Source organism: Notolepis coatsorum, assembly GCF_963971535.1.
Source record: "Notolepis coatsorum genome assembly, chromosome: 3".
Classification (NCBI taxonomy): domain Eukaryota; kingdom Metazoa; phylum Chordata; class Actinopteri; order Aulopiformes; family Paralepididae; genus Notolepis; species Notolepis coatsorum.
Genome location: NC_140167.1, coordinates 205,352,561 through 205,496,739, shown reverse-complemented (window position 1 = coordinate 205,496,739; position 144,179 = coordinate 205,352,561). Strand labels below are relative to the sequence as shown.

The window sequence follows — 144,179 nt, the reverse complement described above, 5'->3', positions numbered from 1 at the left end:
TCTTTAACTATGAATGAACACAACACTAACTTACACTGACCATGACGCCAACCTCTACTGTCTTTAACTATGAATGAACACAACACTAACTTACACTGACCGTGACGCCAACCTCTACTGTCTTTAACTATGAATGAACACAACACTAACTTACACTGACGCCAACCTCTACTGTCTTTAACTATGAATGAACACAACACTAACTTACACTGACCGTGACGCCAACCTCTACTGTCTTTAACTATGAATGAACACAACACTAACTTACACTGATGCCAACCTCTACTGTCTTTAACTATGAATTAACACAACACTAACTTACACTGACGCCAACCTCTACTGTCTTTAACTATGAATTAACACAACACTAACTTACACTGACGCCAACCTCTACTGTCTTTAACTATGAATGAACACAACACTAACTTACACTGACGCCAACCTCTACTGTCTTTAACTATGAATGAACACAACACTAACTTACACAGACCGTGACGCCAACCTCTACTGTCTTTAACTATGAATGAACACAACACTAACTTACACTGACGCCAACCTCTACTGTCTTTAACTATGAATGAACACAACACTAACTTACACTGACCGTGACGCCAACCTCTACTGTCTTTAACTATGAATGAACACAACACTAACTTACACTGACACCAACCTCTACTGTCTTTAACTATGAATGAACACAACACTAATGTAACTGAGGGGTACAATTCCCTGACTGTATTACTAGATATGATACTTACTACCACTACCTTTGTACTTAATATTCGGCCACCCAGTACTCGGCATAAATATATTATGATGAACACTGTCACGTAGATGAAACGGATCCAACACAAATGTACGAATTAGAAATAGGTCTTTATTTCTACACAGCGATGGTGTGTAGAGCAAGCACTTAATCAAATCAATCACATTTATGAATGGGAATTAGTATGCACTTTTATGGCAAGAGTATTCGTCGGTATATCAATAGAGAATGTCCAATCTCTGAAGGCGCAGGTGGTACATATACGACCTGGAATAGTTAAGGAATAACAGCAATGGTACTTTAATGATTATAGACTGGATACACTAGGGGGGGGTTAATCCGGTCGCTTGTAAGCCGACAGGAGTAGGAAGGGGGGGGGGTAGAGTCCGGCTGCCTCATCCGGCCAAGGGTATCCCAGGTGAACCCACTGTAGTGCCGTTCAATGCGCCGGCGATCCTTGGACCACAGATGAAAGCAGATGGACTCTTTGTGGGCCGGCGTCCTCCGGTCCACGGAGGAGAGACGTGAAGCGGCCTCGTCTTGCAGAGCGCCTCCTCACCTTGCGTCCTCTCCAGGGGGGGGGGTTCCAACACACGGCAGTGTCGGGGGTCTTTATCCATGGAATAATCAACGTATACAAAGCATAATCCGTGCCTGGGAAGGCGGGCTGTCGTCGGTAGAATAATCCGGTATACAGGTCCACTCGCTCGTCGGCTCTGGGGCTCCTCGGGTGCAATCTCACATGGGGTCGATCATCCTGGAAAAGCAGCCAGTTTTCTGCCCGAAACGATGGGGTGCTGACTACGGTAGTATTCTCACCGCACGAAGCACTATATATTAACAGACTATTATTAGCTTAATAGACTACGTCCAACTCGACGATATAGTGCCAAATATGACTATTCAAATATTAATATACACGATGTCTCAATACCGATGGTAGGCCGAACTTGGCCTTACTCCCACACGTGGCGTCGCGGGGAGGCTTTACGTCTGTGACTCTATTGGAGGGTAAGAAACTGGACTGAAAAGGGAAGTCCTACTTTAGTAGCGCAGTATATATACGCACTATGAACAAATAGTCCCATTAGTGGTGCGGTAGCCAGATTCCTACGCGGAACTAGGACTTGTTCGTACATGTTGAGCGGTACGTTTGAACTGGGTCTGGGGGGTATGGCAGCCTGGCACCAAGGTCTCGACCAATAGTAGAATGGAGACTATTATGGGATGTTCAGTAGGCTAGAATGGATATTCAATGCATATTGTACAAGGAATATACAAGGGATATCAGGGAATATTAGAGAATATACAAATACAATTAAATATATATATATAAATAAATATATATATTCGGTTTAATCTGGCCCTTCACAACAGCCACCCCCTGATTGGTCCCAGACCTAATCAGTTAAGCAGAGACAGATTAATCGCGTTGTCTATTTACACATAAGGGTTTGCTGTAGGGGTCAGTCAACTTCACAAAGTCATAGGGTTATAGGGTCATGGTCATCATCGATTGTGTCTGGGAGTCGGGGCAGTTCTATGAGCCTCGCCACGGGACGGGTGTAAGTGCGACCCTGGACAAGCACTTCAGCTGCTCGGACCTTGCTGTCGGCACCGGTGATCACTTTGCTTACGCGGCCGGCCGGCCACATAGCTCTGGGCAGTGATTGATCAATAATCATGACGACTGTTCCTTCTGTCAAATTGTCTCTCTCCTTTACCCACTTCTGGCGGGTCTGTAGAGACGGTAGGTAGTGCAGTAGGAAACTGCTCCAAAACTTGTCGGCTAATACTTGGCTGTACCTCCACATTCGTCGGCCGTTCGCTTCTTCAGGCCGGTACATTGTCTGGGGTAATGCAGGATCTAGCCGCCCCATCAGGAGTGTGTTGGGGGTAACTGGGTCGATATCCGCCACATCACTGGAGACATATCCGAGGGGCTTCGAGTTAAGTACTCCCTCAATCTCCGTGAGGACTGTCATTAGGACTTCTTCCGCCACAGTCTGGGCCCCAAGTACTGCGTACAGGGCTGTCTTTATGGAGCGCACTTCTCGTTCCCAAGTGCCACCGAAGTGGGGTGCGTTTGGGGGGTTGAATTGGAAATCAACCTGTGCTGGAGCGAGGTGGGTCTTAAGTTCTGGGCCCATAGCTTGGAAGCTCTCTCTCAGCTCTCTTTCGCCGCCTTTGAAGTTTGTCCCATGATCGGACAATAGGGTAGACGGTCTTCCTTTCCGTGATGTGAATCTACGGAAGGCCATAAGGAATGAGTCTGTGCTCATGGTCGGGAGAAGCTCGATGTGTATCGCTCTGGTGGTCATGCATTTGAATACAATACCCCACCGCTTCTCGGTTCCTCTTCCTTTCTTTATGTGCAGCGGGCCAAAGCAGTCCATACCCGTTGAGTGGAATGGCTTGTCACCGATTCGGAGGCGACATGGAGGAAGGTCAGCCATCCTTGGTATGCTGGGCTGCGCGCGCCACTTGCGGCAGTCTAGACATGTTCGCTGGAAGCGTCGTACCGCCTCTCTTCCTTGTAGGATCCAGTAACGACGTCTGATTTCCGCGAAGACTCTTTCTGCTCCTGCGTGATGTACATCCTCATCGTATTTCTTTATAATCAGCTCTGTGACCTTGTGTCGGCTGTTCAATACGATCGGGTATTTAATGTCATCCGGTAGATTGGGGGCTCTGATGAGGGTATGAGCGTCGCTCTCGGGGGCCAGATGAATTAATCTGCTGTCGGATGGGACGGGCTTTCCTCCCTGTAGACAGGCCAATTCATCGGGGAACGAGTCTCTCTGGGCTCGCTGCAGTAGAAGCAATTCTGCTTCCTCGTAGTTAGCTGCTGACATTTCAGCGGGGGACTTACACTCCGGGTGGTGCCGCAGGAATGTCCGTTGTTGTGCACTCTCTATGGACGTGCAATCGTCTATGTTAGGGTCGGTGGAGGCTACGGTGCTCAATCCACAGAACACAGACTTCTTATTTTCCACCTCCTCTGGACTTGCTTCCCTCGGGATAGGCATGGGCCACTGTCCTTCCGGGAGTCTTAGGAATGCGGGGCCGTCACTGTAAGCATTGTGACGGGTGAGGTCATCTAGGGGCATTCCCCGGGTGATGACGTCAGCTGGGTTCTGTTTTGTATCAACGTAGCGCCACTCTGTTTCTCCGGTTAACTCTTCGGTTAAGTCTTGAATCTCGGTGACTCTGACTCCCACGAAGACTTTGTACTTGCATGAGTCCGATTTGATCCAGGCGAGTACTGTCGTGGAATCTGACCACAGGATTGTTCTAGACACCGGTATGGTGAGCTCACGTTGGATGAGCGTGGCTAGGTGCGCTCCGGCTAGGGCTGCGCAGAGCTCTAGACTTGGGATAGATTGTTGCTTGCGTGGGGCTATTCTCGAGCGGGCGAGGACAAATGCTGTGTAGATCTCTCCCCCCTTTTCTTGGGCCCGCAAGTAGGCTACTGATCCGTATGCGACCTCTGAGGCGTCACTGAAGACGTGTAAGTCCATTTTACATGTCTCTGGCCTCACCGTGGGTGGGAAGTAGCTTCGGCGCATATTAACGCCTGGGAGTGAGTGGAGCTCCATCTCCCACTCTCTCCAGGTGGATGCAAGGTGTGCGGGAATGGGGTCGTCCCAGCCCTGGTCCTTGTCCCACAATGCTCGTACAATCATTTTTGCCCTGGTGGTGTACGGTAGAATACATCCTAGCGGGTCATATTGTCGGGCGAGTGTTGTGTACACACTCCGTCTGGTGGTCGGCGCCGCCGCCGGCCTTCCCTGCTCCGTAGTCAGGGGCTTGTGTCTGTAGTGAAGCGAATCTGTTTTGAATCGCCACACCAATCCCAGGGTCATCTCCTGGGCTTCTCCCGGGATTGTAGCCATCCAGGTCTCGCTGCTGGCTGCCTTGTCCTCGGAGGAGAGGCTGCGCAGTACTTGCGGATCGCTGCTGGCCCACTGCCTGAGATCAAAGCCGCCTTTGATCAATGAGGCGCGGAGTTTAATCAGGAGAGCCTCGGCTTCTTCCTGGGTTGAAAGGCTTTGTAGACAGTTGTCTACGTAGAAGCTGTTCTTTACGCTGTGTCGGACCTCTTCGTCCGCTGCTGGGTCCTCTGCTACATGTTTCTGTAGTGCAAATGTAGCACAGCAGGGGCTGCACGTCGTTCCGAAGGGGAGGACTTCCCATTGGTAGATGGCTGGGTGCTCATCTCCTGGCTTCTCTCTCCATAGGAACCGTAACAGGGGCTTGTCCTCCTCTACTAATCTCACCTGCAGGAACATTCCTTTAATGTCCCCGCTGATGGCCACCTTTTCCTGGCGGAAGCGGAGTAGAACGCCGAGTAGGGAGGGGCCGAGTGTGGGACCGGGCAGTAACTCTTTATTCAGATTTTGGGATCCGATCTGGTAGCTGCAGTTAAATACTATGCGGTCTTTACCGTTGTGATGGACCTTGTGGTGAGGCACGTACCACGATTCAGTGGTCTGGTCAGCCTCTTTAATGTCCATCTTTGTGACGTGTCCCGCTGTGATGAGCTTCTCAATCTCAGCGCGGTATACACTCTCTTGGGCGGGGTTCTTGGCTAAGCGCCGCTCCGTGTTCAGCAGGTACCGTTCTGTGGCGTCTGTCTTGGCGTGGAAAGTAGGCATTCCTTCTCGCCGCAGGAGTGGCGTGGCGTATCTCAACACGCCGTTGACCGGGACTCTCTTGGTCCCTGTCTCGAGGAGGTGAATGGCGTAAATGTCATCTTTAGAGCGAATGTCTTTCTTTCCGTTCTTAAAGGGCATTTGTTCCAAGGTCCATAACCGCTCTACGTGTTGCAGGAGTGCGGTTTCTCCCTCTGTGACTCGGGAGTGGAGACATCTAGTGGCTGTACTTCGGTTGAGAGATTTGGCGAGCGGGCCTTGGAGAGTCCATCCCAAACGGGTCTCGACTGCTGCAGGACAGCCTCGGGGTCCGGTATGAACCCGGTCTATCGGGACAATGAGGTCTGCATGGTCGGAGCCTATCAACAGGGTCGGCATAGCATTGTCTATGAGCGGGATCGGTAACTTGCGCAGATGTGCATATTTCTCCATCAGCTTGGCGACGGGGTATGTGTACCGCGACAGTCCTATTTCTTGGCTGGTGAAAGCGTCTGTAATCTGGTACCGTCGCTCAGGCTGGCCGCTTGCTGCGATAGAGAATGAGACATTCTCGCCCTTTATCGTCTTCAAATCTCGTCTTATTGTCCGAATTGTCATTTGGGTTTCGCTTCCCCGCAGCCCTAGCTGGGCCGCAGCGGAGGCGAGCAGAAGGGTCTTCTCTGACCCGTCATCGAGGACGGCGTAAGTGTCCAGGACTTTATTCTGGTAGCTTAGTGTCACACGCACTACTTTTAGGAGTACTCGGGCTCCACTGCTGCTGGCGGGATCGATGTACATGACGCTCGCTTTGCTGCTGGATGGTGCGGGTGAAGGGCGCCGTCTGTTACTGTCGTGAAGTATGTCCAGATGGGCTCCATCGCACTTGGTGCACCTTTTCTTTAAGCGGCATTCGGCTGCCATGTGTGAGCGCGCACAGCGAAAACAGCGCTTGTTGGACTTTATCCATTGACTTGCTTCCTCCGCGTTCAGCTTGGGGAAGGAGTCACATTGCGCTAGCCAGTGTTCTTTCTCACAGTAGGGGCACACTATCTTCCACTTCTCCGTTCTGGAGGGGGTACTGTGGCTCCTGCTGCTCGGTACTGACTCCGATTGGTGCATCACAGTCACCGATCTTCTTCCATCATTTAGTCGTCTGGTTCCTTCTCTGGAGCCAGGGGTGCTCCGTCCGAATGTATCTAGCCGTAGGCTGCTGACTTCTCTCGCCAGGAAGTCTGCTAGATCGAGGAGGTTCGGTTCGGGGCCATTCGGGTCTCGGTGGTCTCTCTGCCGCCTAAAACGCTCCTGTCGAGCGGGCGGCAGCTTCTCCAAGATCCTTTCCACATTTGAGTTGGCGTAAAGTTCATGCCTCCCCTTCTCTCTCTGCGCTCCCAACATCCCTACCAGGGACTGCACTCTGATGGACAGGTCGTCCAGTGCTCGATTGTCTATTGCTGGGGGTAAGCGGTCGATGTGTCGGATCTCCTGGATCACGTAATCCCATATGCGCCCATACCTCTGGTCCAATGCTACCAGCGCTGCTGTGTATGGGGTGGTGGAAGTCGCGTAGGCGAGCGCTATATTATGTGCGCGGGGTACCTTTAAGTGCTTCAGTAGGATGGCGTATTTATGGCGTTCATCCAATACATCCACCAACATGGTCTCCAGACACATGCGGAGTTCTGTATACTGGGCCCGGTTCTCTTGGGTGAAGTCGGGTACCATAGGCGTGCCAATGTATGACGCTGACTGTGGATACATCGGCGAGCGTTGGGGGAGAGGCCTCCTAGGCGAGTCTCCTCCCGCTCCTTGGTATGGGCTGGTACCGGCAGTGTACCATGGCCCGCTTGTCCAGGTGCTGTTCCTCGGTGCGGGTCGTGCGTCGTGCTCACCCGGGTATAGAGTCGGGGGTCTGTAGCGCAGCTCCGCGGGAGTATAGCCTGGGCTGTACCGGACCTCCTGGTCCGGTAGAGTACTGTGCTGTCGTCGGGCGTGGTTCTCCTCCTCTTCCTCTTCGTCTTCAGTTAGGTCATCCAGTGCTTGTAGTCTCTGGTTTAGCCTCTCCACAGGATATGCTGCTCCTTCCCGGTTGCTAGGTCTCGCTTGGACCGGTGGGGGGAGGTGGTCTGTGGGGGGTATAGACCTCGTCTGTTGGTCAAGTTCAGGGTTGTTTACTCGGCTAGGGGATGCCGCCCTGGAGGTGTGTCTAGACGAGTTCCTGGAGCCTCTGGCGGAGGGAGAGGGTGTTGTCCGTCTGATCAGCTGTTCTATTAGTTGCGCTTGCTGTCTGTCGCGCTCTGCGTCCCGTAGAGCACCAGCAGCTGCTCGCTGGCTGTCTGCTCGGTCTCGGGCCACATTCTCTTCCCTCTGAATGCGTCTTATTTCTAGACGTATATGCTCTTCTTCGCTCCGCTGCTGGATCTGCAGTCGGTCGCGTTCAGCAGCGGCGTTCAGGCTGATGAGGAAGGCCTGCTGTAGGGTCCTCTCTGCCTCGCTGGGAGAAGGCGGTTGTATAGGGGGGCCTTCCCTCGGGGTACTCCTTGCGGAGCCTTGGAGCTCTATCTCCACGGTGCTCTCCCCGTCTTCTTCCGTGCCGAGTTCTGTCTCGGTAGCGTTGTATTCCTCCCGGGACTCATCGGGGACTACTTCTTCAGTACTGGCGGGGTGTGAAGTCATGTCTGGTTCCCACTGGTCCCCACCGTGAACTTGGTCAGTTATATTAGAACCCGTAGGGGCCTCTATGGTCGGGGTAGTCTGGGCGTTGGGGTTAGACATACTTTTACTTTCTAGTTTTACCGCGTTTACTGTTAGTAGAAGACTAGGTTGTTGACTGACAGCGTAAGCCTCTAAGTACTGAGGGAGCCGTCGTTCGCGCTGCGGGCGTTGGTTAGGAGGATCGTTTCGTGGAGTGTTCATCATAGGCCATTTCAATATTAATAACACTATATTAATATTACACTGATTACCCTCCGGCTCGAAGGACCAATTGTAACTGAGGGGTACAATTCCCTGACTGTATTACTAGATATGATACTTACTACCACTACCTTTGTACTTAATATTCGGCCACCCAGTACTCGGCATAAATATATTATGATGAACACTGTCACGTAGATGAAACGGATCCAACACAAATGTACGAATTAGAAATAGGTCTTTATTTCTACACAGCGATGGTGTGTAGAGCAAGCACTTAATCAAATCAATCACATTTATGAATGGGAATTAGTATGCACTTTTATGGCAAGAGTATTCGTCGGTATATCAATAGAGAATGTCCAATCTCTGAAGGCGCAGGTGGTACATATACGACCTGGAATAGTTAAGGAATAACAGCAATGGTACTTTAATGATTATAGACTGGATACACTAGGGGGGGGTTAATCCGGTCGCTTGTAAGCCGACAGGAGTAGGAAGGGGGGGGGGGGTAGAGTCCGGCTGCCTCATCCGGCCAAGGGTATCCCAGGTGAACCCACTGTAGTGCCGTTCAATGCGCCGGCGATCCTTGGACCACAGATGAAAGCAGATGGACTCTTTGTGGGCCGGCGTCCTCCGGTCCACGGAGGAGAGACGTGAAGCGGCCTCGTCTTGCAGAGCGCCTCCTCACCTTGCGTCCTCTCCAGGGGGGGGGGTTCCAACACACGGCAGTGTCGGGGGTCTTTATCCATGGAATAATCAACGTATACAAAGCATAATCCGTGCCTGGGAAGGCGGGCTGTCGTCGGTAGAATAATCCGGTATACAGGTCCACTCGCTCGTCGGCTCTGGGGCTCCTCGGGTGCAATCTCACATGGGGTCGATCATCCTGGAAAAGCAGCCAGTTTTCTGCCCGAAACGATGGGGTGCTGACTACGGTAGTATTCTCACCGCACGAAGCACTATATATTAACAGACTATTATTAGCTTAATAGACTACGTCCAACTCGACGATATAGTGCCAAATATGACTATTCAAATATTAATATACACGATGTCTCAATACCGATGGTAGGCCGAACTTGGCCTTACTCCCACACGTGGCGTCGCGGGGAGGCTTTACGTCTGTGACTCTATTGGAGGGTAAGAAACTGGACTGAAAAGGGAAGTCCTACTTTAGTAGCGCAGTATATATACGCACTATGAACAAATAGTCCCATTAGTGGTGCGGTAGCCAGATTCCTACGCGGAACTAGGACTTGTTCGTACATGTTGAGCGGTACGTTTGAACTGGGTCTGGGGGGTATGGCAGCCTGGCACCAAGGTCTCGACCAATAGTAGAATGGAGACTATTATGGGATGTTCAGTAGGCTAGAATGGATATTCAATGCATATTGTACAAGGAATATACAAGGGATATCAGGGAATATTAGAGAATATACAAATACAATTAAATATATATATATAAATAAATATATATATTCGGTTTAATCTGGCCCTTCACAACAACTAACTTACACTGACACCAACCTCTACTGTCTTTAACTATGAATGAACACAACACTAACTTACACTGACGCCAACCTCTACTGTCTTTAACTATGAATGAACACAACACTAACTTACACTGACGCCAACCTCTAATGTCTTTAACTATGAATGAACACAACACTAACTTACACTGACGCCAACCTCTACTGTCTTTAACTATGAATGAACACAACACTAACTTACACTGACGCCAACCTCTACTGTCTTTAACTATGAATGAACACAACACTAACTTACACTGACCGTGACGCCAACCTCTACTGTCTTTAACTATGAATGAACACAACACTAACTTACACTGACGCCAACCTCTACTGTCTTTAACTATGAATGAACACAACACTAACTTACACTGACACCAACCTCTACTGTCTTTAACTATGAATGAACACAACACTAACTTACACTGACGCCAACCTCTACTGTCTTTAACTATGAATGAACACAACACTAACTTACACTGACCGTGACGCCAACCTCTACTGTCTTTAACTATGAATGAACACAACACTAACTTACACTGACGCCAACCTCTACTGTCTTTAACTATGAATGAACACAACACTAACTTACACAGACCGTGACGCCAACCTCTACTGTCTTTAACTATGAATGAACACAACACTAACTTACACTGACGCCAACCTCTACTGTCTTTAACTATGAATGAACACAACACTAACTTACACAGACCGTGACGCCAACCTCTACTGTCTTTAACTATGAATGAACACAACACTAACTTACACTGACCGTGACGCCAACCTCTACTGTCTTTAACTATGAATGAACACAACACTAACTTACACTGACCGTGACGCCAACCTCTACTGTCTTTAACTATGAATGAACACAACACTAACTTACACTGACCGTGACGCCAACCTCTACTGTCTTTAACTATGAATGAACACAACACTAACTTACACTGACCGTGACGCCAACCTCTACTGTCTTTAACTATGAATGAACACAACACTAACTTACACTGACGCCAACCTCTACTGTCTTTAACTATGAATGAACACAACACTAACTTACACTGACGCCAACCTCTACTGTCTTTAACTATGAATGAACACAACACTAACTTACACTGACGCCAACCTCTACTGTCTTTAACTATGAATGAACACAACAATAACTTACACTGACCGTGACGCCAACCTCTACTGTCTTTAACTATGAATGAACACAACACTAACTTACACTGACCGTGACGCCAACCTCTACTGTCTTTAACTATGAATGAACACAACACTAACTTACACTGACGCCAACCTCTACTGTCTTTAACTATGAATGAACACAACACTAACTTACACTGACCGTGACACCAACCTCTACTGTCTTTAACTATGAATGAACACAACACTAACTTACACTGATGCCAACCTCTACTGTCTTTAACTATGAATGAACACAACACTAACTTACACTGACCGTGACGCCAACCTCTACTGTCTTTAACTATGAATGAACACAACACTAACTTACACTGACGCCAACCTCTACTGTCTTTAACTATGAATGAACACAACACTAACTTACACTGACCGTGACGCCAACCTCTACTGTCTTTAACTATGAATGAACACAACACTAACTTACACTGACGCCAACCTCTACTGTCTTTAACTATGAATGAACACAACACTAACTTACACTGACGCCAACCTCTACTGTCTTTAACTATGAATGAACACAACACTAACTTACACTGACGCCAACCTCTACTGTCTTTAACTATGAATGAACACAACACTAACTTACACTGACGCCAACCTCTACTGTCTTTAACTATGAATGAACACAACACTAACTTACACTGACGCCAACCTCTAATGTCTTTAACTATGAATGAACACAACACTAACTTACACTGACGCCAACCTCTACTGTCTTTAACTATGAATGAACACAACACTAACTTACACTGACGCCAACCTCTACTGTCTTTAACTATGAATGAACACAACACTAACTTACACTGACCGTGACGCCAACCTCTACTGTCTTTAACTATGAATGAACACAACACTAACTTACACTGACCGTGACGCCAACCTCTACTGTCTTTAACTATGAATGAACACAACACTAACTTACACTGACGCCAACCTCTACTGTCTTTAACTATGAATGAACACAACACTAACTTACACAGACCGTGACGCCAACCTCTACTGTCTTTAACTATGAATGAACACAACACTAACTTACACTGACGCCAACCTCTACTGTCTTTAACTATGAATGAACACAACAATAACTTACACTGACGCCAACCTCTACTGTCTTTAACTATGAATGAACACAACAATAACTTACACTGACCGTGACGCCAACCTCTACTGTCTTTAACTATGAATGAACACAACACTAACTTACACTGACCGTGACGCCAACCTCTACTGTCTTTAACTATGAATGAACACAACACTAACTTACACTAACGCCAACCTCTACTGTCTTTAACTATGAATGAACACAACACTAACTTACACTAACGCCAACCTCTACTGTCTTTAACTATGAATGAACACAACACTAACTTACACTGACGCCAACCTCTACTGTCTTTAACTATGAATGAACACAACACTAACTTACACTGACGCCAACCTCTACTGTCTTTAACTATGAATGAACACAACACTAACTTACACTGACGCCAACCTCTACTGTCTTTAACTATGAATGAACACAACACTAACTTACACTGACCGTGACGCCAACCTCTACTGTCTTTAACTACGAATGAACACAACACTAACTTACACTGACGCCAACCTCTACTGTCTTTAACTATGAATGAACACAACACTAACTTACACTGACCGTGACGCCAACCTCTACTGTCTTTAACTATGAATGAACACAACACTAACTTACACTGACCGTGACGCCAACCTCTACTGTCTTTAACTATGAATGAACACAACACTAACTTACACTGACCGTGACGCCAACCTCTACTGTCTTTAACTATGAATGAACACAACACTAACTTACACTGACGCCAACCTCTACTGTCTTTAACTATGAATGAACACAACACTAACTTACACTGACCGTGACGCCAACCTCTACTGTCTTTAACTATGAATGAACACAACACTAACTTACACTGATGCCAACCTCTACTGTCTTTAACTATGAATTAACACAACACTAACTTACACTGACGCCAACCTCTACTGTCTTTAACTATGAATTAACACAACACTAACTTACACTGACGCCAACCTCTACTGTCTTTAACTATGAATGAACACAACACTAACTTACACTGACGCCAACCTCTACTGTCTTTAACTATGAATGAACACAACACTAACTTACACAGACCGTGACGCCAACCTCTACTGTCTTTAACTATGAATGAACACAACACTAACTTACACTGACGCCAACCTCTACTGTCTTTAACTATGAATGAACACAACACTAACTTACACTGACCGTGACGCCAACCTCTACTGTCTTTAACTATGAATGAACACAACACTAACTTACACTGACACCAACCTCTACTGTCTTTAACTATGAATGAACACAACACTAATGTAACTGAGGGGTACAATTCCCTGACTGTATTACTAGATATGATACTTACTACCACTACCTTTGTACTTAATATTCGGCCACCCAGTACTCGGCATAAATATATTATGATGAACACTGTCACGTAGATGAAACGGATCCAACACAAATGTACGAATTAGAAATAGGTCTTTATTTCTACACAGCGATGGTGTGTAGAGCAAGCACTTAATCAAATCAATCACATTTATGAATGGGAATTAGTATGCACTTTTATGGCAAGAGTATTCGTCGGTATATCAATAGAGAATGTCCAATCTCTGAAGGCGCAGGTGGTACATATACGACCTGGAATAGTTAAGGAATAACAGCAATGGTACTTTAATGATTATAGACTGGATACACTAGGGGGGGGTTAATCCGGTCGCTTGTAAGCCGACAGGAGTAGGAAGGGGGGGGGGGGTAGAGTCCGGCTGCCTCATCCGGCCAAGGGTATCCCAGGTGAACCCACTGTAGTGCCGTTCAATGCGCCGGCGATCCTTGGACCACAGATGAAAGCAGATGGACTCTTTGTGGGCCGGCGTCCTCCGGTCCACGGAGGAGAGACATGAAGCGGCCTCGTCTTGCAGAGCGCCTCCTCACCTTGCGTCCTCTCCAGGGGGGGGGGGTTCCAACACACGGCAGTGTCGGGGGTCTTTATCCATGGAATAATCAACGTATACAAAGCATAATCCGTGCCTGGGAAGGCGGGCTGTCGTCGGTAGAATAATCCGGTATACAGGTCCACTCGCTCGTCGGCTCTGGGGCTCCTCGGGTGCAATCTCACATGGGGTCGATCATCCTGGAAAAGCAGCCAGTTTTCTGCCCGAAACGATGGGGTGCTGACTACGGTAGTATTCTCACCGCACGAAGCACTATATATTAACAGACTATTATTAGCTTAATAGACTACGTCCAACTCGACGATATAGTGCCAAATATGACTATTCAAATATTAATATACACGATGTCTCAATACCGATGGTAGGCCGAACTTGGCCTTACTCCCACACGTGGCGTCGCGGGGAGGCTTTACGTCTGTGACTCTATTGGAGGGTAAGAAACTGGACTGAAAAGGGAAGTCCTACTTTAGTAGCGCAGTATATATACGCACTATGAACAAATAGTCCCATTAGTGGTGCGGTAGCCAGATTCCTACGCGGAACTAGGACTTGTTCGTACATGTTGAGCGGTACGTTTGAACTGGGTCTGGGGGGTATGGCAGCCTGGCACCAAGGTCTCGACCAATAGTAGAATGGAGACTATTATGGGATGTTCAGTAGGCTAGAATGGATATTCAATGCATATTGTACAAGGAATATACAAGGGATATCAGGGAATAGTAGAGAATATACAAATACAATTAAATATATATATATAAATAAATATATATATTCGGTTTAATCTGGCCCTTCACAACAGCCACCCCCTGATTGGTCCCAGACCTAATCAGTTAAGCAGAGACAGATTAATCGCGTTGTCTATTTACACATAAGGGTTTGCTGTAGGGGTCAGTCAACTTCACAAAGTCATAGGGTTATAGGGTCATGGTCATCATCGATTGTGTCTGGGAGTCGGGGCAGTTCTATGAGCCTCGCCACGGGACGGGTGTAAGTGCGACCCTGGACAAGCACTTCAGCTGCTCGGACCTTGCTGTCGGCACCGGTGATCACTTTGCTTACGCGGCCGGCCGGCCACATAGCTCTGGGCAGTGATTGATCAATAATCATGACGACTGTTCCTTCTGTCAAATTGTCTCTCTCCTTTACCCACTTCTGGCGGGTCTGTAGAGACGGTAGGTAGTGCAGTAGGAAACTGCTCCAAAACTTGTCGGCTAATACTTGGCTGTACCTCCACATTCGTCGGCCGTTCGCTTCTTCAGGCCGGTACATTGTCTGGGGTAATGCAGGATCTAGCCGCCCCATCAGGAGTGTGTTGGGGGTAACTGGGTCGATATCCGCCACATCACTGGAGACATATCCGAGGGGCTTCGAGTTAAGTACTCCCTCAATCTCCGTGAGGACTGTCATTAGGACTTCTTCCGCCACAGTCTGGGCCCCAAGTACTGCGTACAGGGCTGTCTTTATGGAGCGCACTTCTCGTTCCCAAGTGCCACCGAAGTGGGGTGCGTTTGGGGGGTTGAATTGGAAATCAACCTGTGCTGGAGCGAGGTGGGTCTTAAGTTCTGGGCCCATAGCTTGGAAGCTCTCTCTCAGCTCTCTTTCGCCGCCTTTGAAGTTTGTCCCATGATCGGACAATAGGGTAGACGGTCTTCCTTTCCGTGATGTGAATCTACGGAAGGCCATAAGGAATGAGTCTGTGCTCATGGTCGGGAGAAGCTCGATGTGTATCGCTCTGGTGGTCATGCATTTGAATACAATACCCCACCGCTTCTCGGTTCCTCTTCCTTTCTTTATGTGCAGCGGGCCAAAGCAGTCCATACCCGTTGAGTGGAATGGCTTGTCACCGATTCGGAGGCGACATGGAGGAAGGTCAGCCATCCTTGGTATGCTGGGCTGCGCGCGCCACTTGCGGCAGTCTAGACATGTTCGCTGGAAGCGTCGTACCGCCTCTCTTCCTTGTAGGATCCAGTAACGACGTCTGATTTCCGCGAAGACTCTTTCTGCTCCTGCGTGATGTACATCCTCATCGTATTTCTTTATAATCAGCTCTGTGACCTTGTGTCGGCTGTTCAATACGATCGGGTATTTAATGTCATCCGGTAGATTGGGGGCTCTGCGTAGGCGGCCACCCACTCTGATGAGGGTATGAGCGTCGCTCTCGGGGGCCAGATGAATTAATCTGCTGTCGGATGGGACGGGCTTTCCTCCCTGTAGACAGGCCAATTCATCGGGGAACGAGTCTCTCTGGGCTCGCTGCAGTAGAAGCAATTCTGCTTCCTCGTAGTTAGCTGCTGACATTTCAGCGGGGGACTTACACTCCGGGTGGTGCCGCAGGAATGTCCGTTGTTGTGCACTCTCTATGGACGTGCAATCGTCTATGTTAGGGTCGGTGGAGGCTACGGTGCTCAATCCACAGAACACAGACTTCTTATTTTCCACCTCCTCTGGACTTGCTTCCCTCGGGATAGGCATGGGCCACTGTCCTTCCGGGAGTCTTAGGAATGCGGGGCCGTCACTGTAAGCATTGTGACGGGTGAGGTCATCTAGGGGCATTCCCCGGGTGATGACGTCAGCTGGGTTCTGTTTTGTATCAACGTAGCGCCACTCTGTTTCTCCGGTTAACTCTTCGGTTAAGTCTTGAATCTCGGTGACTCTGACTCCCACGAAGACTTTGTACTTGCATGAGTCCGATTTGATCCAGGCGAGTACTGTCGTGGAATCTGACCACAGGATTGTTCTAGACACCGGTATGGTGAGCTCACGTTGGATGAGCGTGGCTAGGTGCGCTCCGGCTAGGGCTGCGCAGAGCTCTAGACGTGGGATAGATTGTTGCTTGCGTGGGGCTATTCTCGAGCGGGCGAGGACAAATGCTGTGTAGATCTCTCCCCCCTTTTCTTGGGCCCGCAAGTAGGCTACTGATCCGTATGCGACCTCTGAGGCGTCACTGAAGACGTGTAAGTCCATTTTACATGTCTCTGGCCTCACCGTGGGTGGGAAGTAGCTTCGGCGCATATTAACGCCTGGGAGTGAGTGGAGCTCCATCTCCCACTCTCTCCAGGTGGATGCAAGGTGTGCGGGAATGGGGTCGTCCCAGCCCTGGTCCTTGTCCCACAATGCTCGTACAATCATTTTTGCCCTGGTGGTGTACGGTAGAATACATCCTAGCGGGTCATATTGTCGGGCGAGTGTTGTGTACACACTCCGTCTGGTGGTCGGCGCCGCCGCCGGCCTTCCCTGCTCCGTAGTCAGGGGCTTGTGTCTGTAGTGAAGCGAATCTGTTTTGAATCGCCACACCAATCCCAGGGTCATCTCCTGGGCTTCTCCCGGGATTGTAGCCATCCAGGTCTCGCTGCTGGCTGCCTTGTCCTCGGAGGAGAGGCTGCGCAGTACTTGCGGATCGCTGCTGGCCCACTGCCTGAGATCAAAGCCGCCTTTGATCAATGAGGCGCGGAGTTTAATCAGGAGAGCCTCGGCTTCTTCCTGGGTTGAAAGGCTTTGTAGACAGTTGTCTACGTAGAAGCTGTTCTTTACGCTGTGTCGGACCTCTTCGTCCGCTGCTGGGTCCTCTGCTACATGTTTCTGTAGTGCAAATGTAGCACAGCAGGGGCTGCACGTCGTTCCGAAGGGGAGGACTTCCCATTGGTAGATGGCTGGGTGCTCATCTCCTGGCTTCTCTCTCCATAGGAACCGTAACAGGGGCTTGTCCTCCTCTACTAATCTCACCTGCAGGAACATTCCTTTAATGTCCCCGCTGATGGCCACCTTTTCCTGGCGGAAGCGGAGTAGAACGCCGAGTAGGGAGGGGCCGAGTGTGGGACCGGGCAGTAACTCTTTATTCAGATTTTGGGATCCGATCTGGTAGCTGCAGTTAAATACTATGCGGTCTTTACCGTTGTGATGGACCTTGTGGTGAGGCACGTACCACGATTCAGTGGTCTGGTCAGCCTCTTTAATGTCCATCTTTGTGACGTGTCCCGCTGTGATGAGCTTCTCAATCTCAGCGCGGTATACACTCTCTTGGGCGGGGTTCTTGGCTAAGCGCCGCTCCGTGTTCAGCAGGTACCGTTCTGTGGCGTCTGTCTTGGCGTGGAAAGTAGGCATTCCTTCTCGCCGCAGGAGTGGCGTGGCGTATCTCAACACGCCGTTGACCGGGACTCTCTTGGTCCCTGTCTCGAGGAGGTGAATGGCGTAAATGTCATCTTTAGAGCGAATGTCTTTCTTTCCGTTCTTAAAGGGCATTTGTTCCAAGGTCCATAACCGCTCTACGTGTTGCAGGAGTGCGGTTTCTCCCTCTGTGACTCGGGAGTGGAGACATCTAGTGGCTGTACTTCGGTTGAGAGATTTGGCGAGCGGGCCTTGGAGAGTCCATCCCAAACGGGTCTCGACTGCTGCAGGACAGCCTCGGGGTCCGGTATGAACCCGGTCTATCGGGACAATGAGGTCTGCATGGTCGGAGCCTATCAACAGGGTCGGCATAGCATTGTCTATGAGCGGGATCGGTAACTTGCGCAGATGTGCATATTTCTCCATCAGCTTGGCGACGGGGTATGTGTACCGCGACAGTCCTATTTCTTGGCTGGTGAAAGCGTCTGTAATCTGGTACCGTCGCTCAGGCTGGCCGCTTGCTGCGATAGAGAATGAGACATTCTCGCCCTTTATCGTCTTCAAATCTCGTCTTATTGTCCGAATTGTCATTTGGGTTTCGCTTCCCCGCAGCCCTAGCTGGGCCGCAGCGGAGGCGAGCAGAAGGGTCTTCTCTGACCCGTCATCGAGGACGGCGTAAGTGTCCAGGACTTTATTCTGGTAGCTTAGTGTCACACGCACTACTTTTAGGAGTACTCGGGCTCCACTGCTGCTGGCGGGATCGATGTACATGACGCTCGCTTTGCTGCTGGATGGTGCGGGTGAAGGGCGCCGTCTGTTACTGTCGTGAAGTATGTCCAGATGGGCTCCATCGCACTTGGTGCACCTTTTCTTTAAGCGGCATTCGGCTGCCATGTGTGAGCGCGCACAGCGAAAACAGCGCTTGTTGGACTTTATCCATTGACTTGCTTCCTCCGCGTTCAGCTTGGGGAAGGAGTCACATTGCGCTAGCCAGTGTTCTTTCTCACAGTAGGGGCACACTATCTTCCACTTCTCCGTTCTGGAGGGGGTACTGTGGCTCCTGCTGCTCGGTACTGACTCCGATTGGTGCATCACAGTCACCGATCTTCTTCCATCATTTAGTCGTCTGGTTCCTTCTCTGGAGCCAGGGGTGCTCCGTCCGAATGTATCTAGCCGTAGGCTGCTGACTTCTCTCGCCAGGAAGTCTGCTAGATCGAGGAGGTTCGGTTCGGGGCCATTCGGGTCTCGGTGGTCTCTCTGCCGCCTAAAACGCTCCTGTCGAGCGGGCGGCAGCTTCTCCAAGATCCTTTCCACATTTGAGTTGGCGTAAAGTTCATGCCTCCCCTTCTCTCTCTGCGCTCCCAACATCCCTACCAGGGACTGCACTCTGATGGACAGGTCGTCCAGTGCTCGATTGTCTATTGCTGGGGGTAAGCGGTCGATGTGTCGGATCTCCTGGATCACGTAATCCCATATGCGCCCATACCTCTGGTCCAATGCTACCAGCGCTGCTGTGTATGGGGTGGTGGAAGTCGCGTAGGCGAGCGCTATATTATGTGCGCGGGGTACCTTTAAGTGCTTCAGTAGGATGGCGTATTTATGGCGTTCATCCAATACATCCACCAACATGGTCTCCAGACACATGCGGAGTTCTGTATACTGGGCCCGGTTCTCTTGGGTGAAGTCGGGTACCATAGGCGTGCCAATGTATGACGCTGACTGTGGATACATCGGCGAGCGTTGGGGGAGAGGCCTCCTAGGCGAGTCTCCTCCCGCTCCTTGGTATGGGCTGGTACCGGCAGTGTACCATGGCCCGCTTGTCCAGGTGCTGTTCCTCGGTGCGGGTCGTGCGTCGTGCTCACCCGGGTATAGAGTCGGGGGTCTGTAGCGCAGCTCCGCGGGAGTATAGCCTGGGCTGTACCGGACCTCCTGGTCCGGTAGAGTACTGTGCTGTCGTCGGGCGTGGTTCTCCTCCTCTTCCTCTTCGTCTTCAGTTAGGTCATCCAGTGCTTGTAGTCTCTGGTTTAGCCTCTCCACAGGATATGCTGCTCCTTCCCGGTTGCTAGGTCTCGCTTGGACCGGTGGGGGGAGGTGGTCTGTGGGGGGTATAGACCTCGTCTGTTGGTCAAGTTCAGGGTTGTTTACTCGGCTAGGGGATGCCGCCCTGGAGGTGTGTCTAGACGAGTTCCTGGAGCCTCTGGCGGAGGGAGAGGGTGTTGTCCGTCTGATCAGCTGTTCTATTAGTTGCGCTTGCTGTCTGTCGCGCTCTGCGTCCCGTAGAGCACCAGCAGCTGCTCGCTGGCTGTCTGCTCGGTCTCGGGCCACATTCTCTTCCCTCTGAATGCGTCTTATTTCTAGACGTATATGCTCTTCTTCGCTCCGCTGCTGGATCTGCAGTCGGTCGCGTTCAGCAGCGGCGTTCAGGCTGATGAGGAAGGCCTGCTGTAGGGTCCTCTCTGCCTCGCTGGGAGAAGGCGGTTGTATAGGGGGGCCTTCCCTCGGGGTACTCCTTGCGGAGCCTTGGAGCTCTATCTCCACGGTGCTCTCCCCGTCTTCTTCCGTGCCGAGTTCTGTCTCGGTAGCGTTGTATTCCTCCCGGGACTCATCGGGGACTACTTCTTCAGTACTGGCGGGGTGTGAAGTCATGTCTGGTTCCCACTGGTCCCCACCGTGAACTTGGTCAGTTACATTAGAACCCGTAGGGGCCTCTATGGTCGGGGTAGTCTGGGCGTTGGGGTTAGACATACTTTTACTTTCTAGTTTTACCGCGTTTACTGTTAGTAGAAGACTAGGTTGTTGACTGACAGCGTAAGCCTCTAAGTACTGAGGGAGCCGTCGTTCGCGCTGCGGGCGTTGGTTAGGAGGATCGTTTCGTGGAGTGTTCATCATAGGCCATTTCAATATTAATAACACTATATTAATATTACACTGATTACCCTCCGGCTCGAAGGACCAATTGTAACTGAGGGGTACAATTCCCTGACTGTATTACTAGATATGATACTTACTACCACTACCTTTGTACTTAATATTCGGCCACCCAGTACTCGGCATAAATATATTATGATGAACACTGTCACGTAGATGAAACGGATCCAACACAAATGTACGAATTAGAAATAGGTCTTTATTTCTACACAGCGATGGTGTGTAGAGCAAGCACTTAATCAAATCAATCACATTTATGAATGGGAATTAGTATGCACTTTTATGGCAAGAGTATTCGTCGGTATATCAATAGAGAATGTCCAATCTCTGAAGGCGCAGGTGGTACATATACGACCTGGAATAGTTAAGGAATAACAGCAATGGTACTTTAATGATTATAGACTGGATACACTAGGGGGGGGTTAATCCGGTCGCTTGTAAGCCGACAGGAGTAGGAAGGGGGGGGGGGGGGTAGAGTCCGGCTGCCTCATCCGGCCAAGGGTATCCCAGGTGAACCCACTGTAGTGCCGTTCAATGCGCCGGCGATCCTTGGACCACAGATGAAAGCAGATGGACTCTTTGTGGGCCGGCGTCCTCCGGTCCACGGAGGAGAGACGTGAAGCGGCCTCGTCTTGCAGAGCGCCTCCTCACCTTGCGTCCTCTCCAGGGGGGGGGGTTCCAACACACGGCAGTGTCGGGGGTCTTTATCCATGGAATAATCAACGTATACAAAGCATAATCCGTGCCTGGGAAGGCGGGCTGTCGTCGGTAGAATAATCCGGTATACAGGTCCACTCGCTCGTCGGCTCTGGGGCTCCTCGGGTGCAATCTCACATGGGGTCGATCATCCTGGAAAAGCAGCCAGTTTTCTGCCCGAAACGATGGGGTGCTGACTACGGTAGTATTCTCACCGCACGAAGCACTATATATTAACAGACTATTATTAGCTTAATAGACTACGTCCAACTCGACGATATAGTGCCAAATATGACTATTCAAATATTAATATACATGATGTCTCAATACCGATGGTAGGCCGAACTTGGCCTTACTCCCACACGTGGCGTCGCGGGGAGGCTTTACGTCTGTGACTCTATTGGAGGGTAAGAAACTGGACTGAAAAGGGAAGTCCTACTTTAGTAGCGCAGTATATATACGCACTATGAACAAATAGTCCCATTAGTGGTGCGGTAGCCAGATTCCTACTCGGAACTAGGACTTGTTCGTACATGTTGAGCGGTACGTTTGAACTGGGTCTGGGGGGTATGGCAGCCTGGCACCAAGGTCTCGACCAATAGTAGAATGGAGACTATTATGGGATGTTCAGTAGGCTAGAATGGATATTCAATGCATATTGTACAAGGAATATACAAGGGATATCAGGGAATATTAGAGAATATACAAATACAATTAAATATATATATATAAATAAATATATATATTCGGTTTAATCTGGCCCTTCACAACAACTAACTTACACTGACACCAACCTCTACTGTCTTTAACTATGAATGAACACAACACTAACTTACACTGACGCCAACCTCTACTGTCTTTAACTATGAATGAACACAACACTAACTTACACTGACGCCAACCTCTAATGTCTTTAACTATGAATGAACACAACACTAACTTACACTGACGCCAACCTCTACTGTCTTTAACTATGAATGAACACAACACTAACTTACACTGACCGTGACGCCAACCTCTACTGTCTTTAACTATGAATGAACACAACACTAACTTACACTGACGCCAACCTCTACTGTCTTTAACTATGAATGAACACAACACTAACTTACACTGACCGTGACGCCAACCTCTACTGTCTTTAACTATGAATGAACACAACACTAACTTACACTGACGCCAACCTCTACTGTCTTTAACTATGAATGAACACAACACTAACTTACACAGACCGTGACGCCAACCTCTACTGTCTTTAACTATGAATGAACACAACACTAACTTACACTGACGCCAACCTCTACTGTCTTTAACTATGAATGAACACAACACTAACTTACACAGACCGTGACGCCAACCTCTACTGTCTTTAACTATGAATGAACACAACACTAACTTACACTGACCGTGACGCCAACCTCTACTGTCTTTAACTATGAATGAACACAACACTAACTTACACTGACCGTGACGCCAACCTCTACTGTCTTTAACTATGAATGAACACAACACTAACTTACACTGACGCCAACCTCTACTGTCTTTAACTATGAATGAACACAACACTAACTTACACTGACGCCAACCTCTACTGTCTTTAACTATGAATGAACACAACACTAACTTACACTGACGCCAACCTCTACTGTCTTTAACTATGAATGAACACAACACTAACTTACACTGATGCCAACCTCTACTGTCTTTAACTATGAATGAACACAACACTAACTTACACTGACGCCAACCTCTACTGTCTTTAACTATGAATGAACACAACACTAACTTACACTGACGCCAACCTCTACTGTCTTTAACTATGAATGAACACAACACTAACTTACACTGACCGTGACGCCAACCTCTACTGTCTTTAACTATGAATGAACACAACACTAACTTACACTGACGCCAACCTCTACTGTCTTTAACTATGAATGAACACAACACTAACTTACACTGACCGTGACGCCAACCTCTACTGTCTTTAACTATGAATGAACACAACACTAACTTACACTGACCGTGACGCCAACCTCTACTGTCTTTAACTATGAATGAACACAACACTAACTTACACTGATGCCAACCTCTACTGTCTTTAACTATGAATGAACACAACACTAACTTACACTGACCGTGTTACCAACAGCGCGTTTCTTGACTCAGGAAGCGAGCGCTCTGCGCTGCAACACAGCGGCGAGCGGCAGCGGCAGCGATAAGGGGGGCGGGTCACGTGGGGGTCGCGGCCAATCAGAGGAACCCGGAAACCGAACTCCGTTGCGGAAAGTATACACCCCTCCAGGGAGTGGGGTAAGAGGGGGAGGCACTGTTGCCCAGCGTCCATACCCCCCTCCAGGGGGTGGGGTAAGAGGGGGAGGCGCTGTCGCAGAGCGTCCATACCCCCCTCCAGGGGGTGGGGTAAGAGGGGGAGGCACTGTCACCCAGCGTCCATACCCCCCTCCAGGGGGTGGGGTAAGAGGGGGAGGCGCTGTGGCAGAGCGTCCATACCCCCCTCCAGGGGGTGGGGTAAGAGGGGGAGGCGCTGTGGCAGAGCGTCCATACCCCCCCTCCAGGGGGTGGGGTAAGAGGAGGAGGCACTGTCGCCCAGCGTCCATACCTCCTCCAGGGGGTGGGGTAAGAGGGGGAGGCACTGTCACCGAGCGTCCATACCCCCTCCAGGGGGTGGGGTACGAGGGGGAGGCACTGTCACCCAGCGTCCATACCCCCCTCCAGGGGGTGGGGTAAGAGGGGGAGGCACTGTCGCATAGCGTCCATACCCCCCTCCAGGGGGTGGGGTAAGAGGGGGAGGCGCTGTCACCCAGCGTCCATACCCCCCTCCAGGGGGTGGGGTAAGAGGGGGAGGCGCTGAATGAACCCTTCGTCACTTCACAGCACGGCGGGCTCTCTGGTGGCTCTCTGGTGGCTCTCTGGTGGCTCTCTGGTGGCTCTCTGGTGGTGGCTCTCTGGTGGCTCTCTGGTGGCTCTCTGGTGGTGGCTCTCTGGTGGCTCTCTGCTGGTGGCTCTCTGGTGGCTCTCTGGTCGGGGAGTCTTCTAGGCCAGGGGGGAAGAGTCATCACCGTCTAGGTCCCCAAAAATCATACATCAAAGCATTGACCTGCTTTGACCATTTCTCCTCCTCCTCCTCCTCCTCCTCCTCCTCCTCCTCCTCCTCCTGTCACCACAAGATGGAGCCAGGGGTGCAGCAACAGCTCCTCTAGGGTCGGTCGGTCTGCAGGGTCTTTAGAAAGACATCTCCGCAACATATGGTTGCATCCTGGAGGGCGAGAGAGAGCTGGAGAGAGAGAGAGAGAGAGAGAGAGAGAGAGAGAGATTTTGGTGAAAATCTTTGCTGTGTGTAATATGTCTGCATTTACATTAAGCTCTTATCTAGAGCAACTATAAGTGCTTAAGTGCTCCAGTAAAGTTTGCACAAATTCCAGTATTGGCAACATAGCAAGTAGGCAGAGAAAACAGCACTAAGAGCAGGTTAACAGCCCAGTCAACAGCCTGAGAACAGATCCACCGCACAGAGAAATAAAGCAGACGGTGGCATGGCATTTCCAGATTTTTTCCACTATTTTAAGGCGTACACATTAAGACCATTGACAACATGGTTTGATCCCCAAGCATTAGTATCCTGGAGAAAATTGGAAGAAAACATAGTAGCCCCACATAGACTGAAGGACATAGCATACACTAAACTACCAATCAAGCACTGTGAGCGGAAATTTGGCCCCATAATTACCCATGCGATCCGGATATGGCGTGAAACACAAAAAAAATATCCTAACCCACAAAAATGGCATAATCACACTCCCTTATTCAATAACAATGCACTCTTAATTGAAAAACGTCCTATAAGATTCCCTATATGGGAAGAGCAAGGCATACACTCATTAGGGGATGTTTTTAACAACCAGGGTTTTTGTAGTTATGGAGAAATATGCACAAAATGTTATCTCACCAAGTCCACATGGCTTTTTTACATACAGTTACGGCTATGTTTGAAGTCTCACGGTGTTCCATTAGACAAACCAATTGAACACCACAGATACCACAAATTCTTCTATGAAAGAGAGACATCGAGAGGTTTTGTTTCAGGTTTTTATCATCAATTACTAACGTCCTCATATGAAACCCTCCAACTAGACTCTGTCTGGAGGAGGGATATACCAGACCTGGAAAGTGACTTTGATTGGCAAGGAGCCTGGGCAAATGTTCGACTTGCATCAAGGAACCCGGACCATCAACAAATCAATCTTAACTATATTCACAGGACATACTTGACTCCTATAAGACTGAACAGAATGGGTCTTAAACAAGACTCCAAATGCTCCCAATGTACAAATGGAGACGAAGGGACATTTATGCACATGTATTGGGACTGCCCACCAGTTAAGGCATTCTGGAAAGATGTGACCCAACAATTATCAAAACTCGTATCTTGGAATATACCAGTACACCCCTCTGTATTACTATTGAATGGTGTTTTTGAGTTTGCAGTAAATCCACAGCTAAAGAGATTGGTTTTATCGGGTATCACAGTAGCTAAAAAGCTGATCGCATCACGCTGGTTTCAACCGGAAAAAATGTGCCGGAAAATTTGGTTTCTTACATATCTCTATGTGATTTATCAAGAAATATCTACAGCAAGAATTCTGGGGCTCAATGAATCCAAAATGTCAATGTGGTTAGAAGTGGTGGAGAGAATAAAAACTAGCTTATAATGGTAGTGTCTGGTTAGGAGCGAGGGAAAATGGATGTATTATCCAAAGAGGGGTCCGGGAGGGGGGGGTTCGAGCTGGAGCATATGTGTGTAGGGTTTTAGATAACAGGTATTAGGGGTATATCCTGTATAAGACATTGGTATAATTGGTAATTTCGTTGGATATACACTGTATACGGTAAAGTATTATTATATATTTTTTTTGCTTTCTGTTTCTGTGCTTGCATGTCATTTTAGCCATCTTAATTGTTAGTTTCATTATGTATTGTGTGTTGAGTACTGACTTTTAATAATTTTGTCAACAAGGACGCTTTTTGCGTGTGTGTGTGTGTGTGTGTGTGTGTGTGTGTGTGTGTGTGTGTGTGTGTGTGTGTGTGTGTGTGTGTGTGTGTGTGTGTGTGTGTGTGTGTGTGTGTGTGTGTGTGTGTGTGTGTGTGTGTGTGTGTGTGTGCCTTACCAATGTAGGGATCCAGGTTGAGGATCTCTTGGACGCTCCTGAAGGGGTAGTCACCGTATAGCATGCAGTACAGCACCACCCCCAACTGCCACACTGTGAACTCCACTGCCTTGTAGGCCTTAGTGAGATACCACTCTGGAGGAGTGCACAGTCTGGTTCCTGGAGAGAGACGGAGAAAGAAAACAATATGAAGAGAAGAAGAGAGAGAGAGAGGGAGAGAGAGACAGAGAGAAACAATATGGAGAGAGAGAGAGAAACAATATGGAGAGCGATAGAGAGACTACACTTCTTAACAACCTGCCCACTATACCAAGACATCAGAGACATGCTTCCCACAAATTGCAAACACCCAAAGAGACTTTGAAATCATGTAATGTAAACGTATGTTTCCCATGTCAATAAAGCAATAAAGAGACCGAGAGACAAAGGGCTGGGTAGTCAAGGGTCAGAACAGAACAGGGCAGCATACTTTCCAAATACGTATACAGTCCATCATGCAGGTCGCAGCCCCAGCCAAAGTCTATGAGCCTGGGGCGCGGGACGTCAGAACCGGTTTCTACCAGGATGTTATCCAGTTTAATGTCCCGGTGCAGAACTCCTCTAGAGTGGACCTCTATTACAGCCTGAACCAGCTGCCTCATGAAGACCTGGAACACAGAGAGAGAGATGTTGATGAAACAGAGAGAGAGAGAGAGAGAGAGAGAGAGAGAGAGAGAGAGAGAGAGAGAGAGGAGAGAGAGAGAGAGAGAGAGAGAGAGAGAGAGAGAGAGAGAGACAGTGAGAGAGACAGTGAGAGAGAGAGAGAGGAGAGAGAGAGAGAGAGAGAGAGAGAGAGAGAGAGAGAGAGAGAGAGAGAGAGAGAGAGAGAGAGAGAGAGAGACAGTGAGAGAGAGACAGTGAGAGAGAGAGAGAGGGAGGGAGAGAGAGAGAGAGAGAGAGAATGTTGATGAAACAGACTGAGAGAATGTTGATGAAACATAGAGACACACACAAGGCCAGATTAAGAATTCAGAGGCCTCTGGGCCAGACTCTTGTGGAGGCCCCCACACACACATACACGTGCACGCACGCATAGTGGCGTTTTTATATGTAAAACATTGGTGGGGCAGCCACTAACCAAGGCTACATACCAGGCAAACTACAGTACAGTCAGTACTACTCGAGTCTTAGCCTACTTGATCAACTTGCAAGTGCAATTCTCGCGGTCAGTGGTCACCTGACCTGGCCTGACAGTGACCCCTGGACCTGGACCTCAGTGTCACGTCGACTCAACGTCTGTCACCCCCTCATTATCAAACAATCAATCATATTTTTATTTGCAATACAACATTTTTTATAAAAATAGATAGAGATGGGGAGCTCCAGTAGCTCACCACGTACCGCAAGTGCTATTTCAGCGCCGTGGACAACCGCGCTCGCGCGGATCTGGGGCTGAGCGCGTTCGAATCCCGGACGGCAGCCGTGCCTTTCCCAGAGTGTCTTTCCCCCCCATCTGAACCCTTTCAGCCTGCTCTGTCGGTCGAACTTGACCAAGTATGAATGCGAAGAAAAAGCGATAAACGCTAAAAGAACCAGGTGACTGGTCAAAGTTTAAAAAAATATATATATATATATAGAGATGAGATGATACTAGTAGATGCTGTGAAAGTAAACGCTGGATCTGATTATATATATTTTCTTTTCGTATTTATTTAATTTTTTTACTAGTGTGTAGTGGAGGCCCCTAGTCACTAGGGGGAGCTCGAGGATATCCGCTATCAGCACCGGCGGGTCTCTGCTGTCTGTCATGATCCCAATCTGCCTCATTCGTGTCGGGGCTGGGATGTGGAGATGCAGGCGTGACAGCAGACTCTACGTCTAGTCTTCTTCTTCTACTTCTTCTTGTATATTTCCGGCGGACTACGCGTCTAGGCGTATTGCCGCCCTCCACAGGACAGAGGGAGCACTATAGATTTCCAGCCCTCCCTATACGTCTAGTCCAGGGGTCAGCAACCTTTACTCTCAAAAGAGCCACTTTTCCCCCCTCCCACAAAATAAAATACTCAGGGAGCCGCACAACCTATTTACCCTTAAAATGAAGATAACACAGTGTATAACGTTTTATATATCCCCAAGCATACCCCACATTTAGCATAAAACGCCTGACAATTGCATACCCAAAGTAATTTGCGATTTATTATACTTTATACTTCAAGTCAAGTCAAATCAACATATTTATTTGTCACGGCATACAAGTATACAAGTATACAATGAAATCATACATATCCGAGGACTTGACATGGACCACACACATTGACAGTGTTGTGAAGAAGGCACGACAACGCCTCTACTTCCTCAGGCGCCTAAGGAAGTTCCAAGTCAGTCAGAAGATCCTTAAGAACTTCTACTCATGTACAATAGAGAGCATCTTGACCGGCAACATCACCTCCTGGTTTGGGAATAGCACTGCACAAGACCGAAGCAGACTACAAAGAGTGACACGTTCAGCCGAACGCACAATTGGAGGGGGGCTCCCCACCCTCCAGAACATTTACAACAAGCGTTGCAAGGGCAAGGCTAAGAGAATCATTAAAGACTCCAGTCACCCGAACAACTGCCTCTTTGAACTGCTGCGGTCAGGCAAGCGATACCGGAGTCTCAAGGCGAGCACAGAAAGACTCAGAAGAAGCTTCTATCCCCAGGCCATCAGGCTGCTAAACGAACAATGAATGAACACTACACAACAACAACCACCAAACGCACATAGCACACACATCCACACGCACACACTCACTTTAAACAAACACACTGTAGCACCCACTCCACACACTTTATAGCACACACCCACTTTAAACAAACACACTGTAGCACCCACTCCCCACACTTTATATTTATTGATGAAGGATTGCACTACAACTCGTACACCTTACTGTAAATTGTACCTAAATTGTACCTCATCCCATTTCTGCTTTGCACTAGATAGTACTGTACATTAGTACACTGCATAGTATTGTATATTATATGGTAACTCAGAACATTGTACATATGTCTATACCGAACACTGTGACCTCATTTTCTTCTCTAAATTACATGCTATACTATGTTATTTGATACTATCTTGTCTAGCACAGTCTCTGGAGCATAACAGTAAGAAGCATTTTGTATGAAAGTATTCTGTACTTCTGTATGACAACTATTAAAGAAACTTAAACTTGAAACTTGAAACTTATTGCATTAATGGAATTATAAAGCAACAAAAAGAAAAGTTTTGACTTTTTATTGCTGATTTTACCTGTTATAACAAAGGAAAACCTCAAACTCTTATGAAGAGGAGAAAAAATACTGGCTGTGTAGACCTATTTTTAAATAAAACACAGAAGAGGAGACAAAACACTGGTGTCTGTAGACCGACTTTGAAATAAAACCCTGAACTATTCAGGTATATTTGAGTCCTTCCCTTATTTGTGGAACATTTATAAAATAAAAAGTAGTCCACTTTAAAAAAAGACTACCATCTGTAGACCTACTTTTAAATAAAACACAAAAAAGGAGAAAAAACACTGGCATCTGTAGACCTACTTTGAAATAAAACCCTGAACTATGCAGCTCTATTTGAGTCCTTCCCTTATTTGTGGAAAATCTATAAAATAAAAAGTACATTTTTCGTTGTTCGCAAATTTCGCACCACATATCAGGCATACAGGTAAGCAAGCCTGCATCGTTAGTCGTGAAAGCAAATTAATCTGTCCACGCTGAATTAAACCCTCTATTTTCCTCAGACTTTCCTTTTTTTGGATGTATCCATGGTTAGCTTACTGGGGGGTCGGAAACTCAAGATCAGCCACTTGCAGACGGCAGGGAGAGGGTGTGACGTTTTAGTTGATGAAATATTTTTGTTGACTAAATATTTTAGTTGATTAAATATTTTAGTTGATGAAATATTTTTTCATTTCAGTGTCACAGTATGACATCGATCTCCAAAATAAGAGAAAAAAAAAATAATAATAATAATGATAAAAATTGGAGGCCCCTCGTCACTAGAGGCCCACAGGCCGCGGCCCAAACGGCCCGGTCGTTAATCCGGCCCTGCACACACACACACACACTTACACAAACACACACTCACACAAACACTCACACAAACACACATACACACAAACACACACTCACCCAAACACTTACACAAACACACATACACACACAACACACACCACCTAATACACACACAACACAAACCACCTACCTTGGCTTGGAGCTCCGGCAGCACCCCCCCTTTTCTGCTCCAGATGTATCTCTGGAGGTCGGTGCACGGGACGGGTCTCTCCAGGATGAGCAGCACCTCCTGCTCCAGGCTGTACCAGTCCAACAGCGCCACGGCTGCGCTCTGTCCCGGCTCCCCTGCCACCCTCAGCAGGAGCTGCACCTCCAGGGGGACCTCATCCATTGTTGAGCCTGTCACCTGGCTGTAGGGGACTCTCTCCTTGGGGATGCGTTTTATCGCCACCTACAGGACAGACACAAAAACACTATTCTATTGTCTGCAACACTTAGAGACATAATGTCAAGCAAATGTTCTATGAATGTATGTGTGTGTGTGTGTGTGTGTGTGTGTGTGTGTGTGTGTGTGTGTGTGTGTGTGTGTGTGTGTGTGTGTGTGTGTGTGTGTGTGTGTGTGTGTGTGTGTGTGTGTGTGTGTGTGTGTGTGTGTGTGTGTGTGTGTGTGCGTGCGTGCGTGCGTGCGTGTGTGTGTGTGTGTGTGTGTGTGCGTGCATGCGTGTCAATTAACTTTGAATCTAATCAATTCAAAATGTAAACTGAAATTCTCATTTACATGTTAATGATGGGACATCCATTCTCATGTATTGTCAATAGGAATTCAACCTTCTCGTGCCTGAAAGTGTTTACATTATTTACTTTGAATACAAATCAACTTTCTTTCATTGAACTGATCCCAACCCAGGTGTATATGACTCACAGGTAGCTTGTCCTCTTTGCGATAGCCGGCCCAGACGGTTCCACAGCCTCCTTCCCCCAGAAACTCCTGTTCCTCATACCGGAGCTCAAAAGCCGGTTTTACCTGCTTTGACCATTCCTCCTCCTCCTCCTCCTCCTCCTCCTCCTCCTCTTCCTCCTCCTCCTCCTCCTCCTCCTCCTCCTCCTCCTCCTCCTCCTCATCTTTCACCACCTCCTCCACTTCCCATTCATCCTCCTCATCCTCCTCTATCCAACCACTGTTGGTCTGTATGTCATTGGTGCCTATAGAGAAAGAGGAAAATCATAAACACGATGAGTTTTGATGCATGTGACACATCGTTTCCAGGCAGAAGTTACAGCTACGTTGTGAATCAGGAGATGTTAGAGATGTTAGTGGATTTTAGTAACATACTCAATTATAACTATAATGACAAACCATTCTCTCAGTGAGACAAAGATAATAAGTGTATGAGAAAGGTCATGCAATAATGGACAAATACTATTGAATGAATTGTTTTCTATATTGTATCTACATCATTGTGGAGGCAAAATACATTTAAATGCCACTTATAAGGATACATTTTCGGGAGACAAATTAATATCAATTTAGGGAAGGATTCTGCAATCATATTATCAGAATAATAAAATGTATGATGTTATTTAGGTTGTATAATAATGGTAGCATCATACTATCAGAATAATAACATGTATGATGTTGTTTAGGTTGTATTATAATGGTAGCATCATACTATCAGAATCACAACATGTATGATGTTATTTAGGTTGTATTATAATGGTAGCATCATACTATCAGAATCACAACATGTATGATGTTATTTAGGTTGTAATATAATGGTAGCATCATACTATCAGAATCATAACATGTATGATGTTGTTATTTAGAATGTATGTTAATGAAGCATCTTACGACTGATGGATGGATGGGTGCCAAGATGAGGTTCTGGGTCCTCCTGGATGACACCAAGATGAGGTGCTGGGTCCTCCTGGATGACATCAAGGATCCTTTCCCTCCGGATGTATCTCTTCACCTGTAAAATTAATCCCAATCAGATTTTTTTATTAGTTGCTTTAGTTGAATTGTGTTCATTGGTTCACAAGTCGAATAGTCGACTAATCGATCAAAAGGAGCCGTAGTCGACTGTCAACCACTTAGTCTAATGCAAAAAAAACAATATATATATCCTCTTAACTGGCCCGGCCCCGGGTTTACTTAAAAAAAAAGAATAATAATAATTTGTATCATTCTTTCCAAAAGCAAAGAGGCCTAGAAGCGTGGCGAACACTAATGGCGCGCATACCAGCGAGGCTAACTGCCTAAGAAAACAGGCACAGAGGCACTGAGAGAGGATTTCCCCCGTCTAATGAACACACTAGACTAGACACATATCAAGATGTATCCATCAGTGGACCAATTGCATGCTTTTGCAGAGGACAAGAAGCCTTCAGTCGACTCCTTCAGACATTAAGCACCCCCCACAGCCCAAATGGAATGATAAAAAATATATATATATATATTTGCATTCGGGTGGGGTAGTCGACTACCAGTAAAAATAAATAAAAAAAAGTTAATTTAATAAAAACGTTCTAGAGACATTCTGTTATTATGACATCATGCCATTCTGTTATGACATCATTACATTCTGTTATGACATCATGACATAAAAAAATAATATCCCAACCCAGGTGTATATGACTCACAGGTAGCTTGTCCTCTTTGGGATAGCCGGCCCACATGGTTCCACAGCCTCCGTCCGCCAGAAACTCCTGTTCCTCATACCGGAGCTCAAAAGCCGCTTTGACCTGCTTTGACCATTCCTCCTCCTCCTCCTCCTCCTCCTCCTCCTCCTCCTCCTCCTCCTCCTCCTCCTCCTCCTCCTCCTCCTCCTCCTCCTCCACCACCTCCTCCTCCACTTCCCATTCATCCTCCTCATCCTCCTCTATCCAACCACTGTTGGTCTGTATGTCATTGGTGCCTAGAGAAAGAGGAAAATCATAAACACGATGAGCATTGATGCATCTGACACATCGTTTCCAGGCAGAAGTTACAGCTACGTTGTGAATCAGGAGATGTTAGAGATGTTAGTGGATTTTAGTAACATACTCAATTATAACTATAATGACAAACCATTCTCTCAGTGAGACAAAGATAATAAGTGTATGAGAAAGGTCATGCAATAATGGACAAATACTATTGAATGAATTGTTTTCTATATTGTATCTACATCATTGTGGATGCAAAATACATTTAAATGCCACTTATAGGGATAAATTTTCGGTGGACAAATTAATATCAATTTAGAAAAGGATTCTACAATCATATTATCAGAATAATAAAATGTATGATGTTATTTAGGTTGTATTATAATGGCAGCATCATATTATCAGAATAATAACATGTATGATGTTATTTAGGTTGTATTATAATGGTAGCATCATACTATCAGAATAATAACATGTATGATGTTATTTAGGTTGTATTATAATGGTAGCATCATACTATCAGAATCATAACATGTATGATGTTATTTAGGTTGTATTATAATGGTAGCATCATACTATCAGAATAATAACATTTATGATGTTATTTAGGTTGTATTATAATGGTAGCATCATACTATCAGAATAATAACATGATGTTATTTAGGTTGTATTATAATGGTAGCATCATACTATCAGAATCATAACATGTATGATGTTATTTAGGTTGTATTATAATGGTAGCATCATACTATCAGAATAATAACATGTATGATGTTATTTAGGTTGTATTATAATGGTAGCATCATACTATCAGAATAATAACATGATGTTATTTAGGTTGTATTATAATGGTAGCATCATACTATCAGAATCATAACATGTATGATGTTATTTAGGTTGTATTATAATGGTAGCATCATACTATCAGAATAATAACATGTATGATGTTGTTATTTAGAATGTATGTTAATGGAGAATCTTACCGCTGATGGATGGATGGACACCAAGATGAGGTTCTGGGTCCTCCTGGATGACACCAAGATGAGGTGCTGGGTCCTCCTGGATGACACCAAGATGAGGTGCTGGGTCCTCCTGGATGACATCAAGGATCCTTTCCCTCCGGATGTATCTCTTCACCTGTCAAATTAATCCCAATCACATTTTTTTATTAGTTGCTTTAGTTGAATTGTGTTCATTGGTTCACGAGTCGAATAGTCGACTAATCGATCAAAAGGAGCCGTAGTCGACTGTCAACCACTTAGTCTAATGCAAAAAAACAATATATATATTTAACTGGCCCGGCCCCAGGTTTACTTAAAAAAAAAAAAAAAAAAAAATTTGTATCATTCTTTCCAAAAGCAAAGAGGCCTAGAAGCGTGGCTAACACTAATGGCGCGCATACCAGAGGCTAACTGCCTAAGAAAACAGGCACAGAGGCACGGAAAGAGGATTTCACCCATCTAATGAACACACTAGACTAGACAAATATCAAGATGTATCCATCAGTGGATGACACCAAGATGAGGTGCTGGGTCCTCCTGGATGACATCAAGATGAGGTGCTGGGTCCTCCTGGATGACATCAAGGATCCTTTCCCTCCGGATGTATCTCTTCACCTGTCAAATTAATCCCAATCAGATTTTTTTATTAGTTGCTTTAGTTGAATTGTGTTCACTGGTTCACGAGTCGAATAGTCGACTAATCGATCAAAAGGAGCCGTAGTCGACTGTCAACCACTTAGTCTAATGCAAAAAAACAATATATATATCCTCTTAACTGGCCCGGCCCCAGGTTTACTTAAAAAAAAATTATAATAATTTGTATCATTCTTTCCTAAAGAAAAGAGGCCTAGAAGCGTGGCTAACGCTAATGGCACGCATACCAGAGGCTAACTGCCTAAGAAAACGGGCACAGAGGCACTGAAAGAGGATTTCACCGTTTAATGAACACACTAGACTAGACAAATATCAAGATGTATCCATCAGTGGACCGGGTTGGCTTCACAACACCTGTGTTGCACTGTACATGCGAGGCAGGACTTCAGAAGACATACGTTTATGAAATGGCAGACTGTTTTGCTCATACTGTCACAATAGCTTCATAAATTCATAAATAAAAATATATAAATCAGTACCACTGAGTAATAATGCTAATCAGATGTATGTACTGAGTTGTAGTATTAATATGTACAGTGATACAGGTATAAAGACAGTATGGTAGTATACTGTCCAGCAGCGTAACTAGTAAGAGTAGGTAAGGGATATGTACAGATATAGTATCTACAGATATGTAAGAGGATTATATGCAGGTATATGCAGACACATGTGGATATATATATATATATATATATATTAGTGCTGTCAAACGATTAAAATATTTAACTCGATTAATCGCATGATTGTCCATAGTTAACTCGCGATTAATCGCAAATTAATCGCATTTTTTTTTTCATTTTTTTTTACCTTAAACAGATCTTTTTCAAGTTCCAAGTTTTAATACTCTTATCAACATGCGAGTCAACAAATGCTTGCTTTATGCAGCCATTTAACACAAAAGGATGACCCTCATGCATTGCAAATTTGCATCAAATTCAAAACAGAGTGATGCACAAAATAACTTAAAAGAAAATAATAATTTAAAACAATGAATAAAGTGTGCATGAAATAATAGGGGAAAGAAAACGTTAGGAACTTGTTACATTCACACACACAAGGGCTGATTAATCACACACCCCCCTCTCTCCCTCACACACACACTCTCCCTCTCCCAGCTCTCTTTCTCTCTTGCCCCTTCCTCATCTCTCTCACCCCCCTCTCTCTCTATATCTCACTCACACACACACACACACACACACACACACACACACACACACACACACTTCAGAAACAAACATAGTATCAATGAGAGCATCAATAATACACCTGAGTGAAGTCTAGTAAAAAAAAAAAAAAAAAAAAATTTTTTTTTTAGTTATATTTCGTATTGCATCGCGTCCCGCTCTGAGCCTTACGAGATACTTCTATCTCCTGTGATACCTAATGTATCTCCCACGAACAAAAAACACATGCACCCCACCTGTATGGGGCCCCGCCCCTTATGGTGGCATTACCCATATAACCATGACTCTGGTCATGAAACACCCTTCCTCTATTTTCGTCCCAGCGTACTGGATGCGTGCACCATACGAGCTAGCGGAATGAAAAGATTAAGGAAGATTAATAATGTTGAGGGCTTACCGGAGAGTTGTTTTTCCCTGGATTCTCCGGAGCTTGTTTCGACGACACAGACCTGTGCTGGTGGTTCCTCGGCTGACGGCGACGGACCGAGGGGCAGCGTACAAGGTTTGGCTAACGGGTCGGCTTGTACAAAGGTGAGGTCTGTGTCAGTAGGCGTCAATGTCGGTGTTGGTCGTGCTGTGGAGTATGTTTCGGCACCAGGGCCGGGGCGGCTTGGCGATCGTTCCACTGTAGTGGGCGATGTCTTGGCGATCCTGGAACATGCTGTTGACGCTAATGCTATTGCTACTGCTAATGCTAATGCTACTGCTGCTTCTTCTGCTAACGCTGATGTTGACGCTGGAATGTCTGATAATCCCCGCCGCGGGATTCCGCTTTTCCCTCCTCTTGCCACCTTCATTGATGAAGGTCAGTCGGTGGTGGGTGTGGGGGGGTTCGCTGAGCTCTATTTACCTTTTTTGCGGGTGAAGGGGCTGACGACGGGGTGCAGCCCGGGGGTACCTTGGCTAAGTAGCCAGGTAGCTTCTTTTTTGTGCCCAGGCGGGGATGAACGACGTTCCGCCCGGCCGTTGCTTGATAGCATGTCGGCTCGGAGGGTGGCAGTATGGACGAATGAGTGGTATACTGCTGCAGGATGGCATTTAGCGGCGGCCAGTGTTGTGGCTCAGCTGGCTACTTTCCTATCCAAGATGGCGTCGGGTTGTAGGTCTTTGGGTCCAACCGACACTATGAACGTGATTCATGTTTGTGGTGTTATAGAGATCTTGACTCAGTCGCAAGCGGAGGATTCGGATGCTATCGACTTTGGTTGTTAGGCATCTTTGGTTGGAGCAGTCTCCTCTTGGGGAAGAGGATAGGTTTTCTCTCCTCACGACTCCTTTTTCCACAGATAGTCTTTTTGGGCGTTCTGTGGAGGCGCAGGCGGTTTTTGATTCGGGTCCTACACCGCCTCACGCTGTGCAGCCAGGGGTGGGAGCACGGTCTCGTCAACGACTGTGGCGAGATCCTCGACAGGCGGCCATGTTTCCCCCGCCAGTGGTGCCCTGGTTGGAGAATCGACAGGGTTTCGCAAGGCCGACAGTCTTGGCGGCCGAGGGATCGGCCATTTTGGGTGATTTCGGGGTTGGTAAACCACCCCGTCGTCATTTTGCCGCGAGCAGCCCGCTCCCCGTTCAATCCTCTCTCTGGTATCCCCAGAAGCGGGGCTCTGAGCATTCTCCTTTGGCTGCGGGCCGCGAACCTTCTTTGAAGCGTATGCGGCCCCATTCTTCACTTCTCATGGAGACAGGGGCTGACACCCAGTTGATGGCTGAGCCTGGGTCTGTCCGTGAGAATGTTCCGTCGTCGCGTGGTTCCTACACCGCAGGTTGTGGGTGGGTGGAACCTGGTGTTACAGCTGCCACTAGCTCCAGTGGTCAGCAGGGGGACTCGGTGCCTCTTCTGTTGAATGCTCAGCAGGGGTTACCCCGGCTTCGCCCTCGCCAGGCGGGGTATCGCGCTGTTGCCTCCCACTCCCGTCAAACCGGCAGTGGTCTGCAAAGGAGAGGCTGGCGTGATTTGAGTGGTAGCAATATCACTGCAGGGCTTCGGCGTGTAGGAGCCCATGGGGTCCTCAGGCCTTGCGTGTCTGGCTGCGGAACGGCTCCTCAGCGTGTGCTGGAGGGGTGTTCAGGGGGTGAGTGTGTGTCCACAAGTTTGATGACCGCTCCTCCCGTATCAAACCGGCCCTTTCTGTCGGGGTCCCCCCTTGGGTGCTTTGCACGACGGGGGGGACCGGGCCAATTATCTGCTGTTCCTTGCGGCCCAGCGTCAGTTGACGGCGGGGGCGCTGTGGGATTATATTCACATATGGCGACGGGAATGTCCCTTGAATCGGTGGATGAGGAGAACGTTAGAGGCGGGGCTGGTTTTGCAGTTTGCGCGGCCCCATCCTCCGTTCTCAGGTTTGGTGCCGACCCTATTGTTAGGGTCGGGCGCGGTGACAGCCCTGGCCGACGAGATTCAATCTCTGTTGGCGAAGCAGGCCGTCGTTGTGGTCCCGAGAGAGGACGCAATGTCAGGCGTCTACTCCCGTTATTTTCTGGTGCCCAAGAAAACTGGGGGGGTCAGACCTATACTGAATCTGTCCATGTTCAATCGGTTGATTGTAGTGAGACCGTTCAGGATGTTGACCGTCCGACTCCTTCTGCTTGCTGTCAGGAGGGGGGACTGGTTCACCTCCATAGACCTGAAGGATGCGTATTTTCACATACCCATTTTCCCTCCTCACAGGAAGTTCCTACGGTTCCTGTTTCAGGGCGTAGCGTACGAGTACCACAGAATGCCGTTCGGTTATTCTCTGGCTCCCCGCACATTCACCAAGTGCGTGGCGGCTGCTCTGGGGCCTTTACGTCGTCGGGGGATACGAGTTCTGTTCTATCTCGACGACATTCTGCTCCTCAGCCGTTCAGAGGAGGTTGCCAGGTCTCATACTCGACTGGTGGTGGAATTCCTCACCAGCCTGGGTTTTGCTGTGAATTGGAAGAAGAGTACCCCTCTTCCCAGTCAACAGGTGGAGTACTTGGGCTTGACATTGAGGTCGAAGCCCATGCTTGCGACCCTCTCGGAGCAGCGTCGGGGGGATCTCCGTCACACGCTCGGGGGTTTCCGTCTGGGAGGGACGGTTACGGCGCTGCAGGTGATGCGTCTGCTGGGCCTTATGTCGGCGGCCCACACGGTGGTTCCTCTTGGCCTCCTCTTTATGAGGCGGATACAGAGGTGGTTTCTCTCTTTGAGAATAGATCCGGTGTGGGGCAAAGGGAGACGGTTGACGGTTCCTTTGTCGATATGGGGGGATCTCGCCCACTGGGGGAGGCTGGGTATCCTCTCCGCTGGGGTCCCCATGGGCAGCAGTGGCTCCCACGTCACGGTTTTCACCGACGCCTCTCTCACAGGTTGGGGAGGGGCGTTTCGGACCCACGCAGTGGGGGGCAGCTGGACGGGTCATGCCGACCCAGCTGTCCTGCATATCAATGTGTTGGAGTTGAAGGCGGTCCTCCTGGTCCTCAAACGGCTCGGCCACCTGGTGGTAGGCAAACACGTTTTGATCAGGACGGACAATGTGACGGCGGCGGCGTATATCAACAGGCAGGGTGGGACTCGTTCCGCCCGCCTGCTCCGGGTGGCGCGCGAACTGTTGCTATGGGCATCCCGCAGGCTGCGCAGTCTGCAGGCGCTCCACGTTCCTGGTACGGAAAATGTGGCGGCGGATATAATGTCTCGGGGCGGTCCTCGTTGCGACGAGTGGGAACTCCGCCCCGACATAGTCAGACAGATCTGGGATCGGTTCGGGGAGGCCTCGGTAGATCTGTTTGCGTGCCGACGTTCTCACAAGTGCCCCTTGTGGTTCTCGCTCAGTCGAGCGGATCATCCCCCCTTGGGGGTGGATGCCTTCTCGACCTTTCCGTGGCCGCCCGGTCTTCTGTACGCCTTCCCTCCTGTACAGCTGTTGAGTCAGCTGTTGGAGCGGATACGGAGGGAGCGCAGGACGGTGATCCTGGTCGCGCCGGACCGGGGCATGTCAGTGTGGTTCCCGGTCTTAATCCAGCTTCTGGTCGCTCCTCCTTGGGTCATTCCGTGGTCAGCGACGGCCCTCTCGCAGCACAACGGAGTGCTTGTCCAGCCTCCGGTGTTGGGTCAACGCCTGGTGGTGTGGCTGGTGGGAGGGTGAGTCTGGAGAGGATGGATCCCGCAGTGGTTGATACCATCCGGTGTGCGCATGCTCCCTCCACTGTCGCGGTTTACGCGGGCAGGTGGCGTGCGTTCCAAGAATGGTGTAAGGGGGGGGGCTGGGACCCAGTCTCCTGCCCCCTGGATGCTGTTCTGGGTTATCTCCAGTCTCTTCTTGGTAGGCTGTCGGCTTCGACAGTGAGGGTATATGCGGCAGCTATATCCTCCTGTCATGAGGGTTTTGAGGGGACTGTTTTGTTCAGCCACCCTCTTGTGAAGCGTTTCCTGCTTGGCGCTCGACGCGTTAAGCCGGTGCAACGCTCCTTGGCTCCGACTTGGGATCTTCAATTGTCCTCGGTCGGTTGTCCTTGGCCCCGTTTGAGCCGCTCGAGCAGGCGCCGTTGGGACGGCTGTCTTTCAAGACCGCGTTCCTACTGGCTGTCACTTCCGCTAAACGCGTGGGTGAGCTCTGTGCTCTCTCGGTACGTCCAGAGTGCCTGTCTTTTCGGACCGATTGCGGTGCCACTCTGCGACCTAATCCTGCTTTCGTGCCTAAGAATATCCGGAGTTCCTTCCGCTCCCGGGATATTGTGGTTCAGGCTTTTCGTCCTCCTCCTCACACTAGTGAGTTAGATGCGGGCCTTCACCTGTCATGTCCAGTCCGTGCTTTGGGGTTTTACCTCAGCCGTACTCAGGACTTCAGGGTTACCGACCAGCTTTTTGTCTGTTACGGTGGGGCTCGTGCTGGTAAGGCACTGTCGAAGCAGCGCCTGTCCCATTGGTTGTGCGAGGGTATTGCCCTCTGCTACACGTTGGCTGGGCAGGATCCCCCTGGGGGCGTCAGGGCGCACTCCACTCGTGGGGTGGCTGCCTCTGCCGCTCTCCTGGGTGGGGCCTCGGTGGAGGACATCTGTGCTGCAGCTTCATGGTCCTCACCGGGCCCCTTTGTAAGGTTTTACCTCATGGACATGACCGGGGGTTCTGTCTCCCAGGCGGTTCTGGGGTCTGTGGCCTTTCCTGCTTCCCGTCCTTTGGTCGGGTAGCAGGAGTGTATGGGTATGGGCCGCAGTGTGTTGAGTCACACGTGGTTCCGCCTGTACGGTGTGTTCAAGGGGTTCTGGCTCCCTCTTGTTCGCATTCAGGTGGAGTTGACTGCGCCCCCCCTTCGTTAGGAAGGATGGGGTGACAGGGCTCCCCGCACCCCTTGATGTGGGCTTACGGGTCCTCAGGGGGTACATCTGTCGGGTCTCGCGCCCGCTCTTCCCCATTATCTCGTAAGGCTCAGAGCGGGACGCGATGCAATACGAAATATAACGATAGGTTATGTAGATAACCTAGTTATATTAGTATTGGCTAAGCGTCCCGCTCTGCGCGCCCTGAGTTCCCTCTTGAGGGATCTTTTCCTGGGACGGGTTTTTGGCGAGGAAGGGTGTTTCATGACCAGAGTCATGGTTATATGGGTAATGCCACCATAAGGGGCGGGGCCCCATACAGGTGGGGTGCATGTGTTTTTTGTTCGTGGGAGATACATTAGGTATCACAGGAGATAGAAGTATCTCGTAAGGCTCAGAGCGGGACGCTTAGCCAATACTAATATAACTAGGTTATCTACATAACCTATCGTTAATCTTGAGTTAAAAAAATTAGTGGCATTAATAGAATCGGGAGTTAACGTGATATTAACGCGATATATTTGACAGCCTTAATATATATATATATATATATATATATATATTAAGGCTGTCAAATATATCGCGTTAATATCGCGTTAACTCCCGATTCTATTAATGCCACTAATTTTTTTAACTCAAGATTAACTAAATTTTTTTTTATTTTTTTACTAGACTTCACTCAGGTGTATTATTGATGCTCTCATTGATACTATGTTTGTTTCTGAAGTGTGTGTGTGTGTGTGTGTGTGTGTGTGTGTGTGTGTGTGTGTGTGTGTGTGTGTGTGTGTGAGATATAGAGAGAGAGGGGGGTGAGAGAGATGAGGAAGGGGCAAAAGAGAAAAAGAGCTGGGAGAGTGTGTGTGTGAGGGAGAGAGGGGGGTGTGTGATTAATCAGCCCTTGTGTGTGTGAATGTAACAAGTTCTTAACGTTTTCTTTCCCCTATTATTTCATGCACACTTTATTCATTGTTTTAAATTATTATTTTCTTTTAAGTTATTTTGTGCATCACTCTGTTTTGAATTTGATGCAAATTTGCAATGCATGAGGGTCATCCTTTTGTGTTAAATGGCTGCACAAAGCAAGCATTTGTTGACTCGCATGTTGATAAGAGTATTAAAACTTGGAACTTGAAAAAGATCTGTTTAAGGTAAAAAAAAAAATGCGATTAATTTGCGATTAATCGCGAGTTAACTATGGACAATCATGCGATTAATCGAGTTAAATATTTTAATCATTTGACAGCACTAATATATATATATATATATATATATACACAGTACATTAAGAATAAATATACATACTATAGTGTGACATCATTATGTTCCCGCCGGTGTCTTCAGTGCTATTATTATATAAATGCAGTCCATTTACCAATTGCAATTATGATAATGTGACAACGTTTTGTAGCCTGATAACCAAGATAGTTGAACAATGTCGTTCATGTATTCCTTCAGTTTCCTCACCTTTATTCTCAATATTTAAACCATTAAAACTAGCTGACAATAGTCTGCCCAACTCCGCCACCATGTGGCACTTAAAGGCTATTGAAAACCCACACCATGCATTTTAATGCTTTGGGGGCAGACAAGTTTCAAGTTTCAAGTTTCTTTAATAGTTGTCATACAGAAGTACAGAATACTTTTGTACAAAATGCTTCTTACTGTTGCGCTCCAGAGACTGTGCATGACAAGATAAGTATGAAATAAAAACATAGTAAAAATTAGAAGAAAAAAAAGAGGTCACAGTGTTCAGTTTAGACATATGTACAATGTTCGTAGACGTAGTTACCATACAATATACAATACTGTGCAGTGTACTAATATACAATACTATATAGTGCAAGGCATAAATGGACAAGGTGCAGTTTAGGTACAATTCACAGTAGGTGTACGAGTTGTAGTGCAAATCCTTTATCAATAAATATAAAGTGTAAGTGTGTTTGTGTGATCTAAAGTGTGGAGAGTGGGTGCTGCAGTGTGTTGTTTGTTTGAGTGAGTGTGTGTGTGCGTGTGGGTGTGTGTGCTGTGTGCATTTGATGGTTGTTGCATAGTGATTATTGTTCGTTTAGCGATTATTGTTCGTTTAGCAGCCTGATGGCCTGGGGATAGAAGCTCCTTCTGAGTCTTTCTGTGCTCGCCATAAGACTCCGGTATCGCTTGCCTGACGGCAGCAGTTCAAAGAGGCAGTTCAGTTGCGATGAATGCCCCATAAAATGTGCCTTTTCAATCCGGTATTTCATTGGTTCATATAAATGTGGGGGTATATTCAGTTATAGATGGGGAAATACACTTTGAAGTGGTACCACCTCCAATGTAAATTACCCAGTATGGTTGTCAATATCCCAATGTACCCAACCCCCCCCACCCAACCTCCTCCAATGTACAGTTTCTACGTCAAATGTATATACTCCCTTTTCTTGACTCCTTCTGTATCACAAACAGTACTGTATTTGCAAATCTGGTATGTCATAAATGTATAGATGTAGCAGTACTGACTATCTGTATGTCATGCATGTCATATATGTCTATATGAATTGAAAATGGGGGACCCTGATGGAAACAAGACAAACGTCTTTCTCAGGTCTGCATCCCCTTAACAATTGTATGTATTGAGCCGTACTGTATTGTACCCATTCTGCAATCTGTTAAATAAAGTTTTCATTCATTCATTCATTCACGCGTCGCTAACTATCTTCTCCAAAGTCAGACAAGAAGATCTCAATTTCCTCTGTGCCTTCAGTAGAAAGCTATCCGGCTGCAAGCTGTAGCCTAGTTTAGCACAAATGCATGGAAGCATTATTTCCCATAACGTGCCCCTTTAAAATAAGTGTGCTCTATATTCTGACAGACATGATTGATTTGATATTGAGTAACGTGGGTCTCCAAGTCCCTCCACAGAGTCCAACATAAATGTTATGGTATCCAGTTCCCACTTTATCCAATCGGGAAAGAGGTCTGACAAAAATAAGAAATAAAAACACATTTTAAGTATAATGTGCTTGAAACTAGTGAAATAATTTGCCACTGCAGTAACCAAATTTGGCTAGGCAAGATTTCTTGAAATAAGAAATAATATGTATCTAGGGTTCTCTCTCCTGCATTGGATAAAGACAAGTGGAAATGATACCAGAACATTTATTTTCAGTTTTAAAATGTTGTAGCAGACTGTCACACACAGGTCTATAATAGCAGGAATAAACGCAGCGTTTTCCAAAAGTAAATGATATTTTTTTTTATACGAGGGGGAATGAAGTCCCACATAACTGGCAATATGGCCAACAACACAATCTACTTAACAGTGGAAATGGCAGAAAGGCGCCAAGTTGGTACTGTTGTGTAAACTATAACGTGACGTTAGTCTGCGTGGTGACAGTTATTGTTCATCATTGAGATCCATCTCTCTCTGTATCAGCTTCAGCACCTTCTCTCCCCTCTCTCTCTCTCTCTCTCTCTCTCTCGAGGGGACAGTGGTGATAACAATAACAATAACAACGTTCTGTTGTTGCAACACAACGGACAACGAGCCTCGACGTCCAGCCCTAACTGACCCCAACATGCAGTTTGATTTATATGATCACCTTGACTGCACTCAACAGGTTTCTAAATTCAATTCAAAATTAACAACACAGAATATATTTGTTTTAACGTTATAAATGTTCCCTTACCTTATGATCCATGAGCGCAGTCAGAAGTAGAGTTGACATTTCATGTAAATATAATAAAGTTATAGTAGTCCAGACTCCAGTTTAGTTCAAGTATACTTTCGTGTATCAAGAGTCAAAGTAGATCTCCTAACATGTCTGATGACGAGGATGACGCGGCTATCGACATTTAAAATAAATGCAGCGGCGTCGCTATAGATATTTAATTTTAAAAGTAAACAAACATGACGTCACAGCCTATATCTGCATCACTTTATCAACCGTGACGAAACCGACGAGTTATATTCATTAAAGAAAGTTGATTTAATAATAATAAAAAGCCTCATTCAGTCAGATTAATCAATTTATTCAAATTGAGAATATTAAAAAAAAAATATATATATATATATTCTTTATTTAATTTTTTTGGGGATAATTATCGGCCACTGCCATCGGTAAATAGAGAAAAAAGGTAAAAGTAGATTATATTATCTCGAATTGCATTATTAGTCTATTTATCTCAGTTTGATTTAATTGCATAATTAAGTAAGTTAAAAACAACTAAATGCTAAATATATGCAATATATAATCTAAATCATATAATCTAAAAATGTTAAATATATGAACTGGTGAAGTATACAGTATTCACATAAGGTGCGGTATATAGTATATTGTGCATTTAGGTGGGAGTCAGCTATACACCCAAACTATCATATATGATCTTCAGATCAGACTTCGTCACATGGGCTGCGAGTGCAAATGTCTACAGACTCAAATGAGCAACGATGAGCAATGACCAAACAAACCCCTCCTTTTGTTCCACTCTTTTTACCCGTTTGTCTAATAATGTCCACCTTTCTGCTCGCTGGTTGCCCTGCACCGCTGCACGAATCTCTGTTGCGGTGTTGCAGAGAAACCCGTCTACACACACTGCCAACACAACTTGTGCACAATAAGACACTTGAATGCCATTATGTATGTCTGTAGCGTCTCTAGCTAGTTGTGCCAGTCGCTCTATTTTCACCTTACAAGTCCTGTAATTAAAACTCTTAATGTACACTTGTGTAACTGTCATGACTTTTCCATAATTTGCCAAAACATTCCAGGCGTGGAAAATGTATTTTTAATATTTCACAACTTTTCCAGGATTTTCACAACTGGAGACTGACACTCTCCAAAGTCCATTTACTTTCAATGATAATACACAAGTTCAATTAATTTCCCTATTTTGTAATCAAAGTTGACTCTGAAGTTGCAATCTGACATGTATAAAAACAAACACATGCCCTACAGTCAGTTTTAATAAATATATACATTTAAACAGTAGATAATAACAAGCTATTGTTTAAAACATGCTGGTAGTCCAGTGCTTTTTTAAAGGCCAGAGGTACAGTAGGGAGAAATGGGTCAATCCTTACAACGAGTCAAGTCCTCCCTTCCCTTCTATTACAACATAACAAAGGTTAAAACCAAACTACAACACTGGCCGCCACTTTAGGTCTTTAGTCCCTATAAACGTTTTTTTCCATTGACAAAATATTAACAGTATGAACATGTATATGTAACCCTGAAACGATACATTATCATTCAAATACACAGGTTTTTCACATGTTAAAACTGTTTGTGATATGAAGTCCATAGGATACAAATTAACGCGATAAGATTATCTCCCATTCTCCCCTGCTCTCTTTTGGTTAGCCCTCTTGTTACCAATGCCCCGAGTCTAATCGTTGCCAACATTCAAACATAGAAAAAATATTTAGAAAAAGAAACTGGTCAAATTAAGAAAGAAATTATACTGGCATTAATACTTAGAGTTCTCCACCAAATATCTTTTCATCCTAACAATGTCCTCTTTTACGAAACAGTGATTACAATTATCATCACTAATGCCTTCTACAGTGATTACAATTATCATCACTAATGCCTTCTACAGTGATTACAATTATCATCACTAATGCCGTCTACAGTGGTTATCTTATCACCTCTGATGGAGAGAGAACATGGGAGAGAAGAGCGAGAGAGAGAGAGAGAGAGAGAGAGAGAGAGAGAGACGGGGGGGGGCTGTTCTACTGAGGGGGGGCGGGCTGTTCTACTTGAGGACCTTGTGGTAGGGGTGGAGGGGGGGCTGTTCTACTGGAGGACCTTGTGGTAGGGGTGGAGGGGGGGCTGTTCTACTTGAGGACCTTGTGGTAGGGGTGGAGGGGGGGCTGTTCTACTGGAGGACCTTGTGGTAGGGGTGGAGGTTCTACTGGAGGACCTTGTGGTAGGGGTGGAGGTTCTACTGGAGGACCTTGTGGTAGGGGTGGAGGGGGGGCTGTTCTACTGGAGGACCTTGTGGTAGGGGTGGAGGGGGGGCTGTTCTACTGGAGGACCTTGTGGTAGGGGTGGAGGGGGGGCTGTTCTACTGGAGGACCTTGTGGTAGGGGTGGAGGGGGGGCTGTTCTACTGGAGGACCTTGTGGTAGGGGTGGAGGGGGGGCTGTTCTACTGGAGGACCTTGTGGTAGGGGTGGAGGGGGGGCTGTTCTACTGGAGGACCTTGTGGTAGGGGTGGAGGGGGGGCTGTTCTACTGGAGGACCTTGTGGTAGGGGTGGAGGGGGGGCTGTTCTACTGGAGGACCTTGTGGTAGGGGTGGAGGGGGGCTGTTCTACTTGAGGACCTTGTGGTAGGGGAGGAGGGGGGGCTGTTCTACTGGAGGACCTTGTGGTAGGGGTGGAGGGGGGGCTGTTCTACTGGAGGACCTTGTGGTAGGGGAGGAGGGGGGGCTGTTCTACTGGAGGACCTTGTGGTAGGGGAGGAGGGGGGGCTGTTCTACTGGAGGACCTTGTGGTAGGGGTGGAGGGGGGGCTGTTCTACTGGAGGACCTTGTGGTAGGGGTGGAGGGGGGGCTGTTCTACTGGAGGACCTTGTGGTAGGGGTGGAGGGGGGGCTGTTCTACTGGAGGACCTTGTGGTAGGGGTGGAGGGGGGGCTGTTCTACTGGAGGACCTTGTGGTAGGGGTGGAGGGGGGGCTGTTCTACTTGAGGACCTTGTGGTAGGGGTGGAGGGGGGGCTGTTCTACTGGAGGACCTTGTGGTAGGGGTGGAGGGGGGGCTGTTCTACTGGAGGACCTTGTGGTAGGGGTGGAGGGGGGGCTGTTCTACTGGAGGACCTTGTGGTAGGGGTGGAGGGGGGGCTGTTCTACTGGAGGACCTTGTGGTAGGGGTGGAGGGGGGGCTGTTCTACTTGAGGACCTTGTGGTAGGGGTGGAGGGGGGGCTGTTCTACTGGAGGACCTTGTGGTAGGGGTGGAGGGGGGGCTGTTCTACTTGAGGACCTTGTGGTAGGGGTGGAGGGGGGGCTGTTCTACTGGAGGACCTTGTGGTAGGGGTGGAGGGGGGGCTGTTCTACTGGAGGACCTTGTGGTAGGGGTGGAGGGGGGGCTGTTCTACTTGAGGACCTTGTGGTAGGGGTGGAGGGGGGGCTGTTCTACTGGAGGACCTTGTGGTAGGGGTGGAGGGGGGGCTGTTCTACTGGAGGACCTTGTGGTAGGGGTGGAGGGGGGGCTGTTCTACTTGAGGACCTTGTGGTAGGGGTGGAGGGGGGGCTGTTCTACTGGAGGACCTTGTGGTAGGGGTGGAGGGGGGGCTGTTCTACTGGAGGACCTTGTGGTAGGGGTGGAGGGGGGGCTGTTCTACTTGAGGACCTTGTGGTAGGGGTGGAGGGGGGGCTGTTCTACTGGAGGACCTTGTGGTAGGGGTGGAGGGGGGGCTGTTCTACTTGAGGACCTTGTGGTAGGGGTGGAGGGGGAGGGACGAGGTGAATGCGCGGATGTCGGTGATGAGGGTGGCGTCCTGGAGCAAGGAGGAAGCCGGGAGGAAGGTGAGTTTGGAGACCTCCCCGTAAGAGGAGGTGGGGGTCTTGGGGGCGGGGCTCTGCTCCTCCTCCCGCTCTGCAGGGCTCGCTGTGGGGCTGTAGGCGCTCTGGTCTGGAGGGTCCTGCTCCTCCTCTCCAAAGCCCACAACCTGATGAGACGAAGAAGGGGTGAGAATCTCGCATGTATATATTATATCGGGAAGGGGGGGGGGGGGGGGGGGGGGGGGGGGGCGAAAGTGGCTCAGGAGGTACAGCGGTCGTCTCGTCATCAGAAGGTTCCCGGTTCGATTCCCGCTCCTCCCGGGCAGCGTGTCCGAGTGTCCTAAAGCGGCAAGATGCGGCTCAACCCCTAATTGCTCCTGATGAGCAGGTTGGCACCTTGCATGGTCGCCTACGCTGTCGCTGTGCCAATGTGTGAGTGAATGGGTTAATGTGAGGAACAAAGATTGTAAAGCGCTTTGGATAAAACAGCTATATAAATGCACCATTTATATATTATACATGCATTTACACCAGGACGCCTGCCTATTGCAATACTTCCCCATCCTATGCCTTATTTTTCAGACATTTAGGATGTATTGCTAATGGTTTCATACCTTTGACTACATTCTATATGATATTTCTAGTACTTAAAATAGAAGGTCTCTATAGCCTGCTTATTGGCGGCTTCATGTGAAAACTGTCATGTTGTGACCTAGGCATGACCCCCGACCCCAAGCCACCTCTTTACGCTTTAAGTGAGGGCAGAACGCTGCCTCCTGTACGCATTACACTACATACGTCGCTTATTTGGGTTGCTTAGCAACAAAAGCAGAACAGGTGAGGATAGGTGGGAATAAATATATATATATATTAGTGCCGTCAGGCGATTCAAATGTTGTATCTAATTAATTACAGGATTTGAAATTAATTAATCTAATACATTTTAGGCCTGATATTCTATAATCATATTTCTGTCCGGATGGCAGTATTCAGTACTGTATCTACAAAACCTTCCGTTTAATCATCTTCCATTTATTCATTTGCTTAGATTTTTCAGGTCTGGTCAATTTTAGCATGGTGTTATTCACAGTCAAAGATAAAACATTTTTTTTATTGATATTCTCATTTGGTTCATTACAATTGACTCAAGCCTAGTAACAGACAGTCTTTCTGACACTGGAAATACATTCCCTGAGATCCATAGATGTCCTTAGAATCAGATACCAAGAACATGAAAATGGACCATATTAAAAAAAGTCTGCAAATGTGTATTGTACGTTCTTATGGAATGAATGATTAAAATATATATATATATATATATATATATAAAAAAAATTAATCTTTTTATTAATTTCGAGTTAATTTTCATAACGCGATAATTTGCGGTGTAATTAATTCATCTAATTAACGCGATAAACTGACAGCCCTAATATATATATATGGTATATACAGCATTATTGTACATGCCATCATACAGAGCTAAGGGTTAAATACTTGCTTGTACACCTGCACATAACACTTAGCTCTATATGATAGCATGTACAATAATTCTGTATATACATTATATATTTATTTATTTATTCCCACCGCATATATACTTATCCTCACCCATCTGTACTTACCTGCACATTGTCCTTTACTATATGTATATCTGTACAGATCCTACTCTTACTAGTTACACTGCTGGCCAGTAGTAGTGTCTCTTTATTATACTACAACTCTGTACATACATCTGATTAGCACTCTACACTCAGTAGTACTCATTTGTATATGTTGTACCAAGTTTAAAATCACCTGTACATTGTATATTGCCGTTGCACTTTACTGCTACATTTGCACTCTGGTTGGATGCCAAACTTATTTTCGTTGTACTGTACTTGTGCTGTATGATGACAATACATTTTTACATTTAGTAATTTAGCTGACGCTTTTATCCAAGGTCTGTACGACAAGTCATCAGGAAGGGCACAACTCTATCTGAGAGACAATGTTCATCAAAGTGTTGAGTGCTACAGTGTAGGTTAGTTTATTAGGACAAGTGCATGACAGTAAGGTTAGTTAGGGTTAGATTATATTATATTATATAGATAATGGTTTCATCTAATCTAATGATTACTTTTGCGTCTCTCTAAAGGCAGCGTGAATAGGTGTGTGTGTGTGTGTGTGTCCCCTCCCCAGCCGGGGGTCTTACATGCACACTGAGCTTCCTGCTGCTGTTGCCCCTGTGCTCCATGAACCAGGAGACGAGCTCCGCCCTGGTGATGAGCTTCAGTGCCTTGATCTGGAGACAGAGGGAGAGAGAGGACCGTTCAGCAGGAGACATGGGATCCAGTGGACCCTGAGGAGGACGTTAACCTCTGAACGATGTGACTCGTTTTCATATGGTTATAACAGAAGGAACACCTTTTAATTCTGGCAAAGTGGTGTTTAGTCTTTCAGACTAAATCTGTATTACACACACATTTCACTCCATTACTGTATGAGCTCAGGCCTGTGAGAGATGGCAAAGTCACAACAAAAGATAGTGGTGCGGGTCGCCTAGGCAACCCAGGACAAGCTAGCAGAGCTGTTCAAGGTCAGCATTCCTCAGTGGTAGAGAGAGAGAGAGCGAGAGAGAGCGAGAGAGAGAGAGAGACAGAGACAGAGACAGAGACAGAGACAGAGAGAGAGAGAGAGACAGACAGACAGACAGACAGACAGACAGACAGACAGACAGACAGACAGACAGACAGACAGACAGACAGAGACAGAGAGACAGAGAGAGAGAGAGAGAGAGAGAGAGACAGACAGACAGAGAGAGACAGAGACAGAGAGAGAGAGAGAGAGACAGCCGTTGCCTAGGTGATGAGACGGGTATGATAACAAATTACAGAAAGACAGTGGTAGAGGGCGGCTGGGTGGCGCAGCGGAGATTGCGCTCGTCAGCAATGCAAGAGACTCCGGTCTCGAATCCGGGTGTCAGCATTGCCTCCGGCTTGGTCCGGCCGTCATACTAACTCATTGGCAGAGTTAGCGGGTGGAAGTCGATGGGTGGTAATCTGGACGTTGTGGACAGCGACTCCTACAGGTCGGTTGGGGGACGCCTGCACAGCAGACAGGAAATGGCGGGGGTAGTGTGAGCCTCCCACACGTTACACCTCGCCACTGAGAGTCCATGCTGGCAGGTGAAAAGATGCGACAGGCTGCCTCCTCGTGTACCGGAGGGGACACATGATGCAAGGCTTCTATCCTCCCTACAGCCGACCAGTGGGAAGCATATGCAAGCAACGTTCAAGACAGGGGAGGGGAGAATTGGAAACATGAAATTGGGATGGGAGAAAAATTGAAAAATAAGGAGAAAAAGTGGATATAAAAAAAAAAGTGTTTTAGCCAGTCAGCATGTGGGAGTGAGATTTCCACCAAACGATTGCCGCCATGAACCAAAACCAAAACACAACGCAGACACAGCCAGGAGAGACGATGAAGGCGGATAACGATTAATGACTAATCTGACTGTAATCTAACAGTTGGTACCGTGACCATCGGATTTGCTAATTGAAGATAAGATAGGCCGACGACGGTGCGGTAAACTAGACCACCCCGAGCCATGGATGAAGAGAGGATGAAGAGGGAAGAGGAAAAGATTTGAGTCAACGCTCAAGGCCTGGTATTTTCATAAGCCAAAAAAAGAAAATGCATCCGTAAAAAAGAATAACGACCCATAACCCAAGGCTTTGATCATGTGATGAGTGTTTGAACATGAACGGAGATATTGAATGTACAAATACGAGAGAGAGAGATTGTCAAGCAGGGAAGGGTGGTTTGTTTAGGGAGGATGTCGTCTTATCAGACGGAGTGGGGGAGGATTTCAGAGTCTTGGCTTCGGGGCCTGAATGTAGGCGTGCCTGCATAACACTAAAGATAATTAGTATGTTTTGAATTTAACGGGGCTGCGGACGAGAAAGCCAGCGGCCGTGTTGACCATTAAGAGGACAGTATATATATATATATATATATATATATATATATATATATATATATATATATAACAGGACTTTGAAGAAGTCTTTATTCGGCATGCAGTGACACACACATGCGATGGGCGGCACACAGGAACACACACACATGCAATTTTTGTTTGGTCGCCGATGCGATTGAGTCTCTGCACTTGACCCATCCCGTCGTCCTTCCCCCCCAAGGGCAGCCGGGAGCAGATAGGGGCGTCGGCGTGGGGGACCAATCCAAGTGCTCCTGTCAGTCTTCGTCAGGGACGCGACAGCGTTAGCGATCTGTTGTGCATGTTTTTCCATTGAGTTTCTATTATCGGGGGGGTAAACTCTTGCGAGCACAGAGGGGGAGAACATGCAAACTCCACACAGAAAGGCCCGGGAGATACCCCACCTGGGTACCTGGCAATGGGGAAACCTGGTTCCCAAGCGGGAATCGAACCCTGGAACTTCTAGCTGTGAGGCGGCAGTGTTAACCACTACACCACCGTGCCCCTAGGGGGAGACAGTGTTAACCACTACACCACCGTGCCCCTAGGGGGAGACAGTGTTAACCACTACACCACCGTGCCACTAGGGGGAGACAGTGTTAACCACTACACCACTGTGCCGCCTAGTGCCGTAGTGGTCCGTTCAGTATGTTTTGATTTAACGGGGCTGATGACGAGACAGCCAGCGCCCGGGTCAACCATCGCTGATAACGCGAGACAGTAGGTTGGTCCGTTTTTTTTCACTGCCACACGACAGAAGGTTAGCCCTTTACTATCACACAACCGACGGCGATGCTCCATCATTAGCATCGCCGTCGGTTGTGTGATAGTAAAGGGCTAACCTTCTGTCGTGTGGCAGTGAAAGTTAACCGGCTGTCGTGTGGCAGTGAAAGTGTTAACGAGGAACGTTGGGAACCAAGAGACAATAAGATCATGTATACATTCATTATGCATCATACCTCCTTGTTGAGCCTGTCGAACATGTACTGCTGGGTGACCACCTCGAACCAATTACGGTCCACTTCCTCTCCAAGGTGGGTGTCCTCGCACTCCTTCAGCTTGATGAGGGCCGTCACCTGGGTCTGGAAGCCCTCCTCGCTCAGATTGGTCATTTTCTCTGCAAAACTGGCCTGGAACTCCTCGATCTTACTCTCCACAAAGTCCGAGCTGGGTCACACAGAGAGGGGAGGGGAGAGGATTTCTGTTGCTTGTACCACCATTTCAGAAGTTTTACATTTAGCGGGAACCTTCCGAGTGATTACCAGACGACCGATCTACCTCCTGAGCCACGGTCACCCCCATGAAGCTCAACTCGTCTTCTCTTCAGAACCCCCCCTCTGGACACGGTCACCCCCATGAAGCTCAACTCGTCTTCTCTTCAGAACCCCCCCTCTGGAGCCACGGTCACCCCCATGAAGCTCAACTCGTCTTCTCTTCAGAACCCCCCCTCTGGAGCCACGGTCACCCCCATGAAGCTCAACTCGTCTTCTCTTCAGAACCCCCCCTCTGGAGCCACGGTCACCCCCATGAAGCTCAACTCGTCTTCTCTTCAGAACCCCCCCTCTGGAGCCACGGTCACCCCCATGAAGCTCAACTCGTCTTCTCTTCAGAACCCCCCCTCTGGAGCCACGGTCACCCCCATGAAGCTCAACTCGTCTTCTCTTCAGAACCCCCCCTCTGGAGCCACGGTCACCCCCATGAAGCTCAACTCGTCTTCTCTTCAGAACCCCCCCTCTGGACACGGTCACCCCCATGAAGCTCAACTCGTCTTCTCTTCAGAACCCCCCCTCTGGAGCCACGGTCACCCCCATGAAGCTCAACTCGTCTTCTCTTCAGAACCCCCCCTCTGGACACGGTCACCCCCATGAAGCTCAACTCGTCTTCTCTTCAGAACCCCCCCTCTGGAGCCACGGTCACCCCCATGAAGCTCAACTCGTCTTCTCTTCAGAACCCCCCCTCTGGACAACAAAACACCCCCATGAAGCTCAACTCGTCTTCTCTTCAGAACCCCCCCTCTGGACAACAAAACACCCCCATGAAGCTCAACTCGTCTTCTCTTCAGAACCCCCCTCCGGTCACCCCCATGAAGCTCAACTCGTCTTCTCTTCAGAACCCCCCCTCTGGACAACAAAACACCCCCATGAAGCTCAACTCGTCTTCTCTTCAGAACCCCCCCTCTGGAGCCACAGTCACCCCCATGAAACTCAACTCGTCTTCTCTTCAGAACCCCCCCTCTGGAGCCACGGTCACCCCCATGAAGCTCAACTCGTCTTCTCTTCAGAACCCCCCCTCTGGAGCCACAGTCACCCCCATGAAGCTCAACTCGTCTTCTCTTCAGAACCCCCCCTCTGGAGCCACAGTCACCCCCATGAAGCTCAACTCGTCTTCTCTTCAGAACCCCCCCTCTGGAGCCACAGTCACCCCCATGAAGCTCAACTCGTCTTCTCTTCAGAACCCCCCCTCTGGACACGGTCACCCCCATGAAGCTCAACTCGTCTTCTCTTCAGAACCCCCCCTCTGGAGCCACGGTCACCCCCATGAAGCTCAACTCGTCTTCTCTTCAGAACCCCCCCTCTGGAGCCACGGTCACCCCCATGAAGCTCAACTCGTCTTCTCTTCAGAACCCCCCCTCTGGAGCCACGGTCACCCCCATGAAACTCAACTCGTCTTCTCTTCAGAACCCCCCCTCTGGAGCCACGGTCACCCCCATGAAGCTCAACTCGTCTTCTCTTCAGAACCCCCCCTCTGGAGCCACGGTCACCCCCATGAAACTCAACTCGTCTTCTCTTCAGAACCCCCCCTCTGGACACGGTCACCCCCATGAAACTCAACTCGTCTTCTCTTCAGAACCCCCCCTCTGGAGCCACGGTCACCCCCATGAAACTCAACTCGTCTTCTCTTCAGAACCCCCCCTCTGGACAACAAAACAAACATTGCCATGTACATGTACATCATTGAGCGTGGTGTGATCATATGCATCTTTTGATGGGCTTTTCTTAGGGCACCTAACTTCACCTTTCGGAGCAAGGAAAGAGGTATGCTACATTCCAATCCACTGTACAGCAGCTATCCACACAAATCAACAAGAACTCCATAGAGAGTAGGGCTGGGCGATAAAACGATAATTATCGCGATATAATCTATATCAATTGATAATAAAACCTTCAACAGGGCTGTTTTAAAACCAGAGACGGTGGACAGACTGGTCTTTCCTGCAACTTAAAGTAATGGCTTTGCTTGTCAAAATGACAATACTGACCAAATTGAGATTTCTTTTTCTCGTCCATTTATTTTGTTTGCTTTCTAATTTAAAATACAGTTTGAAACCGTCTGTACACAGTAGGCTATGTGTGCTAGCAGAGCTAGACTCCAGTCACGAGTCACGGTGCACATGTGCGGTGGTTTGTCCACCAAAAAAGCGCCAAAAGATAGAAAATAAACGAGCAGAGCCAGAACTGTTCAACTCCCCTGGAGCCACAGCCAGCAGAGAAGCCGGTTTACTTTCGCTCTCAAACCAGCTGCAGCCTGAGAACTGGAGTGTGAGGGGATGTAACACTAAAGATGACAACGACAAAGAATTGCTGCAAAATAAACATACATCTGTTTATAATTTTTTTTATTTTTTTTTAATACGTATAACAATATCGATAATTATAGATATCGAGTGATATGATATTGTTATCGATATCGTGATATAATCTTTGGCCATATCGCCCAGCCCTAGTAGAGAGTAAAGATAACTAGAGATTGATGAATGAATAAAAACTTTATTTAACAGATTGCAGAATGGGTACAATACAATACGGCTCAATACACACAATTGTTAAGGGGATGCAGACTAGAGAAAGATTTTAGTCTTGTTTACATCAGGGTCCCCCATTTTCAATTCATAGTGACATTTATGACATACACAACATGCATGACATCATGACATTTATGGCATAGGGACATACATGCAAATACAGGTATATGTCGTCTACTCTAAGCCATCCTAGGTTGTCAAAGTGGGCAGGGGTGAGGTGGGTTCTAGGGGTAAGGTCAAGTAGTAGTCTGACCAGTTTGTTTTGTGATGTTTGTAATCTTGTTTTAGCGCCTTTGAGGTGCTTTGGTACCATGAGATGCAAGCATAGTCGTAGTACCCTTGAATGAGTGCTCCTGCCAGAGTCTTCAGGGTATTCTTGTTTACCAGAGAGGAGATCCGGTACAAGAATCTAGTTCGTTGGTTGACTTTTTTGATTACATTGGATGCCATTTTGTCACAGGAAAGATTAGCCTCTAGGATGGAACCCAGGTAGGTAATTTCATCTTTCCTTGTGACAATATTGTCACCCACTGTAACTGAGAAGCCGTCGGTCTTGCTGAGTTTGTTATTTGATCCGAAGTGAATGGACTTGTTCAAATAGAGAAGGCATGTGTCAGTGGAGTGGGATGTTCTGAAGCCAGATTGGAATTCGTAGATTAGATTTATTTCCGCAAGGTACTTTTCGACCTGTTCGTAGACTATAGACTATATGACTCAATAGATTAAAGATGGCTATGGATTAATGATGTGATGAGGGTGAGAGAAATCGGTGGTGGTTTTCAATGTATGTGATGTATAGATTGGGGGGAGATGACCGCATCTAAAGGGGCCGGGTCAGAGAGGTCGAAATGTGCATGCTGACAGTGGAGGAGGTGGTTCAGAGCGAGCAGGAGTCAGTGTGAGCACCACACTGAGAGGGCAGAATGTTTACATTCCTATCAAGAACACAACAAGCTGATACCGCGGCAGGAGACACAGGAGCGAGGGGGAGAGGTTTGACATCATGAGAAACTGCGTTTTGAAATGTGTGAAAGGTTATTAGCAGTTGTCATGACAGCGCGTCGCATGACAACCAGGAGAGGGGCGTTGCTATGACGAAGATCGATAAATCGAACAGTGTTTCCGGGTGTAAGGCAGACTACAATCTGACTAGGACTGAGATCACACAGAAGAGACTCCCTCCTCTCATCACAAAGAGGGGGGGGGGGGGGGGGGAGGAAGGAGGCCACATCATCATTAGCTTCGGCTAACACGAGGAGGGTTTTGGCTAACGACAGGCCTGAGCCACTATTGGACTGATAGCAATGACAATACAATATGATAACATCTGAGATGAGGTTTCCGTTTATTTAATAAACAACGCTCTTCCAAGAAAGGTATCATGCTGTCAAAGTGTCGAATTTCTTTTTTTTAATCCACCTTTTCTCCCATTTTCTATATTTTCTTCCATCCCAATTTCGTATCATCCAATTCAACCCTCCCCTGTCACGAACGCTGTTTCTTGCCTCCCACAAGCCGGCTGCAATGTGGACTAAGTCATACATAGCACGAGTCCCCTCCGATACTCGAGGTAACAGCAGTCGCATCTTTTCACCTGCGCAGCTCGATCCCTCAGTGACGAGGAGTAACGCGTGGGAGGCTCACGCTGCCCCCGACACTTCCTGATTCTACTGCGCAGGTGCACCAACCGACCTGTAGGAGTCGCTGTCCACAACGCCCGATCCCCACCCATCAGTTTCCCACCCCCTAATACGGCCAATGTGTATTAGTACGGACGACCAGCTAAACTGAAAGCAAATGTGGAGCGCTGGGCTCGCCTGTTGTCCGCATTCGTGGCGAGCGCCTTGCCCACTACGCCACGTAGCCGCCCAAAGTATCGATTTTTTATTTCTTTTTTTTTTAAACTTCATTTTTTAGTGTTTATCGCTTTTCTGGTCAAGCATGACCGACAGATGCAGAGTGAAATGGGAGGGAGAACAGGGGAAGACATTCGGCAAATGACGGCGGGTCCGGGAATCGAACTCGGAGTCAACCAGATCCGTGACGCAGCACGGTATTCCCCGACGCTTTCGCGTCGAGGTACATGGTGAGCTACTGGAGCTCCCCTAAAGTGTCGAATTCTTACGAAGGTGGTGAATACTTATGTCGCGGATTGCACTAACGGGGAATGAGAAGGTTTTATCAGCCAGTATGAGGAGATGTCGGGGGAATCAAATACACAACGCAGAGTCAGTGGATGGAAATGAGAACATAGGCCAAACAGACATAGACGTGATACCGGCTGATTGATCAGAATCTAACAAGGGAAATTCAATAGAGATGAAATATTACTAGAGATGAATGATAATGACTCGATAGAGGAAACATTACAGGAGATGAATGATTAATGAGGGGAACTCACTTGAACTTGGTGGCCTGCGTTTCCACAGTGATGGAGAAGCCCAGGACTCCGGAGGTATTCCTGCAGGTGGGGTACACCTGGTACCTGAAGAGTGCAAGGTCATGGGTCACCACAGTGTTTCAAGTTCAAGTTTCAAGTGTTGTTTTATTTGTCACATAAGGTACATGTACATTACAGTGAATGCTTGGTTCTGTATGAGCCCTCTGAGATTGTGCTTCATACAGTAGAAAAGTCAAGAATAAAGTCCAAACACTACAAAATATACAAACTCAACAGTGGACTGATGATTTTTAGATAACATGTATAGCTTATCGGTTATTGATACATTGTGAATATGAAAATCCAACTCATTGATTTCAAAATGTACAACCCTAATTTAGTCATTATGACAATTCCCTCCTGGTTGTTGCGCTATCCTACTGTTGGCCTGGGGAGGGTGTAGACTACCACATGCTGCCCTACTGTCGGTCTGGGGAGGGTGTAGACTACCACATGCTGCCCTACTGTCGGTCTGGGGAGGGTGTAGACTACCACATGCTGCCCTACTGTCGGTCTGGGGAGGGTGTAGACTACCACATGCTGCCCTACTGTCGGTCTTGGGAGGGTGTAGACTACCACATGCTGCCCTACTGTCAGTCTGGGGAGGGTGTAGACCAACACATGCTGCCCTACTGTCAGTCTGGGGAGGGTGTAGATTATCACATGCTGCCCTACTGTCAGTCTGGGGAGGGTGTAGACTACCACATGCTGCCCTACTGTCAGTCTGGGGAGGGTGTAGACTACCACATGCTGCCCTACTGTCGGTCTGGGGAGGGTGTAGACTACCACATGCTGCCCTACTGTCGGTCTGGGGAGGGTGTAGACTACCACATGCTGCCCTACTGTCGGTCTGGGGAGAGTGTAGACTACCACATGCTACACTGTTGGTCTGGGGAGGGTGTAGACGACCACATGCTTCCTTACTGTCGGTCTGGGGAGGTTGAAGACTCATACATGATACATGTGGAGTCGCCAGCCGCTTCTTTTCACCTGACAGGAGTTTCACTGAGAGAGCGCAACGCGACGGAGGTTCACGCTATTTCCCCCAGATCCCCTCCCTGCTGAACAGGCGCCCCGACCGACCAGTAGGAGTCGCTATTGCACCAACCAGGACTCAAGACCCCACCGGCTTCCCACCCGTGAACACTTGACAATTGTGCTCGTAGGGACATCTGACCAAGCCGGAGGTACCTGTGCCGGGAATTGAACCCGGGCCTCTGCGGTGGTAGGCGAGTGCTTAGACCTCTACACTACCCAGCTGCACCAAAATGTACAACTTTTCAGAATTCACTACTCGACCTTCATTTAAATGAATCAAAATCAAATGTGTGTGTTCATCCTCTTATTAATCTGTAACAATAATGCTTTGAACCAATAACTTGGAGTAATGTTAACACTTTCACTGCCACACACGAGATATCTCGGGTTTCCGATAGTTATGTTGAAAGCCACTCACGAGATTTCTCGGATTTTTTTTCTTTTTTTAGCGATCTGAAATCATATTGCCTCACGCGAGCCTACCCGAGTATACCCGAGCGCCGCCGGCGATCATATGTGGAAAAAAGCGCCCCCTATCGTCTCCCAGATGACATAAGGGATTTTGGAATGGACTCAATGAAAATGGATGGGGAAAAAAATCCGGTACTCCACATTTTCCAGTCCACTGATCCAGCCGGGGTTACCACAGTTCATTCTGGAGCCTCTCGGCCCCGCCGAATCATGTGTACTACTGTATCACGTTGGATCCATACACTTATCGATTTTTTCGAATGGTGATCAGGAATTGGAATATACCAGTTGGATACCATCTGATGTCAGGTAAGGAATCTATGTTATCAGTGTTAGGATAATCAGACAAATTTTGATGAAGATATAGGCTGTTTTGTGAAATGGGCTCTTTCGGTTTTACTGAAAAAATCCATGAGGAAATGAACACGCCGATTATCCGTGCGCGGCACGAATGTGCTTGCGCGCACGACGCACGTATAATATTGATCATCTAGCGTTTATTTGAAAACGATTCATAAATAGGCCGACAAATATCAACGTCTGGAATATTCCAGTAAAAGACGATTATCATAGAATGCCCCAGAATGGAAGGTTTTTTACCTCAAAACGGGTGCTTTTCAAAATGCTCTGAAACGGAAATGAAGCGATAAAAAACCAATCTGCCTCGACAGCACAGACTGGAAAAGTATTCTTTGATAAGCGACGGGCAGATTAGACACATAGCCATAATTTAAAACATAGATTAGGCGATATTAACGTTAACATTGAAGTGGACCGTGGCATCAAGGGGGTAAAAAGGAAAACCCGGCGTGGCACTCAAAGTGTTAAGGATGAATTGCATATTAGGCTATTGCTGACTGAATCAGTTCCATCACATTTATTTTATTTTATTATCCACTTTTTCTCCTATTTTTCTATTTTTCTCCCATCCCAATTTAGCCGTGCCAATTCTCCCCTCCCCTGTCTTGAACGTTGCTCGCATATGCCCCCCACTGGTCGGTTGTAGGGAGGATAGAAGCCTTGCATCACATGTCCCCTCCGATACATGTGGAGGCAGCCGGTCATATCTTTTCACCTGCCAGCGCGGACTCTCATTGGCGAGGTGTAACGTGTGGGAGGCTCACACTACCCCCGCCACTTCCTGTCTCTGCTGTGCAGGCGTCCCCCAACCGACCTGTAGGAGTCGCTGTTCACAACGACCAGACTAACACCCGTCGACTTCCACCCGCTAACTCTGCCAATTGAGTTAGTATGAAGGCCGGCCCAAGCCGGAGGCAACGCCGACAGCCGGATTCGAACCCGGTGTCTCTTGCATTGGTGACTAGCGCAATGTCCGCTGCGCCACCCAGCCGCCCCAGTTCCATCACATTTATATACTTTTATTACACTTATCAAAAGAATAATCAAAATTACTCAAATGGAACCGAATTGAACCATGGTCAACATTTACATGTAGCCAACGCTTTTATCCAAACAGACTTGCAGGTTCTGTACGACGGGTCAGCAGGAAGGTTCTGTACGACAGGTCAGCAGGGAGGGCACGACTCTGTCAGCTGAGTAACAATGTTCACCAAACAGTGCTGAACCTGGGTGCTGCAGTGTTGAGTGCAGAGCAGTAGAGACATAGTAGCCTAGTAGGTAGTAGGTAGTAATATAGACATGGAAGATGATCTAGTAGCAAAGTCCATTTTTATTTTAACGATGCATGGGTGACTGGTGGACTTAAACGCTACATGCCTGGTGGTGCGCAATTCATCCTAATGTTTTAACCTGTGAGAAGTGAATGAGTACAGTGAGTACAGTGGATGTGTAAGTGATGACTGAGTGAGTGAGTACAGTGGATGTGTAAGTGATGACTGAGTGAGTGAGTACAGTGGATGTGTAAGTGATGACTGAGTGAGTGAGTGAGTGAGTACAGTGGATGTGTAAGTGATGACTGAGTGAGTGAGTGAGTGAGTACAGTGGATGTGTAAGTGATGACTGAGTGAGTGAGTGAGTGGGTACAGTGGATGTGTAAAGTGATGACTGAGTGAGTGCGTGCGTGAGTGAGTGAGTACAGTGGATGTGTAAGTGATGACTGAGTGAGTGAGTGAGTGAGTACAGTGGATGTGTAAGTGATGACTGAGTGAGTGAGTGAGTGGGTACAGTGGATGTGTAAAGTGATGACTGAGTGAGTGCGTGCGTGAGTGAGTGAGTACAGTGGATGTGTAAGTGATGACTGAGTGAGTGAGTGAGTGGGTACAGTGGATGTGTAAAGTGATGACTGAGTGAGTGCGTGCGTGAGTGAGTGAGTACAGTGGATGTGTAAGTGATGACTGAGTGAGTGAGTGAGTGAGTACAGTGGATGTGTAAGTGATGACTGAGTGAGTGAGTGAGTGAGTACAGTGGATGTGTAAGTGATGACTGAGTACAGTGAGTGAGTGAGTACAGTGGATGTGTAAGTGATGACTGAGTGAGTGAGTGAGTGAGTACAGTGGATGTGTAAGTGATGACTGAGTGAGTGAGTGAGTGAGTACAGTGGATGTGTAAGTGATGACTGAGTACAGTGAGTGAGTGAGTACAGTGGATGTGTAAGTGATGACTGAGTGAGTGAGTGAGTGAGTGAGTACAGTGGATGTGTAAGTGATGACTGAGTGAGTGAGTGAGTGAGTACAGTGGATGTGTAAGTGATGACTGAGTGAGTGAGTGAGTACAGTGAGTGAGTGAGTGAGTACAGTGGATGTGTAAGTGATGACTGAGTGAGTGAGTGAGTGAGTGAGTACAGTGGATGTGTAAGTGATGACTGAGTGAGTGAGTGAGTACAGTGAGTGAGTGAGTGAGTACAGTGGATGTGTAAGTGATGACTGAGTGAGTGAGTGCGTGAGTGAGTGAGTACAGTGGATGTGTAAGTGATGACTGAGTGAGTGAGTGAGTACAGTGAGTGAGTGAGTGAGTACAGTGGATGTGTAAGTGATGACTGAGTGAGTGAGTGAGTACAGTGAGTGAGTGAGTACAGTGGATGTGTAAGTGATGACTGAGTGAGTGAGTGCGTGAGTGAGTGAGTACAGTGGATGTGTAAGTGATGACTGAGTGAGTGAGTGAGTACAGTGGATGTGTAAGTGATGACTGAGTGAGTGAGTGACTGACCCCAGGGTTTCCTTGGTCCTGAGGAAGTCGAAGCAGGGCTCCTCCATGTGCATCTGCAAGGCAAGTCACATCAGAAGTCACTAGACACAGTCCAATTAATTAGATTTGGGTTATTATTACTATTACACCGGATGATCAGATGAGAGTTCTCCACAGCACTCACCACTAACAGCTCCATCAGCGTGTGTTCCCTCAGGTTCTTCAGCCCCGACTACAGAGACAGATGGACATGTTGGTTTCAGAATCCTCCTGGAGATGATCTCACATTCCCCCAAAGTAACCAGCCTGCCCATCAGCCACTTTCAGGTCATAAACAAAGTGCACAGTAACTTGAAATATATTAAAAAAAACTTAATGGATGGGTTCACCATTTTTTCAACCCAGAACCTTATGCAAATGTAATTTAATTCATAATGAAACAAGTGCAAAATTAAGTCAATAAAACCTGATAAAAAAAAGGATTCAGTATAACATATCAAGGCATGCCCGAGTATACCGTTTCCCGTTGAAAAATAGTGAACCTATTCTTTAAGATTTATCCATTTACACCAGGCGTTGCAGAGCCAAGGCTAAGAGAATAGACAAAGACTCCAGCCACCCAAACAACTGCCTCTTTGAACTGCTGCGGGCAGGCAAGCGCTACCGGAGTCTCGTGGCCGGTACAGAGAGACTCAAAATGAGCTCCTATCCCCAGGCCATAAGGATGCTCAACGTGGACTCACTCTAACATTAACTCATCCATTCTACATTCACTGCACACAACAGGTCTCTACAGTGCTCGCATTTCACTCGCATTTGCCCCTAAAAATAGATTTTTGTGCGAACCGGATGAATGTTTTACCACAAAGCGCTGTAAGGTACCTGGTAGTAGACGGTGACCTCGGAGTTGGCGTCCCCCTTGTTGAGGGACTTCACCTTACACAGGTGGTGCTTCTGAGGCAGCTCCACCACCCGGAACAGCACGGGGACCTCTACTGTCAGGGGCTGGAACTGCAGCCTACTGCAAGGGGAGGCCAGGAGAGAGGAATGATTACAGAGAGTGAACAGCACGGGGACCTCTACTGTCAGGGGCTGGAACTGCAGCTTACTGAATGATTAGAGAGTGAACATAGAGAGGAAGAGGGGATTTTCATATTGACAGTTTTTGCTTTATTAGTTTATTTATTTATATACTGATGCAATGATACAGCGAGACGGAACAATTGTACAGGCCTGTCCTATACTATATTCTATTGTATTTTTATTCTAATTTAGTTTATATATACCATTTTATTTTATTCTACTTTAATTGTCTGACGGACCAAAAGACCAAGACAAATTCCTTGCATGTGCAAGCTTACTTGGCAATGAAGACATTTCTGATTCTGAGACAGAGATGTTTGGAGTACAAAAGTGTATACTCACTCAATGAAGTACTTCAGAAACTGCATTGACTCCTGTTGGATGAAGAGAATACAAAATTAAAATGGCAAGAATTAAACACATGAAAGTCAAGTTAGACCGCGCTCTTAATAATTGACACTGGGTGCTGCAATCCCGAAGATTTTAAGTAGAAGAAAGCAGGAAGCCGGACCAGCACTCCCAGGTTTCAACAAGTTTTAATCGCAGCCGAATACAGACATGTTTCGGAACAGGCGTTCCTTCTTCAGTGTTAATGGCTAGCAATGGTAGTTTGAAAAGATGGTGGCTATGTACAAGGTGGGCAGGAAGTGACATCTATGCCTGGGATTGCTGGTCAACTTTGACCCAGCGTTTCCGTTAGCCGGTAATTACCGGTATTTGACCGGCAAAATCTGTTGAAGTCCGACATATTTCATCTCTCCGGTCTTAATGTCAGGTGAAAATAATTCCCTGAGTCTAAGCACAATTTGATTATTTGAATTGTATTAAAATAGGCTAAAATTAAATAGCCTATGCGATGAACGAAACGATCATTACATTTGTTTCCTCGTTGCTTCTAATAATGACAACGACGTTGTGAGCGAGAGCTTAGTGCTGGGCGTGCGAACTTTTGTGAAGCTGCAGAGCCAGAGCACTATCAGCACAATGCAGTATTCCAGCAGTACTCCAATTCAGCCATTTTCAGCCAATGTTGGGTGGGGGGCGCTGTTGTGCGGTTCCCAGAAAATAGCCAATAACACTGAATCAGCTGCTCTGCAGCGCCATACTCTTTGCAAATAAGTCGTTGCGAGGTGGAGAGAGTCGTCACGCAAACCACGTTAATGTTGCCGTCTCTCTGCTTTCTCAGTTCTTCGCTTGATATAATTAATACAAATGTCCAATATAACGGAATTCGTTAGCTCATAAAAATGTGATTATAACAGACTGCTGTTTAGTGTCGGACCGACTGCCCACATACGCGGTCTATTTTATTTCAAGTCAGCAGCAGCACGGAGTATCGAGGAACTTATTTTATTTGGAATATATTAATGACTGTATACGCAAAAGTAGCCTAGTTTTAAGTAATAATATTATAAATCTACATGCCTTGAGGATGACATTCTTTATATAGCCTGCCTATCAATTGTTTTAAAGCTCAATAAACTATGACCGGAATTAATCTCATTTGTCCGGTGATAGAAATCTTGCAGGACACCCAGACCGGCACGAATATGTTCTAACGGAAACGCTGCTTTGACCGTAGGAAGGCCATTATAATGTGAAGTCAACTCAAAAATTTTAAATGACCAGAAACAAAATAAACCATCTTCACCATAGCTAATGGGGCTAAATAAATGAGCCCATTGCAATATTTGCAAACCAAAATTCTCTAAGATAAGAACAGCAAAAAGAGAAGGAAAAACAGGAGGAAAACATTTCCTCATTCGTAAAAATAATAATAATGTAATCATAATAATGATGGTAAAAGTCACTTATTATAGGAAACAGGATAACACGTTCTCTTCATTCATTCCCTTTGGTTCTATACAATTAAACAAATAGATATAATAACATTCGCGTTGCAATAGCAGCTTATGCCCGTCTCCCCCTCTAGAGGGCCTGTTGAGCTCGAGTCCCATATATTTCAGATCGTTGACGGCATGATTGCATTTAGAAAAATTACGAGCTACAGATGACTTGACATCTAGATTTCTGACTGAACATTTGTGTTCACTGATTCTAGATTTAAAAGCTCTAGTTGTTTTACCCACATAAGAAAAATTGCAAGGACATTTCAACAGAAACACAAGATTTGAGGAATTACAAGTAATACGCCCTTTAACAGGTATACGCTTGCCTGTTTTTGGGTGTGCATAGAATCTATCTTTAATCATGTCGTGGCGTTGTACACAGGCCTGACAGGGGAAATTACCATCAGGGATGTTGGACATAAAATGTGTGGGTTTCCTTATGGGAAGATCAGTTTTGACTAAAAGATTGGAAAGGTTAGCTTGTCGTTTGTAAAAATAATTGGGCGGGTGTTGAAACACTGCCCCAGTAAGGGGATCGGACTGTAGAATGTGCCAATATTTATTGACAATGCTACGTATGTCTCTCTCGTGATGGGACTATAAGTAGAAACAAAAGATACTTTGTCCGTGTTTTCATTTTTCTTTTTGTGGGAAAACAGCGAGGTTCTGTCGATCAGTTTGGTTTTATTCAGGGCTTTAAGTGTCAATGCATCACTATAGCCTCTATCATGGAAACTGCCACGGAGGACTTCTGCTTGGGCAATAAATCTGTCATCCGTGTCACAAATTCTCCTATAACGTAGGATTTGGCTGAAGGGGAGACTATTCTTTAATGCAGGAGCGTGATAACTAGAATAATGTAGGAACGAGTTGCGGTCTGTCTCCTTTTTGAAGACCTAAGTGGGGGTCGCAAGATGATTAATAAAAATTAAAAAAATATGTCAAAAAATAAAATATATATATATATTTTTGTGCAGTCAGGCCACTGAACTTAGAAGCAGGCCAGGCCAGTGTTTCTAGTTGCAGCGGCGCGATAGTTAGATAACCTAGGTGGGGAACAACCAGGAGATCACTGCAACTCACACAAGTTGGAGAACTATCTCTCTCTGTCTCTCACTCACACACACAAACACAAAGGGAGCCGCATGTGATTGGTGGAGGCGGGAACCTTACAAAAAACTCATCAAAATGTGCGTTGTTGCTAATCATTGACACATGCTAGCCTGTAATAATCCCCCCCAGAAAAATCTACTTTGCATTTGATATATTGTAAATATATGCCATCACACACACTGGCATTTAAAGGGTTATAATTATAAAATTAATTTAATATGTGGTGTTATGATCAGGGCTGAAGTTGAATAAAAGATTTATGAAAGAAAAAGTGGTAAATTATTTCAACATATAGTAATATAGAAAATCCATCAAAATCAGTGTTGTTGCTAATCATACATATGCTAGCCTGTTTTTTAACAATAATTTGTGATGCCATCACAAACAATAGCATTTAAAGGGTACAAATAAAAATAATTCCTGCACCAGAATGCAGGAAATGAAGTCTTCGTAACAAAAAATTTCCTGGTGGGGGACCCCCAGACCCCCTGCTTAAAAAGTGGCCTGACTGGGGCTATATTTCACACTATATTTCCTGGCCTGAATGATTTCCCCAGTCCGGCCCTGGTTAAAAGCCTCCAATGCTTATTAGTGTGTGTGCGTGCGTTTGAACGTTTGCATGTTTCAACCATACATTTCCATTTATATATATAAAACATTTATAATAAATTTTTTTCTTCCTCCTATAATAGTGGGGGTCGCGGCTCTCTGACACCGTTATTTCAGGGGTCGCGGCCTGAAAACTTTGGGAACCCCTGACTTCAGAGATCAATAAAAGGAGGTGGGAGTGAGTGTGCACCAAGCCGCTCACCGTGCTGGTGAAGTTGCCCTGCACCAAGCCCTCCACGTACAGCTCGGACTTCAGGCCACCGACAAAGGTCATGAGGTCATCTACAGTGAGACCCTTCATGATAGCCTGGTACTTCTGGATGCCTGACCAGCGACAGTGCTCCAGTATCAACAGACGGACATCCCTGAGAGAAAGAGAGAGAGAGAGACAGAAAGACAAGAGAGCAGAGAGAGGGGGGGGGGGGGGGTAAGGGTAAGAATAAATGGTGAGGAGGGAAAGAGGTTGGTAGTTGCTGGGTGAAGAATTGCAAGGAATGATGTGAATAAACAACTCAACGATCTTCATCAGATTATAAAAAGGACAACAAAAGAAAGACCCGGGGATAAGGTGCACACACACACACACACACACACACACACACACACAGAGAGTGGGAGGGACCTACTTCCCAAGTCTCTCAGGCTTGATGAGGATGTTGAAGTACGTCTTCTTCAGCTGTTCAGCGAACATCGAGAAGACCCGGGGTTCTGCAGTGAAGTCGGCCAGATGGTCCACGATCAGGTTCAACAGCAACTGGACCGGAGCAGAGGAGAGGAGGAGGAGGAGGAGGAGGAGGAGCATCAGAGGAGAGGAGAGGGGCAGAGGAGAGGAGAGGGGCAGAGGAGAGGGGCAGAGAAGAGGAGAGGAGGAGAGGAGAGGAGAGGAGAGGAGGGGAGAAGAGAGAAGAGGAGAGGAGGAGAGAGGAGAAGAGGAGGAGCAGAGGAGGGGAGGAGAGGAGAGGAGAGGAGAGGAGGAGCAGATGAGAGGAAAGAAGGAGGGGAGGAGAGGAGAGGAGAGGAGAGGAGAGCAGAGGAGAGGAGAGGAGAGGAGAGGAGAGGAGAGGAGAGGAGAGGAGAGGAGAGGAGAGGAGAGGAGAGGAGAGGAGAGGAGAGGAGGGGAGAGGAGAAGAGGAGCAGAGGAGAGAAGAGGGGCAGAGGAGAGGAGAGGAGAGGAGAGGAGAGGAGAGGAGAGGAGAGGAGAAGAGGAGCAGAGGAGAGAAGAGGGGCAGAGGAGAGGAGAGGAGGAGAGGAGAGAAGAGGAGGGGAGAGGAGAAGAGGAGGATCAGAGGAGAGGAGAGAAGAGGAGGGGAGGAGAGAAGAGGAGGAGAGGAGAGAAGAGGAGGAGAGAGGAGAAAGAGGAACAGAGGAGAGGAGGAGAGGAGAGAAGAGGAGGAGGAGCGGAGAAGATCAGAGGAGAGAAGAGGAGGAGAAGAGGAGAGAGGAGAGGAGAGGAGAGAAGAGGAGGAGCAGAGGAGAGGAGAGGAGAAGAGGAGAGAAGAGGAGAGGAGAGGAGAGAAGAAGAGGAGAGAAGAGGAGGAGCAGAGGAGAGGAGAGGAGAGGAGGGGAGAGAAGAGGAGCGGAGGAGCGAAGAGGAGGAGCAGGAGAAGAGGAAAGAAGAGAAGAGGAAGAGGAGAGAAGAGGAGCAGAGAGGAGGAGGAGCAGAGGAGAGGAGAGGAGAAGAGGAGAGAAGAGGAGCGGAGGAGCGAAGAGGAGGAGCAGGAGAAGAGGAAAGAAGAGAAGAGGAAGAGGAGAGAAGAGGAGCAGAGAGGAGGAGCAGGAGGAGAGGAGAGGAGGAGCAGGAGAGGAGGAGGAGAGGAGGAGAGGAGCAGAGGAGAGGAGGGTTTGATGTGAGATTGGCAGGGCTGTCTAATGTTGATGCTGATCAAGCGGGTGGAGTGGCATTAGTGTGAGTGTTCTATACACCTTTGTGAGATTGGAGATATGGATGGGTGTGTGTATGTGTGTGTGTGTGTGTGTGTGTGTCCGTGCACCAGCACCTACATACTAGGGGTGTAACGGTACGTGTATTCGTCCCGCGAATTTACGGTACGGCCGTCACGGTGCGGTACATGCAGCCTACGACGAATACGCCTCAGCACCAACACACACACGCCGCGCGTCGCCAACACACATGCCCGAACACAGAATGACACCAGTATCACCGACTACCACGGCAAGCCTATAGAAAATTATTCTATTTAATAATAATAATTATAATGATCATAAATATAATATATAAAAAAAATTAAACATTTAAATAATAAATTTTTAAAAATAATTATATTAATAATAATAAATATTTGTTTTCTGTTGTACCGAACTCGTACCGAACCGTGACCACAATACCGAGGTACGTACCGAACCGTAGCTTCTGTGTACCCAGGGAACAAAATAAGTACCCGCCAACCGCCAATGGCGGGCAGATTTAAGGTTTGGCGAGTAACAATGAGAGGTCTGCCCGCCACCTGGCGTGTAACAAAATAGTTCATATCGATACTCTTATTTTGAAAATCCTGTGCCGGGTCTCATTTGCGCCCCAAGCGCAGCTCCAGTCATAATATCTATGGCTATAATATCTACAGCTAGCAACGGTCGGTTCATATCGATACTCTTATTTTGAAAAACCCTGTGGCAACTCGACGAGTCATATCCGCCCAGTCCGTGCTAATGTCTGTGTGGCGCAGGGCGGTCAAGCAGAGGAGCAGGGCTACACAGCAGCGCGCCTATTTTGCGACCCGAAATAAGTCTGTGGTGTTTTTTTTCTCTCACAACGGGTCAAATGCATCTAACATGCTTTGCATCGTCGCCATTCCTTTATGCCCACATCGCCCCCGAAATTAACGTTACGTTAGCTAATCCTGATCAGCGGCAGAGCCATAGAGAACAGCAGACAGTGTGGACTGGGGAAAGGGAAATGGGGGGGGGGGGGGGCACTCTCCTTTTTTCTGTGTGTGTGTGTGCGTGCGTTTGGAAAGACGATGAAGTCACTAGTCAGGACTCAGGACAGGAGTATATTGTAGTAAACTGAGGATTACCGAGGATGGACAGATAATGTTGATATTCAAATATAAAAAAGTTTCGAGAGGAGTGGAAGTTTGAAGACAGACTAGACTACAATATGATGCGGGGGTGGTGAGTTGAAACAGTGTGTGTGTGTGTCCCGACCCCACTTCTATGTTTCAATCAATTATTTGCATTTTAAACTATTAACGCCGACTCATTCCTTCAGTCCACTAAAAATTATGCTAATATTCCTTATGTTGTTTATGATATTAATTGAAAATAGCATATGAGAGTATTATATAGTAATAATAACACATGGCGATATACTAAAAAGCTATTTATAATTTTTGGCTGGTAAAAAATCTGCCTGGCAGGTAGTTTTTTTTTTTTTCTTTTTTTTTTTTTTTAAATCTACCAGCCAAATGGCTGGTAAGTCAAAAAGTTAATTCTGTTCCCTGTGTGTACCGTTACACCCCTACTACACACTGTATATGTGTGTTAAAATGCACAGCGGCCAAGTCCCTCACCGGTAGTTTGTGGTTGAACCCCTTGACCCTGATGACCATGCCGTGCTCCCCAGCCACCAGCCGGTACTCCAGCTGGGCCACGTCGGCCTCGTACGCCGGCTCTGCCAGGTTGTGGGCCAGGATGTTGATGAAGACGTCAAACAGCACCAGGCTGCAGGGCACACGGAGACGGCAGGCGTTAGAGCAGACATGCAGATCCCCCCCCCCCCCTATATCATTTGAGGTAGAATTAGCCTGGATCCAGGTGTGTTGGAAGGACATAGTGGTATACTTGAAGAAAGTGCACACTACTTGGTGTTGTGCAAAAGCAGTATGTGGGATCTCTCCCCTATTCTCATAGTCGTCCATTCGGATGAGACGTTAAAAACGTTGTTAAAGAACCCAGGGCGTCTATCGCAAGGACAAGGGGGTTCCCCGACGTTCCTAGCCACCTAACCTAATCACCCCACTCCCTTAATTAACTGATATCAATCCCTGTCTCCTGAGCCTTTCAGCCATTGTGTAGTCGTGTGATGTGTGCCTGTTGCCAGTGTACACCAGCTTGATCTTTAGTTCTACAGTACCAGTGGTCCATCCCTATAAAATGTCACGTCTATGTTGATGCTAACCACCTCCTCGTTCTGCATGAGCGCAGTAAGCGGCAGATAAAAGGAGATAGTGAAACAAAGGAGTCTGCGGTGGAGAAGGCAGGTGTGTTGCAGACGTCTTACTTCTTAGGACTCTTCTGGATCATCGGGGAGACGAGGTTGAAGCGAACATAGGCTGAAAGACAAATTAGATTAGATTAGATTCAAATGTATTGTCGTTATACATCACCAGGACAGTACAATAAAGAAAATTATAAAAGTAAATTAAGATTAAAAACTCTTGAAGAAGTCTTTATTCGTAGCACCCATCGCAACGTAGTCATGCAGCGAACACACATGTGGGATGGGCGACGCGTAGGAACACGCATGAATGAATTAATGAATGCTGATCACAAATATAAACAAATACATACATACGTGGGTAGGCTTACACACCTAGCTACTAACATACATACAACATAGATACAGACAATTAATGTTCCTAAGTATGGATTCTATTTAGATATGATTTGAGCAATTCCTCTTTCAGTGATTTTGTGAAGGTGGAGATGGATTTTGACAGTTTCAGACTCTCGTCGAGCTCGTTCTAAGAGGTGCGGGCCCCTGCACGCTATGCTTAGGCACATTTGAGTTTTCTCCTCTTGCCAAAGATAAGATGCCTATTTCTTGTGTTATGATGTGCAGTGGACGGCAGACTGGGACAAGCTGAGACAGTCTGATGTCATGCGGGATGGGCGACAGATTTTCTTTGGGTCGAAGATGAAATTTCTTCTCCAATAGACCCACCCCGTCGTCCATTTCATTATTCTAGTCCAGGGGTCGGCAATAGGCGGCCCGCGGGCCGAAATTGGCCCGCCAGCAATCATTTCTGGCCCGTCAGTTTATTTTGAGAATATGATATTTATTTTATTTTCATCACATTATTTTTATTATATGCATACTTTATGTTTTATCCATGTTGAGAGTGAACAACAGGTATAGGCAGTGAGGTGCAATGTACCGTGTATATAGGCTTGCTCAAAGTGAGGTGGACAGCGCGTGGTGCTGAAATGGGAAACACCAGTTCAGTAAATCAATGTCTATCTATGTCTGTCACTATAGCCAATTGAAATATTAGAAATGCTCACGTGGACTCGGAGAACCAATGGAAATTGCGCGCGCTGGTTTCACTTTCTGTTTTGCGCCAGCTGCTGTCATCAGAGCTCAGAGAGTCAGAGCCTCATGTCTCTGAGTCGCGATGGATAAGTTAACCAACGGAAACCAAAGGGGAAATACCAACTGAGGAGCCAGAAGAGGAAGATACGACCTCCAAGACACAAACAAAACCAGGAGTCATACTTAAAATACGGGTTTATCGCAACAGGTGACTCTCACGTGTTGACGTTCCTCTCTGCATAACATGTGGCGACACGCTAGCAAACGAGGCAATGAAGCAACTGTGTTCAAGTTGACAGAAGATAAAGTAGCTGCATTCAACGCGAGTGGACATTTGACATGTTTCAAACATTAGCAGGGATTTTGGAGGAAACGGAAACAATAAGCCCAGGGCAGGGCTGCATTATAGTGAGGTGTGTTTTTCATGCACTCTATTCTGTTCATGTGTTATAATAATAATAATAATAATACATTAGATTTATAATGCACTAGCATACCATTCTGCAATCTGTTAAATAAAGTTTTTCATTCAGCACCCGCCACGGTGCTGCATGAAAATCAAATGCCCACCCTACTGATCTGTTCATGTGTTCTGCACCCGAGAGGCACTTTATAATAGAACAAAGACAAATGCCACCTATGCAGCTCGTTTATTTTGACAGAGTTAACATTTTTTCACTATCATATTAAATTAGCCGTTTGTTTTTGGTCCTGGCCCGCCATACAATGGCTTGGGGGAAAATTGGCCCGCGGCCAAACCTAATTGCCGACCCCTGTTCTAGTCTATTCTATTGTACTTCTTATTTTAAATTTAGTTTATATATTCCATTTTATTTTATTCTACCTTAATTGTCTGCCTTTCTGATTCTGACATAGCATTAACTCATTCAGTGCCAATCACGAGTATAGTCGGGTTAACTCACCATCGCTTGCGTGCCAATCACGAGTATAGTCGGGTTTTGGTCGTTATTTCTTTTATTAGCGATATCCATTCATTTTCATCCATCCAGCCTGATGTTATCGTTGGGAATGGGTCTGAGCTCGCAAAAGGGCAAATACCGCCCCCTACGCCTTCCGGCTGGTATTGCACTCCACTGGGAACGGTATATATTTTTTTCTGGGACGATCCAAGCCGTGGGGGCGTGGTTTAAATAATCAGGCGAGCAGTGTTAATTTTGGCAGCTATTTTCATTTTAGTTTTAGTCTTAGTCATGTGTCAAGTGCTCCTTTTTCGTTTATCATATTTAGTCATCTTCATTTATTTTAGTCAGTCATTCGTTTAGTCAGTTTTAGTCAACTAAATGTCTGAGCATTTTAGTCTTTTGTCCCTTTTGTTTTAGTCTAGATTTTGTCGACGAAAACGGATGACATGTCTATTTTTTGTTAACACTTTGAGTGCCAGCGACGTGTTATGTCGTCATTTCATGCCCCCCGTTGAGTGCAGACGACGCAAATTGGAGTTTGATTTTTTTTATTAGCGATCTGAATTCATATTTCATCAACAGTCTCCCGTTGGTACAGCAGCCCCTCTAGGAGCTCCGATGGGAAAATACCGCCCCCTATCGTCTATCCCTGTGTAACTGCAGGCCATTCGATTAGACTGGTGGATATGTGGGGGGGGAGCCTACTGGCTCCACTATGCTGGCGAGGGATCTGATGACGAGGGAAGTGATCGCGAGATGGAAAGCAGCCTGGAATATATATTTACAGCAGCCAATAATCAATCAATAAACGCGATCGATATTTGGAATGGCGATCAGGAATTGGAATAATCTTTTTGGAGAACATCTGATCTAAGGTAAGGAGTCTATGTTACCAGTTTTAGGATAATCAGCTGTCTTCACTGAGATAACAGCGTGTCCCGTATGTGTATATGTGTGTGTGTGCTGTTGAGGAAATAAGAGAATCGATTTCTCAGCTCGCTTCTATAGCGTGCATAAGTACACATATACTATCGATAATCTAGCGTTTTTGAAAACGATTCATAAATAGGCCGACAAATGACAACGTGTCTAGTGTATTCGAGAATATTCCAATAAATGCCGTTTATGACGGAATCCATCTATTTTCCGGAAATTCTCGAGAAAATGATAGCTTTTCGAAATGCTATAAAAAAAGATATGAACCGATTAAAAAACAATCCGTTTCGACAATGTTGACTGCAAACAAGTCATTGATAAGCAACGGGCAGATTAGACACATAGCCATAATTTAAAACATAGATTATGCGTTTTTTCCCCCATCATTGAAGTGGATGATGGCACTCAAGGACATTAATCAACGGTAACACATTAACTGCCACGCTTATATCCATCAATGTTTGATCACTGCCACCAGTCTAAGTCTATGGAGATGTTTACCTTCTTTGCAGGGCTATAACTTTTTAAATTGTATTGCTAAATTGACATTACTATGGCCCATTCAACATCGATTATCCATCGTTCAGGATGTAGGAACGTTTTACAGTATAAATATGTTTTTATCGTTTTCTGCAGTAATTCCTAGAACGTGAGATATAGGCATAAATGCATATATTAGATTATCAAATGCCGTTTGATACCGATCTACGCTATATTAAAAATTTCAATTGTACATGATCCTAAACGTTATGACTGATCATGCGTGGGTGAACGGAGGGGGGGGGGGGGGGGTCGTTTATAATTCCGTGATCGTCGTTAAATGATTTATGTAGTATGGGTGATATAGATCAGAGCAGTTTGCATCGATAATAAACAAAAACGATGAAAGTCACGGTAGCCTCCTCTTACCGTCGAGGCGATCCATTTCCGGTTTGTATAATACCAATACACGCCCAAATCATGTCGATTATTGAGTTATGGCAGCGATCCATATCCACGGTGTGTGGCTAGAGTCCTGGGATGATATGCGAGTGGCCGGACGTAATTAGGAGACGCACCGAAATCCAACCGGCATGTCCGGTTTGGCAACTCGCCGATCATCCACCAGGTGGCAGTATTGAAGCGTTGCAGAGTTGTGCTGAGTCCCACAGCATCAGACAAGGCTCAGTGAGTGAAATATGAATACCATGGCGAAAATATGATCTCAATAACGTTGTACGCCGTGATCTGGCAGAATTCGCATGAACTTGAAACCCGTCGTACGACGTGAATGGCGCAGGATGTGTTAATGGCCGGCACCGAAAGTGTTAATGTACTGATTTTTTTGTATATTATATAAATTATAAAACGTTTATCTTTTTTTTTACAGCTACTGTTTTATATATACTGTTTTTTAGTAATAACTAGAAAGTAATGGTATTTATTCAACAACAGGTGATTGTATAGATTAGTATTAGTATCATTAAATGACAACTATGCTTCACCCACGGAAAGGGTGTTGGCACATTGGTTCCACACGGACATTATACACTTGCTTCCAGAAGGCTCTGTTTAGGTCAGCTAGTAGCAGAGGCTCTGTTGTGATTTTTAATGCACTATTAATTAATTATTATTATTATTATAAATTATATTATTATTATTAATGCTGGGATTATCTCTTTTGCATTACATCAGATACAAGGTAAGAACATTATATATATAAATTTGATCGTTGATCTGATATGTATTTCTACCCCGATCGACGCTGTATCTGTGTGTGTATGTGTGGCTGTTTTCCGTTGGGTACAGGAGGGGGGGGGGGGGGGGTGCCGCGCTACGAGGGCCATTTCATGTATGCACAAGGAAGGACAATAATGATGATCTAGCGTTGATTTCAGGAAGATTCGATAATCAGCAGAAAAAATTACAACGTGTTTTGTGTATTCCACTAAAGGGCTATTATCGCGTCTTTCTCTGGAATTACTAGAAATCACCAAAACTATACTCGTATTCAAAACGGTATAAGATGGAAATGTACAGATGAAAAAACAATCCGTTTTGTACATGTTGACTGCAAGCAACTCACTGATAATCAACAAGTGTATTAGACCCATAGCCATAATTTAAGATATATTTTAAGCACTCGCAAATCTCCCAGTTCTCCCATTGATTAAAGCGGTGGCGCTCTAGCGCCCTCTCGCGGACATAAGAATAGAATAGATCTTTATTGTCATTGTTACAGTTGTTACAACGAAATTTAAAAATGCAACCCTAGGTGCTAGTAAAAATATAAAAACATTCCTAAACACAGTATTAAATATAAAAACAGGGGTGGGGCATAAATAACAATATAAACAGGGGGGTGTAAAAGATAATTGCACTATCCCTAATGTTGCGTGTGTGTGTGCGTGGGGGGGTGCAAGGGAGACTGTTGTTTTAAAATTTTGCTGAGTTTAGTGCATAAGTGGGATAAAAACTAAACTTCAGTCTGTTAGTCCGGGTGGGCATGACGCTGAAATGCCTGCCCGAGCGCAGCCGCACGAGGTGCTTGTTGCCTGGGTGGTGTGGGTCCTTCAGTATTTTTACTGCTTTTTTGAAGCAGCAGGAGTTGTATAGTCCCTCCAGTGAGGGGAGGGGGCAGCCGATGATCTTCTGGGCCGAGTTGATGACCCTCTGGAGCGCCTTCCTCTCTGCGGCTGTGCAGCTGAGGAACCACACGTTGATGCAGTAGGTGAGGATGCTTTCCACGGAGCAGCGGTAGAAAGACACAAGCAGGTCTTGTCTGAGGTGGTAGTTTCTCAGTACTCTCAGGAAGTAGAGTCTCTGCTGTGCCTTTTTCACTATCGCCGTGGTGTTGGTTCTCCAGGTCAGGTCATCCTCCAGGTGGACACCCAGGAACTTGATGACCGAGACTCTCTCCACACATCCCCCGTTGATATACAGGGGCTGTATGTCGGGGCTGTATGTCTGTCTTCTTCCTGCTGTAGTCCACGATCATCTCCTGGGTCTTTAGCTTGTTCAGCTGTAGGTTGTTATCCTTGCACAGGGCTGACAGCTGCTCTACTTCATCGCGGTACGCGGTCTCGTCACCCTTTGTGATGCAGCCCACCACGGTGGTGTCGTCAGCGAACTTGATGATGGTGTTGCTGGGGTGGACTGCGGTGAAGTCGTGTGTATAAATAGAGTAAAAAAGGGGACTCAGCACGCAGCCCTGGGGGGATCCGGTGCCGAGGCTGATGGCTGTGGAGGTGTGGGGGCCTATTCTGACCCTCTGAGAGGAAGTCCTTAGACCACCGGCAGAGGGGATGGTTTAGTCCAAGGTCCATGAGTTTGGGCACTAGTCTGTCAGGCAGGATGGTGTTAAATGCAGAACTAAAGTCCACAAAGAGCAGCCGTGCGTAGCCCCCCGCTCTCTCCAGATGGGACAGGGTAGAGTAGAGAGTCGTAGCCCCCCGCTCTCTCCAGATGGGACAGGGTAGAGTGGAGAGTCGTGGCCCCCCCCCCCGCTCTCTCCAGATGGGACAGGGTAGAGTGGAGAGTCGTAGCCCCCCGCTCTCTCCAGATGGGACAGGGTAGAGTGGAGAGTCGTGGCCCCCCCGCTCTCTCCAGATGGGACAGGGTAGAGTGGAGAGTCGTGGCCCCCCCCTCTCTCTCTCCAGATGGGACAGGGTAGAGTGGAGAGTCGTGGCCCCCCGCTCTCTCCAGATGGGACAGGGTAGAGTGGAGAGTCGTGGCCCCCCGCTCTCTCCAGATGGGACAGGGTAGAGTGGAGAGTCGTGGCCCCCCGCTCTCTCTCTCCAGATGGGACAGGGTAGAGTGGAGAGTCGTGGCCCCCCCCTCTCTCTCTCCAGATGGGACAGGGTAGAGTGGAGAGTCGTGGCCCCCCCCTCTCTCTCTCCAGATGGGACAGGGTAGAGTGGAGAGTCGTGGCCCCCCTCTCTCTCTCTCCAGATGGGACAGGGTAGAGTGGAGAGTCGTGGCCCCCCGCTCTCTCCAGATGGGACAGGGTAGAGTGGAGAGTCGTGGCCCCCCCCTCTCTCTCTCCAGATGGGACAGGGTAGAGTGGAGAGTCGTGGCCCCCCCCCGCTCTCTCTCTCCAGATGGGACAGGGTAGAGTGGAGAGTCGTGGCCCCCCCCTCTCTCTCTCTCCAGATGGGACAGGGTAGAGTAGAGAGTCGTGGCCCCCCCGCTCTCTCCAGATGGGACAGGGTAGAGTGGAGAGTCGTGGCCCCCCCCTCTCTCTCTCCAGATGGGACAGGGTAGAGTAGAGAGTCGTGGCCCCCCGCTCTCTCCAGATGGGACAGGGTAGAGTGGAGAGTCGTGGCCCCCCCCTCTCTCTCTCCAGATGGGACAGGGTAGAGTGGAGAGTCGTGGCCCCCCCCTCTCTCTCTCCAGATGGGACAGGGTAGAGTGGAGAGTCGTGGCCCCCCGCTCTCTCTCTCCAGATGGGACAGGGTAGAGTGGAGAGTCGTGGCCCCCCCCTCTCTCTCTCCAGATGGGACAGGGTAGAGTAGAGAGTCGTGGCCCCCCCCTCTCTCTCTCCAGATGGGACAGGGTAGAGTGGAGAGTCGTGGCCCCCCTCTCTCTCCAGATGGGACAGGGTAGAGTGGAGAGTCGTGGCCCCCCACTCTCTCTCTCCAGATGGGACAGGGTAGAGTGGAGAGTCGTGGCCCCCCCCTCTCTCTCTCCAGATGGGACAGGGTAGAGTAGAGAGTCGTGGCCCCCCGCTCTCTCTCTCCAGATGGGACAGGGTAGAGTAGAGAGTCGTGGCCCCCCCCTCGCTCTCTCCAGATGGGACAGGGTAGAGTGGAGAGTCGTGGCCCCCCTCTCTCTCCAGATGGGACAGGGTAGAGTGGAGAGTCGTGGCCTCCCGCTCTCTCCAGATGGGACAGGGTAGAGTAGAGAGTCGTAGCCCCCCGCTCTCTCCAGATGGGACAGGGTAGAGTAGAGAGTCGTAGCCCCCCGCTCTCTCTCTCCAGATGGGACAGGGTAGAGTGGAGAGTCGTGGCCCCCCCCTCTCTCTCTCCAGATGGGACAGGGTAGAGTGGAGAGTCGTGGCCCCCCCCTCTCTCTCTCCAGATGGGACAGGGTAGAGTAGAGAGTCGTGGCCCCCCCCTCTCTCTCTCCAGATGGGACAGGGTAGAGTGGAGAGTCGTGGCCCCCCCCTCTCTCTCTCCAGATGGGACAGGGTAGAGTGGAGAGTCGTGGCCCCCCCCTCTCTCTCTCCAGATGGGACAGGGTAGAGTGGAGAGTCGTGGCCCCCCTCTCTCTCCAGATGGGACAGGGTAGAGTAGAGAGTCGTGGCCCCCCCCTCTCTCCAGATGGGACAGGGTAGAGTAGAGAGTCGTGGCCCCCCCCTCTCTCTCTCTCCAGATGGGACAGGGTAGAGTGGAGAGTCGTGGCCCCCCCCTCTCTCCAGATGGGACAGGGTAGAGTGGAGAGTCGTGGCCCCCCCCTCTCTCTCTCCAGATGGGACAGGGTAGAGTGGAGAGTCGTGGCCCCCCCCTCTCTCTCTCCAGATGGGACAGGGTAGAGTGGAGAGTCGTGGCCCCCCCCTCTCTCCAGATGGGACAGGGTAGAGTGGAGAGTCGTGGCCCCCCTCTCTCTCCAGATGGGACAGGGTAGAGTGGAGAGTCGTGGCCCCCCTCTCTCTCCAGATGGGACAGGGTAGAGTAGAGAGTCGTGGCCCCCCCCTCTCTCCAGATGGGACAGGGTAGAGTGGAGAGTCGTGGCCCCTCTCTCTCTCCAGATGGGACAGGGTAGAGTGGAGAGTCGTGGCCCCCCTCTCTCTCCAGATGGGACAGGGTAGAGTGGAGAGTCGTGGCCCCCCCCTCTCTCTCTCTCCAGATGGGACAGGGTAGAGTGGAGAGTCGTGGCCCCTCTCTCTCTCCAGATGGGACAGGGTAGAGTGGAGAGTCGTGGCCCCTCTCTCTCTCCAGATGGGACAGGGTAGAGTGGAGAGTCGTGGCCCCCCCCTCTCTCCAGATGGGACAGGGTAGAGTGGAGAGTCGTGGCCCCCCTCTCTCTCCAGATGGGACAGGGTAGAGTGGAGAGTCGTGGCCCCCCCCTCTCTCCAGATGGGACAGGGTAGAGTGGAGAGTCGTGGCCCCCCCCTCTCTCCAGATGGGACAGGGTAGAGTGGAGAGTCGTGGCCCCCCCCTCTCTCTCTCCAGATGGGACAGGGTAGAGTGGAGAGTCGTGGCCCCCCCCTCTCTCCAGATGGGACAGGGTAGAGTGGAGAGTCGTGGCCGGGGGGCGAAATTTACTTTTTGACTCACCGGCCAGTGGTGGGTAGATGGGAAGAATCTACCCGCCAAGCATATTTCTTACCTGCCAACTTTTTTTTGATTAAAACATTTTTTTTTATTTTATATAATTTTTTTTAATAAAATATATATATTATATAATCATACTTGTAGTTGTATTATCTGCGAGACATCGCCACCTCGCTGTCTGCAAACAGCTCCACTGTCTGTGTGTATACTCGAGTGGCCTCCAGCTCCAGCAAGGATTCTCCGGCGCTGCAGCTGGCCCCTAAACTCTACATTCAGCATGAAAGGATTCTCCTGCGCTCCAGCTGGACCCTATTCAGCAGCCCTCATGCGATGTAAGCCAGGGGCTCGAATACGCATGTTGTAGGACATTGATGTCAGGAGCTATCTGTAGCTACTGCTGGATGGCGTTGGGACAACGCCTCTGAACTATTTAGTTTACTGGGACATTTCGTAGTGACTAGTGAGCTAACGTGGGCTAACATGAGCTACCTAGCCAACGGAGGTATTATGCACTGGACACTTGCTGGAGCAGTTGTTGATGTCGGGAGCTATCAGTAGCTAGCCGGCTGGATAACGTTACACAATGCCTCATGTATTAAACTAAAAATGAATAGTTGACTGGGTAATTTTGTAACAGTAGCTAACATTAGCTCACGGAGGTCCCTCTGACTAGACTAACGTCACGTGACTGTCCTCTGTTTACATGCAGCATACAGAAACAGGTGCGGGAGGGGTAGGAGCAGCAATGCGCTGCATGTCTGTGCTGAGACAGCAAGTGAGAACTCCGCTCAGAATTGGATCATGATTTTCGGTTTTCACATGACTATTTGATTGCCCGCCACACGGCGGGCAGACCTCTCAGTGGGAGGCGCCAAACGTAAAAACTGCTTTCATTTCGCCCCCTGGTCGTGGCGATGGCGTCCTCCGTGGACCCGTTGGCTCTGTAGGCGAACTGGTGGGGGTCTAGTCCGGGTGGGAGGCTAGAGATGATGTGGGGCTTGAGTGTCTTTTCAAAGACCTTCATGGGTAGGGAGGCGAGTGCGACTGGACGGTAGTCGTTCAGGCAACTGATTGAGTTCTTTTTTGGGACCGGGATAATTATGGAGGTTTTCAGGCAGGGTGGGACGATGGCCTGGGACAGGGACTGGTTGAAGATCTTAGTGAAGACCCCCGTCAGCTGGTCAGCGCAGTCTTTCAGCACCCGTCCCACGACACCGTCCGGCCCCGCCGCTTTCCTAGGGTTCACTCCCTTCAGTGTGCGTCTCACCTCGTGCTCCGTGAGGATGATGCTGCTGAGGGCTGGTGAGTGTGGCGAGGCTGCTTCTGTCGGCACCGCCTCGGGGGTGGCGTTGATGTGCAGTGTGGATGTTTTTTTCGGCCTCACCTCGAATTGTGCGAAGAAGGAGTTCAGCTCCTCTGCCAGCTCAGGGTCACCCTCGTTGGCTGAGGAGTGGCTGGGTTTGTAGTTGGTCATCCCATGGACCCCCTGCCATACCCGTCTGGTGTTGTTGCTCTGGAAGCAGTCCTCCATCTTCCCCTTGTAGTCGGTCTTGGACCTCTTGATACCTCGCTTCAGGTTGGCTCTGGCAGTGCTGTATAGCTCCTTATCACCAGACCTGAAGGCAGTGTCCCTCTCTCTGAGCAGATGCTGCACCTCTCCCGTCATCCACGGCTTCGTATTGGGATAGACCCGGATACGTTTGTCCACGGTGACAGAGTCTGTGCAGTGCTCGATATATCCCAGCACTGCTGAGGTGTACAGTTCCAGGTCGTCATGTTCAAAGACCTCCCAGATGGTGTTCTCAAAACAGTCCTGCAGCTGTGGGGTGGCGCTTACCGGCCAGGTTTGAACTGTCTTTGGTATGGCCGGGGCACTCTTTCTAATGGGGGTGTAGGATGGAATTAAAAGCAGGGATACGTGGTCTGACTGACCTAGATGGGCTAGTGCTTTGGCTCTGTAGCCCAGCTTAATATTAGAGTAGACTTTGTCTAGTGTGTTATCTCCTCTTGTGGCACATTTTACATGCCGATACAATTTGGGAAGTACTCTCTTTAGGTTAGCGTGATTAAAGTCCCCCGCAATGATGTGAAGCGGTGGCGTCCAATGAGTTAACACACATAGGGCATGCTGTCTATGCAAAACAGCTAGACTGTAGAGACTGGTAGCAGTGAAACAGCTAGACTGTAGAGACTGGTAGCAGTGAAACAGCTAGACTGTAGAGACTGGTAGCAGTGAAACAGCTAGACTGTAGAGACTGGTAGCAGTGAAACAGCTAGACTGTAGAGACTGGTAGCAGTGAAACAGCTAGACTGTAGAGACTGGTAGCAGTGAAACAGCTAGACTGTAGAGACTGGTAGCAGTGAAACAGCTAGACTGTAGAGACTGGTAGCAGTGAAACAGCTAGACTGTAGAGACTGGTAGCAGTGAAACAGCTAGACTGTAGAGACTGGTAGCAGTGAAACAGCTAGACTGTAGAGACTGGTAGCAGTGAAACAGCTACACTGTAGAGACTGGTAGCAGTAAAACAGCTAGACTGTAGAACACATAGTAGAATACTACAAAAACCTAGGGGTCCGCAAAGACGACTTCAAACTAGAAATGGTAACTACAGATGAGGTACTCAAAAAACTGAGCGCCCTCCAACCTAACAAGGCCACTGGCCATGACAACATCCCCTCCAAATTCCTCAGAGACGCAGCAGCCGCCATCACCCCAGTCATCACACACATAATAAACCTCTCCATAAAACAGGGACACGTCCCCAAGGACTGCAAAATTGCGAGAGTGACCCCTCTGCACAAAAAGGGCAGCAAATTAGACCCAGGCAACTACCGCCCTGTTTCTATTCTTACCTCCATCTCGAAAGTCATGGAGAAAATAGTCTACAAACAGGTCGAAAAAAAAATCTAATCTACGAATTCCAATCTGGCTTCAGAACATCCCACTCCACTGACACATGCCTTCTCTATTTGAATGACCACATCAAACAAGAGGTGGACGTGGGCAAATACTGCGGCATGGTCATGCTGGACCTACAAAAAGGCCTTTGACACTGTCAATCACTCCATTCTGATTGACAAGCTAAAACCAATTGCTTTTAGCTTGTCAATCAGTGAGCTGGATGCAATCCTACCTGGAGGGGAGAGAGCAGATGGAGGTAAACGGTACTCTACCCTAGGGGTGGACGGTATAAACGGTATACGGTATAAACGGTATGAATTTGCTCTACGGTATGGATTTTGACTATACCGTGTAACCGGTAGAGAAGCTCTAAAATAGCAATGACGTCGTCGTCATGTAACCACAGCGCGACTATTTCAATCGCATTTGCCCCTAAAAATAGATAGAATTAGTCATAGATAATAGATATGTGCAAACTGGAAAAAGTTATTTAGGAGGCTTCGCGCAGTGGGCGCAGTCAACACGCAATTGTCATTTCATAATAAACACATATCACCGCGGCGCACAGCAAGTTTCAATTTCAGTTCCTGGCATTTTTAACCAGTGGAGAAAGGTAAGAGATCTTACCTATCGTTTTTCTTATATGAATTATTCTACGTTAATAAAACATACCTGGTGATCAACTACAGTTTGCTGTAAACATTATGATATGTGTGTAGTGTTATGATAACGACGGCTGCAGCGGAGCCGGGAGGACGGCTAGAGCAGCAGTGGATTTGCGAAATAGCATGCAGCTGCAGAGCCGCAGAGCCAGGGGCTCTTTCAGGTCTGGTCACAGGCCGCTCAACAGCGCCCCCCCCCCCCCACCCAACGGCTGAATTGCCCTGAATTGACCTGAAAGAGCCCCTGGCTCTGCGGCTCTGCAGCTACATATGCTTCTAGCAAAATCCAGTATCCAGCCCCGCTGTTGCAATGGGAGCAGCACGGAGTCTCGACTCTGGACTTATTTTATTTGGAATATAATGACTTTATACGCAAAAGTAGCCTAGTTTTAAGTTAAAATATTATAAATCTACATGCCTTGAGGATGTCATTCTTTATATAGCCTGCCTATCAGGCAAAAAAAATTATTCTAACGGAAACACTGATACCGTGATATATACCGTTACCGTCTATGCTTCAAATTATACCGTGATATAAATTTTAGACCATACCGTCCACCCCTACTCTACCCCCCCCCCCCCCCCTCACAGTGAGCTGTGGTGTTCCACAAGGAAGCATACTAGGACCGCTACTGTTCCTAATTTATGCAAATGACATGTCGTCAGCTTGTGGCTGCAACTTGTTTCCGTTTGTGGACGACTCAGCCCTGCTGGTCTCTGACAAGAACAAGTTGCAGGTTGAAAAAACCCTCAGCTCGGAACTAGGCAAAATCTGCATATGGCTCGCTGATAACAAACTATCATTACACATGGACAAAACAGAGTCCATTCTCTTCGGTTCAAATAACAAACTCAGCAAGACCGACGGCTTCTCAGTTACAGTGGGTGACAATATTGTCACAAGGAAAGATGAAATTACCTACCTGGGTTCCATCCTAGAGGCAAATCTTTCCTGTGACAAAATGGCATCCAATGTAATAAAAAAAGTCAACCAACGAACTAGATTCTTGTACCGGATCTCCTCTCTGGTAAACAAGAATACCCTGAAGACTCTGGCAGGAGCACTCATTCAAGGGTACTACGACTATGCTTGCACCTCATGGTACCAAAGCACCTCAAAGGCGCTAAAAACAAGATTACAAACATCACAAAACAAACTAGTCAGACTACTACTTGACCTTACCCCTAGAACCCACCTCACCCCTGCACACTAGGATGGCTTAGAGTAGACAACAGAGTACAGCAACTTGCAATGGGCCTGGTCTACAAGATACACTATACAACTAAGGTACCCATGTACATGTCAAAATACTTCCCAAAGGTCAGTGACTACCACGACCACAACACCAGAGGAAGCTCAACAAATCATGTTAAACCCAGATTCGGCTCAAACAAGGGACTAAACACGTTTCGCAATTATGCCACATCAATGTGGAACGCCCTACCCAAAGCTGTAAAGGAATGTGAATCCCTACCCACATTCAAAACCGCTCTTAAAGAGCACCTACGGGAGGCTGCAATTCGAAACTGGCCACCATAAATGTCCAAACCCCCCACCCACACCCCCTCCTAATAGACAGTCTCCTCCGCACCGCATGTATATATTCTCCCCCTCCAAATGTACAGTCTCCTCACCACCGGATGTATATTTCTCTCCCACCCACCCACCCACCCCCTCCTAATGTACAGTCCCCTCCCCATCATATGTGTATATACTCTGTCAGGATCTATGAGTAACAGTACTGTATATTTGGATACCGCATACGTCACAAATTTATCAGTACTAAATACCTATATGTCCCTATGCCATAAATGTCATGTATGTTGAGTATGTCATAAATGTCAATATGAATTGAAAATGGGGGACACTGATGTAAACAAGACAAACGTCTTTCTCTGGTCTGCATCCCCTTAACAATTGTGTGTATTAACATTCATTCATTCATTCACTGGTAGCAGTGAAACAGCTAGACTGTAGAGACTGGTAGCAGTGAAACAGCTAGACTGTAGAGACTGGTAGCAGTGAAACAGCTAGACTGTAGAGACTGGTAGCAGTGAAACAGCTAGACTGTAGAGACTGGTAGCAGTGAAACAGCTAGACTGTAGAGACTGGTAGCAGTGAAACAGCTAGACTGTAGAGACTGGTAGCAGTGAAACAGCTAGACTGTAGAGACTGGTAGCAGTGAAACAGCTAGACTGTAGAGACTGGTAGCAGTGAAACAGCTAGACTGTAGAGACTGGTAGCAGTGAAACAGCTAGACTGTAGAGACTGGTAGCAGTAAAACAGCTAGACTGTAGAGACTGGTAGCAGTAATCTTTACCTTTAGGGATCTTGAACTTAGTGTCCTTCTTGTACCAGAGGCAGCCCCTCTCGTTGTTGACTATCCTGACCGGGAACTCTGTGTCTGGACATTCCGACGTCTTCAGGGTGAAATCCGTTGCTATAGTAACAGAAGGGGAAACCGGTTTAAATCAGTCGTGGGACTGTCGGGGGAAAAGAAGAAGTGTAGTCTATGAGGCCACAGATAAAAAAAATTAAATAAAAAAAACGTCGTCAGAACAAACACACACCGATGAATTTGTTCTCAGCAGGCAGGTGGAGGTCAGGGTGGAGGTCGAAGTCTCCGCTCCAGCGCAGGGTCCACTCGGCTGGGATATCTGACGCGGGGAGGAGAGGGAACCGTCACTCAAACACAAGTCAGCCGTCAACTGATGGGCGTCAATATTCTGCCACACAATACATTCAATCTTTATTTAATCTCACAAAGAGCATTGGTCCTCATTCACCAATACCATTATATCACTTCGTGAACGAGGCCCATTGAGAGCAGACTCGTTTTACAACGACGATACAAAAACAATTTTAAAACTGAAAAGTCAACCAATTAAACAATTAAAATAAATTAAAACAGTTAGACTGAGGTGAAATAAATGAATGAACCTCAGTAAATATGCAATTTAATCGATATACACATTTATTTATTTATAAAGGTAAACATTGCGCTATGACCAGTCCATCAGTGTACTGTATGCATGTAGGGGCAGGTACAATAAGAGTTTTCTTCTTCCTGTTCCTTTTGGCCGTGGAATTTAGTGGATCATATTAAGTGAACTATATGTACTGAAGACACTGTTGGACTGTAACAATTCCATGTGCCAATAAATAAAAATGAAATGAAATGGTTGGCCATTATAGATTTAAACTGATACTGGATACTAAAGTATTGAGTTTTACGGTGCTTTGCAAAACATTCCACGTGTCGTGGGCACAGAAGCTAAAAGGAGATTTTCCTAATTCAGTGCAAACTCTAGGGACCTCAGGTGTCAGGCGCCAATCACCAGAGTATGAGACGGTCCAGAGCTCCAGTCCAGTCCACAGAACAACAGACCAGCAGCTGCATCAAGAGGTCAGCCTTGTGGACGGAGATCATTCATCTCAGTCCATCTTTGTTACCGACTCATTACCGATTTATACACTCGTTACAAATGATACCGTTTGGAAGGCTTTCTTCATAGCAGCGTATGTACATTGAAATAAAAGATAAAACACATAAATACATAGAACATAGGAACAGAAGAAAGCAAGAGATGGCCAAATCGCTTCCTTTGTTACAACATTAACCGAGCATAGCAGCCAATTCCATTCTCCAAGTAAGACAAGGCGTTTACATGCGAATTACCAAAGTGCCACTTAACCCTTTCACTGCCACACGACAGAAGGTTAACCCTTTACGAAGTCTTCCTCATCAGTAGATGTAATATCAGTAGATGTATTTTATTACAGAGTGTGTGTGTGTGTGTGTGTGTGTGTGTGTGTGTGTGTGTGTCCTACCCTCCATGCTATAGCTGGTACCAAACCACTTCTCCTGGAGGGGACAGTGGCCCCCGTGCTCTGGGGACAGCAGCAGCAGGTTGGCCCTGTGTGGAGTCAGCTCGGACAGGGCAGCGGAGATCACCTATGCAAACACACAAACAGGAACTCAAACGGTGTCATTTAGCCCACTTTTTTATTTTTTTATATATAAATCGGTGAAGCGATAATAATTTTTTATTTACATTTTCTTTGCCTTTCTATGTTTTTCTCCCATCCCCAATTTAGTCGTTATGCTAATTCCCATCCTGGTCATTGCGCGCATTGCCCTACTGTCGGTCTGGGGAGGGTGTAGACTACCACATGCTGCCCTACTGTCGGTCTGGGGAGTGTGTAGACTACCACATGCTGCCCTACTGTCAGTCTGGGGAGGGTGTGGACTACCACATGCTGCCCTACTGTCAGTCTGGGGAGGGTGTAGACTACCACATGCTGCCCTACTGTCGGTCTGGGGAGGGTGTAGACCATCACATGCTGCCCTACTGTCGGTCTGGGGAGGGTGTGGACTACCACATGCTGCCCTACTGTCGGTCTGGGGAGGGTGTAGACTACCACATGCTGCCCTACTGTCGGTCTGGGGAGGGTGTAGACTACCACATGCTGCTCTACTGTCGGTCTGGGGAGGGTGTAGACTATCACATGCTGCCCTACTGTCGGTCTGGGGAGGGTGTAGACTACCACATGCTGTCCTACTGTCGGTCTGGGGAGGGTGTAGACTACCACATGCTGCCCTACTGTCGGTCTGGGGAGGGTGTAGACCAGGGGTGTCAAACTAATTTTCACAGAGGGCCACATCAGCATTATGGTTGCCCTCAAAGGGCCAAAGACCGTATAAATGTTAATGTAATGTAAAATAAATGTAGCTACTCATTTACATATTGTTAAACATGTTGTTTCTGTATTTATTACTTATTCAAGTTATACATATTGCATATGCATTTGCTTATGTTATTTTAACAAATAATTTTAGTTTATCAGAACCCCATATTACTCCATCAATCAATGATCAAACCATTCAAGAAGAATATCATCAAATACAAGCTATGACATTAAGTTTGTTCAAAACCTTTTTGTCACAGTCAAGAGGGGCAGAACTAACAAATGTGAGCTGCAAAGAACACGTGGGACAGATGTAGCAGATGTTACAAAAACAAATGGCTGCACACAACCTTGCAGAGGCCATACATCCAACTAATGGAAGATAGTTTAATTAACAGATTGCAGAATGGGTACAGTACAGTACAGCTCAATACACACAATTGTTAAGGGGATGCAGACCAGAGAAAGACTTTCGACTTGTTTACATCAGGGTCCCCCATTTTCAATTAGTAATGAAATTGCTATTATGTGTCTGCATGAACACACAACTGTAACTGTACTCAAAAATAACAAAATAAGGGTTGTCTCAGTTCACAACTATATTGGTCAAGTTTTGGGTGGGACTTGTTTGCGTCCCTACAGCTTCTTATTCAATTGAGCGAGATGCTCGGTTATGTCACACAGCCAGTTTGCATCCGACAGTTCAGACAATATTTCTTCAACCCTTTGTTACCTATTCCGCCTGGATCTTTTTTGTATTTTGGGCTGTAAAATTGTCAAAGAATGTCTGAGGAGTAAGTGCTTTTGGCTTTTTTCCTTTGTTACTTCATAAATACCTCAGATGTTCAACATACATGTATGTGTAAGAATGTGTAATAACTAAGGCTGTCAAAGTTAAAGCTTTATTAACGCATTAACCCACAATTATTTTAACACTGCTATTTTTTAACCCAATATTAATGTTAATTTTTTTTTTTTTTTTTTTTGGGCTCTTGGGGGGCCACATCAAATGACGTGGCGGGCCACATTTGGCCCGCGGGCCGTGAGTTTGACACCTATGGTGTAGACTATCACATGCTGCCCTACTGTCGGTCTGGGGAGGGTGTAGACTATCACATGCCTCCTTCGATACATGTGGAGTCGCCAGCCGCTTCTTTTCACCTGACAGCGAGGAGTTTCACTGGGAGAACGTAACGCGTGCGGAGGTTCACGCTATTTCCCCCAGATCCCCTCCCTGCTGAACAGGCGCCCCGACCGACCAATAGGAGTCGCTGTTTACAACGACCAGGACTCATACCCCACCGGCTTCCCACCCGCGAAAACACCCCCAATTGTGTTCGTAGGGATGACTGACCAAGCCGGAGGTACCGCTGACAGCTGGATTCGAACCCAGAGTCTCTGTAGGCGGTGAACTGATAATTCTGTACAGATATAACTACAGTAAATTACCTTTTGCTAAATAATGACGAATGAAATAATGAAATAATTTGCATAGTGATCCCCCAATCAAACTCTCCAGTCAGGCATGGTAGTAAGTAGGGATGTCCCGATCGCCTTTTTTGCTTCCGATCCGATCCCGATCATGTGATTTTAAATATCTATCGATCCGATCGTTTCCGATCCGATCTTTCACATTAGTAATCAATTTTGACGCATTTTTGTCAGAAACTGGCAGAGCGAGACAAGCCCATCTGTTGCCTATAGTCCGGGGCGCGAGCGCGGAGGCTTTCGTTATTACATTCACCCTGAGAAATGTGCTTCTGCTTCATATGAGAAATATTAAAAGTTTCAATATATGTTTGCACATTAGTATACATTCAGTGTTCGACTTACGTAATGGTCCATTCTGGTCTGAAACGCAGACGATAAACCTCAGTCACGTAACGTTATCCTCCAGGTGAAAAGTTAGTCTGAAAACTTCGCCTCCAGCCTGTCCTCCTTGCAAACATTGCAACTGGCTTGACTTTCTATTTTAAAATGCTTAGTTCCAAACCTCTGACATTAAGTCTAGCTGCTCAAGTCAGTGGATATTAACCGTGTTTCGGGAGCGACGTGTTGTACTGTTGTTGTGATGTGGAGCGTGTAGCCGGTCTAAATTAAAGGGAATGTGTTTGTTGCAACGGTGTAAATTAAAGGGGAATGTGTTTGTTGTGGACAATTATTCTGCTCTGTGTGACAATAAATACATTAATGATGATATATTATATGTAATTTAAAACCAAAACTAAGGCCTCCGTATGAGTTTAAGACGTGGACATGGTCATGTTTGTTGAATAAATTTTTTCTTTTTTTGACTGCCGGTTTTATTATAATTTTTTCCCGATCCCCGATCCTCTGAAAAGCACGTGATCGACGCCGATCCCGATCACGTGATCGGATCGGGACATCCCTAGTAGTAAGTAGTCCTTTTACCTCTGGGTCGTAGTCAAACATGAGCTGGTCTCCAGTCAGGAAGTCCTCTTTGGGGAACAGCTGCATGTTCTCACAGATGTTCTCCACGTATTCAATGGGGTCTGTCTGTCATCAGAGGGAAATATAAATAGAGTTGAATCAAGGGCCAGACACAGACACAGACACAGACACAGACACACACACACACACACACAACCTCTCAGTATACACTCAGGCAGCACAATATCTTATTAGAATACAAAGATCCCAACAATCAAGAGATCAGCTTAGTACCTGTTCTTGATAGTGAAATTCATTGGCTTCAATCTTCTGTATTTCTTCATAGATCCTGGAAAACATAAAAGTTTGGGGTATTGTTGAACAACCGTGTAGATTCTACAGAACATAATGATGAGGCTTGATCCAGCCCACCACACTGGTACAGTAGCATCGTGTGTTGTATGTTTTATTTTATTTAACCAGGAAAGTCCCACTGAGAATAACCCCTTAAGCCGGATCAAGATTTATTTCACGTCATAAATAGGTCGATACAGTCCGTATTAAGTAATGTTGCGTACCGTATATATATAAAACTACGCTACCCAGCTCACACCAGCCGCGGTCAAAGCTGCAGCCGGCTGACATGAAAAAACAAATATTGATGTGATTTTCGTGATTATATCTCACGGGTCTATCAAACCTGAACGGGTTGCCATAAAATACAACGTATATTGTTTCTTTACCTTTCTGTCAATGTCTAGAAAAAAAACATGTCGCAATTCGGTCAGACATGGTGGAGCTATGGACATTATTAGGGCCGTCCCAGACTAAGGATTTGTATAGTGGACTTTGATTGGCCAAAATTTGCAGATACCGGTAGTATGATTTTTTTTTATAATTATATATTTGTATCATTCCATTTGGGCTATGGGGGGTGCTTAACTCATTGACTGCCACGCTCTTTTCCCATTTTTACTCAATGGCGCCAGCGTTATTGACCATTTTCGCAATGTTTGCGGACCCATCGTGTGTTCTGTATTATAGCTATGGAGACAATAGTAGGCTCATTTGACAGGCATTGTTTATAGTCCAAGAGTGACTAACCAGTTAATTTCTACATACTGTAGTTTGTGCGCTATTACATGCTAAACATCACCCCTTTCCTAAATAATCCAGTCTTTTTTCATAGATCGCGAGATATGACACATTATATGCATTATGCCCAAATCGTTCTGGTTGCTCGCCTGAAACCCCAAATACTTCCAAATCAAAAAAGGTATATACCATATACATCGGTGTCTTCACAGGGGGTAGTTTTAACTAGAAACTGCGATCATTACCAAAAGCATGCTTTAGGTCCGGTAAAATATGACACTGATCGGTACAGAAGCATGTTTTACGAAAAAAAAAATACCAGCAGGTTACCTAAGATAGACCTTACCTCTCAGTCAGAAGGTACTCTAAAATGAATAAATCCCAGTCGATCCCATGGCGATCGCAATTACTCGTGTATATTGGGCATGGCTACCATACAGGAAATAATAGCTCTGATGCACCAAATCTTCCACCGATTGCTATGTTGTGATCCACTCCGAGGCGGAAACAGCCGGAGGTAAGTCAGTACTGGAAGACAAGTGATATCCCCAGTTCAAAAAGGTAGGCGATACTGCCACCTGGCGAGATTTGATCGTCATTGCAATTCCAACGTAGGCAGATGTGCCAGGGAGGCCCAGGGAGTGTTTAGAACGGGGATCAAAGGATCTAAAAACGAGATATTACGTTTTTGGTACTCAAGCGTTGGCGGCGGAACACGAGATATTATGTTTTTGGCACAGAAAGAGTTCATGTCTGAAGGAGTCGACTGAAGGCTTCTTGTTCTCTGCGAAAGCATGCAATTGGTTCACTGATGGATACATCTTGATATTTGTCTAGTCTAGTGTGTTCATTAGATGGGTGAAATCATCTTTCAGTGCCTCTGTGCCCGTTTTCTTAGGCAGTTAGCCTCTGGTATGCGTGCCATTAGTGTTAGCCACGCTTCTAGGCCTTTTTGCTTTTAGAAAGAATAAAAAATAAATAAATAAAATATCATAATCTTTTTTTTGGCAGTCGACTATGGCTCCTTTCGATCGATTAGTCGACTAATCGGGGTCAGCCCTAGACATTATACAAAAGTAACTTACAGTAGATTTCATTCACAGTCTTTGCTGCCCTGTAACATGCGCCTGGTGGTACTACATCCAGATTTCACTCTGCCATTGGAGAAAGGATATTTGGCCCGATCCATAGATTTCTGACTCGGTCATAATAAGGTCATTTATAGGCCTGATATTCTATATTCATATTTCAAATTGCATCTGTCCGGATGGCAAAATTCAGTACTGTATCTACAAAAACCCCTGTAAATCATCTGCCCTTTATTCATTTGCTTAAATTCTTAGTGCACTTGATCTCAAGAAAGTGTTGAATGAGCTCAGTGGCAATTTTTCACCTCTGGTCAATGTTAGCATGGTGTTATTCACAGTCATATATATATATATACACAGTAGGGCTGTCCCCGACTAAGGATTTGGATAGTCGACTATGATTGGCCAAAATTAGCAGAGGACTATGAAAAAAAAAATCATATTTTTTTTAATATATATATATATATTTTTTTATCATTCCACTTGGGCTGTGGGGGTGCTTAACACTTTGAGTGCCAGCGACGTGTTATGTCGTTATTGCATGCCCCCCGTTGAGTGCCGACGACGTCAATTGTCGTTTTTTTTTTTATATTAGCGATCTGAATTCATATTTCATCAACCGAGTCTCCCGTTGGTACAGCAGCCCCTCTAGGAGCTCCGATGGGAAAATACCGCCCCCTATCGTCTATCCCTGTGTAACTGCAGGCCATTTGATTAGACTGGTGGATGTGTGGTGGATGTGTGGGGGGGGGCCTACTGGCTCCATTATGCTGGCGAGCCGTCTGATGAAGAGGGAAGTGATCGCGAGATGGAAAGCAGCCTGGAATATATATTTACAGCAGCAAATAATCAATCAATAAACGCGATCGATATTTGGAATGGCAATCAGGAATTGGAATAATCTTTTTGGAGAACATCTGATCTAAGGTAAGGAGTCTATGTTACCAGTTTTAGGATAATCAGAGCTGTCTTCACTGAGATAACAGCGTGTCCCGTATGTGTATGTGTGTGTGTGTGCTGTTGAGGAAATAAGAGAATCGATTTCTCAGCTCGCTTCTATAGCGTGCATAAGTACACATATACTATCGATAATCTAGCGTTTATTTGAAAACGAATAGGCCGACAAATGACAACGTGTCTAGTGTATTCGAGAATATTCCAATAAATGCCGTTTATGACGGAATCTTTCTATTTTCCTGAAATTTTCGAGAAAACTATAGTTTTTCGAAATGAACCGATTAAAAAACAATCCGTTTCGACAATGTTGACTGCAAACAAGTCATTGATAAGCGACGGACAGATTAGACACATAGCCATAATTTAAAACATAGATTATGCGTTTTTAACGCCATCATTGAAGTGGGTGGTGGCATTCAACGGGGTAAATAGGAAACGGAGGCCGGCACTGAAAGTGTTAATGTCTGACGGAAGTTTTCTCGTCCTCTGCAAAAGCATGCAATTGGTTCACTGATGGATACATCTTGATTTGTCTAGTCTAGTGTGTTCATTAGATGGGTGAAATCCTCTTTCAGTGCCTCTGTGCCTGTTTTCTTAGGCAGTTAGCCTCTGGTATGCGTGCCATTAGCGTTAGCCACGCTTCTATGCCTCTTTTCTTTAAAATAAAATAATAATAAAATAAAATAATAATAATCTTTATCTATTTTTCTTCTTTTTTTTTACTAAGAGGTTGGCAGTCGACTACGGCTCCTTTCGATCGATTAGTCGACTAATAGGGGTCAGCCCTAATACACAGTATATCCTTTGGTTCATTACAATTTACTCAAGCATAGTAACAGACAATAATTCTGACACTGGGAATACATTCCCTGAGGTCCATAGATGTCCAACATGCAAATGGCCTTATAGAAGTGGAGCAATCTTTAATTTAATTGGGTATGTACTTTTAGGCAAATATTCTGAATATATGGCTAGAGGTTAACCTTCTGTATTGTGGTAGTGAAAGGTTAACCTTCTGTAGTGTGGTAGTGAAAGGTTAACCTTCTGTAGTGTGGTAGTGAAAGGGTTAACCTTCTGTAGTGTGGTAGTGAAAGGTTAACCTTCTGTAGTGTGGTAGTGAAAGGTTAACCTTCTGTAGTGTGGTAGTGAAAGGTTAACCTTCTGTAGTGTGGTAGGGAAAGGTTAACCTTCTGTAGTGTGGTAGTGAAAGGGTTAACCTTCTGTAGTGTGGTAGTGAAAGCATTAACCCTTTGTAGTGTGGTAGTGAAAGGCTTTTGGACCTAAAATAGAGCCCTGTTGTACACCACAATAAAAAAAAATGTACTTGACAATACCATTTTGCTGCAATAAAAATTATTGGAGTGAGGTGAACATTGAGGTGACTCAATATTAGGGATGTTCGATATTGGCTTTTTTACCAATATCAGATATACCGATATTGTCCAACTCTTAATTTCCGATACAGATATCAACCGATATATGCAGGGTTTCCACCCCAAAAAACAGAATAATTTCAGGTAATTAACATTACATATCTCTTGTCGTGGAATTAACACAACATATGCATACTGTTGACAATAAATAAAATCAGAATTTGTTCTTACTTGCTTGCCTGGGTAAATAAAGTTTAAATAAATGTAAAAATATATTTTTTTTTCTTTTTTTTTAAACCGATCATTTCCGATATTACATTTGAATGCCAATATGGGCCGATAATATCCGACCTCCCTACTCAATATGATCATATTGTTGCTGGAGCCTCACCTCTGTTGTGGGCCCAGGGTCCGGAGCAGCTTCAGGTACTGGAACACCAGATGGACCACCTGCATGGAGAGGACACACACTGTTTGGCATGGTCCAATAGAGTGAGCGAGTGAGTGAGCGAGTGAGTGAGTGAGTGAGTGAGTGAGTGAGTGAGTGAGTGAGCGAGTGAGCGAGTGAGTGAGTGAGTGACTGTGTGTATATGTGAGAATGTATGGGTGAGTGAGTAACTGTTTGAATGAGTCAGTGTGTGTGTGTGTGTGTGTGTGTGTGTGTGTGTGTGCTGACCTGGTAGACGTTTTGAAAGCCTTCGTCAGTGAGGGTGATAGAGATGGAGAAGATGGAGTAGGTGTCGTTCTGCTCAAAGCCGGTCTCATTATTGCCCCCAAACAGTGCCAAGGCCCAGCATCTAGACAGACAGACAGACGTAGAAGATGATAAACCCAGCTTTTTTAAGTGGATATAGAGTGAAGTTCCATCTGTGATTCCCCCCTCCCACCATTGTAGCCATACACTGAATATCAAAACTATACGTATTACAATTTTTTTTTTTTTTATAATTTTTTTTTTATTATCTTTTCCCCCCTCCTCCTTTTTCCGATTTTTCTCCCATCCCACCCTTCCTGGTTGTTGCGCACCCCCCCCCCTACTGTTGGTCCGAGAGGCCGGAGACTGTCACATGCCTTCCTCCGACGCATGTGCAGCCAGCCGGCAGCCAGCCTGGCTGCGCAGATTCTCACCGGGAGAGTGTAACGTGTGGGAGGCCGCACTACCTCTCTCCAGATCTAGAGCTTTCCCACCCTCTAATACAGCCAATTGTATTAGTGTGAACGGCCAGCCAAGCTGGTGACAACGCCGGGAGCTGGATTCGAACACGCGGACCCAGCATCTCCGGCGTTGGTGACGAACGCAATCTCCGCTACACCACCAGACCGCCCCGTATTACAAGGTATAGATTATAAAATTCTTATACTGTTACAAACAATAAGAGCCCCATGTTTTAATTTTAAATCTTTGAGAAAATGCATTTCATATCATAACCTTTACTCTTATCCATGGTAACTACTACAGTACCCATTGGAAAAGAGACGCCTTGCCACTCTTCGACCATTGCCATTGCAAGAGCACAATTGCTCTGATGTTGTTATCACTTTACATTCTCGTTGGTTATCACGAGACTCCCCAGGTCTATAGTACTGTACACCTTGATAACTGAATGTCATAGTATAGATTACAGCAGAAATACATACAAAATAAAACAAAATATTAAAAAAAGATTATATATACATTAGATCTATTTGTTTGTATATTGGTGATCATTGACTGAAATTCAGAAATTAGAAATTTTCTTTGGCTTTTAATCTTTTTCTCCCATCCCCCAATTTAGTCATATATGCCAATTCCTTTCCTGGTCGCTGCGCGCATTGCCCCACTGGCGAGGGTGTAGACTCCTCCGATACATTGTGGTGTCGCCAGCCGCTTCTTTTCACCTGACCGCGAGGAAATGCGTGCGGAGGTTCACGCCATTTCCCCCAGATCCCCTCCCTGCTGAACAGGCGCCCCAACCGACCAGTAGGAGTCGCTGTTTGCAATGACCCACACACACACACCCCCATCCGCACATCGAATTCACTCATGACTTTATCACTGAACCATTTAACTCAATTTATACAACGGCATGCAAATTTCTCGATTCTGATTGGCTGAAACAGTCCATTTACACGTATGTATTGCGATCAGTCCACGCTTGCTGGCCCAGGACCCGCCCACAACCGAATCACATCACATCAATCCGCCGGATCACAAGAAGGTGGACAATAATCTTTACAAATGGATATGTTGATAGCGACTAAACGACTAAATATCAAGCGATTCTGTCACAGCGAATGTCTTAGTCGTTTAAACAATGTTGGATGATGTAATTGATGGGTCTTGAATCATTCTGTAACAAAAGAAAAATCGCGGATTGATTGATTGATTTTCAAAAAAAAAAAATCTATTTCTTTTTCCTTTCGACTGTCAGCGCTCGCTCTAGTCTCCACCCACCGCCACACACACACACACGCACACTCTGCCTGCAACGCAGGGGATAGTCAGACTGAGAGAGAGCTGGGTGCTGCGCTGTTCTAAGTGAGCATGGCCTATTGAGTTGATTGATTGATTGATTGATTGCTAATTTTATTACTGTACGCTTGGTTTCCAACTGGTTAAGTTTAGGCCCTCTACAGTAGGTTTAAAAAAATAAATAAAAGAATAGGGCGAAGAAAACGTTTTTTTCCTATAGGGCAAAGAAAACGTTTTAATTTGTTTTACCTACTTTCTATAGAAGCATCTAAGAATGAAGTTCTATGGAAAGTATGTATTGAGCCGTACTGTATTGTACCCATTCTGCATCTGGTAATAAAATTTCCAATCAATCATTCCAATAATACACAGTTGGATGTGTTAGTTGGTTGGATGCACTTCAAGCTGCTTCCACATGAGGCAACTTCTCTCAATCATTCCAATAATACACAGTTGGATGTGTTAGTTGGTTGGATGCACTTCCGATCTGCTTCCAAATGGAGGCAAATTGTCTTTTTTGTAGTTGTGGGAACAACTTTTTCTGGCGGATGGTTTTCTCAATAAATCTTCGATTAATGTGCGTTTATTGTATAGAAATAAGGTTGGATGAATGTGGCAGTTGTATAAAAGCTTTACACCACTTGCAGTCGTGATTTGTGAACAATAAACCATGCCTAGGGGGGTCTAACGACCACCCCTAGGCATGGTTTATTGTTCACAAACCACTCCTGCGCGTGATGTAATGCTTAAATATATCATTCATACATTTTCCAATTTGTTTTCCTACTTCAATTGTCGCCGTCACTCACTTGTTCCTGAGCAGAGACAGGATGCTGCCGGGTCCCTCGTGGCCGATCATCCAGGAGATGTAGTGCAAGGGCTTCACCCTGAAGGAGGCATCCGTGTGAAGGACACGCAAAATTCTTTTAACGACACTTTTTTTTTTTAATGCAAGCTTAACGGGCTGTTTTTTTTTATACCCAGGGTAGGTTCGATACTCATTGATACTATGTTTGTTTCTGACAGATTAGCTGGTTTCATAGACTCACCTGTAGTGTTTGCCCTGAGGGGGCACTGCCCAGGTTATAGTCAGCGCGTGCACCTTCCTCACAGGGACCACTGACGAGACAAGTAAATGGTGCATTTACGCAACAGCTTTTATCCAAAGCGCTTTACATTTCCTGTTCCTCACATTCAACCATTCACTCAGATGAGAGAAAGCATTTAGAAACATGGGATATACATTAGGGATGCATGATAATTATCGGGCCGATATCAGCAATTATGACGTCATCCCGATAAACCCGATAACGTTATTAATAGCTCCGATAATATAATATATTTTTTGGTAAAAGAAAATGTGGTGTGGGTGAATTGGGATGAAGGGCGTTTGTTTTTACTGTAGGCTCCTCCCGTTTTGCCAGTACTGTGGTACGACTGATAGCGTGTGGTTTAGGAAGAGGGCGTTTTACACAAATCCAGCGCTCCCTTTCTTGGCTGTGACGTAGCCACGTAAGTTTCTGAAGCAGCGCGGATGTAAACAAAGATGGTGTCGGTAGTGTCGGAATAGTTTCAAGAGAAAAAAGTTTGCTTGCTATTTGTAACAAATGCAATGCAGAAGTTCCACGAGGAGGGAAAAGGGCAACAACTTATAATACATCCAACCTAACAAGTCGCCTGCAACATCAACACCGCTACGATGGTGTGTTAATGTGTTAAAAGCCTACGACGACGCGCGAGCAGCTAAAGCTGCTGCAAATCTAGCCTCTTTCATGACTGTGATGCAACCCTCGGTTGAATACGCAGTCACTTATTGCTCCGTAGTAGCCAGGTTAATTTGCACCACCAAGCACTGCTTAAAAGCTAGCGGCTTGAGCCCTTGGGTCATTTCTGTCAAACTTCTTTAATTTAGCAAACGCCTCGTCAATAGGTACAAGCGCCGCGGGTTCCTTTGTAGCTGGTTTTGGATTCACAGCAGCTTTAGCTGCTCGCGCGTCGTCGTAGGCTTTAACACACCATCGTAGCGGTGGTGATGTTGCAGGTGACTTGTTAGGTTGGATGTATTATAAGTTACTGACGGATTGTGAATTTTCTGATTCAAATTATATTTATTTGGAAAAATGTATATGGTCACTTTATCAGTCAAAACGGTTGTCTTGGCTTTGTTTTGTTCATAGTAGTAACGCGCATGTCATGATAAATCTGGTTAGGTCAAACCTACAGGAATATACATTTAACAAAAAAATTATAATACAATAAATATCGGTTATCGGTATCGGGCTTGAGGAGCATAAAGTTATTGTTATCAAAAAATCAATATCGTGCACCCCTAATATACATATTGGAAATGAAAGCATACTGAGCCGGTTAAAGCTGCTGTTGATGGAAATATAACGTGGTTCTTACCTCTGTAGAGCTTGTGGAAGGCTGGCGTGTCAAAGGGCCCCTGGAGGTCAGGACCGGACAGGTCAGGCTGGGGCTCCCCACTGGGAGGAAGGGCAAACGCAATTAGAACCGTGTTCTCTCTGGTTGTAATGCAAGCATCATGTATGTGTGTGTGTGTGTGTGTGTGTGTGTGACCGGGCCCAGCGGTAAGAGACTCATGTCAGATCGCCAGAATAGCTAACAGTTATAGTATCTCTAAATAGTAAAGACTTTTGTTTAAAAAGGGCAGTTTGTGACACCTACAGTAGTATCAAATGCACACAGCACACACACCCACACGCACACTCACTTAAACAAACAACACACTGCAGCACCCACTCTCCACACTTTAGATCACACAAACACACTTTATATTTATTGATAAAGGATTTGCACTACAACTCGTACACCTACTGTAAATTGTACCTAAATTGCACCTCATCCTATTTCTGCCTTGCACTATATAGTATTGTATATTAGTACACTACACAGTATTGTATATTATATGGTAACTCAGTTACGTCTACTCTGCATCGAACATATGTCTATACTGAACACTGTGACCTCATTTTTTTTACTTCTAATTTACATGCTATACTATGTTATTTCATACTTATCTTGTCTTGCAGTCTCTGGAGCGTAACAGTAAGAAGCATTTTGTATAAAAGTATTCTGTACTTCTGTATGACAACTATTAAAGAAACTTGAACTAGTACCCGCCTGCCAAGGTGTTAAAAATGCAGCCAAACTTTAAATTGGATTTTCTCTGTTTTTCTTGAGACTTGAGGTTTAACTAGATTAAAATAAGCATAATCTTCTTCAAATATTGATGGAGGAAGACGATGAACTGCTGGGCTTGGTCACACATATATATATATATATATATATATATATATATGTATGTATATATGATCCCAGTTTCTGTGTGCATGTGTGGACTTAAGATAAGATATAAATATAGGCAATAAAATGATAGTAAATAAAAATAAAAACGTACTTGTTGGGCACCTTAATGAAGATCTCTCGCACCCACTCCTCCAAAGTGTCCAGCGTCTCTGTGGAAGGACAGAAGCACACTTACCTGAGACAGTGGGGTACACTGGGGGTACAGGGAGCCTGAGACAGTGGGGTACACAGGGGGTACACTGGGGGTACAGGGAGCCTGAGACAGTGGGGTACACTGGGGGTACAGAGAGCCTGAGACAGTGGGGTACACTGGGGGTACACTGGGGGTACAGGGAGCCTGAGACAGTGGGGTACACTGGGGGTACAGGGAGCCTGAGACAGTGGGGTACACTGGGGGTACAGGGAGCCTGAGACAGTGGGGTACACTGGGGGTACAGGGAGCCTGAGACACTGGGGTACACTGGGGGTACAGGGAGCCTGAGACAGTGGGGTACACTGGGGGTACAGGGAGCCTGAGACACTGGGGTACACTGGGGGTACAGGGAGCCTGAGACACTGGGGTACACTGGGGGTACAGGGAGCCTGAGACAGTGGGGTACACTGGGGGTACAGGGAGCCTGAGACAGTGGGGTACACTGGGGGTACAGGGAGCCTGAGACAGTGGGGTACACTGGGGGTACAGGGAGCCTGAGACAGTGGGGTACACTGGGGGTACACTGGGGGTACAGGGAGCCTGAGACAGTGGGGTACACTGGGGGTACAGGGAGCCTGAGACAGTGGGGTACACTGGGGGTACAGGGAGCCTGAGACAGTGGGGTACACTGGGGGTACAGGGAGCCTGAGACACTGGGGTACACTGGGGGTACAGGGAGCCTGAGACACTGGGGTACAGGGAGCCTGAGACAGTGGGGTACACTGGGGGTACAGGGAGCCTGAGACAGTGGGGTACACTGGGGGTACAGGGAGCCTGAGACACTGGGGTACACTGGGGGTACACTGGGGGTACAGGGAGCCTGAGACACTGGGGTACAGGGAGCCTGAGACACTGGGGGTACAGGGAGCCTGAGACACTGGGGGTACAGGGAGCCTGAGACAGTGGGGGTACAGGGAGCCTGAGACAGTGGGGCACACTGGGGGTACAGGGAGCCTGAGACAGTGGGGTACACTGGGGGTACAGGGAGCCTGAGACAGTGGGGTACACTGGGGGTACAGGGAGCCTGAGACACTGGGGGTTACCTTTGGACTGCACGGTGAGGGTCATGTAGTGGGCAGAGTAGTATCTCTTCCAGAACTCTCGGAGACGCTGGTAGGTGTTGATCTGTTTCTCTCTGGGCTCGTGTTTTAATGTCTGGGCGTTACCTGGACGTGAAACACAAGCATTAGGAAGACTGAGAGAAATCACATTCAAATATGAAATTCTAACCTAAAATAGGGATATGATCAAATGATAAGACCAGGATGAGTCAGTCATAGAACCGCTTGGCTGCGTCCCATCCTCATCCTATCATCCTCATCACCCTCATCCTCATCATACTCTTGATAGATCAGAGAACATCCATCTCCAACAAAGTAAAGGCAACGTGAGGATGATTCAAAGTTTAAGTTTAAGTTTATTTGGATCCCCATTAGCCACAGCAGTGCTGGGGCTATTCTTCCTGGGGTCCATAACACATAAAATACAGTTACAGACTTATACACTCACAACATTTACATGTCATACAGACAATTAAAACAACAATAAAAACCCTAATCAAATTCATAATACAATATAACAATATATACGCCTTATGAATTCATAATACAATACAATAATACCTACTCATAATTCATTCATAATACAATACAGCATAATATACTATTTAGCTTTTACATACACTATCTATGTTCATATCAGCCAATTATACAATATTTTAATAATATATGCCTATCAGACACATGCCTTTTCATCCATATATACCTATCCTTTATCAGACACATACATTTTCATTCAAATAAAGAAAAACTGTATTTATTTAAACTTTCCAATTTCTGCTCTGTACTTTCATCCTTTTCACAATGCCCCCCCCCCCCCCCCAGTGTGCTCTGCTTACCCCAGCAGAACTTGCCCATGGGGTGACCAGGCTTGGCCAAGCTTCCAAACAGCATCTCTTTACGATGGGTATCGGAGGGCCTGGCTAACTGGTACTCTGCACATCAAAGGCCATCCAGCCATGAAATGACATTAGACAGGGACAAGTGTGGGGGGGGGGGGGGGGGGGAGAGAGAGAGAGAGAGAGAAACAGAAGTTAAGCGAGACGGTCGTAGGAGAACAGGGGCTCTGGCTCAGCAAGCCACCCTACTTCAAAAGGTCTCCCGTTGAATTTCAAAAGTGTCTCTTTCCTGCATGTAAAGCCCCTTTGCCAAACTAAAGGCAGGAAATAATGATGAAGGTATAAACACCACAGGTCCAAACCACATCTGTCCAAACAAGACATTAAGGACACGCACCGAATATATCACTCAAACCGGTCTCATCTCTTCCTCGTACCAAAAAGGCACCAGAAAACCTCACGCTGCCGTTTAGAGGTTTCTGATTAAAAACATGGGAATGGAAACCACTGCTCATTTAGTATTAAGATAATGTGACTAACCACTGTCCACTGCCTCCACCTCTCTGTCAATGGCATCCTCTATCATCAGGGGACAGATGAAGAACTGGGCCCACCTGGAAGAGACACAGATAGAGACACAGATGAAAGCATTGTGGTCCCAGTGTACCAGACAGAGGACCACCAAGCTGCCAAGAAGCATTATACCGTAAATCCTCTAATAGTGGAGGGCATTCAAATAGAGGACGGGCCTCTTATAATGGACGGGGGGTTTGATACATGCAGACAAATACAGGCCGGCGTCCAATACAAGGTCAAGGACACATTTATTTATTTTTCGTGCCGTGATATAGAATGAGATACTCTTGCCAATGCAAATTAAAGTGCTGCCTCGCTCTACCGTTCCCGCTACACTCTGACTACCGTAATTCCTCTAATAGTAACCCCGGCTTGTATTTGTTTCAACTGTAGCGGATACCAGGCTTGTATTAGGAGGAGGCATGTATAAGAGAGAGGCCTATATTTCTAATTTTCAAACCGATCATAATGAATAAATCAACATTTTGTGTCAGTTTGAACCCAATGAAATGTACTGGGTTCATTTATTGAAACCAAGCACTGTATGAAATACGGTAGTAAACAGTGCAATTACAGGTGGCCAAAAAAAGTAAAATAAAGTAAAATAGTGGTCAAAAAAAGTTAAATAAAGTAAAATAGTGCAATCACAATACTGGTATAATAATAATAACTTCATTTTATACAATTCTGAGGTAGGCTTACTCTCTTGGTAAACATTAACACCATAGCATTATATGGTATTTACTGCACAGCCAGGCCAGCATATAACAACAATAACTAAATATACCCGGCTTGTATTAGGAGGCCGGCTTATAATTGCTTAGCTCAACAGCGCACCCGGTCATTAATAGAGACCCGGTTTGTAATTGAATACCGGTTACTATTAGAGGAATTACGGTATATTAACGTTTCCCTACTCTCACTTCGTTGGCGTTAGCTAACGTTGTCATAGCTAGATCTGTGGTGTCGGCTGTATGACGTTAGTTAACGTGCGCCATCTATATGGCGCTGGCAGGCCGGGGCTGGCGTTGTCCAGTTGACATTACAGATCATGACGGCTATGATAGCGTTAGCTAAAGCTATGTTATCAACTCGAGTCGAGAAGGTACCACACGCTAAATTGTCCGTGCGGACCCCGCAACCTACAGTTCCAACTTCAGTGTGTGAATTACCTTAATCAACCACAGTTTCACAATTACTGTGTTGCACTCAATATTTAAATAATGTTAGTCTAAATAAATGTAGACAGACAATAAAATGAAGGGATTATGTCCATGAGTGTCATTTTTAGAAATTAAGGCCTGCCTCTTATATAAGCCACTCTCTAATAAAGGCCTGGTGCTCTTTGCAGCTGAGGTAAATACAAGACCCGTCCTATATTAGAGGAAATACGGTAAACACTTTTAAAAACAACTAAACTTGGTGCGGCTGGGTAGCGTAGAGGTCTAAGCACTCGCCTACCACCAGGTTGGGTAGCGTAGAGGTCTAAGCACTCGCCCACCACCAGGTTGGGTAGCGGTCTAAGCACTCGCCCACCACCAGGTTGGGTAGTGTAGAGGTCTAGGCACTCGCCCACCACCAGGTTGGGTAGTGTAGAGGTCTAAGCACTCGCCCACCACCAGGTTGGGTAGTGTAGAGGTCTAAGCAAGCACTCGCCCACCACCAGGTTGGGTAGCGTAGAGGTCTAAGCACTCGCCCACCGTAGAGAATCTGGGTGGAATCAAGCAGAATTGTCAGTGTTTGCAGGTGGGAAGCCGCTTGCCTCACCCGTCTAGACCGCCTTGCCTCACCCGTCTAGACCGCTTGCCTCACCCGTCTAGACCGCTTGCCTCACCCGTCTAGACCGCTTGCCTCACCCGTCTAGACCGCTTGCCTCACCCGTCTAGACCGCCTTGCCTCACCCGTCTAGACCGCCTTGCCTCACCCGTCTAGACCGCTTGCCTCACCCGTCTAGACAGCTTGCCTCACCCGTCTAGACAGCTTGCCTCACCCGTCTAGACCGCTTGCCTCACCCGTCTAGACCGCTTGCCTCACCCGTCTAGACCGCTTGCCTCACCCGTCTAGACCGCTTGCCTCACCCGTCTAGACCGCTTGCCTCACCCGTCTAGACCGCTTGCCTCACCCGTCTAGACCGCTTGCCTCACCCGTCTAGACCGCTTGCCTCACCTGTCTAGTGCCTCGTGGAAGTACTTCCTCTGTACATCAAACTGGAAGATGGTCCTCTCGCAGTCGGTGGAGGCGTTGTCACTCCCGCCATGCTTCTTCAGGAAGGCATCGAAACCGTTCTCCACTGGGTACTTCTCACTGCCCATGAAGACCACTGGCGAAGATGGGATAATTATATTATATGCATTACAGTGTACAGTATGACATGTGTATATGACATGATCTGAACTCTGCCATCATCATGCCATGCGGTTGTTGCATTATTGCCACCTTCTTCAGATCAAGTAATAATAGACCTACATTTTGTTCTAAATTAAAGTGAGGTCACGTCTCCCATGTCCGTTCACACCCACACGAGAAGTCGAGAGGGAGACTTTATTTTTATAAAAACACAATTCACACAATTTTAACTCATTGACTGGCACTCATTGACTGGCAAAAACGAGTATATTCATTTTTGGCGCCCATGCGATGAACACACCGATAACTAGTATATTCGTTTTATGTTTAAAAAATGTTATTATGATACTAGACAAGCGGTTCCCAAACTTTTTTGGCCGTGCACCCCCTGTCACCTCCCGACCTAGCTGACGCACCCCCCAATGGGTTTCTGTTAGAAAACATTGTTGCTGGTCTCCGTGCACAGATTTTATTTTTTATTTTATCTCTTCCCACGGCGACTATGGATAGGGAATTTCTTTATTTAATTCAAATGTTCACGACAACATGGATGCACGTACTCTGCCAGCATGTTTAATATCCATAACACTAAAGGTTTGACTAAGATTTTTATGACATTTTATTGTAAAAAAAAAAAAAAAAAAATCTTTTCTTTTTTTAACCACCATTAGCCTTTTCATGTCACGCACCACCTAGAGGGCGCTCGCGCACCACAAGGGGTGCGCGCACCAGTTTGGGAACCACTGTACCAGACAGTCCCCCTGACCTTCTGTATGGATTTTGTAAAACTGTGATGACGATCGAATCCCGATAGGTGGCAGTCTCGCCTACCTTTTGAGTCAAATGTTTAGCAAGGGGACGGCGCTTGATCAAGCAGCGGCTTTTTGTCTCGCCAGGAACGGCAAATCAACTATTATTTGCATACTACTCATGTTCAGTCTATTCACCCAGTATATTTCTAGCTCTGGCTCCTCATAGTGCCGCTCTTCCAAGCCTCCTTCTTGCAAATTCGCTGGCGCACAACATGGACGAGGTACGTTTATGGATTACAAATACATGGCAGGGTCTTGTCCAACTCCAAACCTCACCCCCGGCCCGGGCCAAGCCAGGCGCATGATTCACAAGAGACGAGATATCTCGCTTCCTAGAAGATTTGCATGTATTCTTGGGAAATGGCCACTATTTAGGCTGGGGTTTTGCAGGAACAGATGTTTGTAGAAACAAACGGTTCGTTCCCTGTTGAGAGTATAAATATAAGCATTTCAAATGAGCCATAGTATTGTCTCCATAGCTATAATATAGAATATATATACGATGAGTCTACAAACAGTTAAAACGGTCTGAAACGCTGGCGCCAGATATTAAAAATGAGAAAACAGCGTGGCGGTCCATGAGTCAATAATATACATTTTTACAATGGAATGTATGTTTTTTTTATTTTTTGTTTTTTTACAATTTGATAATTAATTTGAATATAGTATATTCGTTGACAGCCCTACTCCAAACCATTCATTGGGTCACAGTCATGTCAATCAACCATTGAATCTGCTCTGCAGACCATTAAGTGGTGCTCTGCCATGCACCTGCCCCCACCTCCTCGCAACAGTTTACTGTAAATTAGAGGTTGACAAGAGTGGCTGTGGGGTGCTCCTACAAGAAGATAAGGTATTGATTGACAGGGTATTGATCCTCCCATCCGTTACTTTTCCAAAAGGTTCAATAAACGTCACCTCAATCACAGCACTAGTGAGAAAGCGGCCCTCGGCTTGTCGCTTGCGTTGCAACATTTTGAGGTTTTCCTACGATCCAGTACATCGCCCATTATCGTTTTCACAGACCACCATCTGTTACTTTTATATCACGGATGCAAAGTTCCAGTCAAAGGCTAATGCATTGGTCTCTGCCGCTCTGCGATTTTTACTTGGAAATCCACCGCAAGGGGGGGGGGGGGGGGGATAAGACTTTGGCAGACGCAGATGTAATCTGGTTAATCTTAAGTATCGAGCATTAAGGGGATGCTTGATACTTGGGAAGGGGGGGTGTTACATCCCTGGGTCTTAAGTCTGGTATCTTGTATATGGCATACTTTAGTATATTCTGTTACTCATCAGTCCACTTTCCTGTGTGTGTGCGTGCGTGCGTGCATGCGTGTGCGTGTGTGTGTGTGCATACTTCTCATAGAATAACTGGTTAATCCAGATGGAGTGATTGTTGTGCCAGGTGGCTGCTGCTGATTGGCTCTGCAGACCACTTTGTTTCAGTTCCTGTTTTGTTTTTGATTGGTTCGTTTGTGAGCCGTGGGAGTGGCCTGCCCTTTGTTCTTCTCATGTGTTTGATATAGTAGGTAAGCAGTCCGGTGTAGATTCCTGTATTTTATTTTTTATCATCGCTTTATTTCCCAGTTTAATTTAGTAATTACTTAAAGGTTTGTTTGTTTGTTATTTTGCCTTGGTCCACTCCGAAGCCAATGCTTCCCTTTTCATCTTTAAATTGTATTTAATAAATTGTTAATACTTTTGCTATTTTACTTCAGTGTTTGAGGTGGATTTTGGGGAATTGGGAGGGTCTACATTATGTTATGTCTTTGAGTATCCCCAAGACGGGGTACAAAACTAAGCTAATGTATGTACAGTAGTATCATATACAGTGGTACGAGTATGAATACACTATGATAATAAACCTAGTAAAAAGTCTAGTTTAACTAATATGAGTAGTTATAGATATATGTATATTATACAGTGTTATTATACATTATTTATTATTATTATACAGTGCAGTGTTTCCCACAGGATTTTCAGAGACTATGGGGGGTGAACCTCTGACCCTCTAGGAGAGTCTGGGGGCATGCCCCCCCCCCCCCCTTATAAATTACCTTATTATAGCCAAAGTTAAATGCATCAATCCGGTCCACTTCGAGAGCAAAATAAAGAGGCTAGATCTATGATGAACTTGGTGCTCAAAACACAAAATCGACTAGAGCTTCCCAATCCTCTCCTCGGAGCACCCCAGCCGTTCAATGTATGTTAAATTCCACCACCAGCACACCTGATTCAACTTAACGAGCCCTTTATTAGTTGAATCAGGTGTGCTGGTGGTGGAATTTAACAAATACATGGAACGGCTGGGGTGTCTCGAGGAGAGGTTTGGGAACCACTGGACTAGAGCATACATTTGAGCCATCAAAGAACTGGTTTATTTTTTAGAAAATAAAAAAAATATAGTGGATTACTATTACGACTACTACCAATGTCAATACTACCGATACATCCCTATTGGCAAACTTTATATTAAAAAAAAAAAAAAAAGTGTTATAATGCATATTATGGATAGACTATACAGTAGGTTGGATATAGTGGTAGAATGAAAGTAGGCATTACAGTGTAATACAGTTGTAGGCAGTAGATAAATATGACTGAGTAGGCAACAGAGCATCACAAGATAGAAGAGAGAGAGAGAGAGAGAGAGAGAGAGAGAGAGAGACAGAGACAGAGACAGAGACAGAGACAGAGACAGAGACAGAGACAGAGACAGAGACAGAGACAGAGACAGAGACAGAGAGAGAGAGAGAGAGAGAGAGAGAGGAGAGAGAGAGAGAGAGACAGACAGAGACAAAGTTAATGTACTCTCTAGATGCACAACAGTCTTTTAGTCTTTGACACAGAGAGTCCCTGTCTGCAGCTCAGCCCACCCCCCTCCCCCCACCCCCCCTGGACCCCCCACCCCCCCTGGAACTCACTGTGCTCCAGGAAATGGGCCAATCCAGGCAGGTCCTCTGGGTCACTGAAGCTCCCCACGCTGATGCAGAGAGCAGCTGCAGACTAGAGGAGACACATGGGAGGGTGAGAACACACACACACACACTCAGGAATGCACACACACAAGTGAACCCACAGACACACACGCATACATTCATGCATGCACAAGTGAACACACACACACACACTCAGGAATGCACACACACAAGTGAACCCACAGACACACACGCATACATTCATGCATGCACAAGTGAACACACACACACACACTCAGGAATGCACACACACAAGTGAACCCACAGACACACACGCATACATTCATGCATGCACAAGTGAACACACGCACACACATTCATGCATGCACAAGTGAACCCACACACACGCAAACATTACACACACGCACAAGTGAACCGACACGCACACACTTATGCATACATTCATGCACACACGCACAAGTGAAACCCACCCCCACAAACACACACTTCATGTATGTACACACACACACACAAGTGAACCCCACCCCCACAAACACACACTTCATGTATGTACACACACACACACAAGTGAACCCCACCCCCACAAACACACACTTCATGCATGCACACGCACACAAGTGAACCCCACCCCCACAAACACACACTTCATGCATGCACACACACACAAGTGAACCCCACCCCCACAAACACACACTTCATGCATGCACACACACACACACACAAGTGAACCCGCACACACACATGCATACTTCATGCATGCACACACACACAAGTGAACCCACACACACGCACGCATACTTCATGCATGCACACACACACAAGTGAACCCCACCCCCACAAACACATACTTCATGCATGCACACGCACACAAGTGAACCCCACCCCCACAAACACACACTTCATGTATGCACACACACACACACACAAGTGAACCCCACCCCCACAAACACACACTTCATGTATGCACACACACACACACACAAGTGAACCCGCACACACACATGCATACTTCATGCATGCACACACACACAAGTGAACCCACACACACGCACGCATACTTCATGCATGCACACACACACAAGTGAACCCCACCCCCACAAACACACTTCATGCATGCACACACACACAAGTGAACCCCACCCCCACAAACACATACTTCATGCATGCACACACACACAAGTGAACCCCACCCCCACAAACACACACTTCATGCATGCACACACACACAAGTGAACCCACAGATACAAATGGGCATATGCTCAGACACACACATAAAACAACATCAACAAAACAGACAGACCAACTATGGAAACTACAGAACGCTCAACATCGAAGAAAACACAGACACACAAGTGTAAAGCACACTCACACACACACACACATACAGGAGTCTACTAGGGCCTAACAAAAATAATAGTTGGTTTCAGGTTGCCGACCGACCCTGCCGATTTAGGTGCGACCCAATATATTTTATGAGTTTTAAAAAAAAATTATATATTAAAAAAAAAAAATCTGTTTTTTTTTTTTTTTTTTTTTAAGAATAAAGTTTCATAGAAATCTTAGTCAAACATTTAGTATTATGGATATTAAACATGCTGGCAGAGTACATGCATCCATGTTGTTGTGAACATTTTAACCCTTTCACTGCCACACGACAGCCGGTTAACCCTTTCACTGTGACAATACAGAAGGTTAGCCCTTTACTATCACACAACCGACGGCGATGCTCCATCATTAGCATCATTAGCTCCGCATCCGCGGAGCTAATGATGCTAATGATGGAGCATCGCCGTCGGTTGTGTGATAGTAAAGGGCTAACCTTCTGTCGTGTGGCAGTGAAAGGGTTAATTAAATAAAGAAATTCCCTATCCATAGTCGCCGTGGGAAAGCATAAAATAAAAAAAAATTAAAAAAAATGCCCTACCTACCCATGGCCAAACTGACAACCAACCTGAAACCAACCATTATTTTTGTTAGGCCCTACTAGGGTTGCGTACCGAACTCTGTACTTTTAAGGGTACCAACCAAATTACATCGGTACTACAGAGTAGGGGTGGGAATCGCCAGAGACCTCACGATACGATACCATCGCGATACTTGCGTCACGATACGATAGTATCGCGATACTAAATATATCGCGATACGCTGAGTATTGCGAAAAATTTTATATATTTTTTTTATCAAATTTAATTTATTACCTTTTTTCAACTGCAAAGTAAAACTTTGTCAACATGTTTTATCTAATAAAATAAAGTTCAGTCTGTTCATCTCACTTCAATAATTTTTATTGCAGAACATGGTATTTTCTCAAGCAGACAGATGTCAACACTGATCTGTGTTGCATGTACCTGACAAACTGAACTGTTTGTATTACAGTCATATTCCAACTTAACTGAATGCACATGTGTGTGTGTGTGGACTACTGTACTATTACAGGTATTGAAATGAACAATGCAACTTCCTTATACAATTTTTTTTTTTTTTTTTTAATGAATAATTAAATATCAATACTTGGCGTCCCTGTATCGATACAGTATCGCCACGCAAAGTATCGCGATACTACTACGTATGGATTCCCCCCCCCCCTCACGCTAGATCAATCGGTACCAGATTTGGGTAACTTAACTTGTACATGTTTAGTTAGTGTAATATACAGTACTAGACAAGAGGAAGCCTTTTCCACAAATATATATATTACTGTCCCGTCTCTTGAGTCTTTGGAAAGACCAGACGAGGTCAGAGGAGTTTGATCATATTTACTGATGGCCAGATAATGTTATTTTTTTTTCATCAAATATTTGTATTTCTTTTTCGTTTTATACATAAAAGACAAACACAATACAGTAACAATAATAATAACAAGACCTCACAATAATAAATACAGAACATACAAAATCTACTTATACAGACGCCACAAAAGACATATCCTCCCCCACTCCCACCCCAGGACCCCCCAGGACCAACACCGCTCCGCTGCTAGATAGTGGCCTTAACCTTCTCGGCTGCTGAGACCCACAGCTCAATGCTGGCCTGTCCAACTCCAATTACACAAGCAGTAGAGATTTCCATATAAATGACATCCAGTAGTGTCAGAGACCAATTAATCAGTGAGTTTCTCAGGTTCCTTCCACCTCATGGCCATCAGCTTCTTGGCTGCAGTGACACCCGTCAGAATGATTATGTTTTGTTGCATGGATGCCGGTAGTAATGATATATCATTTAGGAGTAGTGTTGCTGCCGTAAGTGGAATTGTTAGGATGGCCGTTGTAAACAGCGACTCCTACAGGTCGGTCAGGGTGCCTGCACAGCAAAGAAGGGATATGTTGAAGGTAGTGTGACCTCCCACACATTACACTTCACCAATGACTCCCTAGACCAGGACTCCCTAGACCGACCAGTGGGGGGCACATGCGAGCAACGACCAGGAAGGGGAGGGGGGAATTGGCATAACGACGAAATTGGGATGGGAGAACATCCGAGAAAAACAGGAGAAAAAGTGGATAAAAAAAAAACATAATACATGATCATGTGATTTATTTTGTGAGGTGTGTTATAACTAGAGCTGGGCCGTTAACGGCGTTAACGTACTGCGTCGCGATAATATAATTAACGCATTAATCTAAAAAAAAATATATATATATATATATCTTTTTTTAAACATTTTTTTTTTTTTACCTTTATTTACCCAGGGTAGGTTCATTGAGCACAGATGCTCTTTTTCAGGAACGCCCTGCTTCACATTCACACAGTTCCATTCACACCTGGGAGCTGCCCAGTACAACCACAGTCTGACACCATTGGCCACTGAGCAACTCCATAGTTCAAGTTTGAAATGCTTCTTTCTGTTTTGCTCCTGAGAGTGTGCTAGATACTGTACTGTACTGGTAATATTATTTATTTGTGTTAACTTCTAAATAAAACAACTTATTAAACACAAGTACATCTTATTGAACATTATTTTGATATTTCATTACCAATTATCATAGCAAAACAGCTTTTTCAAACAGTCTGTAATGCATTTTGGAAACGGGAGATGGGCTCATGGTGTAATGGGCCACCTGGCCTGAGAAACATAAGGAGGAAAGAAAAAGTAAGGACTTACTTCTGGTCATTATTTGGGTAGAACACACATATTTTGAATGCCTTCGGCAGGTTTTTTTTTTTTTTTTTTTAGCCATTTTAATCTAGATTAAATCCAGGATTGCAGATAGATTAATCTATGCCCACCTCTAGTTATAACAATAAATAACCGAATAAATAACCGAATTCGATACCGAATTCCAAGAACTGGTATCAGTTCAAATGTGAACGGTACCCAACCCTAGAGTCTGCGCACACCTGTGCAAGAGCATCACATCGACACACCGACACACCGACGGCGACCACGCACGGTGCCAACCTGCTCTTTGGGAGCAATTAAGGGTTAAGTGTCTTGCTGGGAGGAGTGGGAATCGAACCGGGAACCTTCCGATTACCAGACGACCGCTCTAGCTCCTGAGTCAATGTCGCCCCCACAATAGGTCGTCAAAAATCAGGACGTCAAAAATGCCCTCATTTGGTGGCATCATGTGGAGTCTTGAAATTGTCCAGACAGACGGACGCACGGACGCACACACACACAGACACACACACAGACACACAGACACACACACACAGACACACACACACACAGACACACACACACAGACACACACACACACAGAGACAGACACACACACACACACTACCTGTTTCTCAGAGCTCGCCTTCTTCTTCCCGTCACTCTCCTCTTCCAGCTCCTCAAAGTCACTGTCGTGCTCCTCCTCTGCAGGCTCCTCCTCCTCCTCCGTCCCCTCTCCTGAGTCGTCCTCCTCCCGCTGCTCTCCTCGGCCACGCCCCTCCTCCTCTCGGCCACGCCCCTCCTCCTCTCCCACCTTACGGCTGCACTTCCTGTCTGCGCTGCTGAAGTCCGAGACCAGGAGCACCCTCATGCCGTTCCTCAGGTCAATGTATCTAGTAGGGATTAAACATTAAAGAAAAATTACACTGTATTATCTATTTATTCTTACAAATTTGAACTACCTCTTCTACCTCGTTTTTGCATTTTGCACATTTTACTGTTGTAAGTTTGCTCTTTAATCTCACTATAATGTACATACTGTATGTGACAAATAAAACAAAAACAAAACTACTTGACCTAGAAACTTTGGTGTGAAAAATAAATTATCCATGCAAATTAGCCTGTGGAGGTGGAATATAAATTATATTATTTATTAATTGAATTAAACAACAAACATAATGTTGTGAACTAATAACTTGGTGTAGGAATGTAATAATTGCAGACAAGCCATTCTAATCAAACCTCTCACATTTCCCTATCACACTTTATATATATATAAAAAAAATTATAAATAAAAAGGGTATTGAAATGAATAGAGTCAAACCAAATAGTGATCAAGATGTAACATTTAATGATGTTTTGGATCTTGATCAACACCTATTAAACAAGACTTTTAATTCATTCAATCTTTATTTATTCTCAGAATTACACTGAGGGGCAGCCCTTGTTTGCAGTGCCGTTGAGCTTTGCATTCACTTAATCATCGTCAATGTTATACAAAGTAGAATAAAGTAGAGATGCCAGCCATTATGAAGAAGGTGTGTTCATCTTCAGGGACCCTGATGGAAACAAGACGAAAGTCTTTCTCAGGTCTGCATCCCCTTAACAATTGTGTGTATTGAGCCGTACTGTATTGTATCTCACCTGTAACAGACCCACTAGTGACACCTCACCTGTAACAGACCCACTAGTGACATCTCACCTGTAACAGACCCACTAGTGACACCTCACCTGTAACAGACCCACTAGTGACATCTCACCTGTAACAGACCCACTAGTGACATCTCACCTGTAACAGACCCACTAGTGACACCTCACCTGTAACAGACCCACTAGTGACATCTCACCTGTAACAGACCCACTAGTGACATCTCACCTGTAACAGACCCACTAGTGACATCTCACCTGTAACAGACCCACTAGTGACATGTCACCTGTAACAGACCCACTAGTGACACCTCACCTGTAACAGACCCACTAGTGACACCTCACCTGTAACAGACCCACTAGTGACATGTCACCTGTAACAGACCCACTAGTGACACCTCACCTGTAACAGACCCACTAGTGACATCTCACCTGTAACAGACCCACTAGTGACATCTCACCTGTAACAGACCCACTAGTGACACCTCACCTGTAACAGACCCACTAGTGACATCTCACCTGTAACAGACCCACTAGTGACATCTCACCTGTAACAGACCCACTAGTGACATCTCACCTGTAACAGACCCACTAGTGACACCTCACCTGTAACAGACCCACTAGTGACATGTCACCTGTAACAGACCCACTAGTGACACCTCACCTGTAACAGACCCACTAGTGACATGTCACCTGTAACAGACCCACTAGTGACACCTCACCTGTAACAGACCCACTAGTGACACCTCACCTGTAACAGACCCACTAGTGACACCTCACCTGTAACAGACCCACTAGTGACATCTCACCTGTAACAGACCCACTAGTGACATCTCACCTGTAACAGACCCACTAGTGACACCTCACCTGTAACAGACCCACTAGTGACACCTCACCTGTAACAGACCCACTAGTGACACCTCACCTGTAACAGACCCACTAGTGACATCTCACCTGTAACAGACCCACTAGTGACACCTCACCTGTAACAGACCCACTAGTGACACCTCACCTGTAACAGACCCACTAGTGACACCTCACCTGTAACAGACCCACTAGTGACACCTCACCTGTAACAGACCCACTAGTGACATCTCACCTGTAACAGACCCACTAGTGACATCTCACCTGTAACAGACCCACTAGTGACACCTCACCTGTAACAGACCCACTAGTGACACCTCACCTGTAACAGACCCACTAGTGACACCTCACCTGTAACAGACCCACTAGTGACACCTCACCTGTAACAGACCCACTAGTGACACCTCACCTGTAACAGACCCACTAGTGACACCTCACCTGTAACAGACCCACTAGTGACATCTCACCTGTAACAGACCCACTAGTGACACCTCACCTGTAACAGACCCACTAGTGACATCTCACCTGTAACAGACCCACTAGTGACACCTCACCTGTAACAGACCCACTAGTGACACCTCACCTGTAACAGACCCACTAGTGACACCTCACCTGTAACAGACCCACTAGTGACACCTCACCTGTAACAGACCCACTAGTGACACCTCACCTGTAACAGACCCACTAGTGACATCTCACCTGTAACAGACCCACTAGTGACACCTCACCTGTAACAGACCCACTAGTGACACCTCACCTGTAACAGACCCACTAGTGACACCTCACCTGTAACAGACCCACTAGTGACATCTCACCTGTAACAGACCCACTAGTGACACCTCACCTGTAACAGACCCACTAGTGACACCTCACCTGTAACAGACCCACTAGTGACACCTCACCTGTAACAGACCCACTAGTGACATCTCACCTGTAACAGACCCACTAGTGACATCTCACCTGTAACAGACCCACTAGTGACACCTCACCTGTAACAGACCCACTAGTGACACCTCACCTGTAACAGACCCACTAGTGACACCTCACCTGTAACAGACCCACTAGTGACATCTCACCTGTAACAGACCCACTAGTGACATCTCACCTGTAACAGACCCACTAGTGACACCTCACCTGTAACAGACCCACTAGTGACACCTCACCTGTAACAGACCCACTAGTGACATCTCACCTGTAACAGACCCACTAGTGACACCTCACCTGTAACAGACCCACTAGTGACACCTCACCTGTAACAGACCCACTAGTGACACCTCACCTGTAACAGACCCACTAGCGACATCTCACCTGTAACAGACCCACTAGTGACATGTCACCTGTAACAGACCCACTAGCGACACCTCACCTGTAACAGACCCACTAGTGACATCTCACCTGTAACAGACCCACTAGTGACATCTCACCTGTAACAGACCCACTAGTGACATCTCACCTGTAACAGACCCACTAGTGACATCTCACCTGTAACAGACCCACTAGTGACACCTCACCTGTAACAGACCCACTAGTGACATCTCACCTGTAACAGACCCACTAGTGACACCTCACCTGTAACAGACCCACTAGTGACATCTCACCTGTAACAGACACACTAGTGACACCTCACCTGTAACAGACCCACTAGTGACACCTCACCTGTAACAGACCCACTAGTGACATCTCACCTGTAACAGACCCACTAGTGACACCTCACCTGTAACAGACCCACTAGTGACACCTCACCTGTAACAGACCCACTAGTGACACCTCACCTGTAACAGACCCACTAGTGACATCTCACCTGTAACAGACCCACTAGTGACATCTCACCTGTAACAGACCCACTAGTGACACCTCACCTGTAACAGACCCACTAGTGACACCTCACCTGTAACAGACCCACTAGTGACATCTCACCTGTAACAGACCCACTAGTCTCACCTGTAACAGACCCACTAGTGACATCTCACCTGTAACAGACCCACTAGTGACATCTCACCTGTAACAGACCCACTAGTGACACCTCACCTGTAACAGACCCACTAGTGACACCTCACCTGTAACAGACCCACTAGTGACATGTCACCTGTAACAGACCCACTAGTGACACCTCACCTGTAACAGACCCACTAGTGACACCTCACCTGTAACAGACCCACTAGTGACATCTCACCTGTAACAGACCCACTAGTCTCACCTGTAACAGACCCACTAGTGACACCTCACCTGTAACAGACCCACTAGTGACACCTCACCTGTAACAGACCCACTAGTGACACCTCACCTGTAACAGACCCACTAGTGACACCTCACCTGTAACAGACCCACTAGTGACACCTCACCTGTAACAGACCCACTAGTGACACCTCACCTGTAACAGACCCACTAGTGACACCTCACCTGTAACAGACCCACTAGTGACATCTCACCTGTAACAGACCCACTAGTGACATCTCACCTGTAACAGACCCACTAGTGACACCTCACCTGTAACAGACCCACTAGTGACACCTCACCTGTAACAGACCCACTAGTGACACCTCACCTGTAACAGACCCACTAGTGACATCTCACCTGTAACAGACCCACTAGTGACACCTCACCTGTAACAGACCCACTAGTGACACCTCACCTGTAACAGACCCACTAGTGACACCTCACCTGTAACAGACCCACTAGTGACATCTCACCTGTAACAGACCCACTAGTGACACCTCACCTGTAACAGACCCACTAGTGACATCTCACCTGTAACAGACCCACTAGTGACACCTCACCTGTAACAGACCCACTAGTGACACCTCACCTGTAACAGACCCACTAGTGACATCTCACCTGTAACAGACCCACTAGTGACATCTCACCTGTAACAGACCCACTAGTGACACCTCACCTGTAACAGACCCACTAGTGACATGTCACCTGTAACAGACCCACTAGTGACATCTCACCTGTAACAGACCCACTAGTGACACCTCACCTGTAACAGACCCACTAGTGACACCTCACCTGTAACAGACCCACTAGTGACACCTCACCTGTAACAGACCCACTAGTGACATGTCACCTGTAACAGACCCACTAGTGACACCTCACCTGTAACAGACCCACTAGTGACACCTCACCTGTAACAGACCCACTAGTGACATCTCACCTGTAACAGACCCACTAGTGACACCTCACCTGTAACAGACCCACTAGTGACATCTCACCTGTAACAGACCCACTAGTGACACCTCACCTGTAACAGACCCACTAGTGACACCTCACCTGTAACAGACCCACTAGTGACATCTCACCTGTAACAGACCCACTAGTGACACCTCACCTGTAACAGACCCACTAGTGACATCTCACCTGTAACAGACCCACTAGTGACATCTCACCTGTAACAGACCCACTAGTGACACCTCACCTGTAACAGACCCACTAGTGACACCTCACCTGTAACAGACCCACTAGTGACATCTCACCTGTAACAGACCCACTAGTGACATCTCACCTGTAACAGACCCACTAGTGACACCTCACCTGTAACAGACCCACTAGTGACATCTCACCTGTAACAGACCCACTAGTGACATCTCACCTGTAACAGACCCACTAGTGACATCTCACCTGTAACAGACCCACTAGTGACACCTCACCTGTAACAGACCCACTGGTGACATCTCACCTGTAACAGACCCACTGGTGACATCTCACCTGTAACAGACCCACTGGTGACACCTCACCTGTAACAGACCCACTAGTGACATCTCACCTGTAACAGACCCACTAGTGACATGTCACCTGTAACAGACCCACTAGTGACACCTCACCTGTAACAGACCCACTAGTGACACCTCACCTGTAACAGACCCACTAGTGACACGTCACCTGTAACAGACCCACTAGTGACATCTCACCTGTAACAGACCCACTAGTGACACCTCACCTGTAACAGACCCACTAGTGACACCTCACCTGTAACAGACCCACTAGTGACATCTCACCTGTAACAGACCCACTAGTGACACCTCACCTGTAACAGACCCACTAGTGACACCTCACCTGTAACAGACCCACTAGTGACATCTCACCTGTAACAGACCCACTAGTGACACCTCACCTGTAACAGACCCACTAGTGACACCTCACCTGTAACAGACCCACTAGTGACACCTCACCTGTAACAGACCCACTAGTGACATCTCACCTGTAACAGACCCACTAGTGACATCTCACCTGTAACAGACCCACTAGTGACACCTCACCTGTAACAGACCCACTAGTGACACCTCACCTGTAACAGACCCACTAGTCTCACCTGTAACAGACCCACTAGTGACATCTCACCTGTAACAGACCCACTAGTGACATCTCACCTGTAACAGACCCACTAGTGACACCTCACCTGTAACAGACCCACTAGTGACACCTCACCTGTAACAGACCCACTAGTCTCACCTGTAACAGACCCACTAGTGACATCTCACCTGTAACAGACCCACTAGTGACATCTCACCTGTAACAGACCCACTAGTGACATCTCACCTGTAACAGACCCACTGGTGACATCTCACCTGTAACAGACCCACTGGTGACACCTCACCTGTAACAGACCCACTAGTGACATCTCACCTGTAACAGACCCACTAGTGACATGTCACCTGTAACAGACCCACTAGTGACATCTCACCTGTAACAGACCCACTAGTGACACCTCACCTGTAACAGACCCACTAGTGACATCTCACCTGTAACAGACCCACTAGTGACATCTCACCTGTAACAGACCCACTAGTGACATCTCACCTGTAACAGACCCACTAGTGACACCTCACCTGTAACAGACCCACTAGTGACACCTCACCTGTAACCAGAGGCGGCGGGTGAGCCGAACATTAGGGTAGGCTATAAATGTGGTGAGAGTTGCGTGTATCTTTCCTTTTTGCTGTCTTGCACGCAAGCGGTGCTGTCCAGGTTCTGATTTCACACAATACACTAGGCTACTACAGCGAGCCCCACTCATTTCATATAGTGCAAATTAATTGTTCAAATGAAGACATCCAATATGATTAACCATTGTCTTACCTTAATGCAACAAAAAAAATGACGTTTCGCGCATCAATGATCTTTTCTGCTTTAAGTTTGTCTGTGAGATCACTTTCAATGTGAAGCTGCTTTGAAAACAATGTACATAGTAGCTCTAAAAAGTTTCCACGATTTGATTAACTCTGACTCAGTCTCATCATGCCCTCGTAGAGCAAGCCCTCGGCCTCAGGTGATCCGTGTTATGCCCAGGCGGCATGTAACTTGGAATGGAGTTCCAGGTCTTGGCAGCTCTCACTGAGAGAGGGCTGATTTGCTAAATGTACTTGTACTTAATGGAACAGCCAAGTCACCCGGTACAACAGTTCTGGTGAACCTGGAGGTGAAAAATCGGAAAGTGGGGGTGGGGCTAGACCATGGAGGATTTTGAAGACCAGACTGGCATCGGTTAGTTTGATGATGCGGCGTGATTGGTTACTGCCTGCAGTCTGGAATGTTAAACGGCTACCACACCTACTGCCATTGCCACCTTGGTTGGCCGACCCTTGCGTATTGTCACCACCGGGCTGCAGCAGCCCACACACACACACAATATCGTAGCCTAGGCTGCCTATAATAATGTGCAGACTGGGTCGGCAGAGCCTCTTACATACCCGCCGCCTAGGCCTGTAACAGACACACTGACATCATCTCACCTGTAATTCTTTGGATCACTTGGAGATTTGATGATGTGAGGGTCTCCCAGGTCCTCCTCTCCGACCCCCTGAGCCTCAGGCCCCCTCTCCGGGCCCCCGGCCTCGGCCTGAGGTGGGGGCTCACCCCCGTCAGGGGCAGACACCGGTCCCGGCGGTGGGCTGCAGACTTCACCGGCAGACTTGTTTGTCTGAGGCATTGTAACAGTGGCTTCGAGTGTCTGCTCTGTAAACACAGACGTGTTCATTTGGGGATTTGTTTTGCCATAAAATGCCAATTATTCCCCCCCACTGAAGGACTATAGTACACTTTGCATTCTACTGATTTAAAACTCATTCAGTGCACGATTTATTATTCATACTAGAATGCTTTATATTTGTATTGTTGTTTGTCTTGCAAGCTGGCAATTGTGACCACAAATGGTTTGATTGATTGAAAACTTTATTAACAGATTGCAGAATGGGTACAATACAGTACAGCTCAATACACACACTTGTTAAGGGGATGCAGACCAGAGAAAGACTTTCGTCTTGTTTACATCAGGGTCCCCCATTTTCAATTCAACTACATGACATACAGGTAGATAGTACTGCTACATCTATACATTTATGACCAGATTTACAAATACAGTACAGTTTCGTGATACCAAAAGAGTTAAAAAAAAAAAAAAAAAAAAAAAAGGTATATACATTTGACGAATGCATAGAATGCTTTATATTTGCATTGTTGTTTGTCTTGCAAGCTGGCAATTATGATGAGTCAGCAAGCAAACCCCACACATGGTCAGTAAGTATTAGCTGTATTAGCTGTCAGCATTAGTTTACAGTATTAGCTCACAGCTAGCATTAGTTTAGCTAACTAACGCCACAACTCAGGACACTTGGAGCTCAATGTTGTCCGTCTGGGAGGAGGATCCTCCATGTTGCTGCTCGGCGAGTTACTTACTTACCTAGCTTAGCACCGATCACCTAAACTAGCCTCGCGTTATATATATATATATATATGACAAGTTACCGTTAGCTTCTTTCACTAGACGTTAATCCGGTTGTAGAAGCGTCCCGTTAGAGACGACACCACGGGCCTGCAGGCGGGTTCTTCTGAGACCCGGACACCTCCTCACCTAACGCCGCTGCTGCTGCTTCTGTCTCCGGGCGCAGCGTGGATCTAACTAACACACCGAAACACACCAGTGCGCAGGTGCAAGAAAACTCACCTTCTTTGTGTCTCTCGAGATAGAGCTGGGCACGAGGTTACCTTCTTTCTGTAAAATGACGAGTTACCTGGAGGCGCGAGGCTCGTGAGATTTAGGACCTGATTTATGAACCAAGTCAGACCCCGCTGCTGTCAAAACAAAGCCCGCCACGCGCACCGTGATTGGTGGTGGAGGAGAGAGTGTTTAGAGACGGAGCATCCGATTGGCTTGAAATGGAGAGAATGGTCCGCGACGATGACCGTCAAGTTTGTTTGGCCGGGGTGCGTCTATTTTTTTACCAACGGATTTCCAGTTCCGCGTTCGCGTTCTGCGATCTGATTGGCCACTGACGTTTCTGGTGCGATCTGATTGGCCACTGTCGTTTCTGGTCATGTGACATGATTCTCGAAGACACTCTTGACCATAGATATATAGATATCTATGCTCTTGACGCGTTATTTTTTTTCGTAGCCGCATTTTGTGGAGACGCTCTCTGATTGGCCACTTCATGTGACATGTGCGCCAAATCGTGTGACGCCTGTTTCTACACCGGTTAAGCTTAGGCACTCTTTCGAAGTTGGTTAAGGTTAGAGTTTGTCTTAGAGCAGGGCGATAGAACGCCAGCCCTGATTCCAAACATAACCAACTTCGAAAGAGTCGCCTAAGCTTAACCAGTTAGGTAGTTTGGTAGTTAGGTAGTTTGGCGTTAGGTAGTTTGCAGGCTGTTAGACCCGAAAATGGGCAAAGACACAGCTTGTCACGCGATTGGGCGCACATGTCAGTGGCCAATCAGAGAACGTCAGTCAGTGGCCAATCAGAGAGCGTCTCCGCAAAATGCGGCTACGAAAAAAAATAACGCCACTCTGAGGTCACGAGACCGCCGCCATCTTGGTATTGGGGAAACAAACGGATTTCTACGATTCTTATCTCCATCTCGAAAGTCATGGAAAAAATAGTCTAAGAACAGGTCGAAAAGTACCTCGCGGGGGAAAATCTAATCTACGAATTCCAATCTGGCTTCAGAACATCCCACTCCACTGACACATGCCTTCTCTATTTGAACGACCACATCAAACAAGAGGTGGACGTGGGCAAATACTGCGGCATGGTCATGCTGGACCTACAAAAGGCCTTCGACACTGTCAATCACTCCATTCTGATTGACAACTTAGCTTGTCAATCAGTGAGCTGGATGCAATCCTACCTGGAGGGGAGAGAACAGATGGTAGAGGTAAACGGTACTCTACCCCCCCCCCCCCCCTCCCAGTGAGCTGTGGTGTTCCACAAGGAAGCATACTAGGACCGCTACTGTTCCTAATTTATGCAAATGACATGTCGACAGCTTGTGACTGCAACTTGTTCTTGTTCGTGGATGACTCAGCCTTGCTGGTCTCTGACAAGAACAAGTTACAGGTTGAAAAAACCCTCAGCTCAGAACTAGGCAAAATCTGCACCTGGCTCGCTGATAACAAACTAGCATTACACATGGGTACAACAGAGTCCATTCTCTTCGGATCAAATAACAAACTCAGCAAGACCGACGGCTTCTCAGTTACAGTGGGTGACAATATTGTCACAAGGAAAGATGAAATTACATGTGCGGGCCGGGGCTCCACTCCACTGGTCAAATTACTTACTCATGAGTAGTATGTCCGTTGATAAAGAAAAGCGATGTCCACAGTGTAAATTAAAGATAGCCAAATGGTTTATTTGCAAAGTCTCTCTTTACAGAAGTGGTCCTAACTCTACTTTCCTAAATATTCCTGTCAATACTACTACAAGGTAAGAAAACTGTATTTTCCCAGTCTCCAAATCACCGCCGACTCGACACATGAAAGTTCCTTCGCAATGTGGAAACCGCAAATCCACTGGTTGGCTTCTGGCTTCAGTCCTCTGTTCGGTCCTATCCAGTCTGGTCGAAGCTGCAAAGAGAGCGCTCTTCTTCTTCTTTTTGGAGTTTTACGGCGGACGGCCACCATAATTGGGGCATTTACCGCCACCTACCGACCCGGAAATCGGGCCAGTCTTCCATTCTCCCCTCTCTAACCCCTACTCTAACTACCTAACCTACAAAACAACTACCTACAACCACACCGTTCACCATCCCTGTCCATCTACATCATACTATAGTATATACCCCACTCTCTGAATCACGTATAATTCAACTTCTAACTAACTCCCAACTCTCCCCTCCATGGAGTGCAGCTAATGCTGCTACTACCTGATTGAGCCCCCCCTCTGCGAGACACTCCTTGCCCCCTTCTGGCTGACTGTGGACTCCTTGGTCACCCTCAGCCCCCTTGTTCAATTCCCTAAGCACCTCCTCCCATGTCAGACCTTCCATACCCAAATGTTGAACCGCTATCCTAACAATCATCCATTTCTACCCTCAATCTCTGCCACAACATTAACCACCCCTGCCACGAAGGCCACAACCTACTCAATTTCTCCTCCCACACCCTCTCTCTATCCTCCTGCCCTACCCTTTCTGCCACATGCCCTTCTCCAAACCCCTGCACCCTATCTTGACTTCCCTGTCCTACCTTACTAGCCGCCTCTGGATACGATAACTTACCCTCCATCCTCACTCTCTGAACCACAACCTCCCTCTTCATCACCTCACAACCCCCTAAACGCTACACTATGCTCCCCACCACAACTACAACACTTCAGCTTCACTCCCTCTCCACACTTCCCAGAGTCATGCTCCCCGCCACACCTAGCACACCTCTGTCCCTTCCTACATGAAACAGCTATATGGCCAAACTCCTGACACCTATAACAACTAAGAGGACTCTGAACAAATTCCCTAACCCTAAACACCCTATACCCTACAAACACCACACTAGGAACAACCTCATCCTCAAACTTAATCACTACCGTCTCCGTCTCTATCCTATCTGCTCCCCTCTTCATCCTTTCTGCATTCTTAACTATGCCATTACGCCCGTCCCTCCCTAATTCTTCCACCAGCTGCTCTACGCTAACCTCGACCGGTACCCCAGCTATCACCCCCTTACATCCCCCCTCCCTCTTCTCCCCTACTCTCACTACCTTACTTATACCCACTCCACAAATGCTCCTCATCTTCCTAGCCCTCTCCACCTGCTCCACACTTACACACCCTATGGCCAGATTCCCATCTCCCAAAACTCTAGAAAACTTTACCTCTCCTAACTGCTTACCTATGAGTTTGGGCAACTGTGGAAACGCCCGATTATATAGGGACCCAAAGGTTCTAGAATGTTCGGTTTATGACACCATCCGGTGACATCAAGAAGGTTCCAGAACCTTCTATCATGACGTCATACGGTGGTTCAAGAATGTTTTACGTTCTAGCATGTCCTACTATGACCTCATCACCAACGTTCTAGAAGGTTCTAGGTTCCAGAATGCTCTATTATGACAAGCACAACGGTTCAATGACTTTATCTAAATCCAATCCCTATTAAACATTCATATAATACAATAACCAAAATATATATCGCTTTGGCTCTTACACCGGCCCCTAATTGTCCTTCTAATCTAGAAACAATTACCAACTAATAAAACCCCCAGGAGCCAAACCAAACACTATTTCAACTGATAAGTGTCTCTGCTGCTGGATAACCAATACCTGGTGCCAGAGGTCACTAGCACATGGCACACCATAGGAGGGCGGTCTTTACCACCACCTCATGCTGCTTGGTCGTCAATATGTAGCACGGTAGGGTGTGTGAGCATGTACAGTGTGTGTGTTGTGTGTGTGCTCATGTGTGCTTGTGCGTGGAGAGTTCAGTGTTCAAGGCTCTGATGGCCTGGGGGAAGAAGCTGAGCCTAAGTCTCTCTGTCCTCGCTACTGGTGCGCGCAGGCGTTTGCCTGACCGCAGCAGCATGAACAGGCTGTTGTTGGGGTGGTGAGGGTCTTTCATTAACCTGCAGGCTCTGGATTTGCACCTCTTGTTGTATAGGACCTGCAAGGTTGGTAGTGCAATACCCGTGGTACGCTCGGCTGAGCGCACCACTCTCTGTAGGGCAGTGGAGGTTTCTCTATGACAACACGTGAAACAAAAATGCACTCATAATTCATAATTATTATTAATTTACATAATTATATATTTTTTTAAATTATTATTATTATTTTTTTTTAATGTTTTCCTCTGTAAAAAAATGCCAGTGAAATTATTATTTTTTCCAAAAATGCCCAAAAGTGACAGCTCTGAGCTCTTTGGTCAGGGCTGCAGTCAGTCATGGCTAGCTGTCAATCACTAAGTGAAACTTTCACTGCACAGGCAGTTCTTTTCATTCTATTATCCAATCAAAATAGGCTATTTGAGTCATCTAAGCACTGCCTGTGCAGATTTGCCTCAGCCACCCACAAACGCGGGTTGAATGATTGACAACCTTCAAATCCAATCACAGATTGCTGCATTGCACAGAGTCAAAAGAGTCCAGCTGCAGTTCCGTAGGTTAGGTTTAGCTGGGGCCAATCTCAAGTTTCTCAAGTTTCTTTATTAGTTGTCATACAGAAGTACAGAATACTTTTATACAAAATGTAACAGAAAGAAGCATTTTGTATAAAAGTATTCTGTACTTCTGTTTGACAACTAATAAAGAAACTTGAGAAACTTGAGATTGGCCCCAGCTAAACCTAACCTACGGAACTGCAGCTGGACTGTTTTGACTGTGTGCAAGCCAAGGCAGCATTGAAAGAGCAAGGATAGTTTAGTAAGCTGTACAGCTTTAACAACACAGTAGGTTAAATTAAACGTTGCGCCAACATTAGGACCGAAGTATAAACCAGCAACTGAGCAACATGAAGAAGTGGACTTATGCATCTGGATCAGAAAAAAAGTTGTGGATGAAAAAGTAAGTACAGTGTTTGTCATAATCACAGCACGGGCCTACTTCACTCCCCCTCCTTTTACCCTCACGTCCTCCACACGCTCCTCTTCATCCCCCTCTCCGTCCACTGCGCACTCCTCCTCATCCTCTCTTTCTCCAGTCACCCCTTCCTTCACCCTCATACACCCAGCTGTATTCCATCCCCCTAATTCACACGCGGTCAAGCACCCCACTCTCCACAGCTGCACTCAATCCTTCCCTGATGGGGGGACTATTTCTACACCTCGACGCTGACCAGAAGCTGTCGTGGTATTAATTACCACTGCCCAGGTACGACGTCTCTGCCGAAAGCTCTGCTGCTAGATACCCTCCGTGTATTTGCTTGCTCTAACCCGTTTCTCTCCTGTGCCCCAAAGGACTGCATGGACGTCACCTGTTCCCGAAGAGGAACACTCGTTCTCCCGCTGCAACCCAGCAGCTCCCAAGACAAGCACCAGGACCACTTGCTCGCTCACTGCCGCCGCGGCAGCCACAAGACGTTCTATTTCCCCCCAATTCCTGTGTTGCTCAATTGACATTAAACACCCTTGAAACCGCTCCTATCTCTTCTCGTGTATTCAGCAATTGGGCTGTGCTCCAGACCCCAGTTCTCACAGTGTTTGTAAAAGCTTGTATGCTAACAGTAGCTAGCCAATTTGTTAGCTACCTGATGTAAACAAGACAAACGTCTTTCTCTGGTCTGCATCCCCTTAACAATTGTGTGTATTGAGCCGTACTGTGTTGTACCCATTCTGCAATCTGTTAAATAAAGTTTTCATTCATTCATTCATTCACCTTTTAGCTTAGCCTACATCACAATGATGATCACCAAGCTAACTTACTCTACACAGTAGGGCTGGGCAATTAATCGAAACAGAATCGCTTTGATGATTTTTCTTTGATTAAAAAAAAAAGTTATAATTTTTTTTTTCAACTTTTTAAATGATTTGATCTGGGTTGAACATGATTTGTGGAACTCCCTCTGGTGTTGTGGTCGTGGTATTCACTGACCTTTGGGAAGTATTTCGACATGCACATGGGTATCTTAGTGGTGTAGTGTATCTTGTAGACCAGGCCCATTGCAAGTTGCTGTACTCTGTCGTCTACTCTAAGCCATCCTAGGTTGTCAAAGTGGGCAGGGGTGAGGTGGGTTTTAGGAGAAGGTCAAGCAGTAGTCTGACCAGTTTGTTTTGTGATGTTTGTAATCTTGTTTTTAGTGCCTTTGAGGTGCTTTGGTACCATGAGGTGCAAGCATAGCCGTAGTACCCTTGAATGAGTGCTCCTGTTAGAGTCTTCAAGGTATTCTTGTTTACCAGAGAGGAGATCCGGTACAGGAATTTTGTTTGTTGGTTGACTTAGTTTTATTACATTGGATCCCATTTTGTTACAGGAAAGATTAATTTCATCTTTCCTTCTGACAATATTGTCACCCACTGTAACTGATCAAATTGGGGGTCGTTGAGACAAAAAAGGTTGAGAACCAGCCGACTATTTGATTTTATATAACGTCCGAAAAGGAAGTGATTATCATCATGGTTATTTGCCAGGGTGTGCTGTGTCATAGGAAGGGACGAGGCAATACTGTAGCTAGTCTAAAATACCCTACTCCTTTTCTTTTTTTTAAACTTACATTTTTATTTTCATTTTTTCAACAACATACATAGACAACATTCATAGACAATACACAGTACATAAATTAAAACAAATAGACAAAAAATGAGTAAAGAAAAAGTGTGACATGGGTCCTTTGGTCCATTCTACATTTGCATTATTTATTTACATTTTTATTCATTTCCTTGTATCCTTTTCAAACCTCTGTGATGTCGTTACTTCCCCTCCTGTATTCTTCCCATTTCCATTCAAACTTTTCTTCTTGCAGCCTCAGCATTGAATTGATTGATTGATTGAAAACTTTATTAACAGATTGCAGAATGGGTACAATACAGTACAGCTCAATACACACAATTGTTAAGGGGATGCAGACCAGAGAAAGACTTTCGTCTTGTTTACATCAGGGTCCCCCATTTTCAATTCATCAGGACATATATGACATACAGATAGTCAGTACTGCTACAGTGCTACATCTATACATTTATGACATACCAGATTTGCAAATACAGTACTGTTTGTGATACAGAAGGAGTCAAGAAAAGGGAGTATATACATTTGACGTAGAAACTGTACATTGGAGGAGGTTGGGTGGGGGGGGGTTGGGTACGTTGGGATATTGACAACCATACTGGGTAATTTACATTGGAGGTGGTTGGGGGGGGGGGGGGGGGGGGGGGGGGCACACTATATATTTTTTAGTTTTGATCCACTTTTTCTCCCATTTTTCTATATTTTCTCCCATCCCAATTTCGTATCATCCAATTCAACCCTCCCCTGTCACAAACGCTGTTTCTTGCCTCCCACAAGCCGGCTGCAATGTGGACTAAGTCATACATAGCACAAGTCCCCTCCGGTACTTGAGGTAACAGCAGTCGCATCTTTTCACCTGCGCAGCTCGATCTCTCAGTGTCGAGGAGTAACGCGTGGGAGGCTCACGCTGCCCCCGACACTTCCTGATTCTACTGCGCAGGCGCACCAACCGACTTGTAGGAGTCGCTTGTTCACAACGTTCGATCCCCACCCTTCAGTTTTTCCCTCCCCGTAATACGGCCAATGTGTATTACTGCGGACGACCAGCTAAACTGAAAACAATGTGGAGAGCTGGATTCGAACACGCGAATCCTAGCGTCTCCACACTGGTGGCGAGTGCCTTGCCCACTACACCACCTAGCCGCCGGGGGGCACACTATATAAACAAGCAAAACTGTACATTGAGGGGGGGGGGGGGACACTGTACAAACAAACAAAATTGTACATTGGACTATTGACAAAACCATACTAGGTAAATGACTGTACATTGGAGGGGGTTGGGTTAGGATATTTACAGGGGCCAGTGTTGAATTGCAGTCTCCCGTAGGTGTCCCTTGAGAGAGGTTTTGAAAGTGGGTAGTGATCCACATTCCTTTACAGCTTTGGGTAGGGCGTTCCACATTGATGTGGCATAATTGCGAAACGTGTTTAGTCCCTTATTTGAGCCGAATCTGGGTTTAACATGATTTGTGGAGCTCCCTCTGGTGTTGTGATCGTGGTATTCACTGACCTTTGGGAAGTATTTTGACATGTACATGGGTACCTTGGTCGTGTAGTGTATCTTGTAGACCAGGCCCATTGCAAGTTGCTGTACTCTGTCGTCTACTCTAAGCCATCCTAGGTTGTCAAAGTGGGCAGGGGTGAGGTGGGTTCTAGGAGTAAGGTCAAGCAGTAGTCTGACCAGTTTGTTTTGAGATGTTTGTAATTTTGTTTTTAGCGCCTTTGAGGTGCTTTGGTACCATGAGGTGCAAGCATAGTCGTAGTACCCCTGAATGAGTGCTCCTGCCAGAGTCTTCAGGGTATTCTTGTTTACCAGAGAGGAGATCCGGTACAAGAATCGAGTTCGTTGGTTGACTTTTTTTATTACATTGGATGCCATTTTGTCACAGGAGAGATTAGCCTCTAGGATGGAACCCAGGTAGGTAATTTCATCTTTCCTTGTTACAATATTGTCACCCACTGTAACTGAGAAGCCGTCGGTCTTTCCATTTCCTGTATCCCCTCTACCAACTCTATCCATTGATCCTTTGTCGGCACTTCTACCTTGTACCACAGTTTAGTTAAAGCTTTCTTGGCTGCCACTATCAATATCTTAATCAAATATTTGTCTTCCCCTTGGATTCCTTCCTGTGACAGATTCCCCAAATACAACACTTGGCCTCCCTGGGGTATTTCGTATCCTATTATTTCATTTATTATCCCTCCTATCTCTTCCCAGTAGTGCCTTATCTTCTGACATCCCCAGATTATGTGTGTATGGTTCGCCCCTTCCTGTCCACACTCCCTCCAACATGTTTTATTTGCTGGTGTGTAATTGCCCTGTATTTCTGGTGTTATAAAGTATCTAATTATATTTTTCCACCCAAATTCCCTCCATATCCTTGATCCTGTGGTTGTTTGTTGTGTCTTACATGTGCCCTACTCCTTTTCATGTAATATTGGATTATTATTATTACTATTACAGTTAGGACCAATTTTTAGCCGTTGACTAAAAACACACTTCCCCAATTAATATCTGAAATGAAGGAGACAAAAATAAAAGATCCTTCGTACTGTCTTTTACTATCATGCACTTTTCCACTAGATAATCTTCCCTTCCTATTATTACTACTTACTGTACTAATATGTCGACTACTACTATGCACTCATCACTGCAGCACCCAAGTTTGTTTGGTGAACATTGTTACTCAGCTGAAAGAGTTGTACCCTTCCTGCTGACCTGTTGGAAATCGATTTGGATAAAAGCGTTCAGCTAAAGGATTAAATGTAAATGTTATGGGATTGGGTTTCTTCATTGAGCACGTATCCTTATCATTAGTATCTCGTGTTTTATTATATATTGCATAATAAGCATGTGTCAAAGGCACCGTGATAACTATAAAGGCTGGGCCACTGTAGGTGTAAGTTCTGAAAATACTTCCAATGCCATTCAAAATTATGATTAAAGATTATGATTTTTATTATACTAAACTGCATCTATAATATACAAACATTCACAATATTTTATACAGTCACTTTGTGCTTCTCCCCCATATAGGAGTTAACTGTAAGACAACAAGTTTACATAAATTCTCTATATAATTTCCCCATGATATACAGCATAAAAATAAATCCATACTCAACACCATTATAAGTTCTAATTCTATCATTTACAAATGCACTTAGAAAATAAGCATATGAAGACATCGTCAGTATTCTTATCAATATGAAGACCCATGGTGGGAAAATGTGCTTTGTGGTAACAGTTAGGCTGGATGTTTTCTCTTTTATCATCCAAAAACATCATGATAAATGATAAATCCACAACATTTGTGACATTTTCTCTATATCTTCCCATTTCACTAAGTATTAATGTGCACGTATCTCAGTTGACATGACATTATCAAAATATCACACTTTTCTTAAAGCTACTGGGCACACACACACACACACACACACACACACACACAAACCTGCACAAATTAACACTCAATAAATATTATGTACATACAGTAACAACAGAACATATTTGTTCCAAACACACACATGTTCATGAAAGAAATACTATGAACATGACAACTACGAGACTACACTTGCTGGAAGGAAGGGGGGGGGGGAGCATGGGCTCTTTACTAAATAGTCACTAACTAGTGTAAACATTTTCTTTTTTTAAAAACACCCACAGCATGGCATCTTGTTAGCCAGTGCAAAAGCTATAAGCCACCTTGGAGCAGGGCTGCTCAAACACAAATCAGGTCTCAAGACCACACACACAAACTGAAAGTCTTGGTCATGGACGTACATAAATCTTCTTGGGTCTTGAAAATGTAGGGGGTTAAGTGTCGTACGTCTGCCTAATAGCTACACAAATAACCTCAAATAATCATGTTAAAATTACAAGATGCACTCTCTTGTTTTTTTGTTCTTCTACGTGATGCAATTATATTCTGGTAAAAAAACAAAAACGTGATTAATTGAAAAAGTCCCCTTCTATTTCGGATCTTGCTCAAGACTTTACATGCTTGAATCCATAGCCCTATATTCCCACAGCCCTATGTTCCCACATTTCTAAGATTTTTCTCAGAATTAGGCACTATGTTCCCACAGCCCAATGGTCCCACAGCCCTATGTTGCCACATTTCCTTTTTCATAAATTTGTATCTGATTTTATCCCCCTTTCTCTTAATTTGGTAGCCAATTACACCCAACCTATTATCCAATTGTCCTCTGGTAGTAGAGGGTTCATCCGGGAACATAGGGCTGTGGGAACATAGGGCCTAATTTTGAGAAAAATCTTAGAAATGTGGGAACATAAGGCTGTGGGAACATAGGGCCTAATTTTGAGAGAGATCTTAGAAATGTGGGAACATAGGGTGTGGGACCATTGGGCTGTGGGAACATAGGGTGTGGGACCATTGGGCTGTGGGAACATAGGGTGTGGGACCATTGGGCTGTGGGAACATAGGGTGTGGGACCATTGGGCTGTGGGAACATAGGGTGTGGGACCATTGGGCTGTGGGAACATAGGGTGTGGGACCATTGGGCTGTGGGAACATAGGGTGTGGGACCATTGGGCTGACCCCACTATAGGAGGACCTCTTCACGTGAATAGCTGTAGTGGTGAGCGTCTGACTGTGCTGCGAACACACACTCTTTGAGAGGAGAGGCAGTGCTGTGCTTACCCGTGTACCCTGGTTCCAGTTCCTAATGGCCTAATATACGCGCCAACATTTGCTACTTGGGGGGTGAAACAGATAGCTAGCAGAAAAGGTGATTATTGTTCGCTCTCACAGACACACACACGCACACACACACACACACACACACACACACACACACACACACACACACACACACACACACACACACACACACACACACACACACACACACACACACACACACACACACACACACACACACACACACACACACACACACACACACACACACACACGGACTTAAGCTTGTGTGTTAAAAATGATACAATAGTAAAACTGTGTTGTTTAGTTTTTCTTCTGGAATGCGAAAGCGAGACAAGAGAGCCGGGAAGAGGCGGGAACAGTAGCGGAATGAGAAGTACTGAGGGTCGGGTCAGCCAATCAATCAGCAGCAGCGGCAGGCAGCCAATCAGCAGCACTTCTGAGGGAGCTGAGGGGGCTTGTCAGTCAGTCTGGTGGTCTTGGTGCCCGGGGCCGCGGGCGCCTCCACGTCCACACGCTCCGACATCTTCACACAGATGATGTCCACCAGGCGCTCGAACACCTGGCGCACGTTGATGTTCTCCTTGGCGCTGGCCTCGTAGTATTCGAAGCCTGCAGGCAAACGTGACAAGAACATTATTTTGAACATCTGGTTTGTTGGATTTATGTGCACCTGCACTTGATTTATGTGCACCTGCACTTGATTTATGTGTACCTGCACTTGATTTATGTGTACCTGCACTTGATTTATGTGCACCTGCACTTGATTTATGTGCACCTGCACTTGATTTATGTGTACCTGCACTTGATTTATGTGCACCTGCACTTGATTTATGTGCACCTGCACTTGATTTATGTGTACCTGCACTTGATTTATGTGTACCTGCACTTGATTTATGTGCACCTGCACTTGATTTATGTGCACCTGCACTTGATTTATGTGTACCTGCACTTGATTTATGTGCACCTGCACTTGATTTATGTGCACCTGCACTTGATTTATGTGTACCTGCACTTGATTTATGTGTACCTGCACTTGATTTATGTGCACCTGCACTTGATTTATGTGTACCTGCACTTGATTTATGTGTACCTGCACTTGATTTATGTGTACCTGCACTTGATTTATGTGTACCTGCACTTGATTTATGTGCACCTGCACTTGATTTATGTGTACCTGCACTTGATTTATGTGTACCTGCACTTGATTTATGTGCACCTGCACTTGATTTATGTGTACCTGCACTTGATTTATGTGTACCTGCACTTGATTTATGTGTACCTGCACTTGATTTATGTGTACCTGCACTTGATTTATGTGCACCTGCACTTGATTTATGTGCACCTGCACTTGATTTATGTGCACCTGCACTTGATTTATGTGTACCTGCACTTGATTTATGTGCACCTGCACTTGATTTATGTGTACCTGCACTTGATTTATGTGTACATGCACTTGATTTATGTGTACCTGCACTTGATTTATGTGTACCTGCACTTGATTTATGTGCACCTGCACTTGATTTATGTGTACCTGCACTTGATTTATGTGTACCTGCACTTGATTTATGTGCACCTGCACTTGATTTATGTGTACCTGCACTTGATTTATGTGTACCTGCACTTGATTTATGTGTACCTGCACTTGATTTATGTGTACCTGCACTTGATTTATGTGCACCTGCACTTGATTTATGTGCACCTGCACTTGATTTATGTGCACCTGCACTTGATTTATGTGTACCTGCACTTGATTTATGTGCACCTGCACTTGATTTATGTGTACCTGCACTTGATTTATGTGTACATGCACTTGATTTATGTGTACCTGCACTTGATTTATGTGTACCTGCACTTGATTTATGTGTACCTGCACTTGATTTATGTGCACCTGCACTTGATTTATGTGTACCTGCACTTGATTTATGTGCACCTGCACTTGATTTATGTGCACCTGCACTTGATTTATGTGCACCTGCACTTGATTTATGTGTACCTGCACTTGATTTAGCTTCACCTTGCACTCTTTTGAGGACAATCAAGAGTTTTTTGCGAGATCTAGCCAAGCACGTCTAGGTTTTCCAAATATTTGAAACCATTTTAAGTATATTATTTGCTCTCATGTTACATAATCTACATTTACATTTAGTAATTTAGCTGACACTTTTATCCAAAGCCACTTACAAGTTCTGTACAACAAGTCAGCAGGAAGGGCACAGCTCTGGCAGCTAAGGGTCAGTAACATTATTCATCAAACAGTGTTGAACTTGAGTGCTACAGTCTTGAATGCATATTAGCGTAGTAAAATATAGGCAAGGTAGATTCCTTAGTAGGCGAGTGCATACTAGTGAAAGACAGTACAAAGTTAGGTTAGTATATAATTATATATATATTTATCACATTCTAACATAATTAGTAACATAGTTAGTTGAATATATTTAACTGACATTGCCATTACCCTGTTTTTGTTCCAATGCCTTCCTATGTGAACTGCATTAACGGTTGTCGTTTGAAGTCCAACACACTCTTATATTCAACTGAAATGAACTAATGTACCTTTGTTCAAGTCTTACATCAGAGGCAAACAGCTCACAGCGATAGAAATAAAACCAGAGCTGCGGTGTTCCACAAGGTAGCATTTTAGGACCGTTACTGTTCCTAATTTATGCAAATGACATGTCATCAGCTTGTGACTGCAACCTGTTCCTGTTTGCGGACGACTCAGCCCTGCTGGTCTCTGACAAGAACAAGTTACAGGTTGAAAAAACCCTCAGCTCGGAACTCGGCAGAATCTGCACCTGGCTCGCTGATAACAAACTATCATTACACATGGGCAAAACAGAGTCCATTCTCTTCGGATCAAATAACAAACTCAGCCAGACCAACGGCTTCTTTGTTACAGTGGGTGACAATATTGTCACAAGGAAAGATGAAATTACATACCTGGGTTCCATCCTAGAGGCAAATCTTTCCTGTGACAAAATGGCAACCAATGTAATAAAATAAGTCAACCAACAGGGCGGCTAGGTGGTGTAGTGGACAAGTCACTCGCCACCAGTGTGGAGACGCTAGGATTCGCGTGTTCGAATCCAGCTCTCCACATTGTTTTTCAGTTTGGCTGGTCGTCCGCAGTAATACACATTGGCCGTATTACGGGGAGGGAAAACTGAAGGGTGGGGATCGAACGTTGTGAACAAGCGACTCCTACAAGTCGGTTGGTGCGCCTGCGCAGTAAAATCAGGAAGTGTCGGGGGCAGCGTGAGCCTCCCACGCGTTACTCCTCGACACTGAGAGATGGAGCTGCGCAGGTGAAAAGATGCGACTGCTGTTACCTCAAGTACCGGAGGGGACTTGTGCTATGTATGACTTAGTCCACATTGCAGCCGGCTTGTGGGAGGCAAGAAACAGCGTTCGTGACAGGGGAGGGTTGAATTGGATGATACGAAATTGGGATGGGAGAAAATATGGAAAAATGGGAGAAAAAGTGGATCAAAAAAAAAAAAAAATAAGTCAACCAACAAACAAGATTCTTGTACCGGATCTCCTCTCTGGTAAACAAGAATACCCTGAAGACTCTAACAGGAGCACTCATTCAAGGGTACTACGTATATATTCAGGCTGATTTTGTATATAAGAATTTGTTCTTAATTGCTTGCCTGGATAAATAAAGGTTAAATAAAAAATCTAAATAAAAAAAAATGGGCCTGGTCTACAAGATACACTACACACCACTAAGGTACCCATGTACATGTCAAAATACTTCCCAAAGGTCAGTGAATACCATGACCACAACACCAGAGGGAGCTCCACAAATCATGTTAAACCCAGATTTGGCTCAAACAAGGGACTAAACACATTTTGCAATTATGCCACATCAATGTGGAACGCCCTACCCACAGCTGTAAAGGAATGTGAATCACTACCCACCTTCAAAACCACTCTCAAAGAGCACCTACGGGAGGCTGCAATTCGAAACTGGCCCCTGTAAATGTCCAAACCCCCCACCCCCTCCAATGTACTGGATGTAACAGTACTGTCTATCTGTATGTCATGTATGTCCCTGAGGGATCCACCGATCCACCTAGTGCTAAGTACACCCTAGTCCTGTCTTTCACTCCACTCTGAAAAAATTTCCCTTTCCCTCCCACTCTGCTATTTCTCTACTACCTCCCTTCCTCCCTGCCACTCATACCTATATCCACAATCTGCTCCTCCAGAACAGATTCAACCCACCCACGGCAGTTTGCTAGCAACCCGGCTAATCTCTCCTACCCTCCTACAGCCACTAATACACCTGTCACAGTACAGGGAGGCTTATGGAATTGTCAATCAGCAGTCAAGAAAGCTGACTTCATTACTGCCTACGCCCATAGTCTAAATCTGCAGCTCCTGGCTCTAACTGAGACCTGGATAACCCCCAATAACTCATCAACACCTGCAGCATTATCTACAAACTATAACTTCACTCACACACCTCGACCTTCCAGACGGGGTGGAGGCACTGGCCTCATGACATCTCCTTCATGGGCTACAAACTTAACACCACTCCCAGAACTGTCACTCTCCTCTCTCAAATATCATGCAGTATCTGTCTCTAATCCTTTCAATCTCACCATTGTTACACTCTATCGCCCTCCAGGTCCGCTCGATCACTTCACAGATGAGCTGGACATGCTTCTTACCGGACCGGACATGCTTCTATTGGGCGACTTCAACCTGCCTGACTCATCTCAGTCAGTCATAGTAGTCTCCCTCCTACAATCGTTTGAACTGACTCCCACTGCCATGCCTCCCACCCACAAAGCAGGCAACTACTTGGACCTCATATTTTCCCATAACCCCAGCATCATTAACACCACGGTAACTCCCCTACATGTATCTGACCATTCCTTCATATCCTTCTCACTAACTCTCATGCTTAACCGAAAGGTCTTCACCCCAACTCAAACCGTCTCACTCAGACACAACCTGCCCTCCCTATCCCCCTCCACCCTCTCCTCTGACATACTATTCGCTCTACCTTTGAGTGACACCTTCTCTGCTCTCTCCACAGAGATGGCAACCTCCACCCTCCTCTCAGCCCTTGCAACCTCCTTTGACAAGCTCTGTCCCCTCGTTGAGAAACCTGCCCGCCGTTCCCCACCCAGTCCATGGCTGACAGATCCAGTGAGAGAACAAAGTCCTGAGAGCGGCTGAGAGGAAGTATAGAAAGTCACGCCTCACTGCTGACATCGACACACATCACAACCTCTAGTTAACATTCTCCAAAACCATTACTAATGCCAAAGCTTCTTTCTTTCACCATAGGATCGAGGCCTCTGCCAAGAATCTTTGCAAACTGCATGCTACCATGTCCTCCCTCCTCACTCCCCCCCCCCACCCCTTACTCCCTCATCTTTCTCTGCCGAAGACTTCGCGATCTTCTTTGAGGAAAAAGTGGAGAACATCCGCAGCTCCTTCTCCCAACCCCCACCCATTCCAAATGCTGAATCGAGAACCTCATCCTTCACTCTGTCATCTTTCTCTCCCATTACAGAAGCCGAGACCCTGACACTGGTAACCCACCCACTCCTCCAGACCATAGCACCAGACATCCTCCCATTCCTAACTGCAACCATCAACTCCTCACTCAACTCAGGGGTGGTCCCCTAAAACAAGCCAGAGTCACGGCCCTCATAAAAAACCCAACCCTGAACCCCACCGTCATAGGCAACTACCGTCCTGTCTCTCTTCTCTCCTTCCTTTCTAAAACACTTGAACGTGCTGTATCCAACCAACATACTGCTTATCTCTTACAGAATGACCTCCTAGACCCTAATCAGTCTGGCTTCCGGACTGGCCACTCCACAGAAACGGCCCTCATTGCGGTCACAGAGGCACTTCACTTAGCAAAAGCGAAAGGCCTCTCCTCTGTCCTGATTCTCCTAGATCTATCTGTAGCCTTCGACACAGTCAACCATCAGATCCTCCTCGTGTCCCTCGCAGGAATGGGAGTGGCTGGCTCTGCGCTGACATGGCTGACATCATACCTCAATGACCGCTCCTACCAAGTGTCATGAAGAGGGACCCTGTCGGCCACCCACCCCCTGCGGACGGGTGTCCCCCAGGGCTCGGTTCTAGGACCCCTTCTCTTCTCCCTCTACACTAAATCACTGGGTAACATTATCACATCTCATGGCTTCTCCTATCATTGTTATGCCGACGATACTCAACTCTTCCTCTCCTTCCCTCCCTCCCTCAGATATCCACGTCTCTGAGCGGATCTCTGCCTGTCTGTCCGACATCTCCGCCTGGATGACGACCAACCACCTCAAACTGAACCTAAGCAAAACAGAATTGCTCCACCTGCCGGCCAAATCCTCCCCCCTGAGCGACCTTTCCATCACAGTCGAGAATGCAGCTGTGACTGTGTCCCCGACCGCCAAGAACCTTGGTGTTGTCCTCGACGACCAGTTGAACTTCTCTGCTCACATCGCAGCGACAACCAGAACCTGCAGATTCCTCCTGAGCAACGTCAGAAGGATCCGCCCCTTCCTGACAAAAGAAGCCACCCAACTCCTCGTCCAATCAACAGTCATCTCCCGCCTCGACTACTGCAACGCACTGCTCGCTGGCCTCCCGGCCACTGCCACTAAGCCTCTTCAACTCAATCAGAACGCAGCGGCCCGCCTGATCTCAAACCTACCGAAGTCGGCCCATGTCACCCCACTTCTTAGGGACCTGCACTGGCTCCCCATTGCTGCACGAATCCGCTTCAAGGCCCTCGACCTAGCATACCGTGCGGCAAAGGGAACCGCTCCCGCCTACCTCCGGTCAATGGTCTCTAACTACACACCCTCAAGACCCCTACGCTCTGCATCTTCTGGACGCCTCAGACCTACTCCTATCCGAGCTCCGGGAGGGTCATCAAAGAGAAGTAGCCTATTCTCAGTCCTTGCCCCACAATGGTGAAATGAACTACCCATCCCAGTTAGGACAGCCGAAACCCGTCCAATCTTTCACCATCGATTAAAGACGCACTTCTTCAACCATTATCTGAATAATATCTTTTTATTTTTTTAATTTTATAAATCTAACCCTAACTAACCTTACTGTCATGCACTTGTCCTAATAAACTAACCTACACTGTAGCACTCAACACTTTGATGAACATTGTTACTCAGCTGACAGAGTTGTGCCCTTCCTGATGACTTGTCGTCCAGAACTTGTAAGTCACTTTGGATAAAAGCGTCAGCTAAATGACTAAATGTAAAATGTAATGTAAATGTCATATATGTTATGATGAATGGAAAATGGGAGACCCTGGTGTAAACAAGACGAAAGTCTTTCTCTGGTCTGCATCCCCTTAATGTGT

General features: G+C 46.4%; 2 protein-coding genes across 4 annotated transcripts in view; both read right to left on the bottom strand.

Annotated features, from left to right (window-relative positions):
* Window positions 1-49,348: 49,348 nt before the first annotated feature.
* Window positions 49,349-125,714, bottom strand: nrd1b (nardilysin b (N-arginine dibasic convertase)). 3 transcript variants are annotated; one of them, XM_084311619.1, is made up of 31 exons: window positions 125,661-125,714; window positions 124,450-124,667; window positions 116,838-117,102; window positions 112,096-112,177; window positions 108,180-108,333; window positions 105,978-106,051; window positions 105,438-105,533; window positions 104,584-104,706; window positions 103,439-103,496; window positions 102,424-102,503; window positions 101,067-101,136; window positions 100,827-100,904; window positions 98,242-98,362; window positions 97,957-98,015; window positions 93,347-93,401; window positions 93,074-93,178; window positions 89,804-89,927; window positions 88,543-88,629; window positions 88,293-88,412; window positions 73,263-73,314; window positions 72,553-72,703; window positions 69,649-69,776; window positions 69,225-69,387; window positions 65,793-65,824; window positions 65,250-65,388; window positions 64,552-64,599; window positions 64,389-64,441; window positions 59,715-59,798; window positions 54,471-54,678; window positions 51,727-51,816; window positions 49,349-49,702 (listed from the first exon to the last, which is right to left on the bottom strand). In XM_084311619.1, the coding sequence occupies exons 2-31, from the start codon at window positions 124,644-124,646 to the stop codon at window positions 49,454-49,456; spliced, it is 3,345 nt and encodes a 1,114-aa protein (XP_084167745.1). In that variant the 5' UTR covers window positions 124,647-124,667; window positions 125,661-125,714; the 3' UTR covers window positions 49,349-49,453. The 3 variants fall into 3 exon arrangements, with proteins under 3 accessions (XP_084167745.1, XP_084167743.1, XP_084167744.1); XM_084311617.1 differs by having other exon boundaries at window positions 124,450-124,672; window positions 125,462-125,709; XM_084311618.1 differs by having other exon boundaries at window positions 125,462-125,709.
* Window positions 125,715-137,252: 11,538 nt separating this feature from the next.
* rab3b (RAB3B, member RAS oncogene family) overlaps window positions 137,253-144,179 on the bottom strand; it is a gene marked incomplete at both ends in the record, with an annotated part of 43,322 nt that continues 36,395 nt past the window's right edge. Inside the window, one exon of the mRNA XM_084310407.1 lies at window positions 137,253-137,437. Coding sequence (XP_084166533.1) covers window positions 137,253-137,437 — 185 coding nt within the window. The remainder of the gene's footprint in view (window positions 137,438-144,179) is intronic.

What these genes read in the sequence shown, in the direction of transcription:
- nrd1b (XM_084311619.1), bottom strand. Translation starts at nt 124,646, where the DNA reads ATGCCTCAGACAAACAAGTCTGCCGGTGAAGTCTGCAGCCCACCGCCG. An exon ending in AGGCGAGCTCTGAGAAACAG is followed by an intron (nt 112,178 to 116,837) that starts GTAGTGTGTGTG and finishes TGTCTCCTCTAG; the next exon opens with TCTGCAGCTGCTCTCTGCAT. An exon ending in GGTGGAGGCAGTGGACAGTG is followed by an intron (nt 105,534 to 105,977) that starts GTTAGTCACATT and finishes TTTGATGTGCAG; the next exon opens with AGTACCAGTTAGCCAGGCCC.